This window comes from Tamandua tetradactyla, chromosome X (genome assembly GCF_023851605.1).
Source record: "Tamandua tetradactyla isolate mTamTet1 chromosome X, mTamTet1.pri, whole genome shotgun sequence".
Classification (NCBI taxonomy): domain Eukaryota; kingdom Metazoa; phylum Chordata; class Mammalia; order Pilosa; family Myrmecophagidae; genus Tamandua; species Tamandua tetradactyla.
In genome coordinates this window covers 134,360,897-134,489,840 of record NC_135353.1, presented here as the reverse complement: position 1 = coordinate 134,489,840, position 128,944 = coordinate 134,360,897, and the positions used below count along the sequence as shown (strand labels likewise).

The 128,944-nt window shown below is 38.8% G+C and overlaps 1 protein-coding gene across 2 annotated transcripts; it reads left to right on the top strand.

Annotated features, from left to right (window-relative positions):
- The first annotated feature begins 28,924 nt into the window (after positions 1-28,924).
- On the top strand, positions 28,925-104,759 carry OTC (ornithine transcarbamylase). 2 transcript variants are annotated; one of them, XR_013169503.1, is made up of 11 exons: positions 28,925-29,142; positions 46,183-46,321; positions 48,382-48,463; positions 66,384-66,471; positions 82,096-82,249; positions 88,108-88,230; positions 94,622-94,675; positions 94,756-94,905; positions 97,424-97,561; positions 103,676-104,234; positions 104,330-104,759. XR_013169503.1 is itself a non-coding variant. In XM_077146179.1 (10 exons), exons 1-10 carry the CDS (start codon positions 29,066-29,068, stop codon positions 103,733-103,735), a joined length of 1,065 nt encoding a protein of 354 aa, XP_077002294.1. In that variant the 5' UTR covers positions 28,925-29,065; the 3' UTR covers positions 103,736-104,759. The 2 variants fall into 2 exon arrangements, 1 of the variants encoding a protein (XP_077002294.1); XM_077146179.1 differs by having other exon boundaries at positions 103,676-104,759.
- The last annotated feature ends 24,185 nt before the right edge of the window (positions 104,760-128,944 follow it).

Below are 128,944 nucleotides of genomic sequence, written 5' to 3'. Positions count from 1 at the left end.
ACAATTGTGCTAATACTAGTAATGATGACCATCTATAACATTAAATAAATTAGGCACTATGCTAAACACTGCGTCCTAGATCGCATTTGTATCCCCAGCATTGAAACCAAGGCAACACATGCTAGATACTCAGCAAATGTTTATGGAATGAATCAACCTATTACAGCCCTGTAAGGTGGTTAATATTACCCTCAATTGTGGAGCTGGCCCAAGGTTATACAACTGGAAAGTTTAGCCAGACCACCCTATAGCCCTAGGTGCACCCACTCCTTTCACCGTTTACTCTCCCAGAAGGAAAACGGAGAGATGTGTAGTCCATTACTGACAGGAACATGCAAGTGGACAGTCACCAACAACGGAACATCATTGCCTTAGAATTCGCCTAGAAATACTTTCTTTTTCTACCATAGAACCTTGGTTGCTCATGTATCAACACTTGGCCATCATAAAATAAAGAACCAAAAAGCCATCTTCCAGGATGAATAGATTTATGTGCATGTGGTAACTGTAGGCATGGGCTAGAATCAGACAAAGCTGGATTCAAGGAACTGTAAATTCCTTGTGTGTATTAGAGTGTGTTATGACTCTTGCTCAGAGTGTTTCCATTAACATGCTGCGGGGTGTGTATTAAGCTACCCAATACACAAATAATCATTTACTTAAGAACAAAGTAGGATTTGCTAAGAAAGTATTTAATGAGGAGCATTGACTGGGTGTGGGAGGTTAAGGAAGGCTTATCTGAAGGAAGGAAATTAAATCTAAGAACTGAAGAAAGAAACTGGGAGGGATTAGAGAGTTCTGAGCAGAGAGTAAATCGTGTTCAAAGGCTTATAAAGAGCTTGGCTCTTTCCAGAATCTCAAAAAGGTGAGAGTGACTCTTAGTGGTGGGGTGGCAGAGTCTTGGACCTGTTAAGAATCTGATGAGATTTTATCGTAAGTACAATGGGAAACCACTGTGTGTTCCTGAGATCATTTGCCTGGCTGCTCTGTAGAGAATAAACAGAAGCAGGGAGGAGGATTCAGAGGCTATTGCAGGACTTCAGACAAGCAGTGATGCTGGCTTAATCTAAGGTGGTAGCATTGGCACTGGAGAGAAGCAGACAGATTCTGAAACATTTTAGGAGGTAGAATCAACAGGAAAATACGTACAGCATTGACTCCTGGACAGTGCTGGCTTACCAAATACATCTTAGAACAACGGCTGAGAAGAGGCCCTAATACTTCTGTAAAGAATTTGATATTCTTTTAAAAAGCATCATAGGGGTGTGATGGTAGTTGAGTGGTAGAAGTCTCGCCTTACATGTGGGACACCTGGGTTCAATTCCCAGCCCATGCACTCCCCCCACGCCCCCACCGAAATTCAACAAATGGTGCTGCAATAAAAGGATAGTAATATGGAAAAAGAATGAAATGTGACCCCCACCATACAGCATGCAAAGAAAAAAAGCATCATAATAGCCACTATGGGGAAAATCAGAATTTTTAAAGACTTCCTTTAGTTATGTTTTGATTTCAAAATACAGTAAAGCACATTTGGGAGCCAAGCATTCCTGAAGGCATTAATTCAGCCCTACTCCCAGGTTCCCAACATGAATCAAATAGGAAGAGAGTTGTGTGAGGTCGGGGACACTGAGGAAGAAGGCTGAGTTGAAATTAGGTGAATTAGGTGAACAGGACAAGTTCACTCTTGAGCGTACTGAAACATCAAAGTGGAGGCACTAAGCTGGCAATTGGTGAACCCAAACCCCAGATAGAGGCACACATTCAGTGGATGCCTGGGTATACGTGGTGATCGCAGTCTTGGGAACAGGTGGAGGTCTAGAGAATGAAAAGAAAAGAGTCCAGGATGACTCTTGAGGAATGCCAATGTTTAATGACCCAGCAAAAGATGACGAAGCTGAAAAGAGATAGAGTGACCAGAAGGGAGGTGGAAAACTAGTAGAATGTCACATTACAGAAGCCAATAGAACAGAGTTTTAACAAGGAGGGAGTGGTCAATCGTGTCATATAATGCTGAGAAATCAAGATGAAAACCAATTAAATGCCCCCTGAACTTAGCAATGCAATAATCATTAGTGTCATTGAAAAATACAGTTTGGTAGAACAATGGAGGAAATATTGGAGTAGTTGGAGAGTGGGAGAAGCTGAGGGAAAGAAGTGAGAATGAACATTTTAGAGAATTTGGGATAGGAGAGAAGGGGTGATATAGTTAAGTAGTTGGAGGGGAAAGGGAGGCAAATGGAGGGCTTTTGTTAAGCTTACAGAGACTTGAGCATGCTAAGGGACCCAATAAAAAGGAAGAGAGTGCAGATTCAGGTATATGAAGGTGTAATCAATCACATAAGGCAGGAGGAGATGGCACCCAGATACCGTGTGGAGGGACTGGCATTAGCAAGGAGAGACAATATTTCCAGCATAACAGGAGGAAAGGAAGAAAATCCACAATTTTCTCTTTGATAAAATGGAAATAATATTATTGCCTCTCTCAGAGGGTGGTGTGAGATATCAGGTAATGCTAGTAAAACTTACAGCTTGGTGCCTGGAATAGAATAGCACTCAATAATGTTAGTTAGAATTAATAAGAAAGAGTCAGCTATGGTCATTGTATTAGCCAGCATAACCCAGGCTCCAGATGGAGGTTTGAATACCTTATAGGCACACCAAATGCAACTTATGGCCTCCTTGGTTGCTGTCATGGTCAGGTTCATGTACCAACTTGGCCAGGTGATGATGCCTGGTCATCTGGTCGGGCAAGAGGACATTACATGGACTAAATCATGATTACGTTGGCTGTATCCAAAGCTGAATGCGTTTGTAATCAGCTAAGGGGAGTGTCTTCTGCAATGAGTGATGTTTAATCTAATCACCAGAAGACTTTTAAGGAGGATTCAAAAGTGACAGTCACTCTTCCTGCTTCAGGTGGTGAACTTCTCCTGTGGAATTCGTTGAGGACTTCATTGGAGCTACCATCTCATGGCCTGCCCTACAGACCTTGGACTCTACGTTCCCACAGTTATGTGAGACATTTCTATAAATTTTATATCTATGGATATCTCCTGCTGATTCTGTTTCTCTAGAAAACCCTAGCTAATACAGTTGCTGTGGCAGAGCAAGAGAGACAGGGAGAGACAAAAAGCGGAAAGAGAGAAATGAGGGAGAGAGGAGAAAAAGGACCATCCTCCTGTTGGGGAAGGCAGAGAACTTTAAGCTATAACTTTAGGACTCTCAACTGCTGTTATGTGCTCTTTCAGCATCCCCTTCACCCATGAGCCATGCACTGGTGTACTATTCAGGAAATCATATTGATATACAGCAGTCATCGTATTGTATGTATGATGGGTTTGAAATTAAATGCTTCAGGTCAGAGGTTGTCATGGTGAGGTTCATATGTCAACTTGGCCAGATGGTGGTACCTGTTTTTCTGGTTGGGCAAGTGCTGGCCTGTCTGTTGCTATGAGGACATTTCATAGAATTAAATCATGATCATGTTGGCTACATCCACAGCTGATTCCATTTGTAATCAGCCAAGGGGCGTGTCTTCTTTAATGAGTGATGCTTAATCTAATCACTGGAAGCCTTTTAAAGAGGATTCAAAAGAGACAGGCTCTCTTCCTGTTTCGGCCAGCAAGCCTCTCCTGTGGAGTTCGTCCTACCTTCCATTGGAATCATTGGCTTCACAGCCTGCCCTGTGAATTTTGAACTCTGTGTTCCCACAGTCACGTGAGATACTTTTATAAATTTTATGTTTGCCAGTGTTCCCTGTTGATTCTGTTTCTCTAGAGAACCCTAATACAAAGGTGATACATGTTTCTTCTTGCTGGCAGCCCTTGACCTGATCCAGTGTTTTGTTACCCTGTGCACTATAGAGGGGCTGAGGGAGTTCGTGGACAGTTTGTGACTAGTAAATACCTCTGCTATAATCCTAGTAGCCAGGTGGTTTCAACCTGTGGAGTCCCCACCCTCCTGTTGGGGAAGGCAGAAAACTCTAAACTATAACTTTAGGGCTCCGAATTGCTGTTGTGTGCTTTTTCAGCACCGCCTTCACCCACAAGCCACACACCCGTGCATTCCTCAGGAAATCGTATTATATACAGAAGTCATCGTACATCTGACAACTATGTGTACCTCTTGGCAATTTCCTCTATCAGTTCTAGTTGTCATTCATTCCTGGAGCATTTTGCGTCAACTGAAAATAGAGGCATGTATGAACAAGGAAGACATTTGATGTGTTCCTTGGCTGAATTAGTTCCTTCGATGACAGCATTTAGCAAAACTTCAAAGGCCTGCATTTCGAGTTGCATTACAGTGCAGCTGCCCTTGCTGTTTATTTCTTCATTTAAAATCAGAAAAACAAGTGTGTCTTGATGATGACAATGCCACTGTAAAATCCCATAAATATCTAAATTTAAAAAACCAATTCTATTGGGTTCTTTGATTTCTGAAATGTTTTAGTGCAGCCTCAGGATATATGAAATGAGGATACCCAGGTCCAAAGCCTTTTATGAGGAAGAAACAGAAGGCTGGTAGAGACTTCTGTGCTCTCACCCCATAAAAGAAATTTTACACTTTCCTTCCTTTCTTTATTATTTAATCAAAGTATTTTTTAAAACTTTAACAATTGTATAACGTAACATATATACAAAACAAAGAAAGAAAAAAGCAATAATTTTCAAAGCACTCTTCAACGAGTAGTTACAGAACAGATCCCAGAGTTTGTCATGTGCTACCAATCCTTTAATCAAGTATTTAAAAAACTTGAATGTGCTTACAGATCATCTAGTGATGTTGTTTAAATGCAGATTCTGATTCATTAGGTCAAGGGTGGAGGCTGGGAATCTGCATTTCTAACCAATTCTTGGCTAATGCTGATGCTGCTGGCCCATGGATCTTACTTGGAATAGCAAGGCCTTAACCCATGGTAAAGCAGACGTAGTTTGTAGAAGCCATAAGGGAAAAGACTGATAAATGTGGTTATAGACGATTTAATAAAAAATGAATTAGTATTCAGAATATATATGGAATGTCAACAAATCAATAAGAAAAAGACAAGAAAGAGAGAGAGAGAGAGAGGGAGAGAGGGAGGGAGGGAGGGAAGGAGAGAGAGAGAGAGAGAGAGAGAGAGAGAGAGAAAACAGGCAAAGTATATCTCGTTCACAGAGATCCCAAAGGCCAATAAATGTATAATAAGATGCTCACCCTCTCTGATAATAAGGGAACTGCAAGTTCAGTCATAATGAGATACCATTTCATACCAACAAAATTGGCAAACAAATACTAATGTCTATTAACTTTAAGTGTTGTCAGGTATTTAGAAATATGGAAGATTGCTGGTGGGAGTGTAAATTAGCTCAACCACGTTGGAATAATGTGCCAAAACTAAATAAAGTTGAAAAGGTGCTTTCGTAAAACCCAGCACCTGCCCCCTAGCCATGAGGATGTTCATCACAGCATTGTTTATCCTAGAAAAAAAGTGGAAATAACCTAAGTGTTCATCATTAGAGGAACGGACACAGTGTTTATTCATACAATGGAATATCATATAGCAGTTAAAATAGATAAAACATTTCTACATGTATAAATATGAAGACTTTTCAAAAACTTAATGTTGAGTGAAAAAATAAAATTGCAAAATGATATATAAAATATGATGCTATTTTATCCCAATTTTTTAAACACATGGAAAATAGAATATTTGTGTAAAGATATACATGTATAGAAAATAATCATGTACAGATGCACACCATTTTGAGGAGAGTCATTTTCTCTGGAATAGGAGTGAAGAATAAGGGACAAATAGTGGAAGTTTATAAGTATCTGTAATGTTCTACTTCTTTAAGAGGAAAATAAATCTAAAAGAAATATGCCAAGATATTAGCATCTTTTCAGAGTGGTGGATATGTAATGGACTTAATTTTCTGTACTTTAATGTACAAGTGAAATGTTTTTCATTAGAGGTAAAACCTTTGTTTTCCTTTTTAATTTAACTCGGTTGAGATGTAACTTACATCAAACATATGCACCTCTGGTGGTTATGTTCACGTGTCAGCTTGGCTAATTTATGGTTTCCAGTTTGTGGTCAAGGAAGCATGAGTCGGATTGTTACTGTGAGGATATTTCATGGATTTAAATCATTAGTCAGTTGATTGCATCTATGGCTGATTATATCTACAATCAACAAAGGAGATTCCCTTCAGCAATGAAAGAAATCTCATCCGATCACTTGAAGGCCTTAAAGGGAGAACTGAGGATTTCAGCAGTCAGAAAGAGTTTCTATCTCTACTTCAGCCAGCGAGCTTCTCCTGGGGAATTCATCAAAACCTTTATCAGAGTTCCCAGTTCCAAATTCAGGCTTGCCAGTCCTCATAGACGTTTGAGATGATTCCTACAATATTTACATATGTATATATCTCATGTTGGTTCTCTTTCTCCGGAGAACCCTGACTAATACAGTGTCCATTTAAAATGTATAATTTGATGACTTATGAAAAATGAATACAACATATAACCATGACCCTAAACATGTTATACATTTGCCTGCCCTCATCCCCACCCTCAAAGATAACCACTATTCTGATTTTTTTGCACCATAGTTTCCCCCTTAATTTTGCCTTTTCTAGAATTTCTTTTGTGTCTGGCTGCTTTCACTCTGCATAATGTTTCTGAGATTATTTCATGTTGTGTGTATCACTAGTTTATTCTTTTTCATGAGAATGCAACTATTTCTTTATCCATTACATGTTCATGGACATTTGAGTCCGTTCCAGTTTGGGGCTATAATGAAGAAAGCTGCTGTGGACATTCATGGTCTTTTCTGTTTCTTTGTTAATGGACAAATGCTTTTACTTCTCTTTGGTAAAACCCTGGGAAGTGGAATTGCTGGGTCATATGGTAAATATATATTGACCTTTATAAAAAACTGCCAACTGCTCTCCAAATGCCATTTTAAACTCCCACCAGCAGGGTTTTTAAAAATATATTTTCATTGAGAAATCTTCACACACATACAAGTCTGTGCTGGTTTGAAGGGATCATATACCCTAGAAAAGTCGTGTTTTAATCCTGATCCAATCTTGTGGGAGCAACTGTTTCTTTTAATCCCTATTCAGTACTATAGGTTGGAACATGATTAGATCATCTCCACAGAAATGTCACTTGCCCAGTTGTGGGTATTAACCTTGGATTAGAGCAAGATACCACTCCACCTGTTCCAGGTGGGTCTTGATTAGTTTATTGGAATCCTTTAAAAGAGGAAACATTTTGGAAAGAGCTACGAAGCAGAGAGCCCACATCACCAGAGGCCGTTGGAGGTGAAGAAGAAAAATGTCCCCAGGGAAGTTTCATGAAACAAGCCTGGAGAGAAAGCTAGCAGACATCGCCGTGTTTGCTGTGTGTCTTTCCAGTTGAGAGAGAGACCCTGTACTTCATTGGCCTTTCTTGAGTGAAAGTAACCTCTTCTTGGTCCCTTAATTTGGACATTTTTTATAGACTTGCTTTAATTGGGACAATTTCATGGCCTTAGGACTGTAAACTTGCAACTTAATAAAATCCCCCCTTTTAGAAACCATTCCAAAAGAAAAAAAAAGCCATTCCATTTCTGGTATATCGCACTCTGGCAGCTTGCAAACTAGAACACAGTCCATCCATAGCATGCAATCAAAGGCTCACAATGTCATCACATAATTGTGTATTCATCACCATGATCATTTTTAGAACATTTGCATCACTCCAGAAAAAGAAATAAAAAGACAAAAGAAAAAACCCACACATCCCATACCCCTTACCCCTCCCTCTCATTGACCACCAGTATTTCAATCTACCCGATTTTTTTATCCCTTATCCCCCCCTATTATTTATTTACTTTTTGCCCTTATCCTTTTACTCAACTGTCCATATGCTGGATAAAAAGCATCAGACATAAGGTTTTCACCATCACACAGTCACATTGTAAAAACTATAGGTTATACAATTGTCTTCAAGAATCAAGGCTAATGGAAGACAACTCAAAAGTTTCAGTTTTTTCCCTCTAGCCACTCCAATACACCATAAACTAAAAAGAGATATCTATATAATGCATCAGAATAACCTCCAGGACATTCTTGACTCTGTTTGAAATCTCTCAGACACCGAAACTTTATTTTGTTTCATTTTTCTCTTCCCCTTTTTGGCCAAGAAGCCTTTCTCAATCCTATGATGTTGGGTCCTGGCTCATCCCTGAGAGCTCTGTCACATGTTGCCAGGCAGATTCACACCCCCTGGAAGTCATGTCCCATGTAGGGGGAAGGGCAGTGAGTTCACCTGCCGAGTTGGCTTAGAGAGAGAGAGGCCACATCTGAGCAACAAAAGAGGTATCTGGGGGTGACTCTTAGGCATAGTTATAAGTAGGCTTAGCTTCTCCTTGCAGGAATAAGTTACATAGGGGCAAACCCCAAGATCGAGGGTTCAGCCTTTTGAATTGGTTGTTCCCACTGCTTGCGAGAATATCAGGAATTCCCCAGATCGGGAACCACCAGCAGGGTTTGATAGTTCTAAATTCTTCAAATCCTCACTAACACATGGTATTATCAGTCTTTTTAGCTTTGGCCATTCTAGTGGATGTGAAATGGTATCTCATTGCAGTTTAATTTGCATTTACCTAGTGACTAATAATACTGAACATCTTTTCATGTACTTATGTGAGGTAGGGGTCCACCTTCATTCTTTTGCATGTAGACATCCAGTTTTCCAGCACCTTTGGTTGAAGAGACTAGTCTTCCCCAACTTAATGGACTTGGCACCCTTGTCAAAAATCAGTTGGCCATAAATGTGAGGGTTGATTCCTGAACTCTTAATTTGATTCCATTGGACTAGATGTCTCTTCTTGTGCTAGTACCATGCGATTTTGATTATAAAAACCAAATTATTTTGAAGAATAATTTGGAACTTAAACTGGTGAAAAATGTGAATGATTGTCAAGCAGGAAAATGCCCTTTTGGGAGACAAAATGTGATTACAAAGAAATGGGTCTGATTATCTCATATAGCTCACAAACTAACTTGGGATACAGTCCCAAAAGAAGAATTTTGAGGCATTGGTGGCAATGGTTATATGACTAGGTAATTTCCCAGATGACTACTTTAAAGGACAATGTAATGTGGTGATAATGGCTTCCATTAATAGAGTGTCTATGTGCCAGATATTGATCTAAGCGCTCTGTGTTAACTATTTAAATTCCCATAATACAGAAGAGAAAACTAAGGAACAAAGAGATTTAGTTACCCAAGGTCCATACACTAAAATCGGTAGGGCTGAGGTTTGAACACAGGCGGTCTGGTTCCAGAGTCTATTCTCTTATCATCTATTCTATAATCTCTTAAAATAGCGTAGGTCAGTGGTTTTCAAACTTTCTAGATTACACACCACCATTCAGAAAATAATTTTAGGACATGTGCTTCCAATGTGTGTATTTATATACATGCATTACAGTACTAATATATTATGTGCACTGTAAAACATAGGCAAAAAAGAGACTTAAAATGATGAGATAAAAAATCAGCATAACTAAAGTTCTACTATTTGTTTTGTTCCAACAAGATGCATTATTCTGAGCATCTCCCAGGGGGATATATACTCCAATTTAGAGAATACGTTTGGGATAGCATGGTTTTGAATTCTGGCTTTACTACTTATTATCTGAGTATTCTGGACAAGTTGCTTACTCTCTGTGCCTCTGATTTCTGATGTTAAAACAGGATAATAATACCTAATTTGCAGAATTTTTGTGTGGTTTAAATGAGACAATATATGCAAAACCTGTAGTGCCTGGCTTTCAGTATGCATTTTACATACCATTTACTTTGCCCCATAGTTTAATTCCCTTTCTTGAGTTTCATTGCCTGTGCTTTAAAAGTTTCATTACTCTGTACATACAACTGTAATTAAGCTAGAGACAGCCCTGCAGTTAGACTTGGTGCATCTAGATGGAGCCATATTAATAGCTTTTTCATGCTGCATTATTCCAAATATGGTACAGCAGTGTTTCTTTGACAGAGGAGATAACAGGACAGGAGACATCTGGAAGAACCTATGTGCATTCTACATAATCCAAAACACTATAGGAATTGGAATGTAGAGGAGGACATAATGATTGTCCAGGCACTTAAGAATGAATGGCCTCCTTACCCAAGCTTCAATTAGACCTTGCTACCTATCATAACCTGCCAACCCCCAATCAGGACCATTCCAACAAATCCTAAAGAACACCTAGGGCAATATATAAGATTCCACAAGAGTTCCATTTATTAGAGTAACTTTCAGAAGCCTACAACCTCCAGATGGGTCCCTGGTCCAGATGAGTTCTGAAACCTAGTCCAGCCTCTCCAAAACATCAGATAGTTCCATCTCCCTACCTCATATTAGTGACAGACCCTTCCAATGTGAAAAAGTTAGAATGGCCATAGCCCAAACACCCCTAAAGAGAGGGATGGAAAGATCAAAGGTGATGTTGGGGTTATACAGAGAAGATAGGATTTAACAAATGAATACTGAATCATTAAATTTATATCTCTTTTAGTCTCCAGTATTTTAGAGCAGCTAGAAGTAAAAACCTAAAGTTGTGGAATTATAACCCATGTCAAACTCTGAAATATGTTCTACAACTAATTGTGGTGCTCTGCTTCAAAATTGATAGTTTTTTTTATATATGTTATTTTTCACCAAAAAGAAGGAAAGAAAAAAGTCTATTGTGATGTTAAAAAATAGTTAAGCCTTCTAGCTTCTTATATTCTGGAGCAGCTAGAAGGAAAAATATGAGGATTGTATGGTAGCCTGTGACAAACTCTGGGATCTATCCTATAACTACTTGTTGAAGAGTGCTTTGAAAACTCTTGCTTTTTTATTTATTTGCTTTGTATATATGTTATACTATACAATAAAGAAAGTTAAAAATTAAAAAAAAATAATGAATGGCCTCACTGGTGAGCAATTTTGTTTCTATGACCAGAAGCTCCCTTTTACGTTAGCTGTTAGCCATTGCCTTTTGTGGCTGAGGACCAAGCTTGAAGACTCTCTAAGTATATTTTTACCCATTTTTATCTGCTCCTTACCATGGGTAACTTTTTCTAACCGAGTCCCTTGACTACAGTCAGTTTCATTTATTACCATTTACTGAAAATTTCAGCTTTGATCACCAACCCTGGACTTTTGCTCACTGTTTATCTTCCTCTTAGAATGCTGAATCTGTTGGGTTTCTTTAGCACAAACAAATTTAACCAGAAAAGCAACAATATGAAGGTATATCAGTCAAATTGTTAGCAAACAGATGACAACCTTGCATTAGGATAATTTAGAAGGGCTTATTTACAAAGGAACTAATATCAAAGGGTCGGAAGGTGTTGGGGCAACCACAGGCATAGTGAAAAGACTCAGGTTAACAGCAGTGGAGTTGTTACTATCCCTTGTCTCAAACAGATGAGGGGATGGAGAGTTTACTAGGACAAGGAAGAAGAGAGCTGAATAGAGCAGGCCACCTTAAAAGGAACAGTGAATTTATATAGAGAAACAGTCACCCTAAGGTGACCTCAAAGAGAGGAAACTAGGAGAATAAGTATGTTGTGCTCATTCTACTCTCTTCCTCCATTCTCGTTCTGGGATATCCAATGGCCAAACCAAGTCAGAAGCCAGAAGACATGAGAGCCCGTTGATGCAGCCCATGCAGATTACCTTTGCTGGGTAGGTATCTAGTACTTAAGGCTATCAGCTGGTTTACAGAATCGGTGGGAAGATTAGAGAATTAGGGTGAGGAAGAAAACAAAAAGTCAGAGATTAAGAAAGGCCACCCATCATGAACAATCTAGCAGTTTATCTGGCAGTAGATCCACCACAGCCGTATGAGCCCAATGCTTTCAGCATGCTTTTAATCTCAGTATCCCTTCATATTTGGGTCATATCCTCAAGAACAAAATCCTGAGTGAGTATATCCAATTGGCTGGCCTAGTTCAACTGCTCTTACAACTCTTTACTAAGGGGTAGGGATAAGGGATATTGTTTGCTTTTGGTTTCCCTAGTAAGAACTGGGGTGCTGCCTCCCTCAAAACAATTGGGAATTTCCAGAAATCGGAAAAAGGCAAAGAAACAAGGCATTTCCCTATCCCCTCTAAAAAAGACAACTCCACCCTAACAAATAACTTTCTAATTCCTCATTACCATTTTGCAGCAGTTTGACCATCAGATAGGAATATAGAGATCTGATTTCTATTTTCAATTCAGTTTTATCTCTCTAATTTCCTTCCTTCCTCCATTTCCTGATCTTAGGAGGGTCCCTTTATCTCTCTAGATATTTATATAAGAGACCTAGATAAACAACCCACAATCAAGTTAGGAGTTCAAATGCTGGGCAGCCAAAAAACATATATAGGCCCACCCTGTAAAATGCCCTAGTTAACGTTTCCTGATAGAGCACCTACACCTCTTGGCCTGTTAATACCTAAACTTCATTGGTATTTAACAGATATAGCCATAAATAAGATATACATAAGAGACTTCACACTGTGTACCTTCTGATGTGCATTCATAAGGGGTATCAATATTTATGTCCTCAGAGAAATCCATCCACATATCTTTTCTCAAAATCTTCTTATCTTCAGTGTTTAATGTTGTTCCTTCCATGTCTCCAACCATCTGTCCAAACCATAAACCACTGCTCATCAATTGTTCCAGATCCGTACTTCAGGTTTTCTGTCCCTCCAGGTGAAATGCCAACGAAGTTCAGCTGGGAGCATTTCCCTTCTTCACTTCTCCGGTCCACTGTAGCAGTTCAAGCTATGGTGAATCTTGAATTGTTGGACGCAGATGATTCTAAAAATATGTTTCTCATCCTCAGTCATGCATCCTTATACTCTATTCCCATGCACATTCCCCAGAGTTTTGCCAATACAAACTAGAAATCCAGGAGTTATTTTTTTATTATTTTTTGACTTTGTTACTGCCCCCTCCCCCCCCACCAACCGGGTCATGCTGAAATCTGACAGTGGTGGGAATTGATGCGGGTGGGATAGGGTAGGGGAAGATGAAGAGAACTGGTTTCATATTACAAAGCTCCCTCAGATTAAAGAACATCTTCAAGCAAAGGAAGAAGAAATTCATCAGACAAGATAGGGAGCATTTCTTCAGTTGGCAAAGGAGATTCAAAATGAGCATTAAGGGTTCAACTTTCTCAGGGTCCTCTAAATCCGCTCATATATTTCCATGTCGATTTTCCAGCTTTCAGTCTTACCTGGATAATGCCATACTAGGCACTTAAGAAACCTGTCAGGGCTGTGAATACCACTGGTTTGATAATTCATCAACACACAGGATCAAACCAAAGTCTGAGTTTATCTTTAACCATCTCAGCTCTCCTGAGACACATGACTGTTTTCACCATTAAGCTATTTACTATTAGAAGCAGCCACATCTCCTTGCTGTCAGTGAACTTCTTACGCCACTCATACTATTCTTTAATTGTGCTGTCAATGGGCAATTCATTTCAGGAAACCACAGGCAATTGTTTAATAAGCTGTTTTGCCACTCTCTGACCAATCCCAATTTTATTATTTTCCCTTGAGAGTCAGCTGCTTGCAGCTCACTTTGTGGCATCAATTTCTGAATTGGTCAAAGTTCCTAATTTCAAGCACAAAATGACCTTTGGCTAACTTTTAGCCAAAAAAAAAAGTTTTAGTGAGAAATTATTAGGGAACTCATAGGAGTAAGAACAAGGTTGGAGAGGAATGCTTGGGGGAAGGGGAAAAACTTGGGAGGCTAGGCAGCAGGATACTGGGTTCAGAGATCATTGCTGACTTTGTTGTAGTCCACAGCCACCATTGAACCTAGTCACCATGGCTAGATTGCACTAGCCACAGGACACAGCCAGCACTGCTGGTTGATGACAGCATTGTAAATCTCACCTCACTAGCTCTTTATCTTTAGTTCATCAATATTCAAAGCCCCAGGTGGAAGTATCTGCTGGATCATGTGCCATGATCCGTGTGCAAGGGATGAAGAGAGAGAAGAAAGACTTTACACTGAGAATCAGTAGTGAAAAGAGCTTTCACAAGGCATCCAAAAACTGTTTTTATTTCTCACTCTTTCTTCCTCCTGTGCTTCCTTTACCTGATCCTCTCTGGTCCTCTGGAGGGGAGTTGGACTAAGATATCCAGAGTTTGTCCATGTCTAATATTCTATAGTTTCAGACTTCTCAAGAATCTAAAGAAGGTATTACACATAGTTGAGAATTTAATAAATACATAGTCTAGAAATTTCCTTTCATCTAACTGGTAGTTTTATGTGATCATTTTCAATCCAGTTTCTCATTGGATATGAAATTTCTACATGTCAACAAGTCATAATACTTATTGAACTCCCCTTATAATATTAGATAGTGGGGTCCCTGGACCAGATGAGTCCTGAAATGTAGAGGGCCCAGCCTCCCCAGAACAGCAGCTAGTTCCATCTCCCTACCCCATATTATTGACAGACCCTTCCAACTTGACAAAGTTAGAATGGCCATATCCCAAATACCCCTAAAGAGTGGGATAGAAAGATCAAAGCAGATGGTGGAGTTATACAGAGAAGGTAGGGTTTAACAAATCAATATGATTCTGAATCACTAAATTGATATTTCTTTTAGTGTTTGGTATCTTAGAAGTAAAAACCTAAAATTGTGGAATTGTAACACACACCAAACCCTGAAATATGGTCTATAACTAATTGTTGGACTGTGCTTTGAAATTTATTGCTTTTTTGTATATATGTTATTTTCTACACACCCACAAAGTCGATTGTGGGGATAAAAAAATATTTATTCTTTCTAGCCTCCTGTATTCTGGAGCAGTTAGAAGGAAAAATCTGAGATGACGGTATGGTAGCCCATGACAAACTCTGGGATCTGTCCTGTAACTACTTGTTGAAGAGTGCTTTGAAAACTATTGCTTTTTTCTTTCTTTGTTTTATACATATGTTATATTATACAATAAAAAATTAGATACTGAAACATTTTTACTTTAGTTGCCTTTTGGCACTTCGAGTTGACTTTAATCAGCACCTGCAAATGTTAACATGCATATAAAAATCAAGCTGAGAGCAGGCCATGTTGGCTCAGTGGCAGAGTTCTCGCCTGCCATACCAGAGACCCAGATTTGATCCCCAGTGCCTGCCCATGTTAAAAAAAAAAAATCAAGCTGAGCCTTTGGGAGGAATAGTGATGACGGAAGGTGATATTCCAGTAGGTCTTAGGGTCTTATCAAGGTTGATGAATCAGTTTTACTTTGAATCTGTTATCTAATTATTACACTGCTTTGATTAAATGAAGCTAAAATTGGTATTGATGAAAAGAGAAAGTACAATCAAAGAAGCAGATAAGCAAATAATTGAACACAAATAACTTTTAATTATACTCACTTAATAAAGTTAAGGAATAGTGTCAGGTGCCAGACTCACTTTGTCAAATCAAAGGGCAGCATTGAGAAGAAAAAGAAGAGAATAAGACCAAATGCTTAAAAAATTTTAGTCAATTTCAAAATTGAGAAACATTTTTATATGAACTTGGTTCCAAAACAACCCTGAACCTTGGGTGAACTTTGGGTCATGGATACAATCAGACCCTCCACTGGAAACCCAATTATTTGCATCCCTCCACGTGTGTTATTCAAGGAATTCTAAGGTCCCTCGACTTCCCCAAACACAAAGAAATACGTGGGTTTCCAGGTATGACAGCTACACCAGGAAATTTTTAAATGCTATCTCATTTAGAATTATAATAGGAAAACTAGCAAATGGCTTTCACTCTAAATAGATCAAATAATTTCTTCTAAGCTCAATAATACATTCACCCTTTGCTCCTACCTAACCCAAGGTTATCTGGCATATTTATCCACTCCATTTAGTTTCCTGCTGCTATGATGCATGGTGAATGAAAGCAAATACCTGATAGTAATATAAACTCATCAGAACATGTAGAGAGATGTGGATAGCATATTCATTGCAAATAAAGGGCCTCTCAGGAGAAGTCAGTGACATCATTAGAAACGAAGTTGATCTTGATGCATTATTCTTATACAAACTTTGCAGGTTGTATTGCTGATCTCTCCAGAGTCATTTTCTTTTCACTTTATTGGGGGAAATCTACTTTAGAAAATAAGCTGTATTGTTTTGTTGTCCCTTATTGCTTTGAACAAACAGGCTGTAATTGTAAATGTTAACTGGCAAAGAGTAGTGACCATAGTAGCAAAGGCGTTTTATGATTCATTTTTATAATACTGCTTTGTTACACTGGAAGGCAATAATCACTCTTGGCATTTATACAGTCCTTTGTATTTTCAAAGCATTTAACAATCATTAATTACTTTATCTCATTTCCATCTCAGTGTCATAGGTTGGTTAGCATGTCAAGGTCACAGGAGAAAAAAACTGTCACCTTAAAAGATTAGAAACTTGCAAAGTTAGGTAGTTGGAGTATTTAGAAGGAACGAAGTTCCTGATTTTCATATGATTTAGGAAGAAAAAAGAAAGACAAAAAAATGCATGATAGTTCCCCATTGAGAAACATTACTTTCATTTCTTGCTTATTTTTGATTAGTTTCAAGGACTAAAGTGGAGCTTTGAAACCACATTTTGAATGAACTACAGAGATGGGGGAAAAGAAAGCAGGGCATGTCAATACTTTTATTTCTAGGAAAGCCACCAGACTAAGCCAACAACTGGAAAAGGGGTTGGGCCTCTTACCACATATATTGATGGTAGCAACTAAAAAGACCTAACATTTATTGAACACTGAGCCAGGTATATGCTACGGTACTCTACATCCATTATCATATTTTATCCTCACAACAAAACCCGTGAGGTAGAAGTTGCTAGTATCACCATCTAATAGAGGAGGAAACTAAGGCTTAAAGAGGCTGAGAAGTTTGATTACAATAAATAACTCTCCAACCAGTAACTATTTGATTCCCAAATCCATGGATTAATTGTCTCTATAGTGCTTCCCAGGTGATTTGCTTATTCCTTAATGGTATTACACTGGGTACAAATTGAGGGTAATCTGAGACTCCATGAACTCCTTGGTTTGCTGGAAGAAAAGGTGCTGAACTCCAGTTGGATTTGGAGGTTGAAATCAGTAACAGTGAATACCTACCCTCCATGACCTAGGCTCCAAATAGTCAACAAAGCTCCAGGAAAAGGTCTTGTTTTTCTATCTTTTGGGAGACAAGATTCCCATATCTGTCTTCTAGTCCCTGACTGTGTCCTATCTTTACAGTCCACGGTGTTATTACAAGTGGAGCAACCTTCAGATAAAAAGACTCCATTTAACTGATGTCTTAAAGTAAGGACAGAGCCCTTGCTCAGCAGACATGGACTAACCAGCCAATCATGGGTGTGCAGGTTTGAAATATTATGTATCCCAGAAAAGCCATGTTTATTCCTGGTCCTATCTTGTGGAGGCAGCTGTTTCTTTTAATCTTAGTTCAATACTGTAGGTTGGAAACTTTTAATTAGATTATTTCCACAGAGATGTGACACACTCAACTGTGGGTGTAGGTTTTAATTAGATGGAGATGTGACTCCACCCATTCCAGGTAGGTCTTGATTAGTTGACTAGAATCCTTTAAAAGTGGAAACATTTTGGAAAGAAAGTCAGAAAGGACAGAAGCCTCAGAGCCAATAGAGAGAGAGCTTGGAGCCCAGCAGATATTGCCATGAGATGTCAAGCAAGCCATAACCTGAAAGCAATGGAGCCCAGGAGCAAGGGATCAGCAGATACCAGCCATATGACGACCCACCTGACAGAGGTGTTCCTGACCAATCAGCATTCCTTGAATTAAGGTATCTTTTCCCGGATACCTTAGTTTGGACATTTTTATAGGCTGAGATTGTAAACTTTTAATTTATTAAATTCCTCTTTTTAAAAGCTGTTCCACTTCTGGTATACTGCATTCCAGCAGCTTGCAAACTAACACAATGGGCAAGTCAAGAGGACTTCCCAATCAGTGCTAGGAGAGATGAACTCTGATAGTTAGGTTCATGTGTCAGCTTGGCCAGGTGATAGTGCCCATTGTCTGATCAAGCAAGCATTGGCCTAAGATTACTGCAAGGACATTTCATGGCTGGTTAATAAACCAGAAGACTGGTTTATTAAATCATCAATTAGTTGATTGTATCTGTGACATTACATCTACAATCAACTAAGGGAGTGTCTTCTGCAATGAGAGAATCCAGTCAGCTGCACTTAATCCAATCAACTGAAGACTTTTAAGGAAGAGAGCTTTCACTTCTTCAGCCAGCCAGCCTCTCCTGAAGAGTTCATCCACCACTTTCTTCAGAGTTGCCGACTAGTGGCCTGCCCTACAGAATTTGGACTCATATATCCCCATAATTGTGTGAGACACTATTATAAAGTCTCATATTTACAGATAGCTCTTGTTGGTTCTGTTTCTCTAGAGAACCTTGACTAATATATGCACCAACCACAAAGACGGTTGAAGGTTTTGCCAAGAACTGGACATGGGGAGGGAATATATTCACCATGCAGTGACTTTTGAGGACATCCAGAGCATGTGTCCTGGGCCCATGGGAAGTATAGTGTCATGGAAATTGTCACTGGGACAGTGCCTCTAGGTTAAGTCCTGGCCATCAGGAAGCAATGCCAAGAATTGTACTGGGTCCCCACATCACTTAGGCTGTAGAAGTGTCTGGCTGCCCTAGAGAGCATCAAGAATAGTTGTTGAGACACTGGTGAACTTTGAACCTCTGTTATTTCCCTGTTTGCTTAAGCCTGATAGCCTTTGGTCTGCTAATAAATCTCCTTTATGCATAACATGGCCTCTGTGCTTCCAAGGGGAGGAATTGGAATCAGCCTATGGGGGAAGAGATGGCTCTAGGATTCTGGGTGGGAGCGTAAGCAAATAAAAGGGCGCTCATGAAAGATAACCTTGCCTTTTGCATTTCCTCTGCCTCTGACACCAAAGTTGGATCATTAACCATATTTTATTTACCCTTTCTCTTACCTCATAGATTATGGCTATTTCCTAATCTTATCTTCCATGCTGAAAATTTGCCAGTTCACAAAATAAAAACACCAGGTATGAAAGCTTGGAACTTTTGTCCCTATCTAAGCTCTGGGCTCTGCTTAAAATCAACAATTGCAAGAGTAAATGATTAACAGAAGAGTGGCTTCAATGGAAATGTGGTTTGTATAACAACAGAGAAAACAGATTACATTTGATTTTGAAGATCAGCATTTTATGCTCTGGTACTGAATCTTGTTCTTCATGTGGGATCCCTAGTGAGCCTCCTGTTTACCTTCTTCAAGTGCCTCAATTGAAAGGAGATGGTGGGAAAAAGGAGTGGAGAGGGGGCTTGAGATAATCTTCACTGATTTCACAATTTCCCCTAGGGCCTGCCTGTTATAACAAATACTTAGTGGTGATGTAGCAAGAAAACACCCCCTGAATCACTATGTTTAGACAATGTCCTGATACCATCTGATAATTGAAAAGTAATTTTCAGATTCTCTGTAATGCTGGGGTATTTTCTTGCTAATCTCAGCCTAAACCTTGTACCTTAGATGAGACAACTCAAAATGGTTCATAAATCTAAATGTAAGATGTAAGACTATATGATGTTTTCCAAAATATAGTACTGACACCACAGAGAGAACACAAAGATGATTTTAGGTTTTAAGAGGAACAAGCATAATGCCTTTGTATCTTAAGTGTATCAGAAAACTAAGCATATCACACCCCTATTTTCACATCTATTATGACTTTAAATAAGGCTAAAGAAGCAGCGTTACTGGACAAAGGCGGTGGATCCTTTTGCCTGGCACACTCAAATGACCAATTCCTAAGACACTTTCAAAGACAGAAAGAGTTTATTACTAAGCACTTAGCAAGAGATCAGATGGCCTGTCAGCCCAAAATCTGTCTCCCCAAACTATCGTAATTCTGATAGTTTTATAGATCAAAAGATGGGCAGGTTTTAGGATAAAGAACACAGTGGCCCCAGATGATGTAATTAGAGGTTATCTAATTATTGAGTATGCACAGATTGATTATATGCTTAGTTACAGAATGTATGGAAGAAAATGGCGGCCTTAATATGATGATGGGTGTGATTTATAGTATTATAGTGAGGTATAGTCCTCACTATAGGTTACAGTCTAAGCTCCTATGAATGTCAGGGAGGCCCATTTTGGTTAGATCAAGATAACTTTGGACTTGGGGGGTGGTTAGTGCTGGGCTGATGCAAGACCCTTCATTGATAAACATTAGGGGCTGTCTTTAGTGATCACAAGACTTTAAAATTGAAAAACTGGATAGATGGTTATAAATAACAGTTAGTCACAAGGTTTTTATGAATACAGGGGCAGAAGATAAAGGCTATACAATCATTATCAGAGATCAAGGCAGCTGGATTACAATTTAGAGATTTCAGGTATTTCTGTCTACTCCAATATACCAGAAAGCAAAAGAGAATATCTATGTATTGATTCAGTAATCAAAATCATCCCTTGAATCCTAATTTGCATAAAGAGTCAATGTAACAAAAATTATCAAGTAAACATTAAGTCAAAAAGTAAATCCAAATAATGCCTGGATATGGAAAGATGATGAGGATGATAATGGTTGGAAAGACTGAAACTTGGGGAACATTGTGCGATAAAGTAGAATCAGATGCCAGACTTTGTGTGCTGTGAATAGATGGCAAGGCAATGGAAATATTACTGTGATCTGCAGAGGTCTGGGAGGGAGGTCCAGAGAAGAAGCACTGGAGCTGGACTTATGAGGATTGGCTAGAGATAAGGAGAGAAAGGGGATATAGCTGGCAAGGGGGAACATCGCAAGGGAAGGCATGCCAGTGCATGTTCACGGGGAAAGGCAGGAACCCATGATTGAATTGGGGGTCTTCTGCTTGGTGAAGGCCCCCTGCCAAAGTGGGAAGGGGTAGGTCATGTGAGGAAGGTCAACGTGGCAGAAGTCAGAGGAGGGAAATCTTTCTGAGCCGGACAGTCAGAGAGGACAATAAGAAAGATCTGAAGACTCAGAGATGGTGAGGATCTCACCAGATGGCAGAAAGTCCTGGCCAAAGAATGTCAAACCAGGGTGGAATGGTAGGGTAGAAGTGAGCCTGTTCTGTGCAAGGGCAGTCAGGAAACCTGAGCAAAGCTGGTGTGGGTCTACCTGGTCCAACCTGGCAGTCCAAATGCCTTGGATGATAGGGCTGAGTGGAGATATCATCTTTAGACATACCTTCAAATTCCGATAGCAACAACAAGTCAATGCTTGTTTCTGACCTGGTAACTATGTAGATATCATCCTTGGGACACCCATTAGATTAAAACTCATAGAGGTTACAAGACAACTCTTAAAACTCCTGGTCTTTAGCCAAGACTTCAGTAACATGTCCTAAAACTGGTTTCCCTGAATCACCTGATCCCAGCCTGTGACCCTGGCCCACTCCCAGGATCCCTGAAGTTGCTCAGAATTAGCAGCCCCACAGAGAAATTTCAAACCTGCCCCCATAATGACTCCTGGACTTCAAAGAGACTGAGAACCCCCCAGAGGGTCAGATAATTATCCCTCAGCACATTGCAGAAAAGATGAATCCATCAAATAGCCCAATGAAAAAATGGGCAGATAATTTTTGAATACACATTTCTCCAAAGACAATAAGCACATATAAAGATGCTCAACAGCATTATCATTTGGAAATGCAAATCAAAACTACAGTGAGCTACCACTTCACACCTACTAGTATATTATAATAAAAAAGACAGAAATAACAAATATTAGCAAGGATGTGCAAAATTGGAACCCTCATACATTGCTGGTGCAAAATGGTGCAGCCACTTTGAAAAACAGTACCTCAGAAAGTTAAATATATATTTACCACATAACCAGCAATTCCAATCTAGGTGTATAGCCAAGAGAATTGAAGATATATATCCACCAAAAACTTGTCGGCAAATGTTCATAACAATATTATTCTTAATAGTTAAAAATTGGAAACAACCCAAATGTGCATCACCCAATGAACAGATAAACAAATTGTAGTGTATTCACACAATGAAATATTATTCAGTAATAAAAAGGAATGAAGTACTAATATATGCTACAACACGGATGAACCTTGAAAACATTAGGCTAAGTGAAATATACCCAACCAAAAAAAGGCCGCATATTATATGATTCCATTTATATGAAATGTCCTGAATACACAAATCTGTAGAGGCAGAAAGTAAATTAGTGGTTGCCAGAGGCATAGGAAAGGAAGAATGGAGAGTGACTGCTAATGGGCATGGAATTTCTTTTGGCAGTGATAAAAATGTTCTGAAATTAGTGATAATGGTTATATAACTGTGAGTATGCTAAAAATTGCTGAACTGAACACTATAAAGGGGCAAATTTTATGGCATGTGAATTATATCTCAATAAATCTATTATTTTATAAAATGTAAAAAAATGTAAGGCTATAAAATTTTTAAACAAAGACATAGGAGAAAATCTTTGTGACTGTAGGTTAGGCAAAGAGTTCTTAGATATGTCACCTATAGTGCAATCCATAAAAAGAAAAAAAAATTGGTAAATTGGACTTGACCAAAATTAAAATATTTTGCTATATGAAAGGAACTGTTAAGAGAATGAAAAGACAAGCAATATACTTGCAAATCACATATCCAATAAAGATATTGCGTCCAAAATATATTTCAAAGCTCCTACACAAGCCAAACTTCACCATTATTTGGCACTACTGTGCTAAAAGTGGGAAATTTATTATACAGGATCATGACTACATGTTAAATCCTGATTCTCTACTTTCACATATACCAGAATTGGGTCTAGAAAATACTGATACCAGAAAAGAAAAAATATAAACATGAGAACAATTGGTAACAGTGCTTTATCAGATTGAGTAAAGCGTATCCAAAATTTTTTCACCCTAATGACTCATATTATTAAGTTGGGCTCCCACCTCCAAGGTAATATCCACAACAGGCAGGTAAAGAAGTTAGAAAAGACATGTTACCAGACAAAGGTGGTGATTTTCTGCCCAAGGTGCTCAAATGACCAATTCCTGAGACACAGGAGTCAAACAGGAAATAGAATGGCCTATCGGCCCCAAATTTTGTCACCCCAAACTGCAGTAATTCTGATAGCTTTATAGAATCAAAAGACGGGCAAGTTTTAGGATAATGAGTGTAATGGCTCTAGATGATGTAACTAGATAATTACAGATGATGTAACTATTGAGCATGCACAGATTGATCACATGCTTAGTCACAGAATGTATGTAAGAAAATGGCTGTCTTACCATGATGATGGGCATAATTTTTAGTATTATAATGAGGTATAGGTCTCTTATAGGTTAAAGTCTAAGCTACTGCACATGTCAGGAGGGCCTATTTTGGTTAGATCCAGTTTCAGTAATCAAGATAACTTTGAAATTGGGATGGGTTAGTTCTGGATTGACCCAAGGCCCTTCACTAATAAATATTAGGGGCTGTCTTTAGTGATCATAAATCTCTAAAGGCAAAAAAACAGATAAAATGGGTACAAGTGAAGGTCAATCACAAGGCTTTTATAATCACAAAGACACAACATAAAGGCTATACAGTCATTTTTAGAGATCAAAGCCATTGGACTACAGTTCAAAGATTTCAGGTATTTCTCTCTATCTAATCTAATACACCAGAAAGTGAAAAGGAATATCTATATAATGATTCGGTAACCATAATCATCCCTTAAATCCCAACTTCTTGGTTACTGACACAGGTTTACAAAGAAGATATAAGGATATAAGGATGGCAAATAATATATGAAGAGATGCTCATTATCATTAGCCTTTAGGGAAATGCAAATAAAAACCACAGTTACATACCACCACAAATCTATTAGAATGGCAACAATAAAACATAGTGACAATATCAAGTTCTGGCATCTTTGAAGGATATCATTGTTTTCCTGTTGTTATATGGGAAATAGACCGTCAAAATCCTGAGCCAAATTATGTATTAGTTAGCATGAATTTGGCTGAAAGTAACAAAAACCCCAATTCAGAGTAACTTAAACAAATAAAGACACTTATTACTTCACATAACAAGGTGTCCAGTAGTAGTAAGAGTCATGGAGTTAGTTGATTTTGCAACTCCATAATATCATAAAAGACCAAGATTCCTACTTTCTTTCACTCTGTCAACTACTACTTCATTCTGAGTCTTCTCCTTGTGGTCACACGATAGCTATCAATCTCAGACAGGGACACAGTTTTCTTTGTTCATTTTCAGAAGAAGATAGATCCGTAGCAACATTCCCACAGATTGGAGGATTTAATTGAAGTGTATACTGTATGCAAATGCTGTAGTTTCTTAGGATCTAAAAGATTCTAGAGAAAATTATATGAAAATTATTTATGAAATTGGTAACATTGAAATAAATGAGAGCTTCTCACTGCAGTGACAGCCATATGGCTTATTTGTATAGAGCAATAGTGTTTTGGGCAAGAGCTATGTTTGTGCCCTTAAACACCACACCTTGGTAATTTTTTGATTGGCAGGCTGCCGTTTCCCAAATACTGTAATAGTCCATCTTACAAAACTTTTAGTTGAACAAATGAGGAATCTGAGGGTATCAGGGGAGTCAAATGGCTTAGCCAATGTCACCATCAGTTAGTGACTGTGCCAGAGATCACATACAATCTCCAAATGTCCTTCTCATCATTCTTTTCTTTATATCACATTGATTTCCTCTTAAGTGTTTGGATTTCACTAAGGCACCAAGGTGGGAATCTCAAAGAAATATTGCAAGTTCATATATGATGATTATAAGCTTAAAATGTCAGAGGACTGCCATTCTTTGTATCTCCAATGCTAACATTTGGCTATTTGGAACTTTAGACTCCAATGTGAAAGGATAAACTTGAAATCCTCAAGCCTCGTTAACTTCTTCATCTTCCTGACTCAATACCCAATCAATTGTCCAGTCAAGTGGATTTTAACCGTAAATCTCTCTTGCATCCAGCTCTTCTATTTCCGTTGCCACAGTACATGATCAGGACCTTTTTATAACACAATAAACTCTTTATCTCTTTGCCTCCATTTTCTCTTCACTACACTTCTGATGGGCTAGTGCAAGATTAATCTTTCAAAACACAGTACAGATAATGACATATGCCCCTGCTCTGGCTCAGCTCTAAAACTTTAATAATCTTCCCTTGGCTCCAGATTTAATTCTTAATTCCATAATCTGGCTTTTTAGGCCCTCAACAATATGACTCCAATCTTCATTCCCAAACTTTGATAAACTCCCATTTCTGGTGGAAGTTGCAGGCAAGCTCACAGTGGCTTGCAAGAGCTGCTTTTGCACTTTCTTTCCAACTCCGTGTTCTGTGACATCACATTGGTAGTGTGAAGTTGGCTATAGTGGGAGTATTTGCAGCACACAAACAGGCAAATACCAGAAATCAGAGCCTTTCCTTTTCGTGAAAGCAGGTTTATCAAACATTTACCGGCATACCACTGGTTGCAGGGTAGCTGGAACTAAACCAGAGAATGAGGGTACAATGTGGGTGACAAAGATGTCAAACACTGAAAGCCCAGGTACAAAGTCAGAGACAGGAGGCCCCGCAGGAAAAGAATAAGAATCAGAGTATTGGAAAGTTGTTAGGAAGGTAGACCTGGGCGAAAGTTGGGTTTCTGCCAAAGCAGACACCGAAAAAGGAATTTGGGTACAAATGGTTTATTAGGGAAATGATCGCAGGAAATACTGGCAAAGGAGGGAGGGAAGTGAGACAATGCAGGGAAGGCAGCCAATACAGCATGTATTGATGAGCAAGTTGCTACTCCAAGCAATGGGGGCTCAATTTCACTGTGGCTTTTTGGGGGAGTGTGTAGAACATGTTTCATAGTTGCTCAACTAAGTGGCATGGAATCTAGGGATTTATCATCAATTTCCATCCATAATTATATAAAAGCTGTTCTTAGGGAATACATTAATTCTCCTCAGTTGTACCTGAGGCCAGAGAAAGCCCTCAGGCAGGCAGCCGTAGGTGGTCACATTAAGAAGTGGCAAGTATATAGGGGAAGAGTGAATGCCAAGGGTATATGAATAGGACAACCACACTCATGGTTTTATATTTTCCATAGTGTGTTTGCTGGTGGCAGGGCTTCATTTAAATGGTCAATAACAAATGGATACACCCCTCCAATTGTGAATCATTTGTTGTTACTCTATATAGCCCATTTATTCCTCTGTGTCTACTCACAGGTCACTTCCTTTATTGTAATCTTTTGTAGCTCCCTCCAGTTTTGACAGGTCTCTAAGTCTTTTCAATTCATCAAGAGTTAGGGACTTCTCCTCCAGGAGGCCCATCTAATGTCCCCATGATGGAAGCCAGGTGAGGAGCACCAAGCTGGAGATGCTTCCCCATGGGACCCATGGGGAAAAGGAACAAGCCTCTTTCCCTTGCTTAGGGTGCATGGTATCAGGGCAGAGACAGAATTTGGAGTCATTCTAACTGGGCACGGATTTATCACTCCTGTTTATCTTAACATTCCTTAGAGCCCACCCAGCACCTGCATGGCCTATGATGGATGCACACTTGTTATTTGTGGCAAAGATACATGAGTGAATGGTGAACTGGGTGAACAAACGAAGCCAGGAAGGGAACCAAAAAAGGATGGGGCAGTGACACTGAATTAGATGAATTTTGAATTCTCAAGTGGAATGTCAAAGCCTGTAAGGAGTTTTCCCACATATGACCCAAATATCAGTTGAGGTATCTTTCTTTTGACAGTCAGTGGAATTGCCTTTAACCTCAATCCACTTGTGTATACTACTTTGTTCCAATCTTTTTGGGGGGTTATGGGTGATTTGAGGTTTTCTTAGTCCTTTTTGGCTCTGAGCTCCTACCTCCTCAGAATTATGAATATTTATGAACTGTTTGGGTTTCTCAGAAGTGCTGCTTGCAGTCTCTTACCATAGCATTGCAGACACTTTTTCTTGCTTTCTTCCCAAGCATTGCTCATATGAGTGGTTTTATGTGAATAGCAGACTTTATTGAAGATACAGGGTTGAGGGGAGGGCTTTACATTAGCATGCAGTTTGGCCACTTCTCCCTCAGGCTCCCTACAAACATTTACTCTCCCACCCTATATTACATAGAGCAATTTAGCTCCCTGAAATCTATCCCAAAACTGGCCCATTTTGCCTGCGCAAAGATACTTTCTTGTCTTTTTAAACAAAGCACCCATCTATTCTCCTTTTTTTGTATAGTCATTCTATACCTTCCCTTCTCAAATAGTTGCTTTTGTTTGGAATATTCTTTCCAGGACAGAAGATTTGCAGAGGTTTGGAAATTTCAGTCCCCTTCCCCTACCTCCTCTTTATCCCCCACTATTCTCTGTAAGTAAAAGGAAACAGTGTCGAGATTTTATTTTCTTGTTGGTATTATGACATCACAACCATCCCTGATCCTGAAATGGCCATAGTTGTTTAAAAAAATGCTTTTACTTGGAGAAGTTGTAGTTTTACAGAAAAATCATGCAAAAAATATAGCATTCCCATAGATCCCCCACACCATTATTAACACTTTGCATTAATGTCGTACCTTTGTTCCAACTGATGAAAGAATATTTTAATTGTACTATTAACTGTAGTCCATAGTTTACATTAGTGTGTTTTTTCCCCATATACCACCCTATTATTAACACCTTGCATTAGTGTGGTACGTTTGTTATAATTCATGAAAAAACGTTTCTATAATTGTACTATTAACTATAGTCCATTGTTTACATCGGATTCATTGTGTTGTACAATTCTGTTTTATCTTTTAATTTTTATTCTAGTAACATATAAACAACCTAAATTTCCCCTTTCAACCACATTCACAAATATAATTCAGTGTTGTTCATAGTTAGTTTTAAAATAACACCTTTTCTTTCATCATACAAACTTCTAGCAAGTGCTTGCCTGGGTGAAATAAAGTCATATAATTTGACAAGAAAAGGCAGTCCTTACCCCTGTCTCTCTCTCTCTTTTACCTCTACCCTTCCAAGGTTAGAGCTTTCCCCCTTCACTCTGATGCTGCAGCACTTTGTTTAGTTGGACCTCTCCTATGGGCTTGTATTATGGGTATTTATTTACAAATCTTATCACCCTTTCTGAATCCATAAAATCTAGTCCAGGATCTGACACAGAATAGACTTTGAAACCATCCTATTTATAATTGAGGATGAATGAATGAATGTGAAGCTGTGGATGTCCCTTTAGTGATCTGCAGTGGTCACCATGGGGAGAGAATACTGTACAGCCCTCCCCACTTCTTCCAATTGTGGGTTCCTCCTAGGACCGATAGGTTTTAAAGTAACACCTATTGGCATGTGCAAAGGAGGCTCTTCTCCAGTGAATTCATGATAAAAGCTTGCATTCTTATTACTGTATTTTGGAGACATACTACGTGAAAAACACAAAAGAAGCTATAGGACTGAGATCTTTCCCTATAACTCTATCCTCTCTCCAGCTCCCCGCCACCAAAAAAATAAAAAGCTTCCAGGACACTTCCTTCTATTTGTTTGCATGGAAAGTCTGGGACATAGAGGTAGGAAAGTAATATCATTGCAGATATTCAGGGCTGTCATGTCTACATCTGGGGTTTTGCATTGCCAATTCACATTTTCTGAATGAGTTATTCCTATGTATCCTCATGGCAGCAAGCACCGCAGTGACTTGCATATATTATATCCTCAGTGAGTACTTGTCAATTGATTTTTTACAAGTATGTGGCAGCATAAATATATTGAGAAAAATGCGTAGGATGGAACATTGAGAGAGTCAGGATTCCTTCTCAAAAATTGTATAGTGGGAGAGCTTGGATTAAAGGTCAAAGCTCCTGCACCCTGCCCTGCACAATCTCTGACCAGGGGAGTCTGATAAGGTAGTTGAAAGGTGATATTACCTTTGTCCCTTCACTGCAATTGAAAGCATTCCTAGCTTCCCACTGGCTAACTTAGTGTGGAGTTCTACAAAAGCATAGATTTATCCTTTTCATTATCAAAAAGAAGATGCTGGTTAATTTGAGGACCCTGCTGAACACTGAAGCTCTTAGAATTGGTCGCCGTATCATGGTTCGAAATTTTCGGTAAGTAAAAGCCAGAGATTTGTGTCTGACTTTGCAACTGTGGTGATAAATGAAATTGCATTCTGCAGAGGAGAGCAGCCGCAGGAGGCATCTTTCTGTAGGGTGTAGTGCCATGTTCCACTCTTGTTTGAGACAGCTGTCTCTAATTCCAGCTGAGCTTTAATTTCTCAGCCCTTCTGTAATCAGATTTCATCATGAGCTGTGGAGCAAGCTAACTGAGGCAGGTGTAACAGACTAAGTGTTCTTGACATATTCCGTTTGTGTACATTCAGCAACTGGCTGAAGAAAACTAGAGGAACTAATTTGCACAGGGCCATCAGCTTGTATTTGAGTTTGCTTGAAAATAATCTGTCACTCTAGGGTGCCTGGATTTAGCTGATTTTATAAAAACAGGTCCCAAACAGCAACTAGATAAATATTTACAAAAAGGCTGCTGAAGAGGAGTCTTATATGTGAAGGGGATATATATATATATATATTTCATTTTGAAATACAAATTTGAAATGGATCTCTGCAATTCTTGGTGGCATGTGCAAAGGAGGCTTTGTCTTCAGTGAATTCACGATCAAAGCTTACATCCTGATTACTGCCCTTCAGTATGAGGTTGGTGAAGGTGGAGTGGGTTGTTTCAGTGGGGAAGGGGTCAGGGAGAGGAGTTCTCTGGGCAAGGCTATCAGGGGCAGACATTGTTGCCAGAAAGTTACTAGAAGAATTGCATGTTAATCAGAATCCCCCTACAGTCTCTTTATAACCCTAAACAACCTCAAACAACCCCCTGACTTCCTAAAGGAAGAAATTTCTAAAGCAAGTCTGGAGTTTGTTCCTACTCTTAGGAAGCTGACAATGACAGTGGCCTTGGGCCTCCCTTCTGCCTCCCTCTTTGAACCACCTGATAGCTCTAGGTTCTCTGGATTTCACCATTAGCACAACTTCCTTGGTGAATATGTCTTTCTAGATGCCAGGGTGACAGTGTAAATGATAGTGTAAATTAAGCCCAGAGTTTTAGCTCTAGGTGGCACCTCAGAGCCACTGTGTAATGCCTTCTCTTAATTTACAAATAAAGGAAATGAAGCCCAGAGAGGTAATAGAGTTTACCCATTAGTGCCAGATTTAGATCCTATAACCCAAATATCTGGAGAAAAGCCTTGATTTTACCACTGTTTTACAACTTGCTATCTATATGACCTTCAGCAAGTCACTAAACTTCCCTGCTAATGTTGCTTTACCCACACAATGAGGGAAAAAAAAAAGAATGCCTGTTCTGTCTACATCACAGCATGCTTCAATCATTTATTCAACAAATATTTATTGAGCACCTACTTTCAACCATGCCTTATGCATCTCTCACATGAATGGGGGCTTGGGCAAAAGGATGGCTAAATCATCCCAGATCCATACCTGCTACTTGAAAATATGAAAGCCTTGAGTCACCCGTGTTAAATAACTCTCCATTGAAAAAATGGAATAACATTCAAATGGTGGCGTTCTTATGTGGTGTGGAAGTTTTTCTTTCCTACTCTTTTAGCTAGCCACTCGACTTGCCGGCTAGGTGAACTCTGTATTGCTGATCTCCAGTAAGACCTACAACATTTGGCAAAGCCCCCACAAATGAAGAAAAGCTTCCTGTCAGTTTTGCCTGTGTTACACTTTTATTTGATTTTCAGGCTTTTGCAGAACTTTGAGTTCCACCCCCTCCCTCATCTCTCTGGGGAATCGGGCAGGACTCTTGTTACAAAACATACCACGTGAATTGACCACTAGAGAATAAAAGGAAATATGTGGTTAGGGTTTGGCAATGCCATAAAACAGTGTTCATTGTGAAGTCAACAGCTTACTAAGGCTGAACCCTTGATGGATCAATCATGTTTAGTCAATAATTTATTTATTTTTGTATTTATTTATTTCGTTATTTAACAAATCAATAGGATCAGACATCAAGACTGCCGAAAACCCCCAATCTACAGGCTTTTCATCTCACAAAGAAGGTTCTACAGCCTGTTTGGATAATAGAGAGTGTCCTATGATTTGTTGGCTATAGGAAAACCACTTATAGCTTTTAAAGAAACCACTAAAAAATCTCATTCTTTGTCAGAGCAGACCAATTTGTAAGTGCAGTTCAATTTCATCTCACAAATAGAAATTTCTTCAGAGAATATTGAACTAAGCCACCCAGTTCTGTGGAGGTTATGAATTGGAGCCTGAGGTGAATGGTTTTCAGGTATTTCATTCCAGACTTCTCTAAGGGCTTTATATAACTCATTATGTTCTCTTCGCCTCCCCCCCGCCCCACATGCTCATCTATAGAAACACGGACACACAGACAAAGAGATTATAGGCCATCCAAGCTTTCTAAGACAGGAGAGGAAACAATGCTCTTTGATTATTAATATTTTGTGTCATAACTGCAAAGGAAGGCCTTTTAAATGACTTGACTTCAGAAAACCAATAAGGCAGGAATAGAATAGGGTCATGATGTTTCCCTTGGCCAACAGTAGAGTTTGATGAGTTTTTCTGGTTTTGTTATTTTTAGTAATTTAGTAATTTAGCTTAAACAAAAGAAGTAGAGGCAGTCACAGATTTTCAACAGTTTCAGTTTTCCAGCCCTTTAATAGTGGTTCTGTACAAGGCTAAACCTCATCTGAATTCCTCAATTTTTGCATGAAGAGACGTTTCACAACTTTAGAATATTGAATATCTAAGGGATCTTAGAAAGAACCTGGTCACCTGGTTATCAATGATAATTTATACTACGTATGGGTATTTGGCAATAATGAGGACTGTTGGAAGTATATTTTTATTAATAATAAAGTAAGCAGATTTGGGAGTGATTTGTGTTTTTTTTTCTTTCAAGTAAACAGGATCAGATTCAAGGTTATTATGAGAACAAAGTCACTCTCCCTTGCATGCATTCCCACATTCTTTCCTGAGAAGGAAAGAAAGGGCTAGAATTAAAACTAGGGCACTGAGAATTCAGTTGGCTCTGATATGGCCTGTGGGGATATCTTCTGTTTATAAACTCTTGAGTGTTGTAGAAGACAAAAACATTGAGAATCACTGATTTGATTCACTTTCTTAATTTTTCAGATGAAGGATTGTGGCAAATGACCTTCCCAAACTCACTGTTTATTCCCCAATTGGGACTGAATTAGAACTGGAATTCAAAGATTTCAGGCTTCTCCTCTTTTCACTCCACTGCTTTGATTACCTTGACTCCCCAGATTGATTGAGTTGGCCAATCTACCTTTTCCCCAAATCCTTTTTTTTATATATAGCCAAAATGTATCAGAAAGGAAAAAAACAGTATGCCTTAACTGCTGCATTAATATGTAACATTAAAGGAACACAAAAATCTCAGCTATGACACATTGGCTGGCTCTTATGCCTCCAGAAGCTAAAGCCTTTATCTCAAATTCTCCATGGGGATCAAAATATCATTTAACACTGATTTTTTCCTACTCTGGCAAAGTCAGTTTCTGACTGACCATATTTTACACTAATCAAGTACTTTCTCTTCCAACAAAATACAAACATACCAGGGAACACATCCAGGCCTCCCATATCCCCCAAAATATTTACCAAAGTTAGAAAATGCAGACTCCAGCAATGAAAGGCTTCATTCTGCCAGTAGAAAATAGTCTTCCATTTTCTAACTAGGAAGATATTTGGGTAAAGCCAACACAGGGTTCTATTATTACTTTGGCTTGGTTTTTTAGCATTGAGTGATTTAGGGTTGAGAAATCTCTGTAATTATTTTTTGCAAGGGATAAAATTAATATCATAAACTAGTGTCTTTACTTTTCCAAAAAACTCTGGCTCCAAATCTGTCCGTGGTTCCCATTGTTTTTTTCAATATTATTTCCTCCCTATTATGTCCTGGCCGAAGAATGATGAAGTGATTTGGGTCTGGTTTACCAAGAAGACTAAAATAGTGATTCTGGCTTTGATTTTGCTCCTTGTGAACTGGAGTGGGCAACCTCTAACTGAGGCTTGGAACATTTATGAGCAATTAATAGCCATTTATGCCAGTGATTTTACTTGGCTATTTTGAGTACGGGTTTATCACCAAAAAGTAAGAAAATGCTTTCAAAGTACCCTTGACATAGACCAGAAGGAAAGGAGCCTATGGCACAGGTATTTTAGCACGGTACAACTGTGGAGTTCTATTTTTCTCTAATTTTTAAGTAGCAGAAGAAAAGGGTAAGGCAGCTCCATTTCAGAGCCAAAGTGAGGCTCATGAGTAAGTAGTAAACAGGATAGAGATTTAAACTTGGACCATTGTGTTTGTTTTCCTTCCAGTGATAAATTTTCCTGGTAAGCTCATGATATCTATAAAAAACAGTTCTCTTCCCCAAGCGAACATTTCCTGCCCCACCTACTGGGTAGAATTGAGAAAGGTGGTGACTACTTTAACAGTTTTTCAATGGTGTAAATAATCTGACCCCCTTCACCTCTGGTGGAGGAGCAATTTAAAAACAAAACTTTCCAGTTAATCACTCAAGCCCTCACATGCCAGTACGGACAAATGTACAATATCTACTATCCTACCCCTTTTGCCTTCAAAAACCATGGGGAATTATTCTTTTTTTAAAAATATTTTTATTGAGAAATCTTTACACATGTGCAGTTCAACCATAGTATACAATCAATGGCTCACAATATCATCACACAGTTATGTACACATTACCATGATCATTTTTAGAACATTTGTGTCACTCTAGAAAAAGAAATAAAAAGGCAAAAAAAAATCCTTATACATCCCAAACCCCTTACACCTCCCTCTCATTGACCACCATTATTTCAATCTACCAAATTTTTTACCTCTATTCCCCACAATTATTTATTTATTTTTATCCTTATTTTCTTCCATCTGTCTATACCCCGGATAAAAGGAGCATCAGATACAAGGTTTTCACAATCACCAGTCACATTGTAAAAGTTATATCTTTATACAATCATCTTCAAGAATCAAGGCTACAGGAACAAAGCTCAACAGTTTCAGGTACTTCCCTCTAGCCAGTCCAATACACCATAAACTAAAAAGGGGATATCTATATAATGAGTAAGAATAACCTCCAGGATAACCTCTCAGCTCTGAAATCTCTCAGCCACTGAAACTTTATTTTGTCTCATTTCTCTATTCCCCCTTTTGGTCAAAAGGCATTCTGAATCCCATGATGCCGGGTCCTGGATCATCCCAGGAGTTATGTCCCATTTTGCCAGGGAGATTTACACCCTTGGGAGTCATGTCTCAGGTAAGGGGTTGGGCAGTGAGTTCACCTGCCAAGTTGGCTTGGAGAGACATGCCACATCTAAGCAACAAAAGAGGTTTTCTGGGGGTGACTCAGGCATAATTATCAGTAAGTTTAGCCTCTCTTTTACAGGAATAAGCTTCATAGGGGCAAGCCCCAAGATCAAAGTCTCAGCTTATTGAATCAGTTGTCCCCACTGCTTGTGAACATATCAGGAATTCCCCAGATGGGGAAGTTTAAATATCAGTATAGTTCACCATTACTGTACTTCAGATTCTACCCTCATGGTGCTTTGTGCAAACATTTGTCCAACCAGGTCCTCTCGCCAGTGTTCCAGGTTTTGGCATTAGACTCAGAGTGCTGTGTTTAGGATCCACACTCATATTTCTGAGCATTGTTCCCAGTAGTGCAAATACTTTACCACAGTGGTTAGGCCCCAGTGGCTTTCCGCTTTAGAAACACACTAGGCTACAACCAATTCTTAGGACTTTTAGGCCTTGTGTTCAGCCTGGGCCACAGCCCATGCTTGCTCCTCCCTCAACATCAATTCTGTTTGGGGGCCTCTTTGTCTTTTCTCATCCTCAGACCTTGGTCAGGACGTGGGAAATCCATTACAACAAATCTCTCCAAATTCACTCACTCCCAGAAGTCTTGTATAAAATTGATTTTATACAAATCAATTTACTTCTGAGCCAGAGATCTACTCTCATTCATTCATTCACCTGTTTATTTACGAAATATTTACTTAGTGCCCACTATATCCCAGGCACTGCAATAAATGCAGAATCCCTGACTTCACAGATCATATAATGCAGAGGGAAGATAAAAAGTAAACAATAAACAGGCACATAAATATATATTAAAATTGTGAAAATGAAGGAAATGAACAGAAGGAAGTGAAGACCTACTTAGGCAGAACAGTTAGAGAAGGCATTTCATAAGACCTGGTATTTAATCCCCCAACCTAGGGTGAGAAGCCAGTCTTGAGTACTGAGAGAGTGTTCTGTACAGAGGTAATGATATATGGAAAGGTCTTGAGATGGGAAAATATGTGGAATATAGGTAGTCCTTCCTTTGGACAAATTTTATTGGTCCCAATATGCACACATTTCAATTGTCATGGTTTAGTTAAATAATGCCAGTCCCCCCAAAAGACAGTTCAAATTTCAGTTACCGTGGTATGTTAATTGTGAGTAATTGCATAAAGTACAAATTCACTGCTAGCTTTTTCATCTGCAAATCTCTATAAATAACAGGTACACATCATGATCAGTGACCATTCACATCACTTCTTTCAGAGTCTGTCAGTAATTTTATTCCATTGGTTATTAAGGTTGTTTTGTGTGGGTTTAGATTATGTGGTTACTTTTATGGTCCCATACTACCAAGCAAAGTGAGAACTGCTTGTATTAAAAAATAATAATTAGGACATGTTTTAGCCTGGGTTCACTAGCAAATAGAGCCTGAAGCAAAGCTTATTCACTAGTATTTATTGGAGGTGTGATCCCAGGGCAACAAGAGTGAGATTCAAGTAGGATTTTTGTTATCATCTTTCTACCTTTATTTTCAAATCTTCTGGCTGCAGAGGAATAGAAAGAGAAACATCTAACAGGGCAATCCCAACCGCAGTACATTAACCCTAATCCTAAACCCAATCCTAATCCCATCCAGCCCCCAATTTAGGGGCTTCTTGAGGTGTCTGAGGACAAATTAAGGGCACTCCAGAGACATTTTAGTGCCCTCAATCTGGGAATTAGAGTTTTTTTTAAACAGGCAAAAGGTGTTATTGTTCTTCCTCTTTCACCATCATTTTCCTGTTTCCTTGCAGGGAAAAGTGGGAAAATTTAGTTCCCAGCAAATTTTCATTTCCTTCTAATTTTCATTTCTATTTCTCTGACTCAACAATAACAGTATAATTCAAAACTTAATGAGATTCTCTTACATGAAAACTGTAGCCATGTGAGAATTAAGAGGGGAAAGGATACAAAATAAAAACAGCAACTCTGCAGGGCTGAGAGTGGAAGAGGATAGTGAATCTCTTAAATAGAGCAATTTGGAGACTCAGCTTTTGTGGGCTCTAAAATAACCAGGAATCTGAGTTTCAGCTCTCCGCGAAAATACAGCCTGGATACACAGGGGAAATTCAGGGGAAGATGGCAGAGAGGCTCCATGACTCAATCCTCCTCCAAAATAGTTAGGGGATAGGCAGGAACTGGTTTAAACAACTGTTCTGGGGCTCTGGAGACAACGGGGAGCACTATACAGCATCCAGAGAAGGACAAGAAGAATATTGTGGTAAAGAATGGTGAGTAGCTCACTCCATGGTGGCTGCATGTACCCATCCCCCACTCTTAAGGCCAGCTGCTTCAGGGTCTGGTCCTGACTAGCTGTTGTGGACAAAGAGGGACATGGAAGCAATTCAGATTGCTGATTCCTGGCTCTGAGCTGTGTGTTAGCCCTCCTCTGACAGGAGCAAAAGCAGTGGAGGTTTAAAGACACAGTGCCTCCCAAGGGCTGTGGACAATGGTTTGCTGAAGGGTTCTGTCTGCTGGGCAGGTCAGAAAAGTGCAGCTACAGGGCCTCATCAAAAAGGCATCCTTCCTGACCCTCTCCACAGCCCTCTTTGGAGCTGGCCTGCATTCCATTTCTGGGTCCCTGGCCCTGTTTTTATTTTTATGTGTCTCCCTACATACATGTATTTTTATATCTATGCGTATACACGCACAGCGGCAGATATGTGATATGTATATGATTGGCCTATTTTCAGGGGAGAGGAGGTGCATGGGCCAGGAATTGAACCTAGGTCTCACATAGCAGGTGAGAATTCTATAACTGAGCTACCTGTGCACCAACCCCCTACCCCGCCCTGGGTCCTATTTTAACTGGAAAATACTGACTAGAGAAAGTTCTCCCCAAGTGACAATACTCCTAAAATTTGCCATAAAAGAGCTGTTAAAAAAAACTATAGAGGCAAAAGAAAACATAAACAAAAAACAAACAAACAAAAGAACAGATCAAGATGCCCAGAGAAGGAACAGAGGAAAGGAAGCTTTCTCCTGGGAGGGTGAAACAACTGCACAAATAGTACAAACTTAAAAATTGTGCCACATATCCAGAATGAGAATCGGATGAAGAAGAGCTGAAAAAAGTCTGATGTTCTAAACATGGGAAGTTATAAAGGTCTAGAAGAAGTTGAGCCAAGTGCCAATTCAGAGCCTTAATCAAGGCCGATCAACCATAAAACCCTAGGCAAGAGAGAGAAATGGATATTCAGAATAAACACATCAAGATAATCAGATGCCTAGGCATCAGCAAAAGAATTAAAAGTCATGCTAAGAAACAGGAAGATATGGCCCATAAAAGTACAAATTAAACCTTCAGAGGAGACACAGAATTTGAAACAACTATTCAAGATGTTCAAACAAACCTCCTAAGTCAATTCAGGGAGAAGAAAGAAAATATAGCTAAAGAGATAATAGATAATAAATAGACACTAAGTGAGCATAAAGAAGAATTTTAAAATATAAAGAGAAATATAACAGAAATTTTGGAAGTGAAAGGCACAATAGAAGTTATTAAAATACACTAGAGGCATACAACAGTGTATATGAACAGGCAGAAGAATGAATCCACGAATTAGAAGACAAGAAAATTGAAATCTTACAGACTGAAGAACAGATAGAGAAAAGAATGGAAAAAATTGAGCAGGGTCTCAGGGATTTGAATGACAGCGTGAAGCACACAAACATACATGTCATGGGTGTCCAAGAAGGAGAAGAGAAGGGAAAAGGGGCAGAAAGAATATTTGATGAAATAATGACTGAAAATTTTCCACCTCTTATGAAAGACATAAATGTTCACATCCAAGAAGTGCAACATACTTCAAACAGAATAAATCCTAATAGACCTACTCCAAGACACATACTAATCAGAATGCCAAATGCCAAAGACAAAGAGAGAATCCTGAAAGCAGAAAGAGAAAAGCAATTCATCATGCTCAAGGGATCTGCAATAAGACTAAGTGCAGGTTTCTCATCAGAAACCATGGAGGCAGGAAGAAAATGGTATGATATATTTAAGGTACTGAAAGAGAAAAATTACCACTCAAAAATTCTTTATCTAGGAAGGCTGTCTCAAAAATGAGGGAGAGTTTAAAATATTGACAGATAAGCAGAAACTGAGAGAGATCATCAATAAGAAACCTGACCTACAAGAAATACTAAATGGAGTTCTGCAGGCTGAAAGGAAAAGACAGGGGAGAGAAACTTGGAGTAGAGTGTAGAAATGAAGATTATCAGTTACAGTAACTGAAAAGGTAAAAAAAAGAGACAAAACTAAGCTATGACATACTTCATGCATTTTAGGACACTATGAACAACTGTATGCCCATAAATTAGAAACTTAGATGGAATGGACAAATTCCTAGAAACAAACAAACAACCCACATTAACTCTAGAACAAATAGAAGACCTCAATAGACCAATTACAAGTAAAGAGATTGAATGAGTCATCAAACCCCCGCCCCCCCCCCGCTAAAGAAAAGCCCAGGACTAGATGGCTTCACAGTTGAATTCTACCAAAGATTAATTCATATCAAACCTGCTCAAACTGTTTCAAAAAACTGAAGAGGCGGGAACACTAACCAACTATTCTATGAAGGCAACATAACCCTAATACCAAAGCCAGATAAGGATGCTAAAAGAAAAGACCATTACAAACCAATTTTTCTCATGAATATAGATGAAAAAAACCTCAACAAAATACTCACAAATCGAATCCAACAACACATTGAAAGAATTATATACCATGATCAAGTGGATTTTATCTTACGAATTCAATGGTGGACCAACCCAAGAAAATCAATTAATATATTACACCACATTAACAAATCAAAGAGAAAAAACAACACATGATTATCTTGACTGATGCAGAAAAGGCATTTGATAGAATCCAGCTTCCTTTCTTGATAAAAACACTTCAAAAGATATAAATAAAAGGAGTCATCTTCAACTAATAAAGGGCATATATGAAAAACCCACAGCTAACATTGTACTCAATGGTGAAAAACTGAAAGCTTTCCCTTTAAGATCTGGAACGAGACAAGGATGTTCATGGTCATCATTGTTATTTAACATTGCACTAGAAGTTCTAGCTGGAGTAGTTAGGCAAGAAAAAATGTAAAAGGCATTCAGATTGGAAAGGAAGAAGTAGAACTTTTACCATTTGCAGATAATATTAACCTATATATAGAAATTCCCAAAATATCTACAACAAAGCTGCTAGAGCTAATAAACAGGTTCAGCAGAGTAGCGGGATACAAGATCAACATGCAATAACTGGTAGTGTATCTATACAGTATTAATGTGCAATCTGAGGAAGAAATAAAAAAAAAATTCCATTAACGATAGCAACCAAAAGAATTAAATACCTAGGAAAAACTTAACCAAGGATGTAAAAGACTGTACATAGAAAACTACAAAACATTGCTAAAAGAAATTAAAGAAGACCTTAATAAATGGAAGGACACTCTGAGTCCATGAATTGGAAGAGTAACTGTTGTTAAGATGTTAGTTCTCACCCAACAGATTTACAGATTTAGCACAATCTTAATCAAATTTCCAACAGCTTACATTGCAGAAATGAAAAGCCTATTATCAAATTTATTTGGAAGCATAAGGAGTTCCAAATAGCCAAAACATCTTGAAAGAGAATAACGAATTTGGGGGACACACAATTCCTGACTTTAAAATGTATTACAAAGTTACAGTGGTCAAAACAGCATGGTAATGGCATAAGGATAGATATACTGACCAATTGACTCTTGAATTGAAAGTTCAGAAATAGACCCTCACATCTATGGCCAATTTATATTTGACAAGGCTGCAAAAAGGCATACGTAAATCCCACCACAGGACTTACATATCCTAAATTGCACAAGCTTTCTTTGTAAGTTAGAATTCATTTTGTGATGGTCCCTTTACTTCTAGGAAAATTAATGTCTAATACATGTGGTTAACTACAATTGGTCTTTGGTTATACATAATTTCTAGTGGTATGCAGCACTAATTATTGTCAGAATGAAGTAACACTGGAAATAAAGAAGGAATAAATACTGTTTGTTTTATAGATTGATCACCCCAACTAATAATCATTATCATCACAATGTAACAGAATGTTAGAACGGGACTCTTTCCTTCTTAGTTTCTGCCCAGGCCCAATAAGTGCCAACTCTTCCCTCATTTAAATGCCAGATGACTAAAACAGGACTTATGAAGAAGATAGACAAGAATAAATTTTGTGACCCATTGGTGACCATCTCCAGCTTATAAAATGGCTTGGATAAACCAAAATATTAGTTGGAAATCAAAAGAAGAGGTTTGAAGATTGTCACCATTGTGTATGAAGTGACCTCCATGAAGGGAGTTCACTTTTTCCACCTTAAGCCTAAGTAATGTGGTGCTGATGGGACCAGTCTCTTACATGAGAGAGCTAGGGGACATAGAGAACGGATGTCAGGCTTATGCCTGAAAAATCTAAAGTGAGAGGGATTGGTTTGGCAAACTGTTTGGGCAGAACAAGAGAGGAGGCTATACTTGGATGCACCTGACTCTTCTCAAACAAAGAACATAGAGGACTTCCCATGAACCAATATGGAATGAGAAAGAGACCTAACACGGCATTGTTTCAGACAACACCCAGAGACTTCCTGGAGGGCTGGAGAGACATCAGAAAAATGAGGCTGGATGTGTTCCCTAGGATGCCAGAGGAAATGTAATTGTTTGCATTAAGGACTGCTGTGAGATATTCTTAGTGACGAGGGAGCTCTCCAAAGGACCCCCAAGAGTACTCCACAAGAGAGTCAGCCTCAAACAGCTATACCAGTGCTAGATTGCTAGAACAGAGCCAAATTTTCACTAGTCCTTTACTTCTCATCTTCGCTTGGCTTTACGTTTGGAGAAACTGAAGGCAGGGAAACAGAGGAAATAACTTATAACTGCTATTACCCCTGTAAAATAGGCTTGCTTAAATCAGGACTGAGCTGGGAGTGCAAAAACTTTAATACGAAATAAGTTTAAGTTTTTAAAAAATTGTCACCATAATCATTATTGTTGTTATTATTATACTCAACTGGAAACAATTATTTTACTAAGACTCTTGGAGGGAATAAAGTAAGCAGAGGACATTTTATTTTCTGAAAGTGAGTAAAAAAGCCCCATGGCCCACTGTATCTTCATCCACAGACAGGAAAAGAAAAAGTCTCCCAGAAAGAAGTTGAAGGACATTAGGAGAAAAAGAATGAAATTGTTTTCTATTGAATCTTACAAATTCTGCTTGTTCAATCTCATGATTTCAATTTTAATAGCTAAAATTCATCAAGTGCCTATTATTTGCCAGATCCTGTCTGTAGTAAATAATTTCATCCTCACAATAGACCTGAAATATTGTTATACTTATTTTCTAGATGAGAAATTTTGGCACAAAGAGAGATTAAGTCTGAAACACATGGAACCCAGAATGGCAATGAGGGCTTGTAATTAGGTATAGCTTAATGTAGTACTACCCAAATATATCCCAAAGTATTTGGGGCAGTTAATTTAAAAAGTATTGGCAAAATCCCTTGAGGGATGGGAGGAAAAATTGGTAACTATCAAGCTTTACCCCGACAGAAATCCCTAATACTGTCTCAAACATAAGGGACCCCCAAGTCAATAGGCCAAGCCCTTAATCTTGAGGCTTGCTTCTTTTTTTCTTTTGAGCCAATGACCAGGACTGTCTTTACTGTTATCACCTAAGATGGGTCTCTGCAAACTTTCTCCATAAAGGGCCAAATAATCAATATTTTTGCTTTGTGGGCTATATAGTCTCTGTCATTACTCGGTTCTTTTTTTTTTTCATCACATAGTTGTGCATTTGTCACCATGATCATTTTTAGAACATTTGCATCACTCCAGAAAAAGAAATAAAAGACAAATGAAAAAACCCATTCATCCCATGCTCTTACCCCTCCCTCTCATTGACCACTAGTATTACAATCTACCCAATTTTTTTTCTCCTTATCCCCCCTATTATTTCTTTATTTGTCCTTATTTTTTTACTCATCCATCCATACCCTGGATAAAAGGAGCATCAGCCAGAAGGTTTTCACAATCACACGGTCACATTGTAAAAGCTATATAGTTATACAATTGCCTTCAAGAATCAAGGCTATTGGACTACAGTTAAACAGTTTCAGGTACTTCCCACTAGCCACTCCAATATACCACAAACTAAAAAGGGATATCTATAGAATGCATAGGAAAAACCCTCAGGATAACCTCTCAACTCTGTTTGAAATCTCTCAGCCATTGAAATTTATTTTGTCTCATTTCTCTCTTTACCCTTTTGGTTAAGAAGGCTTTCTCACAGCTGCATAATATTCCATTGTATGCATATAGCACAGCTTGTTTAACCACTCTTCTGTTGATGGACATTTGGTCTGTTTCCACCTCTTGGCAATTGTAAATAATGCTGCTATAAACATTGGTGTGCAATTGTCCGTTTTTGTCCTTGCCCTCATGCCCTCTGAACAGATACCTGGCAATGGTATTGCTGGGTCATATGGCAATTCTATACTTAGCTTCCTGAGGAACCACGAAGACAGAATAAAGTCATGAAGCATGTCATAGCATGGATGGACCTTGAGGACGTTATGTTGAGTGAGATTAGCCAGAAACAAAAGGACAAATACTGTATGGTCTCACTGATACGAACTAGCATTAATGAATGAACTTGGAGAATTTCAATTAAGAAACAGAGGTCACCAGGAGATAGAATAGGGTATATATTGGGTAATTGGAGCTGAAGGGATACAGATTGTGCAACAGGACTGATTGTAAAAACTCAGAAATGGATAGCACAATACTACCTAACTGTAATACAATAATGTTAGAACACCGAATGAAGCTGAACATGAGAATGATAGAAGGAGGAGGCCTAGGGGCACAAATGAAACCAGAAGGAAAGATAGATGATAAAGACTGAGATGGTATAATCTAGGAATGCCCAGAGTGTATAATGATAGTGACTAAATATACAAATTTAAAAATGATTTTGCGTGAGGAAGAACAAAGGAATGTCAGTACTGCAGGTTGTTGAAAATAGATAGTAATTCATATTTTAAAACTTTAACTTATGTGTGAGACTAAAGAAAAAAATGTTTATTTGGTACAAAATTTGCATTTTGACTAATGCATTTCTAATATAACTTATATGGACAAGTTAACTGAACACCATAAGTACATGGAACCTTAAACAGGTCATGAGATTTTGTAGGTTTGTCCAGTGTGATGCCCCGATAAACCCCAGAATGATTTGGACAGTGAATAAAGAAATATTTGCAAAGTCCCTTTGGGGGAATGGTGAGAAAGGGGAAAAATTCAACATCCCCATTTGGGGAAGTCCTGATATTCTCACAAGCAGTAGGGACAACCAAATCAATAGGCCAAGACCTCAATCTTGGGGTTTGTTCATATAAAACTTAAAAGATAGGCTAAGCCTACTTAAAATTAGGCCTAAGAGTCATCCCCAGAGATCTCTTTTGTTGCTCAGATGTGGCCTCTCTCTCTCAACCAACATGACAAGCAAACTCACTGTCTTACCCCTCTGTAAGTGGAACATGACTCCCAGGGGTATAAACCTCCCTAGCAATATGGGACAGAAATCCTAAAATGACTTGGGGCTCAGCATCAAGGGATTGAGAAAATACTCTTGACTGAAAGGGGGAAGAGAGAAATGAGACAAAATCAAGTGTCAGTTAGCTGAGAGATTTCAAACAGAGTAGAGTGGTTATCCTGGAGGTTATTCTTACACATTATATAGATATCCCCTTTTTAGTTTAAGGTGTATTAGAGAGGTTAGAGGGAAGTGCCTGAAACTGTAGAGCTGTGTTCCAGTAGCCATGTTTCTTTAAGATAATTGTATAATGATATAGCTTATGCAATGTGACTATGTGATTGTGAAAGCCTGGTGTCTGAAGCTTCTTTTATCTACAGTATGGACAGATGAGTAAAAAATATGGATTAAAAATAAATAAGTAGTAGGGGGAACAAATGTTGAAACAAATAGAGTAGATTGAAGTATTAGTGATCAATGAAAGGGAGGGGTAAGGGGTATAGAAAAAAATAGGGAGAACAAAGGTTAAAATATATTGGGTAGATGGAAATACTAGTGATCAATGAGAGGGAGGAGTAAGGGGTATAGAAAAAAGTAGGGAGAACAAAGGTTAAAATATATTGGGTAGATGGAAATACTAGTGATCAATGAGAGGGAGGAGTAAGGGGTATGATATATATGAGTTTTTTCTCTGGAGTGATACAAATGTTCTAAAAAATGATCATGGTGATGAATAAACTACTATGTGATGATATTGTGAGCCATTGATTGTACACTGTGTGTGGAATATTTGTATGTTAAGAATGTTCATATTTGTATGTTGTTTTGGTGTGTCAGTTAAAAATAAATAAATAAGATGGCGTTCTCAATCCCATAATGCTGAGTCCCAGCTCATCCCCAGGAATCATGTCTCATGTTGCCAGGAGATTTACACTTGAGGCTTGCTTTTGTGAAGCCTATTTCTGTAGTAGAGAATCTAAGCCTGCCTATAGTTATGCCTAAGAGTTACTTCTGGAGGACCTCTTTTGTTGCCTAGATGTGGCCTCTCTCTCTAAGCCCAACTCTGTAAGTGAAACCATTACCCTCCCCATCCTCCATACATTTGGAAGACGACATCCCGGGTGAAAGTCTCCCTGGCAACATGGGACATGATCCCAAAGACAAGCCTGGCCCTGGCACCATGGGATTGACGCCCTCCTGACCAAAAGAGGAAAAAGAAATGTAACAAAATAAGATATTAGTGGCTAAGAGACTTCAAGTGGAATTGAGAGGCTATTCTAGAGGCTACTCTTATGCAAACTTTAGCTAGATATTGCCAATTACCACGGTTTGCCTAACCCGAACCAAAACCACTCCTGCTAACCCTAAAGAACGCCTAGGGCTCTATCTGAGATTCTACAAGTTTCATGTACTAAGATCACTTTCCAGAAGACTACAACCTCCTCTTCCTTTAGCTGTAAGTTGTTTTGTTCCTACGCCAAATAAGCCCTGACACACAGAGGGGCCAGCCTCTCCAAGAACATCACCTAGTTCCATCCCCTTATTCCATATTATTGATATCCCTTTCCAAGATGAAAAAGTTAGAGAAGGCAGAGTCCAAATACCTCTAAGGATTGGGAAAAGGATCAAAGGAGAAGGAAGAAATATAACAGATCAAGTAGGATTTAATAAACGATATTGACTGCTGAATCATTATATTGATATTTCTTTTATTCTTCAGTGTCTTTAGGGAAACACCTAAAATTGTCGAACTGTAACTCATAGCAAACTCTGAAATCTGTTCTATGACTACTTGTTAAAATGTACTTTGAAATTAAAAAAAACAAAGAGGTTAAGTAACTTGCCCAAGGCTGCATGATTAGTAAATAGCAATTAGTCATGCAAATAAGAATTTGCTTTGCTACTATTTCATGCAAATAAGAATTCAATCTCTTTCCTCAAATTCTTCTTTTCTCTCAAAAACCCAAAATGCTGGCTTACAAAATGTAAACCATGGTCTATCAAATTCGAAGCATTAACACTTTGTAGAGACACTTGGCACTATGCATGACTTGTTGTTTTCTTTCAATAAATAATGTAACAATAAATCACCAGGTACATATTTTCTTAGATACATATTTCTCCTTTCTTTTTTTCATAGGTGTGGACAAACCCTACAAAATAACTTACAGCTGAAGGGTCGAGACCTCCTCACTCTGAAGAATTTTACAGGAGAAGAAATTAAGTATATGCTATGGCTATCAGCAGATCTGAAATTTAGAATAAAACAAAAAGGAGAAGTATGTAGCATTTTTGTTTCCCCTTCCATTACTACCATTCAGCCTTTCTAAAGATAGCCTTCCCAAAGAAACGGGGAAAAGAAAAGGCATTAAAATTTCTAAACAGTAGCTAAGTAATAAAACCACACAGTCAGGGCAACTGATTATTACTTAGTGAACAGGCATACAAAAAAAAAAAGCATAAAAATCAATTATTCAATAAATCAATGCACTTCTTTCATAAGGAATGCTGAAATTCATTATTAGTTGGATCAGAATCTAAGGAATCATTTGTCTGAAAAGATTTCTTTTTGTAACTCCTTTCTTTTCTCTGGGTGTTTTCTATCAAGTTAAAAATAAGAATTGTACATTTTTCTAGCAACAAATTTCAATTTTGGATGCAAATAAAATATATGATAGTTAGGATAATGTCAAAAAATCATAATTATGTGACAGTGTTTTAAAAAAATTAGAATAACAAAGAATAATTAAATGGTAGCCAAGTAGAAGAAATGATGGGATATGGTGCTTAGCTCTAAGCATTATTTTGCATATTGAGGAATTTATGCTTGAAGTGCCCTTAATTAATGCAGTGGCTTCATTTTGGGCTGTCTAACTATGGAAACATTTTCTTATTCCAAGCTTGTTCAAAAGTGTTCTAAAGATTTGGTTCCAGGTTGAGAAAGTTTTTCATGTCCTTGATTGTTTTATCTAGTTGGCTAGACCTCCAAGCTCTTAAGAACAAACTGAAGACAGGAGTGAGCGCAACTACTATGGTCTGACATTTCTAAAGAAGGCCTTAAAGGAGAAAAGGTTTTCCAGATCCCAGGCCTTTGTTCTTCACACTTCATGTGTGAGGAATCTTAGCTGGCAGGAATTTATTTGTTCTGGAGCCCATCTTTTCAGGAAATCCATCTACAGTAGAGGAGGAGCTCCACCCCAGCCCCTAAATCTTCAGATTGTTTCCAAAGAACTTCCAGAAATGAAGCCTTTATATTCCCAGAAGAATGGATGATACCCTCTCCAGAACATCAACTAGTTCCATCCCCCTATCCCATACTATCGATAACCTCTTTCAACATGAAAAAGTTAGAATGGGCTTAGCCCAAATACCCCTAAATAGTGGGAGAAAGATCAAAGGTGATGGTGGAGTTATACAGAGAAGGTAGGGTTTAACAGATGAATATGCTTGCTGGGTCATTATATTGATATTTCTTTTAATCTCCAGTACCTTAGAGCAGCCAGAAGTAAAAACCTAAAATTGTGGAATTATAACCCATACCAAACTCTGAAATCTGTTCTACAACTAATTGTTGCGATGTGCTTTGAAATTTATTGTTTTTTTTTGTATATGCTATTTTCACACGCACACAAAAAAGTCTATTGTGATGATAAATGCACCAAAAAAGAAACAATAAAAAATGAAGGGGTGGGGAGGAATAGCTGCCCTCAAAGATTGGATTAGGATCGAAACATGACTTTTCTGGGGTACATAATGGCTTCAATCAGGCCCAGAGATATACTTATAACCAGCCCAAGCAAACAAAGTTTCTTCAATGCGACATAATTGCTTATTTTCCCCCTCAAAAAAATAAAAATAAAAAAGAATGCATGACAAAAGCATAGCTAAAATTCTTGGGCTTCATCATCAACCTAAGCAAGAATCTTAATGTCCTGTGTTGCGATAGCCACATTCCTGGCTGAGAAAATACCTCCAATTCAAGCATCTTCAAGGACATTCAAAATTGAATGGAGATATCAATATAATTAAGCAAGAAGATGTTTGGTTCTGGTATGATATACTTGGGACAAGTGCTCAGGTTGAACTTAGGTTGAACTAATAATACTTTCAAAATATCTGTCAATAAACTGTGGGAGCTACTGTTCCCTTCCCTCATTTAACAGGCAAAATAATTTCGCTTTTTAAATAATCTTTGGAACACTTATTTGGAAGAGAGAAAAAAGCAGTGATGGTTTATTTTACATTTTCTAATGTAAAGAATGAGTTTGGCAACATAATCCTTGATATAAGATATAATTATATTTTGCATTTTAATTTTATCCTTGTGCTTGATTTTCAGTATCTGCCTTTACTGCAAGGAAAATCCTTAGGCATGATTTTTGAGAAAAGAAGTACTCGAACAAGATTGTCCACAGAAACAGGTGAGCTGGGCAAAACCACAATTGTGTTGAAGAGGGACTTGGGGGTGAGGATCTGGGAGGAGTAACCAACCCAGTGGAGTAATTTGTCTGTCTCTTTTGCAACCACCAAGAGAAAACATTGTCTCTGGGAGGAGCAGTGCAAGCCTCTAACTGCTCTTTCCAATTCTGAAAATCTGCCAGAACATTATCTTTCTCTGTAAGAATCCCATGAAGATTTGAGTAAAAGTACTAAATAACTCTTCATGTTAGGTACATATGTTAGTGGGTACAAAGTTTCAGACCTCCCACTTTGTGTAGGCAAGAAACGTGGCATTTTTCTAACACGTAAAGAACTTTGTCTTGTGCAAAATCTAATCTCTGCACATTTTAGGCAATCCTCAGTCATCTTAAGATTTCCTTAGTTCTTCTGGGTCTTTATACCTTTTCCTGCAGTTGTGGCTAAATTCTGGAGGGTATGTGAATGTCAGGACATCTAGTGGTGGGGTTCGGAATCTGCTTCTTGGTAATCAGAACATCATCATCAAACTTCCATACTGAAAAAGTCTTCTGGGACTTCTATATTGCCATTGGGTCTTATCTGTCTTCTACTTACCATGGAGATTGCATTGCTCTGATCACAAGACCCAAGACCTCTCTTGGTGTGCTGGTTTGAAATGATGTATGTACCTAGAAAAGCCATGTTTAATCCTAATCCCATTTTGTAAAGGCAGCCATTTCTTCTAATCCCTATTGAGTATTGCATATTTGAAACTGTAATTACATCATCTCCCTGGAGATGTGATTTAATCAAGAGTGGTTGTTAAGCTGGATCAAGTAGAAGCATAGCTCCACTCATTTGGGTGGGTCTTGACTAGTTTCTGAAGACCTAGAAAAGAGGAAACATTTTGGAGAATGAGAGATTCAGAGAATGCAGAGTAGAATGACATAGCCAATGGAAGCAGAGTCCACCAGCCAGTGACCTTTGGAAATGAAGGAAAACATCTCCCAGGGAGCTTCATGAAGGGAAGTCAGGAGAGAAAGCTAGCAGATGATGCTATGTTCACTACATGCCTTTCCAGATGAGAGAGAAACCCTGACCCTGTTCACCATGTGCCTTCTCACTTGAGAGAGAGACCCTAAACTTCATTGGCCTTCTTGAACGAAGGTATCTTTCCCTGAATGCCTTAGATTGAACATTTCTATAGACTTGTTTTAATTGGGACATTTTCTCAGCCTTGGAACTGTAAACTAGCAACTGATTAAATTCCCCCTTTTAAAAGCCATTCCTTTTCTGGTATATTGCATTACAGCAGCTAGCAAACTAGAACACTTGGGTTGGCTCTTTCAACCTCTTGTTAGCTCTCCAAGGCACTTCAGGAACAGAGATACTGCAAGATCAACTCTGCTCTATTGTTCCTCCCTCATGTTGGGTTCCAGGGAGGTCTGCAAAATTTGCTGCCTCCTAGAGCTCTATTTTAAAAGCAAGACAGCTCTGGAGTCCTACAAATTCTTCTGTGATTTCCATCATGCTCCCCTGTGGTAGATTCAGGTGTCAACTTGGCCAGATGAAGGTGCCTAGTTCTATTGCTGCAGACATGAGCCAATGGCATGTGAACATCATCTGTTGCTGATTACATCTGCAGTCGGCTAGGAGGCGTGCCTGCTGCAATGAATGATGTTTGATTTAATTGGCTAGAAGCTTAAATGTGAGAGCTCAATGTAGCATAGCCCAAGCAGCTTAACATATCTCATCTCAGCACTCGCAGCTCAGCCCAGGCCTTTGGAGATGCAGAAAGGAATTGCCCTGGGGAAAGTTGTTGGAACCCAGAGGCCTGGAGAGAAGGCCAGCAGAGATCGCCCTGTGTCCTCCCACATAAGAAAGAACCTCAGTTGAAAGTTAGCTGCCTTTCCTCTGATGAACCATACATTTTTAACTAAATAAATCCCCCTTTATTAAAAGCCAGTCCATCTCTGGTGTTTTGCATTCTGGCAGCTTTGGTAGACTAAAACATCCCCCTGTATCAGAACTTGGCCTGGAGGACATACAGCAGATTGCTGTGTCAAAGACCCATCAATTTCTATTTCTGCTGCTTCTCATCCCTCACTCTCCTTCTTCCCCTTCCCATTCCCAGTATTGGAAGCTGGGCAAAAAAGCAGCAGGAAAAACTGGCTTTGATCATCTATATATTCGTCTAAATCTATTGTTTGTGCCTGGAATCCCAGGCTTTTGAAATTCAAATTTTCTTTTTTCTCAAACTATTGTTTCTGCCATAAGACTCATAAAGTCTGTTTTGAAACTCATAAGTCACAAATCAGCCCTTTTCTTTCTCTGCCTATTTCTGCTCTGTCAGACCTCCCTTGAGTTAATAATATGAATGACCAAATGGGCAAATAGATGGAGTGGAGGAGGAAGTAACACAAACAAAAATATACTGGTTGATTCTTCAAATATCTTATTCAATCTTAACAGATATTAGAGCTTTCTGGGGCTTGGAAGCAGCCAACGACTATATGCAGCTTTCCCCTTGTAGCAATCAGTAATGATAGTCATCAAACAGATAACAAAAATGAAGTTCAAGAAGATTAAATGACTTAGATAAGTTCACACAATTCATACAAATAGCACCAGAATTCAGATCTCAAATCTACTGTTCTTACTAATGCGCTCCCCTTGTCTTTTATTTTTTATTTAGAAAATTTCTTTTAATTATTATAATTCTTCTTAAATACCTTTTAAATGTAATATGTTAAACTATTTTAGCACCTTTTATAATCTGAGAAACAAATCTTTTGTAACATTTTTCCTTTAAAAGTGAGACTTGCTTTCTGAAATAAAGGATGATAAGGCTAACATAAATATTAGCAAGGTTATTATTTTGATATGATATAAAGTTTTATCTTTTAGACAAAGTACACAGATGTTTAAAAAAACTTCTCTATAATAGCAGTTTGAGAGCAGCATTGATTATGATTCATTTTTATAAACTCTTGATAACTTCTTTTTGTTGTTGTTGTTTTATGCCCTGTACTCTTGGCAGTTTATTACAATTTTTGTAACAAGGGGTATCATGGTCAGGTTCATGTGTCAACTTGGCCAGGTGGTGGTGCCTGTTTGTCTGGTTGGGCAAGTGCTGGCCTGTCTGTTGCTATGAGGACATTTCATAGAATTAAATCATGATCACGTTGGCTACGTCCACAGCTGATTGCATTTGTAATCAGCCAAGGGAAGTGTCTTCTGCAATGAGTGACATTTAATCTAGTCACTGGAAGGCTTTTAAGGAGGATTCAGAAGGGACAGTCTCTCTTCCTGCTTTGGCTGGTGAGCCTCTCCTGTGGAGTTCATCCAGACCCTTCATCAGAGTCATCAGCTTCACATCCTGCCCTATGGATACTGTACTCCACATTCCCATGGTTACGTGAGACACTTTTATAAATTTTATACCTACAGATATTTTCTGCTGATTCTGTTTCTCTAGAGAACCCTAGCTAATACAATTTGGTACCTGGAGCAGGGTGGTTCTTAAGAAACAGCATCTTAAAAATGGGCTTTTATGAATGGTTTTCTACTCTGACTGGGCTCACAGGCACTAACGACTCTGATTCCCATAATCAGAATGATACTGCTAATCCATGGGGTGGGCTGGCAAAAGAGATTCAAAATATCACCATTGAATTCTTCTAATGCTTCACTTGTATGGAACCAGGCTCTGGGGGATAATGTTTTAACACCTTTACAAAATTTTGTGGAAGTGGGAGGTATAAAGATGTTGGCTGGATGTTGTTAGATACACTGTATACAGTGATGAGTGAAAGGGATGAGCTTAAGGCTTCAAATGAGAAGCTTAAGCGCCATCTGACAGATGTAAATATTTCTAAGAGTGTCCTGAAGGAAAATTTTATTTCCTGTAGCCGTAGACTTGAGATCCCCCAAAATCAGACTCCAAATCTTATTATTAGAGTAGCAACTTTACAACGTAAACTGAAATCTCAATCTTGCATGGTGCCTGCCATTAAAGTGAGGGCATTGATTGGAAAGGAGTGGGACCCTGAAAAATGGGATGGTGACATATAGATTGATAATGATATCAGTGGAGAGGTTAAAGCACTAGGTCATGCTGAATCTTCTCTAGATAACTCTGTAATAGTCTGCCCTGAGGACATAGCCGCTCCACCTCCAGCCTGCCTTGAGGAGTTGGTAACCCAATCTTCACCTGAAGGGATTAGCCGTAGAGTGATTAATCCTGTTTCACCAGATGAAACTGCAAATGAATGCCCTGAAGCAAATGGCTTGGAAGATAGTTCTAATTCTTTTCATGGCCCACCCCCACCATCCCTCATTTCTTCCAGACCTATAACTAGACTAAAGTCCCAACAGGCCCCTAAAGGTGAAGTACAAAGTATCACCCATGAGGAGGTACATTATACTCCCAAAGAACTGTGTGAGTTTTCCAATTTTTATAGACAGAAATCAGGGGAATATGTGTGGGAATGGAGTTTAAGGGTGTGGGATAATGGTGGGAGGAATATAAAGCTGGATCAGGCTAAATTTATTGATATGGGCCCACTAAGCAGAGATTCTGCATTCAATGTTATAGCTCGAGGGGTTAGAAAAGGCATTACGAGTTTGTTTGGATGGTTGGCTGAAATATGGATTAAAAGGTGGCCGACATCACCTGAGGTTGAAATGCCAGAACTGCCCTGATATAATGTAGATGAGGGGATCCAGAGGCTTAGACAGATTGGAATGTTAGAGTGGATTTATCATGCAAAGCCTGCTCTTACACCCCAGGAATATCTGGAGGGTGCACCTTTTATCAGAACAGTGAGAAATAAATTTGTGAGACTAGCACCATCATCCCTGAAGAGCTCCATAGTTGCACTTCTCTGTAGGTCAGATATTACTGTGGGAACTACTGTCACTGAGCTGGAATCCTTAAACATAATGGGGATGACCAGATCCCAAGTTGGCAGAAGCCAGGTGGCAGCACTTAATCACCAAAGACAAGGTGAACGTGGCTATCATAATAGACAGCAGACTCAAAGCAGGAGTCAAAATAATCTGACTTGCAGAGATTTGTGGTGTTGGCTAGTAAATCATGAGGTACCTAGAAGTACAATAATTGGGAAGTCTACTAAATTCTTGTTTGAGCTGTATAAACAAAAGAGTTCTAGGTCAAGTGAACAGAAGTCTAACTTGTTTTTGAATTACAAAAACACAGAGTCACAGCCCCATAATCAATTTCCAGACTTGAGACAGCTTCCAGACTCAGAGTCCTTGAATGAAGGGGAGGCCAGGCCCCTTTGGGGGAGAACCCTGTTACACTGCCACAAATTTATACTCTTAATCTTCCTCCAAGCCTTCCCCAAGGGGACCAATGGCCTTTTATCAGGGTAACTGTGCATTGGGGAAAGGAAATGATCTGATATTTCAGAGATTATTAGACACTAGTTCAGAAGTGACATTAATTCCAGGGGGCCCAAAACGTCACTCTGGTCCACAAGTCAGAGTGGGGGCTTATGGAGGTTAGGTGGTCAATGAAGTTTTAGCTCAGGTCCATCTCACAGTGGGTCCAGTGGGCCCCTGAACCCATTCTGTTGTTATTTCCCCAGTTCCAGAATGCATAATTGGAATAAACATACTGAACAACCGGTGGAATCCCCACATTGGTTCTAACTCATGGAGTGAGGGCTATTATGGTGGGAAAGGCTGAGTGGAAGCCACTAGAACTGCTCCTGCCTAGCAAAATAGTAAATCAGAAGCAATACTGAATTCCTGGAGGGATTGCAGAGATTACCGCCACTCTTAAGGACTTGAAGGATGCAGGGGTGGTGATTCCCGCCACATCCCCATTCAACTCTCCTATTTGGCCTGTGTAGAAAACAGATGCATCTTGGAGAATGATAGTAGATTATCATAAGCTCAACCAGGTGGAAACTCTAATTATAGCTGCTGTGCAAGATGTGGTATCATTGCTTGAGCAAATCAATACATACCTTGGTACCTGGTATGCAGCTATTGATCTGCCAAATGCTTTTTTCTCAATAACTGTTAGTGAGGACTACCACAAACAGTTTGCTTTCAGCTGGCATGGTCAGCAATACACTTTCACAGTCCTACTCCAGGGGTATATCAACTCTCCAGCCCTATGTCATAATCTTGTCTGCAGGGATCTTGATCATTTCTGCCTCCCACATCACAATGGTCCATTATATTGATGATATCATGTTGATTGGACCTAGTGAGCAAGAAGTAGCAACTACTCTAGACTTATTGGTAAGGCATTTGCATGTCAGAGGATGGGAGATAAATCCAACAAAAATACAGGGGCCTTCCACCTCAGTGAGAAGGTGGAAGATAAGTGTTGAGATATCCCTTCTAAGGTGAAGGATAACTTGCTGCATCTGGCCCCTCCTATGACCAAGTTTGTCTGTTTGGATTTTCATGACAATGTATTCCTCATTTGGGTGTGCTACTCTGGCCTATTTATTGTGTGACCAGAAAAGCTGCTAATTTTGAATGGGGACCTGAACAAGGGGAGGCTCTGCGACAGGTCCAGGCTTCTATACAAGCTGCTCTGCCACTTGGACCATTTGATCCAGCAGATCCAATGGTGCTGGAAGTGTCACTGGCAAATAGAGATGCTGTCTGGAGCCTTTGGCAGGCCCCTATAGGAGAATCACAATGCAGAACCTTAGGATTTTGGAGCAAAGCCTTACCATCTGCTACAGATAACTATTCTCCTTCTAAGAAACAGCTTTTAGCCTGCTACTAGGCCTTAGTAGAGACTGAACACTTAACCATGGGCCACCAAGTTACCATGAGACCTGAGTTGCCAATCATGAGCTGGGTATTGTCTGACCCACCAAGCAATAAAGTTGGGCATGTACAGCAGCACTCTATTGTAAAATGGAAATGGTATATACGAGATAGGGCCAGAGCAGGTCCTGAAGGCACAAGTAAGTTACAAGAAGAAGTGGCCCAAATGCCCATGGTCTCCACTCCTGCCACATTACCTTCTCTTTCCCAGACCAGAGCTATGGACTCTTGAGGAGTTCCTTACAGTGAATTGACTGAGGAAGAGAAACCTTGGGCCTGGTTTACAGATGGTTCTGCATGATATGCAGGTACCCCTTGAAAGTGGACAGCTGAAGCACTACAATCCCTTTCTGGGGTGTCCCTGAAGGACAGTGATGAGGGGAAATCATCCCAATGGGCAGAACTTCTAGCAGTGCACCTGATTGTTCATTTTGCATGGAAAGAGAACTGACCAAAGGTGCATTTGTATATTGACTCATGGGCTGTTGCTAATTGTTTGCCTGAATGGTCAGGGACTTGGAAAGACCATAATTGGTGAAAATTGGTGACAAAGAAGTCTGGGGAGGAGGTAAGTGGATAGACCTTTTTGAGCGGGCTAAAAACATGAAGAGATTTGTGTCCCATGTGAATGCACACCAGAGAGTGACTTCAGCAGAGGAAGGTTTTAATAATCAAGTGGATAAGATGACCCGTTCTATGGATACCAGTCAGCCTCTTTCTTCAGCAACTCCTGTCATTGCCCATGGGCTCATGAGCAAAGTGGTCATGGTGGTAGGGATGGAGGTTATGCATGGGCTCAACAACATGGATTTCCACTCACCAAGGCTGATGTGGCTGCAACCACTGCTGAGTACTCAATCTTGCAGCAGCAGAGACCCACACTCAGCCCCCAATATGGCACCATTCCCCGAGGTGACCAGTCAGGTTGATTACATTGGACCACTCTCTTCATGGAAGGGGCAGTGATTTGTTCTAACTGGAATAGATACATACTCTGGATATGGGTTTGTTTTCCCTGCATGCAATGCTTCTGCCAAAACTACCATCTGTGGACTTACAGAATGCCTTATCCATCATCATGGTATTCCATGCAGCATTGCTTCTTATCAAGGAACAACAAATGAAGTGCGGGAATGGGCACATGCTCATGGAATTCTCTGGTCTTACCATGTTCCCCATCATCCAGAGGCAGCTGGATTGATAAAATGGTGGAATGGCCTTTTGAAAACTTAATTATGGTGCCAACTAGGTGGCAATGCCTTTCAGGGCTGAAGTAATGTTCTTCAGGAAGCTGTATATGCTCTGAATCAGCGTCCGCTGTATGGTGCTGTTTCTACCATATCCAGGATCCACGGGTCCAGGGACCAAGGGGTGGAAATGGGAGTGGTGCCACTCACTATTACCCCTAGTGATCCACTAGGAAAATTTTTGCTTCCTGTCCCTGTGCCCTTGAGCTCTGCTGGTCTACAGGTTTTAGTTTCAAAAAGGGGAGTGCTTCTACCAGGAGAAACAACAAAGATTCCATTGAACTGGAATCTAATACTGCCACCTGGTTACTTTGGGCTACTCATGCCCCTGGATCAACAAGCCAAGAAGGGGGTTACTTTGCTGGCTGGGGTGATTGACCCTGACTATCAGGGGGAAATAGGATTGCAAATACACAATGGCGGTGAAGAAGAGTTTTCCTGGAATGTAGGAGATCCCCTTGGGCATCTTTTAGTACTACCGTGCCCTGTGATTAAAATCAATGGAAAACTGCAACAACCCAATCCAGGCAGGACTACCAGTGGCTCTGAAACTTCAGGAATGAAGGTTTGAGTCACACACCAGGCAAAGAACCACGGCCAGCTGAAGTGCTTGCTGAGGGTAATGGGAACATGGAATGGGTAGTGGAGGAACATAGTGATAAATATGAACAATGACCACGTGATCAGTTACAGAAATGAGGACTGTAATGCTGTTTTGTTTATGTTATTGTATTTAAGGTGTAAGATATCCAGTTTAAGAATGAATATTACCCAAGAACTTGTACTCTAGTCTGGGGAGATTTGATGCATTTCCAGTTGTACATGGGACAGTTGAGTATTGTTACGTGAGGAAAAAAATGTGTCTTTTATTGTTTTATATTTAGAAATTAAGTATGGTTTAAGGTGATGTGTATAGCTGCCAAGTTGACAAGGGGTAGACTGTCATGGTCAGGTTCATATGTTAACTTGGCCAGGTGATGGTACATGTTTGTCTGGTTGGGCAAGTGCTGGCCTGTCTGTTGCTATGAGGACATTTAACAGAATTAAATCATGATCACGTCAGCTGCATCCACAGCTGATTGCATTTGTAATCAGCCAAGGAGAGTGTCTTCTGCAATGAGTGACATTTAATCTAGTCACTGGAAGGCTTTTAATAAGGAGGATTCAGAAGGGGCAGTCTCTCTTCCTGCTTTGGCTGGTGAGCCTCTCCTGTGGAGTTCATCCAGACCCTTCATCAGCTTCATAGCCTGCCCTATGGATTTTGGAATCTACATTCCCATGGTTACGTGAGACACTTTTATAAATTTTATATCTATGTAAGGGAAGTTGTAGATTTGGAAGGCATTCTCCTTTTCTGTCATTTCTTTCTCTTTTTTTTTTTTTAACTTTTTTTATTGTATAATATACATACAAAACAAATAAAGAAAAAAGCAATAGTTTTCAAAGCACTCGTCAACAAATTGTTACAGGACAGATACCAGAGTTTGTCATGGGCTACCATATCATCATTTCAGATTTTTCTTCTAGCTGCTCCAGAGCATTGGAAGCTAGAAAGAATATGTATATATTTTATCATCACTTTTTCTTTTTTGTGAAAAATAACATATATTCAAAAAGCAATAAATTTCAATACACAGCACAACAATTAGTTGTGGAACAAATTTCAGAATTTGGTGTGGCTTACAATTTCCTGATTTTAGGTTTTTACTCCTAGATGCTCTAAGATACTGGAGACTAAAATACATATCAATATAATGATTCGACAATCATGCTTGTTTGTTAAACCCTATTTTCTCTGTATAATTCCACCAGCACCTTTGATCTTTCTCCCATTCTTTAGGGTTATTTGGGCTATGTTCATTCTAACTTTTTCATGTTGGCAGGGCTGTCAATAATAAACTCCCCTTGTCTATTGGGAGAAGAATGGAGGAAGAGGGGAAATATGTAAGGTGTCACCTAGTCTTTCAAGTCCTAGGAAGAAAACAGATGAGAACATTTTTCTCCTTAATGCTAGCTCCCATAAAAGACCATGCTGACATCTGACATATATAGGGTAAAAAGGAATATTGGATAAAGCAGTGACTGATTTTCAAATTCTGCTCCCTTCCAACACTAACCTTGTGTGAGTTAGGCAGAATTTTATTTTATTATTATTATTTTTTACCATCTGTATTTGAGAGGGGGGTCTTTCTTTGAAGTTACCAAAGAATTGATTAATATGTAGAAATGAATTTTTCTTCATTCTTGGTGTTTTCGATCACTTTTCTCTGTACAAATGTTACATTTGCTATCACATAGCTCTGAATAATTTATCAGCTCCACCATTCACATATAAAGTGGTAGTTAAGATTTAATTAATATAACAATAGCTAAGATTTAATAAACTCTCAGGGGTAGACTCTATGTCAAGTACTCTACATTAATTATGTGGATTATCTCACTTAATCCTCATGACAAATCTACCAGGGAGACATCATTCAGGAAAACAGGTTAAAACGGGTTCAGTAAATGGCCCAAGGACATATAGCTAATAAATGGCAGACCTAGGATTGGAAGCTATTATTAAATGCATATTTTAAATATCCAATTTAATTCAGACATGTAATAGTCATGTTTTATTCTCGTAAAATTGTTTCTACATGTGACAGTAACCATTTCATTAGATGATGGTGTTCTTTAAAGAGGTACTCTGAAACCTGAACAAAATCGCCAACTGTGGCAATGGATACATGAGAACTGGAACATATAACCATATAAACTTATGATTTACATAGTATTCATCACTATCCTCAATAAATATCCATGGGTCTAATTGAATATGGCATCCTGCCAAATGCAATAGTAGGAGATGAAGTCAGATTGAGTAGCTGCCCCAAATAATTACAGAAACAGTGATCCCCAACCGAAAACATGGCAAAGCATTTCTATTGTATGAATGTTCGTCTTAATAACTGTGCCTTGGTGCAATTTTATCATCAAAATTTATTACCTTGGTGTTTAGAATGAAAATAAGATATAATTGTTACTGTCTGTTAGTGCCAAACACTGGGATAGGATGGTCCTCATAGGATAGTACTTGAAAATTCCATCCCAAGCATGAATTTCAGAGATACAGCAGTATTTCCTGTTATCTCAGCAGATGAATATATATCTCCACTCAACTTAAACCACATCAATTGTTTATGTAACATTTTTATTATTAAAGTTCAGTATACTCACGGAAAAGTACACAAATCATTAAATATATAGTTCAACGAATTCCAAAAAAAGTGAACACATTCATATGACTAACCCCCGGATAGAGAAACAGAAAGTCACTAGCACCCCAGAAGCCCTGTCTTGTATCTCCTTCCAGTCACTACTTCCTCCATCCAAGGGCAATCATTATCCTGGCTTATAACATCATAGATAAGTTTTGCCTCTTTTCAAACTTTATGTAAATGGAATCATTCAGCATGAGCTCTTTGGTGTCTGGCTTCTTTCACTCAGCATTATGTTTGTGTATGTGTCGATGTTGTTGTGTGTAGTTGCAGATCATTCATTCCTAACCCACTCTTTGTGCATGCTTGGCTGACACCTTGCAATGTTCCTGTGTGTCTACTGATGATTATATTCTTTTATTTCAAATTAATTGAGCAGAGAGACGGGTACATTTATTAATCTCGATAAGTGCAGTGGCTGAAAGAAACATGCACAGGGCATCCTAAGAGACTGTTCTTTTTTTTAGCACTGATATTTCACTTTCAAGGTTAAATAGAAGCTGGTGCTTAAGAAACTGTTTCAAATTCGTCATCTTGTAAAGATGCCCATATACAAATTGAGATACTATCCTGCAGCCAGGAAAGTCAAGCACAGAGAGGTTAATGACTGCCTTGGGTCTACCAGCAAGAGCCCTCAGATCCTTTATATTTCCAGTGAATGTATTCTATGTATAGCCGATCTTCAAAACTTGAAGGAAACTATGAGGAAATGAAAGAGCAAAATAAGATTCACTTTTATTTTCCCAAAGATAAATTAAGAAATTAACAGTAAATTCCTTTGTTCAAAAAATATCTGATGTGAAAATTTAAGCAAATGGAAGAGATAAAAGTAGACTTCTCTGGATTAAGGGTGAAGAGAAAATGGAGACCCATCCCTTTATCCTCCTCTCCTCAGCAACGGCAGCTTCTGGGTGGCTTTTCAGAACCTCTCGTGCTCTCTTAAAGTATTTATCATCCATCCATGTCTTATAAACTGGTGAATGCTTAACCTGTGCTTTGGAACTGGGGTCTGAGACTTCTTTTTGATCAGTGACAAAAATTGCAGTTGCAGTTTTTTTCTCACAGCAATGTTCCATCATTTTATCTCTTTCAAGATGGTTGAAGGGGGCGGGCCACGGTGGCTCAGCAGGTAAGAATGTTTGCCTGCCATGCCCGAGGACCCGGGTTCGATTCCCGGTGCCTGCCCATGTTAAAAAAAAAAAAAAAGAAAAAGAAAAAGATGGTTGAAGGCTTTGACTCCTATTTGTTAACATTCTCTGTGACCTGGCTTCCTACCCCCGCCTATGTGAAGTCCAGGCCCTATGTGAATCTTGTTTATTAAACAAAGAGGGAAATGAAATGGCAACAGACTAATCCTAAGTTGTTACAGCAAAATGACTTCTAGTCTAAGAAAAAAAGTGACTTGGAGGTCTTAAATATTGAAATCTTTCTCCATAGTCCCCAATTCTCTGTGGGACTCATCCCTGTGCTAGGCACATAGTAGATGAATAATAAATACTACCTTGATGAATGTGCAGTATTCATATTTGTTTATCTGGTTTTGTGCTGATTTTAAACAAGCTAATTGCTCAGGAATCATTATGATCATTACTAGATTCCATTAGCCCACTTCACAGGTAATAGAAATTACTGTTTTCTGTGAACAAAATGAGATGTATGCAAATGAATAGAATGGGCTTTCTCTCTCGAGTCAAAAATCCCTCCTTCATTCATTCGACAAGTATTTATTGGACACTGACTATGCATTAGTCATTATTTCTAGATGCTTGGAAAGGATACACCAGAGAACAAAACAGGAAAATTCCTGCCCTCATGGAGCTTGCATTCCAGCTGGGGACACAGACCATAAACAATAAACATAATAAAAAATGGATGACACTATGTTGGAAGATGATATGTGTTCTCAGCAAGGAAAGGAATGTGCTTGGAGCTGAGGAACAAATATGCAAGCCATTATTGGGATTTTGGCTTCTGCTTTGAGTGAAATGGGAACTATTTGAGGGTTTTGCGCAAAGGAGAGGCATGATCTGACTTGCATTTTAAAAGGATCACTCTGGCTGCTCTGTTGAGAATAGACTGCAGGGTGAGGGTGGGGGTGGGATAGAAACCGCTAAACTTGTCTATAAGTAACTGCAGTAATCCAGATGATGAGAGGCTGGGACCAGGGTGATAGCACTGAGGGGTGAGACGGTCAGATTCTGGACATGTTTTGAAGGGAGAACCAACACAATTCCTGATTTACTGGGTGAGAGAAGGAAAGATATGAAAGATGACTTCAAGGTTTCTGGCCTGAGCAACTGTAAAGGCTGCAGATAGGAAAGATTGGAGGGGAAGATCAAGAGTTTAGTTTTGGTTGTATTGAGTTTCAGATATCTACTAGACCTATAAGTGGACATGTCAAAAAGGCAGTTGGATGAGTCTGAAGTTTGGGAGTGAGATCTGGCTCACAGGATTTAGGTGTTACAAGGATATAGGTTATATTTAAGTCCATAGGATTGGATACAATTAAGAAAGGAGTGAGTGAGAAGAGAGGACCAAGGACTAGCCATGGGGAAAACCAACATTAGGAGGACAAGGAGAAGAGGAGGAATCAGAAGGGAGACTAAAAATGAGCAACTAAGAAAGTTGATGTAAAAGCAAGAGGGTGTGGTGTCCTGGGTACTGTACAAAGAAAGTTTATCAATAAAAAGGTGGTGATCAACTTTGTTAAGTGCTGCTAAGTCAAGGGACTGAGGATTGAGAAATGGCTACTAAATGTAGCAGTGAGAAGATCATTTGTAACCTTGGTAAGAGTAATTTGGGTGCAGTGGTGGGGAGCCAAAACCCTCTGGGAATAGACTTGAAGGAAATGAGAAGAAATGGACTGGAGAGAGAAAGAGTAAACAGAGTATTACTGCAAAGGGAAGCAAAGAATTAGAGGAATAACTGGCAGGAGAAGTAGGGCCAAGAGAGTTTGTTTTGAAAAGAAGTGAAAACAGCCCATTTGTGATGCAGTTGATATAGGGGAGAAAGGGGAGAATTGCTAGAGCAATGGCCTTGAGTAGGCAAAATGGGACGATGGCCTCTAGTGCATGAGTGGAGGGACTAGCATTACTCAGGGCATGGAAAGTTCATCTACGTTAACAAGGCAGAGTATATGTGTGCAGATGTTGGCAGGTAGGTAGATGTGTTGGTGGAATCTTGAAATTCTCTTCAGATTGCTGTAATTTTTTCAGTGAGATAGAAGGCGAGGTCCTCAGCTGAGTGCTGGCTCTACTTTCAATTCATATCAAGAATCTACTTTCTCATCACTTCCGCTGCTACCACCCTTGTCTGAGCTGTCAACTGGGCACTCAGATTTTTGTGACAGTCCCCAGACTGGTCTTCCTGCTTCTCCTTTATATCCTATTAAAATGTAAGTCCAATCCTGTCATTACAGTGTTCCAATTCTCCAATGGCTTCCCACCTCATTCAGAAAAAAGTCAATGTTGTTTCTTCCTCCTCACCTTCCCTCTGCAACCTTACCTCCTACTACTCTCTTCCTTACATCTCTGTTCCAGCCACAACAATATTCTTGTTATCCCTTGAACCCACCAGGCATGACTCTTGCTCAAGACCTTTGCACATGCTCTTCCCACTGACTGGCATGCTTTCCATGGCTCACTCACCCACCTTATCTCAAGTCATTAAGCAAATGTCATGCAACCAGTGTGGCCTCCGTGACCAAACCACTCAAAATAACAACTCCTATTCCCTATCACCCCTCCCTGCTTTATTTTTCTTATAATACTAATGAGCATCTAACATGCAATATGTTTAATTTGCTTATTTAGTTTATAGCTGCCTCTTTCTACTAGAATGCAAGCTCCATGCAGACATGGATATAAGATACAAGACTTGTACCTTGTTGTTTACAATGCTTTCCCTGGTACCTAGAACAGCACCAGGCACATAGTTGTAGAATGAGTGAATGAACTTGAACACCATGCTGTGAGACCAGTTGTGGCTACTCTTAAAAAATGAGATGGACCCCCCCCAACACACACTCAAAATTTGGTTTGGATGTTGAGACTGATGACATTAAACATGCACGAAGGGGACATGAAAATATTTATTACTCACATAGTGAGACTTTCTTGGGAGAGCAGGGCAGGCTTTGAAACTGGTCTAAAAATGGCCTGAGAGAACAGGAAAAGAAGGCTGGCTTGGGGTTTTATTGTGGTTAGGGAGAGGGTGAGGGTTCCTATGCATGGGCTGAGGCTTGTGTAGTGTGAAAGTCGTGCTAGTGCAAAAAGAAGGGAACATCTGGTCTTTCTTATCAGTTTGTCCAGATGTGTGGCCTTGAAAGCCGTCAGCAGCTAAACAATAAAAATGGAGACAGACTCTTTATTTTAGTACCCATAGCAAGTAGGATTGTTTGGGTGTTTTAACATATTTTTTTATTGTGAAATAGAACATACATACAAAAAAAGCAATAAATTTCCGAGTACATTTTAACAAGTAGTTATAGAACAGATTTTAAAGTTTAGTATGGGTTACATTTCCACAATTTTTCATTTTTCTTCTAGCTGCCCCAAGACACTGGAGACCAAAAGGAATATCAATATAATGATTCAGTGGTCATACTCATTTGTTAAATCCTATCTTTTCTGCTATATACTCCTCCTTCTCTTTTTCTTTTTTTGTGAAAAATAACGTATATACAAAAAAGCAATAAATTTAAAAGTACATCACAACAGTTAGTTGTAGAAAAGATTTCAGAGTTTAGTATGCACTACAATTCCATATTTTAGGTTTTTACTTCTAGCTGCTTTAAGGTACTGGACTTAAAAGGAATATCAATATAATGATTCAGCAATAATCCTCATTTGTTCAACACTACCTTCTCTGTATAACTCCACCATTACCTTCGATCTTTCTCCCATTCTTTAGTGGGCTATGGTCACTCTAACTTTTTCATGTTGGAAGGGGCTGTGGATAATATGGGATAGGGGGATGGAACTATCTGATGTTCTGGAGAGGCTGGCCTCTCTGCATTTCGGGGCTTATCTGGCCCAGGGACCCATCAGGAGGTTGTAGGTTTCTGGAAAGTTACCTTAGTGCATGGGACCTTTGTAGAATCTTATATAATGCCCTAGGTGTTCTTTAGGGCTAACAGGATTGGTTTGGGTTGAGGTTTAGCAAGTTATGGTAGGTAGCAATGTCTAACTGAAGCTTTTGTAAGAGTGACCTCCAGTGTGGTCTCTAGACTCTATTTGAACTCTCTCAGCCACTGATACCTTATTTGTTACACTTCTTTTCTTCCTCTTGGTCAGGATGGCATTGTTGATCCCATGGTGCCAGGGCCAGACTCATCCCTGGGAGTTATCTCTCATGCTGCCAGGGAGACTTTCACCCTTGAATGTAATGTCCCATGTAGGAGGGGAGGGTAATGGCTTCACTTGCAGAGTTAGGCTTAGAGAGAGAAAGGCCACATCTGAGCAACCAAAGAGGTCCTCTAGAGGTAACTCTTAGGCATACCTATAGGTAGTCTAAGCTTCTCTGTTACCTACACAAGCTTCATAAGATTAAGCCTCAAGATCAAGGGTTTGGCCTATTGATTAGGGTGTCCCTAGTGTTTGACACAGTATCTGACATTTCGCTGGTGGTAAACTTTAATAGTTTGTTTGGGTGTTTTATATTCTAAGATTTCTCTGACTCTACCTGAGACCTAGAATATCAGATCCATAAGGAATCTTAGGGCTCTTGGCAAACAGCCTTATTTTCTAGGTGAAAAATGCTGAGCTCAGTTCCACCACGCTGTAAGCTGACTCAGGGGCTGGCTCCCATATGGCGAGGCCTGAGGCTAAAGGGACTTCACAACAATCTTTCACAATTTTTTAGTCTCTTTGACTCTCAGAACCCCTGCCTATAAGATGCTGGTGATAATTTCTACCATGCATGTTGTTGGATTGAGAGATTCAATGGAAGGATGTTTATAAAGTAAGAGCTGTGGTAGTCATTGCTAGAGTCAGACCACAGTGGCCTCTAGCTAAGAAAACAAAACAAAACAAAAACAACACAAAACCACACATATTTAGTCTGGGCATATGTAAGAAAACACTTTTAAATATAACCTAGGGAGAATATAATTATTTCATTTTATACAGTATCAGAAGCAAGGACTATTGTCTTATCAAGTTTTTTTTTATTTTTACTTTTTGAGTTTTCAAGAAAACAGAAAAATAAAATGACTACCATAATGAGCAAGCACCCCATGCCCCTTACATAGATCTAACAATTGTAACTGTGTTACCTTCTTTGATTGATTGATTTTTGTTGCTGAAGAATTTTAAAGTAAATTAAATTTAAATGACATTTAATCCCTATATATATACATATATATATATCAGTATGCCCCTTTAAAAAAAAACAGCATTTTCATATATAGCTACAATATCATTATAATTCCTAGCAGAAATAATGATTTCTTAATATCATTTAATACAAGCCCATATTCAAATTGCATTATTAAAATTGTGCTACAGCCTTGATATGGTGTTTCAGGAGAACTTGGGTCAGATTCCCTTTATCGGGGTATTGTTTTCCACTTTAGTTCTTTTTCAAAGCGTTTCACTTACCCTTTTCTTCTATTGCAGGCTTTGCACGTCTGGGAGGACACCCTTGTTTTCTCACCACACAAGATATTCACTTGGGTGTGAATGAAAGTCTCACTGACACGGCCCGGTTTGTAATTCTTTCCTCCTCTCCAAAGCTTATTTCAAAATCTGGTGGATACATTTCAGAAAGAAAGCATGTATCTCTTTAAACAAAGGTTTTCTTTCTCAGTATCCTTTGCACTTTTCTCCCTTTTTCCTCTTTACATTATTGACTGTTATGAATGTGTCTCCCTTATTCTCTGGCCACTTTCCATGAGTTAAGATAACTTTTTCTTAGCGACATGAAGCTTCGATCCCAAATTTAGTACTCAGAGTTCCTTACCTGATCAGGATTCTGACTATAAAATTTTGAACTTAGGGAAACAAATAATCAAGTATGACTTTAACATTTTAAAGTTGAGGAGATGGAGGTCCAGGGAAATTGACTTATTCAGTGACTCATAACTAGTTCATATCAGAGCAGGTAATGATATTAATAGGTAACATGTATTGAGCATTTATTATATGCCAGTCATTTTCTAAGTGCTTTACTCATTTAATCCTTATAGCAACCTGTTCTAGTTTGCTAGCTGCCAGAATGCAACATACCAGAGATGGATTGGTTTTCAATAAAGGGGGATTTATTTCGTTAGGTATAGTTCTTCAGAGGAAAGGCAGCTAACTTTCAACTGAGATTCTTTCTTACGTGGGAAGGCACAGGGCGATCTCTGCTGACCTTCTCTTCAGGCCTCTGGGTTCCAACAACTTTCCCCGGGTGATTCCTTTCTGCATCTCCAAAGGCCTGGGCTGAGCTGCTTGGGCTGTGCTACGTTGAGCTCCCTCATTTAAGCACCAGCCAATTAAATCAAACATCATTCACTACAGCATGCACGCCTCCTAGCCAACTGCAGATGTAATCAATAACAGATGAGCTTCACATGCTGTTGGTTCACATCCACAGCAATAGAACTAGGCACCTTCACCTAGCCAAGTTGACACCTGAATCTAACTACCATACAGCCCAAACAGACTGGCACAAAGTTGAGAAACAAGTTAGAAACATACTAGCTCCTATAGCACAAAATGTCAGTGGCTTAACCCAGTGCAGATGTCCCTGATTGTTGAGAAGGAACACAGATTATTTATGTGGTCATTTAAGAACTACCATCTTCAACACATGGCCTCCAAAGTTGCTCTGGGTGAAAACATCGGGCTAGGACCCAGGGGAAGAGAATATAGAGAAGGCATACCTGCTTCAAAGCTCCCTTAGCCGGGAAGTGGTATGTGTCACTCCCACTCACGTTCCATTGGTAAAAAGTAGTCGTTCACCCCTACCAAAATGAAAGGGGAAATGGGAAAAGGCTTTTAACCACCTTATTATAGTGAAAACTTAAACATAGGCTTCCTGACTCTCCATGCAATGCTCTTTCCACTTTAGCATGTCTGGCTGAGAAATTCAGAGCAAATGTCTTTGTTAAATATTTTGTAATTGATAAAGAAGACTAATGATTTTTTTGTGAATATATTATGCCATAAGGTAATTCTTTGCAGACAACTGTCTGCTTTTTAAAGCAGCTACTCTAGTATATGTTGAAGAATTTGCCTCATTTGAATTACTTAAGTGATTTCAAATAACTTGTCTTTAAACCTTTTAGTTATGTTATGTCAGATGAGACAATGTTATTATTTGAAAGTGTCATGTTCATCTTCTGGATGTAAGGTACAAAAAGAATAAACGTAAATGAGTTTTCCTTCTAAATATATTGCCACTGATTTGGATTATATTTACCTAATAATCCTGCTTCCACAGAAGTGAAATATACTTTATTCAAGAGCAAACATTATAAAATTAAGGGATGAAGCTAGAAACATAGCCAGGAGAGAAATTTCAATGGGGATCCTCCATATAAGATCAGGAGAACAATAGTAAATGTGTCATATTTGAACAGTGGTTGGAAAAGATTCCAGTGGGAGGAATAGCTGAGCTCCAAGGAAGAGGGAGTACAGATCAGCAGACAGAAAGAGGTCAGGGCCCAGAAATAAGTGGAGTAGGCAGCATACCCAAAGCAAGAGACAAATAACCAAGCATGGGCTGATAGCATGGTTTGAAAGCTGTGGAGGGGTGTAAACATGTCCTTTTCTGTATTTGTTCTCCACACAATTCCCGTTCCAAGTTCTTAGTTAGAGGAGCTCTACACAAGTTCTGAGAAAAATAATCTGATCACAAATTCCAACAAGATTGGGAGCTTTTGGAGTCCATATAATTTGTTCTATTGCTACGTGGATATATGGATACATAAAACTGGATCCTTACAATTCTTTCCAATCATTTCATCTTAATCCAAAAAACTCTAAATGAAAATATTAGCTTCCCCTTAAAGGATGTGTGCTATGGATTTCAAATCCTTGCAAAGACCTGCAAAGTAGGTATTATTGGCTCAGTTTTATAGATGGGGAAACCATGGCTTCTAGAAGTAATGGAGCTTAGCAGATAAGTCAGGATTGAAATCACATTTTTAAAAAAGGCCATGCTGTTTTGACTACCTCTTCTATATACAGCCCATGAGAGGAGCAATGAAATAGTTAAGGAAAGCACTGGCTTGTGTATCAGGATGCCCTCAAGACCACCCTCCAGGTTCAGTGATTCACTAGGAGGACTAACAGGACTCAGCACGTAGTTGTAGTCACAGCTATGATTCATTACAGCTAAAGCTTATAAACCAAGATTTGCAAAAGGAAAAGGCACACGGGGTGAAGTCCGAGGGAAACCAGATGCAAGCTTCCAAGAATCCTCTTTCAGTGGAGTCATACAGGGCATGCTTAATTCCACCAGCAACGAGTTGCAATAACACATGTGAAATGTTGTCTACCAGAGAAACTCATTAAGGACTTGGTGCCTAGGGTTTTTTTACTGGGGCTAGTCACACAACCCTCTCTGGCTGATGTGTGCCCAAATTCCAGATTCCCAGAAGCAGGTGTTCAGCTTAAACCATGTTGTTTGTACAAACATTGTAAGCAGAGTGAATTGTGCTGATCAGTTCTGGAAAGGGTGTGAACCCTCTCAAAATGCAAGTTCTTAGATACCAGCCAAGGGCCAAGCATTGCAGCAGGCCTTTCAAAGGATAGCAGCTTGGAAATCAGGACACTTGGGTTTTAGTCCCAGCTCTGCCAATTACCTACTCCATGACTTTCACAGGTGAAGATTTCTCTGGATCTTAGTTTCTTTCCTATAAAATGAGGGAATTCTAATCATTAAGGTCCATTTTAACTCTACACTCTCAAATGCATTCTCCCTCCAATACTCTCTATTGGCAAAATCTATCAGGGAAAGCTGGCAAAGCAGAAATGTGGCTTGCCTTGTCCCAGCCCCTATATCACAGAACCGAGTACAGAAAGGTGGATTTGGAACTGAGTGACAGTAGGCAAATATCTGGTGAGACAGTATTGACATGAACAGCAAGGAACTCACCACTCCCACATTCCCTTCCCCTTCTTTTCCTTTCCCCTCAATTCCTATTCGTTCTAATATTATTATTATTATTATTTTTTGCTTGAGCAGGCACTGGGAATCAAACCCGGGTCTCAGGCATGGCAGGCGAGAACTCTGCCACTGAGCCACCGTTGCCCACCCTCTAATATTACTTTTACATAATCATAGTCTATAATAGTAATATCCTATTATGTAACATGATGCTTTAAATTGTTTATCATATTCATATTATAACAAATTTATGATCACCACCGTTTATTTAAATATTCTGTATCCTAAGTTTTTATTTTAATTCATCTCTTAGTGGGGCAGATTTTTTCATCCTTTAGTTTTCTTTATGAAGGGCTGTTAGAAGCTGATTCCCTTTCCAGTCATATTTAAGATCATTTGTCTATTGTCTATTGAGCAATAGCTTTGCTCTGTATAATATTCTTGGGTTATACTTTCTTTCCTTTTAAATTTTATAGGCAAGGCCACATTATTTCCTGGCATTATTTATTGTATGGGGAAGACTGAGCCCAGTCTAATTTGTCCCCTTTCAGGTGATTTTCTTTTATCCCCTATATATTTTAACTATTTATTCATATTCTTGAAGTTCAATAACTTGACCAAGATATTCTCAGCATCTATTTTTCTATATTAAAATTTTCTTTAATCTGTTGTGCTTTTAAGTCTGTGGATTTAGTAACTCCTTCATTTAGGACAATTTTCTTTATTTAATTTTTGAATATTTTCCCCTTCTATTTGTTGGATTCTGTACCTCACTGGAAAGTATTACCCTTCTGTTAAATTATTTTTGCTTGTCTTCCATATCTATTACATCATCTCTAATTGATTTAATCTGTCTCTTCCTCTAGATTTACTGTGATTATCTCAAAACTTTATTGCTATAGTTATTTATTATTTCTGTAACATTGTTATTTTTGTTCATAATATGTTTATCTCTTCAGTATCACTTTTTATCTCATTCTGTTATTCGTTCATTTGGTTTATGAACTTGTATTTTGTTGAAATTAGATCTTACTAAATTCATCTATAGCTCAAAGTACTATCTTATGTATTTATTCAGTTATGTTCTCTTCTGGAATGGATTCTTCATCTATATTTTGTATTGTACATCCTTTTCTTTCATTTTATTTTCAGTAGCATGTTTACATATAGTTGACATGTCATTTTATTTCAGCCTTGCTTGTGTTTAACATGGGCACCTGTGTCTAGGCCTCTTTTTGAAATGATATAGTGTGGGTAAAATCTCCATAGCTAAGTTTGAATTAGGTATTGTGTAATCTGAGGGTGCTAGTGGTGAGTGAAATGGAACATTGAGTTGGAGCTGTCAATCAATAATATGGAAGAACTGGTATGGTGAGAGAGGGTCCCCAAGGCCACCGCCAGATTCAACAATTCACTAGGGGGATTCACAGGACTCAACATATAGTCTTACTCACAGCTATAACTATTTACAGTGAAAGGATGCAAACTAGCATCAGAAAAGGGAAATGGCACATGGGGCAAAGTCCGGGGCAAACCAGGCACAAGCCTCCAGGGATACTCTCCTAGTTAAGTCACATAGGATACTTAATTCTCCCAGGAACAAGTTGTGAAAACATGTGTGAAATATCTTCTACCAGGGAAGCGCATTAAGGACTCAATGCCCCAAATTTTTATTGGAAACACTCTGCCTAGCATGTACCAAGATTCCAGACTCCCAAGAGGAAAGCAGGTGTTCAGAAAAGCCATATTGTTTGTATCAACAATTCAGACATAGTGAACCACTCTTATAAATTCTGGGAATGGTGAGACCCCTCACAAAATCCAAGTTCCCAGACACCAGCCAAGGGTCAACCTTGGCTAAATGTCCTTTGCATAGATCTCCTTTAACTGGTGAGGGAATGTATCCTTTAGCCACGGAAGAACATCTTTGAGATGTGAATTGTTTCCTCAGTTCGGTGTGGATTCCTGGAACCCACCTTCCTATCAGATAAAATTAATCCCATTGTTCTTTTTCTTTTAAGCAGTCTCTTAGCAACTATTATCCACCCCCTAACATATCAGAAAACATAATACATGCACATAATCATTCAGTTGAATTTGCTTCAGATTTGGGGGTATCTTCAAATTTTGTCAATTCCTTGGTGCTGGGTTGGCGTGAAAAGCTGGATATTCTATTTCTTTCCTTGCCTTGGCCTTTTAGATATGACACTGGAGGTGAACCTTAGCATGGCTCAGATCACCAATTCTTTGGAAGTTTGAAATCAGATGGAAGTTTGCAAAAGCAATGATACATTATTGCCCAGTTTCAAGGCTTTCTGTTTCTTCCATAATGACAGCTGTTCATGCCTAATGCTCTGAGTGCATTATTGAAAGGTGCATAATAGCTTCACAGTCATTTTCACTTTAATGCAGTACTTAGTAATGCGGTTTCAGGAACCACGTGTATGAAAGGCTCCACATAAAACCAAATAATGTAGAGTTGTTCTGCCCTAATTACTTTCCCTATAGATGTAATTTCCTTAAGGTAGTGATTGCTAATGTGTGCCCTGATAATGTAAGACTAGTAGAAAGGAAAATCAGCACAAAATACATACCCACATGCCCCTGCAGCATCATGGAAGGTATCCAGTCACTGTGATTCTGATGCCTCAAATGATGGAAGTTATGGGAGATTCATGGATGAGACAAAGTCCTCAAAAGACAGAGTGAACCATTGTCATTTTAAAAGAATGCTTTAAAAAGCTGGAATTCTATTTTAAAGTGTTTAGGTCAATAATATTAAGACAAAAAAGTTGATCTCTCAGCTTTCTTAGCAAAATGTTTTAAAATATTGGTATGCAAAAGACAAATATATCTCTATTAATTTTTATAGAGGACACCAAGAAACTAGTAGGTATGGTAGTTGTATGTCCCTGGTAAATGGTTTCAAAAGTCATTCACGCACCACAGCCCATAGGCAATGGACTGTGGTATAAAAAGCAAGGGCTTTGAAGCAAGGGTAGGCCTCACTTGAAATCACAGCTGTACCACATATTGGCCCTGTGGTTTGGGCCACTTGCTTCTGAATCTCAGTTTCCTTAGTTGTAAAATGGAGAAACTAAATTGCATTCCAATGAATTGTGTGAAGATATATGATACCATGTTTGTAAAGGCACCCAGAAGAAATTGAAGCAATGTTGGCTGAATTGAGTTATGGCCTAACCCAATCTCAGTATAAGCCTCTCACTTGCCTGGCCATTTTTGTGGTCTCCTAGGCAGTGTACACAGACTCAACACCGGAATTCCTACACTACGCTTGGGAGGAGGTCACTTTGAATGTCAATATGCCCAAACCATTTTTATTCTGGGGTCCTCAAATGCATTCTGAAATCTAAGCCAAAGCAATCTGGCCATTATAAAAGCCTTCAAGAATATAAACAGCATTTGGCAATTTCATTCAACATCCCTGGGCTTCTCCTAGCACTGGTTCATTTGAGACGAGCCCATCTAGGTTTGCTTGAAGTTGCTGTCATTTTTCCCCTCATCATTCTTATATTGATATAACTAAAATGGTAGCATGGGTAGACATACTAGAAGGCTGGAGTATTTTCCCACCTGGAAGAATATTCAGAAAATTTCTCCCTTGACTAATTTACTTTGGAGATAAAGCCTATGTCTCCTCGAGGGCTTTGGTCTGCGATGATAAAAAAATAAAAATAAGAAGCATCTATTTTCTAATAATTCTCAATGCTATCATCATCCACAGCCAAAAATTTTTCCCAATGTTTCTTAGCTATTCAGCAGATATGAGTTACCATTGATAAACTGGATTTTAGAGGGCATGCAGTCTGATTCAACAGAATGGTGACAAAAGGAAGAATGCCCAGCAGGAACCTAAGAAAATACAACTTTTATTTGCCTTGGCTTTTGCAACACATTCTCCATGTTCTATTATTTTAGGAACAACACAACTCCTTCCAAGGGCATAAGGATTGCTATGTAATTGTCCATCTCATCAATATCCACATTCACTCTTAAGGTCTGTTCCAACACCTTATTTGTGTCTTTTTAGTATCTGTTCACTGAACCATATGGACTCTGCACCAGGCTTTAGGGGACTTTGCTTACCATAGTATTTTTATTTTTATTTTTTGGCATGGGTAGGCTCAGTTATTGTGGTATTTTTGTTTGGTTTTAGAGTTCTGCATGTTTTAGTTAAGTCCTAACAAAATTTGATCCTTATACCAAAGGAAAAATGTAAAAGAATAACAGAACTGTGGGTTGGAAAGGTATTTATGGGTTATTTAGATCACCATCATTTTCATGCCTCCTCCACACCATTCTTTCAAAATGTGTGAAAGTATCCAGTATTGGGGCACTCCTTACATACTGAGCTATCTCTCACCTTCCTGGTCTGTTGTTGGAGATTTCTCTTTTAAATTGAGTTGAAATTGGTCTTGCTATGTGTATTAGTTAGGGTTCTTTAGAGAAACAGAATCAACAGGAAATAACTGTAAATATAAAATTTATAAAAGTGTCTCACGTAATCATGGGAATGTAGAGTCCAAAATCTGTAGGGCAGGCTGTGAAGCTGACAACTCCGATGGAGGGTCTGGACGAACTTCACAGGAGACATTCATCGGCCAAAGCAGAAAGAGAAGAGAGCCTGTTTGTTCTGAATCCTCCTTAAAATGTTTCCAGTGATTAAATTAAGCATCACTCATTGCGGAAGACACGCCCCTTGGCTGATTACAAATGGAATCAGCTGTGGGTGCAGCCAATGTGATCATGATTTAATTCTATGAAACGTCCTTATAGCAACAGACAGACCAGCACTTTCCTGACCAGACAAACAGGTACCACCACCTGGCCAAGTTGACACATGAACCTGGCCATGACACTATGACTCTTCTCAATGCTTCTCTGTTTTTTAGTATCTTTATAAACTCATGAATTTTAATGTATTTGAAGGTTTTGATTAATTGCATTTATTATACTTATTGATGCTCGAATTTTTCCATCTCTTGCCAATATGACCTATATTCACGCTGGCTCCTGGGTCATTTTGACATGACTACATTAGTCTTGGATAATTTCCTTCCTTTTTGGTATAAGATGTTTCAGGTACATCTTGTACATTTCTTCACCAAGGCAAAGAATTGAACAATGCTTTAATAAGCTCGCAGTTCATTTTAAATTACTTTCAAAATCATGCTCTGGAGAAATTTCCTTTTTAGAATAATTTATTTTTCTGGTTATTACAGTAATGCTCCCTTTGGTAGAAAATAATAAAATTAAAAATCTAGATAGAACCACCAATATTGCCATCATCCTGAAATAATCAATATCAAGATTTTATCTCCTCCTGAACCATCTTTCCATGTATAGCCCCAGGCCATGCTTTTCCTTTTTCTTAACAGTAGGAAAAGAAATACTAGAGGGGAAAATCAAATGTGTTTTAACCATTTAAGTAGAATCAGGTTGCCTAAAAATATTTTAACTTGTTAATCATTTCCTTAAATCCTCATATTGGCTATTAAACATCCAGGGAAATCTGTTCTTTGTGGGAAACTTTAAATTTTGCTAATTTGTATTTTGCTAAAGCTATTTTGCTAATGTTGTTGGCTGATGCTTAAGATTGTCTTCAAAGCTGCAGGAACCTACCAGAAGGCAAGTGGAACTCTATATGTTCAACAGAAATTGAGGAAAAAAGAAAAGTCATTACAGGGCCAGAGTGTATTTTAAATTTGTCAGTCTTTCATTTGTAGCACTTATAGCAAAGCTCTTATAATGTTTAAAGCTGAAGGGTTAAATTGATGGAGAATTATATAAGGCCCAGGTTATTGCTGTGTACCAAGCTATAGTTACAAGTTTGGCAGTATTTCTAATGAAAAGGTTTTGTTTACTTTTTAAAAAATATCTTTAGGAGCCTGAAAAAAGAAAAAGAATTATGATTTCTCCATGATTTACAGCAACTTTAAGCATGAAACAGAAACCCATCCCATTGGCAAATTAGTATGCACTGATTGTCTAGTTAAAGGACTTTGATATCTTTGTTTCCCCAACTGATTCCAATATGAAAACAACTTGTTGGCCTGTCCACCTACCTCCCATGTCATTGGATTCCATTGCTCCTTCAGCTTCTTTGGCTGAAGGAGGACCAAAATGGCATTTTAAATGAAGATTCATCAGGATTCCTTTTGCCCATAGATTCTTTTAATGTTTAAGGGTTTTGTGCGTATGTTTACAGAAATATTCCCTACTCTTTCTACTTTGCTTACATTCCAACCTATTAACCTTATGAATTTATCATATCAAACAATTAGCATTCCTTTTAACATTAAATAGCAAACATTCCTCTAAGTCAGTGGTTCTCAAAGTATGGTTCCCAAATCAGCAGCATCAGCATCAACTGGCAGCTTGTTAGAAATGCAAAATCTCAGGCCACAGCCCAGCCTCACAGAATGCACAGAGTCATGCTTGTGTTTTAACAAGCCCTCTTGGTGATTCTAATGCATACTCAAGTGTGAGAACCATCCCTCTATTCACCTACAACTTATACAACCAATACATCAACTACATATTAAATGAGCAAAACTCTGTTTCCTCAACTGTTCAAACATTTATTGTAAGCTTAATCAAATGCTTTTAAACATTTCACATAACTAGAAGCCTAGCATATCAGGTTTCCTTGAATGCTCCTGATACCTTCAAGAAGAAGTGATACACATAAAATACGACATTGATTACAAAGCTGATTAATATTTCAACCACAAAAATGTAAACTTCTATACATTGCTGGGGTATCAGGAATTCGACAAGAGACTATTTTACACCTTCTCAGAGTTTATGCAATCTTGCCAGACTGGAAAGGAAAAGAAGTATCATCTCTAGGGCTGCAGATTCTGGATGGTTGACTACTTAAACTTTTGTTTCATTGTAGGAACCGGTCGCTAAATTCAACATGAATTCAACTCAAGCTGCTGGCTATTAGGCTGAATATCTTTTTTATCATATAGCTTTAAAGTTGATTCTCTCACAGTTCTAAAGGCCAGAAGTCTAAAAATGGGTCTCCTGGGCTGTGTTAAGCTGTTTTCTTTCCAGCTTCCAAAGACTGCCTACATTCTTTGCTTATGGCCCCCTTCTTCTATCTTTAAAGCCAGTAGCATAGCATCTTCTCTCCAATCTGACCCCTGCTTCCCTCTTGTAAAGACTCTTGTGATTACATCAGGCCCAACATAGGATACTCCCTCCATCTCGAAATATCTAATTTAATCACATCTGCAAAGTCTTTTTTGCCATGAAAGATAACACTTTCATAGGTTCTGTGGATTATGACATGGACGTCCTGGGAAACTATTATCTCATCTACCACAGGATCCTTATTCCACTTTCATATAGATTCTGATTTTTTTAAAGAAATTAAAAGATAAGACATTCTTTAATTTTTTAAAAATTTTAATCTCTGGCAGTATGTGAGCCATTGTAATATTGTTATGATAGAGTAACCTGGCCTGATTTCAAAATCTTAAAACATCCATCTTCTTATTGGCATTTTGTTGTAATTAGCTGAGTCATCAAGAGTTTTCATTCTCAGAGAGATGACAGAGAGTATCTGAAAATTTAGATTTCTTTTTCTGGGACAATTAACTAGTTTATTGTTTTGGAATAAATGGTTGTATTTTCTTTCTGATTGGAAATTGTATATGACAAGTAGTGCTAATGAACTGCTGGTTTCTACTTCATTTTTATTTAAGACCATGAAAAGCTAATGGGGTCTATCCATTTAGGGTATAGTTCCTACCATTTCTAGGACTATTTGGCTTACAAATTTTGTTAATTCTTTGCGGCTTATGCAGTTTGAAAAAGGTACCTATCTAAGCTTTATGAGCAGAAATATACTTATCAAAAGACAGAAATGGCTATCTATATCAACACTTCCCTATTTACGTAAATTTCTTTGTATATGATAATATTCAGCTTCTTTGTTATTGCAATTTTATTTTTGCATAGATTGTTTATATTAGCTTATTGCTTAAGAGCATCCTAGTCTTTTACAAACACAACTTGTTTCTACTATCTATTTTAGTAATATAAATGATCACAAATTGACAAATGAGCCCATTAAGATTGACTCTCTTTCCTTGTAGCACTTCTGCTGTTTCTTAAAAATCCCTTTTGTTTCCTGGCAACAACAGGATGTCCCATACCTATTCTGATTTTATCCTGCCCAAAGTCATGGAATTGACTGTCCTCTAATGGTCCGTGGTTCCTTTTTTATAGAACAGTATGAGACCAAAATCTGGGCACTAGGCATGCTTATAAATGTTAATGGAAAAGACTCAGCTACTACTGCTGCCATGGGGCTGCTCTCAGTAGTAAGTGAGATAAAAGAAAGATACTTCTTTTGTTAGCATACAACATCTGATTGTTCTCTCCTGTATAACATATCATGCAGTTATCTCTTACTCTTCTTATAGTAGGAGGTTTCAGCACCTGCTAAGACATTCATTCTCTACATCGATCCATTGTTACACCAGGCAGCAGAATACCCCACTCTTCTAAACTTGTCGCCCGCTTTATTTTTTAGGACAGTGATTTTCAGCCTTGTTTTCATATTGGAATAGCTTGGGATGCTTTAAAAATAGTGATGTCTGGATCCCAGCACCAGAGCTACTGATTAACCTTCCAAAGGGAAGAGTTTGGCATCATAATTTTTTAAAGCTCCGTGGGTGATACTGATGTTCAGTCAATGTAGAAGACCTCTGTTCTAGGAGGTGTTGGGCAGCCTTAATTAAGCCAACCAGACACTACCCCATGAAATTACACCATAGGGTTTCCAGGGATACCACCTTGACATTATAAACAGAGAAAGTAAAGGCTTTCTTACCCTGTTGGCTACTTTGCTTTGGGTGCTTTGGGGATGAGGATTTGTTCAAGGGAGAGAAAAATAGCTGCCTTCTTTTCAATCTTCTTGAAAGACTCATAATTATAGTACATTGACCTTTCCATCTGCATCTCCCTCTTTCAGCCTCATCTTCCTCACTCTTTCTTAACTTGCTCTAATTACTCCAAGGTTGTGAATCTCCTTGGTTTCCTAATCCATATGGCTAGAAAATGTTTACATGTGATTCACCCTAAATCAAGCAAAACTAAACAACACATTAGAAAGTTCATGAGAACAATAAAAGATTGATGGCCCATGGTCCTAACTCCCTAAAATAATTTGAGGCTATAATAAAAGACAAATTTGCTTTACTAACTATGAGATTCCAGACAATCGACTAGAAGGGTTAATCCACAGTTTCAATCCTCTCGGTACACTTTAGGAAGTGAAGCCAGTTTAAAGGAGTCTGGAGTCAAACACCATTGTATCTCTTTCTCTAAGATTTTAAGTGTCATAAAACTAACCAGGTCTTCTGAAATTAGGAATTGATGATTGATTATAATTACAGACCTTATTGGGTTATCTATCTCCCTCTAAACTACTTTCCCGTGATAGAGTTAGAAGCCTGCATTCTCATAATATGAAGCACAAGTACATTTGTACTCTGAAAGCGAATCAGATTAAGTACCTGAAGAAATGGGAACAGATTTAAAACTCTTTTAACAGAGCAGTATATGCCTTAGTTCAGTGTTTTTCAAACTTTGAAAGTTTATCTGAATCATTTGGTGAACTTCGTAGAATTACCTGGGCCCTACCCTCCTTCAGGAGCCTGAATCTCTGTATAATTTCTTAGCTTTCCACTTAGTTCTGATATACACCTAAGTTTGGAAACCACTAGGTTACCAGATAGGTACTTAATGAGGGGATCCTTACTGGGAGGGGTTGAGTTAACCTTTCTTCAAAGGATTTGAAGTGTCTTCTCCTTTAATCGAACACTCCCCACTGAGGAGATTATGGACAAAATCTGTCTTTTTGGACTTCCATATCAGAAGCTCTGTCTATTCTTGGTTTTTTGCCTGGTCAGGATGCTAAGAAAAGAATGGATTGTACCTATAAAATAAGTTGGTCTCAGTTCTCTCTTTATTAGAAGTCTTTTGGTCCAGTGTTTCCCAAACTTTAAAGCACAAATGAATCTTGTTAAAATTCAAATTCTGATTCAATAGGTCTGGGTGGAATCTGGGGTTCTTCAATTCTAATAAGCTCCCAGATTATGCCAGTGCTGCTGGTTGAGGACCAGACCTTGAGAAAGAAGATGCTAACTTTGGTTCTCAGTCTTGGTTGCATTCCAGGAAAGTTTTAAAAAATGCCATGAAATCTGAAAATCTGGGAACCAAGGGTATAAGAAAAATCTGAAAGTCTAGAAAATATTGTTATAGGATAATGGTTTTCAATATGTAATTCTCTCACCTCTGGTGGCAAGGAGTTTTTTCAGGGGGTCTTTGAATTTTATAAGCACTGAGAATTTTCTACAAATTGAGTAAATAATATGTTTCAGGCATAAAAGTGGGACTAATTCTCCAAATGTATATGTTGACTAAAGTGCAAATTCATGAAGATTTTGTTGAATACATATTAACTTTTATTTTTTATGAATTTTCGCATACATGGTAATGATACCTACTGCTTTTGATCCCCTATTATGAATTAGACATTATGCTATGCACTTTATAAATGTTATCTCATGTAATCCTCACAATAACAAGTGGGGTAGAGATTGTTATTCCCATTTTACAGAGGAAGAAACTAAGGCAAAGACCAAGCAATAAAGTAACATGCCCAAGTATGTTACAGAGGCAGAATTAGAATCCAAGACAAAATAAGTCTATTATTTAATATAACTACCTTCATGAGGGGCTTTCCATTTTTTTTTTTTTGCTATTAAAAAGACTTCTTTAAAATTGAAATGGTTAGAAGCCACCAATGTAGGGTATTTCCCTTTAAATAATAGGGAGAAATCTAGCTTTTAAAATGAAACAAGGCCATCCATTCTCTTTTGGTAAGGCTGAAGTGTTAATTGAGGGACCATGATCAATCTGACATATAAAGAGAACTTAAAATTTAGATTTCAGACTCCTCTTCTAGATTTTTATCATTTGAAGATATGAGGTAATGCATTGCAATATCAAGAACATAGGCCTTTGAGTTAACCTGACTTCTGTTTGAATATGAGATCCTCCAATTTAACTAGCTGAGTGACACCAACAAATCACTTCACCTGTCTGAACCAAAGACTCTTCAGTTATAGAATGAGAATAATACCCATCTTTCTCTGTGTAGTTTGAATTCATGGCCATGATTTGATTTGTCTTGCTTCCATGGTAGAATTTTTTTGTGCTGTTCAGTAGGAAGTAGTTGTTGCCTTTTTCAGAGATGCTAATATCTATGCAGAGTGCAGTGACAAAGGCCAGCATATCAGCTCAGGTCCAATGAGAAGAAGACTCCAAGATGGAATTCGATGTAAAAGAGATTTATTGATCTGTTACAGATTAAAGAGAGAAAAAGCAGGAGTATGCAAGGAGAGTCTTCAAACAGCGATGTGTGTTTGAGCTCTATGAAAAGAGTAGAGGAAATAAGGAGAATTGGGTATGAAGAGACTCAGATGACTGTGCAGCTCTTAGAAAGTCTCAGCCAGGCCAATTGAGAGCCCCAGAGCTAAGACTGCCCATCAGAAAAGTGTCATGTCAGCAGGAATTGCCCAGCTCTACTCCCTCTGCTGTGCTCAGTCACTGGCTAAGACCAGCCTGGAGAAAGTGTGGCCTCAGTGGGAATGCTGCAGTGGATACCGAAGGGGTGGCAACTGGAGGCTGTAGCTCATCGCACTCCTCCTAGCAGGTTCTTTTTGTTGGAGGGAGGGCATGGGGACACCCTCTCATGGCTACAACACTGGTACTTCCAATTTTATAATGAGAATTATTTTTTCTGTGAGATGATGCAAAGAAAAATTAACCACCTGCAAAGCCATTAATGTTTCTCGGTATATCTCAGTTTTGGTCTTGTCCCTTTTAACTGAATCAATTACCATTTATCAATTGTTGTTCACTGCCGTATCTGCTAGACCTGCAATTTATTTCTTATCTCTGTAAAAAAAATAGCAAAATCACTGGATTAGACATGAGCAGAACAAAATCTAGCTTCTGTAATGACTGCCTGTTGAACACTAGCTTTTAAATGTTATGCTAGTAGTTAAATGGTAACTGCATACAAATTCTAATTTATTAGAATTTCTCATTACTATTTAAGGTAATATTAAAGAAGGGGTTATTAAGCATGATTAACTTGTATTATCTTTTCTTGGTTTGTCATAGTGTGTTGTCTAGCATGACAGATGCAGTGTTGGCTCGAGTGTATAAACAATCAGATCTGGACGTCCTGGCTAAAGAAGCATCAGTCCCAATCATTAATGGGCTGTCAGATATGTACCATCCTATCCAGATCCTGGCTGATTACCTCACGCTCCAGGTAAGCTGATTTCTTTGCCATAAACAAAAGCAAAATCAACAAATAGCTCCTAACTCCCTTAAAAGGAGCAATTTACTTAAATGATGAGATTGGTGCTTTGTTTTGTTTTCGAGTATCATTTCAACAAATAATTATAGCATATGTGTCATATTAGATTTCCAGGAAAAATAAGGTATACTTAAAAACAGACAACAAAGTCCTTCTCTCAAACCCACTCCCAATACCTTTTAGCCTCTTTCTCATCCCCTGTTCTTTCAATCACTTTGCTTGTGGTGCCATTTTAAACACAATAGATGAAGAAGGAATGCTGGAATTACATAATGGAAAAGTCTGTGTGATCCTACACACATCAGGATCTGTGGCTTATGGGTGAGGACTGGTGGAGTGTATGTTGCATATTCAAAATGGTCAATTACTAAACCACTTTCTGAAGAAGGAGACTTTCTATCATTTTAATAAACTGGCTGTTTAAGACTAGGGTTAAGAGCATGCATAATTTATAGAACTGAGGTTCAAGTTTAGCCACATTCTTCAAAATTAGGAGCTAGATTAATTTGGAAAGATTCGTCGTGTTTGATTTGCCACAGCTGATCCACATGGTCTTACTACTTGAAATCCTAGCAGCTGTAGTTTGAGTCTATGCACAAGGATGCTGGAGAGACAGGGATAACTTCATAGAACCATATTTATCTTCCATTTGATTAAGCTATACACATATTACGTGAAGTCAAACTCAAAATGAAGCTTTTTGGAGGTTCTAGACAAACAAAATGGCACTGTAATATGCTCCTCGAAGAACTAGAAGAAAACTGGCAAAGCCTACTTTCTCAGCACTCCGTAAAAGAGTTAAAGGTTGCAGTAAATTGGCAGATCAAGAAAACGCAGCTTCAAAAACGGTAGGAAAAGCTTATGGCACCCTTGCTAGTCCCTCCCCCACCCCTTTCCTGGGTGGTGTGGAGCAAGGTTGTGCCCCTATTGTGGGTCCCTGGTCCTATTTTGAAAGAAGCAGAGCAACCCCTATGTGCACACTTGCATGTTGTTGCCAATCTATCATTGGCAGTCTGAAAGACTGAACCAGGAAACTTGTCCCTAGCCTGCCCTCCCAGAATTTACCCTGTAGGCAGAAACAGCTTTCAATCAGTGAAAATGATAGAAGAAACAAGTAAGTCCAGAGAAGATTATGAAAAGATGGTGGAGTAAGAAGCTCCAGGAATCAGTCCTTCCAACAGAACAGAACAACTATTAAAAAGGAAGGAATTGTCTGGATCAATGATCTTGAAACTCCAGAATCTAGCAGAATTATACACCATGATCAAATAGCATTTATTCCAGTTATGCAAGATTGGTTCAACATAATAAAATCAATTACTGTAATACATCACATTAACAGAACAAAGGGAAAACCCACATGATCATCTCAATTGATGCAGAAAGGCGTTTGACAAAATCCAGCACCCCTTCTTGATAAAAACATGTAGAAAACTAGGAATAGAAGAAAACTTCTTCATCACAGTAAAAGTAATATATGAAAAGCCCACAGCCAATATCATACTTAACAGTGAAAGACTGAAAGCTTTCCCTCTAAAATCAGGAACAAGACAAGGATGCCCACTGTCACCATGATTATTCCACATTGTAGTGGAAGTTCTAGCCAGAGCAATTTGGCATGGAAAATAAATAAAAAGCATTCAAATTGGAAAGGAAGAAGTAAATCTTTCCTTATTTTCAGATGACCTGATCCTATATCTAGGGAATCCTGAAAAATCTACAACAAAGTTACTAAAGCTAACAAACAAATTGATCAAAGTGGTGGGATAAAAATTCCACATGCAAAAATCAATAGGGTTTCTATAAACTAGTAATGAACAATTCACAGGGGGTAATCAAGAAAAAAATCCCATTAACAATAGCAACTAAAATAGTCGAATATCTAGGAATAAACTTAACCAAGGATATAAAGAATTTATATACAAAAACTACAAAGCATTGTGAAAAGAATTCAAAGAACACCCAAATAAATGGAAGGCCGTTCTGTGTTTATGGATTTGGAGATCAAATTTATTAAGCTGTCAATTCTACCCAAATCAATTTTCAGATTTTACAGAATCCCAATTAAAATTCCAACAGCTTCTTTGCAGAAATGAAAAGGACAATAATCAAACTTGTAGGAAAGAGTAAAGGGCCCTGAATAGTGGTCAAAACAGCATGTACTGGCACAAGAGGAGACCTATAGACCAATGGAATCAAATAAAGAGTTCAGAAATCAGCCCTAAAATATACAGCCAACTGATTTTTGACAAATATGCCAAGCCCACTCAATTGAGAAAGAATCGTATCTTCAATAAATGGTGCTTGAAAAACTGGATGTTCTTGTCCTTATGCAAAAAAAATGAAGGTGTATCCCTACCTCACACCATGCACAAAAATTAACTCACAGTGGCTGAAAGACCTAAAAAGAAGAAGCCAAATTATAGAACTCCTAGAAGAAAATATAGTGAAGTATCTTCAGGATCTTGTGTTAGACATCGGTTTCTTAGACTACATAAATGTTTGAGCAACAAAAGAAAAAATAGACAAAGGTACCTATCAAAATTAATTTTTTGTGTATCAAAGTACTTAATCATGGACATAACAACAACTTATAGAATGGGAGAAAATATTCAGAAACCACATATTTGATAAGGATTTATTTTTATTTATTTATTTATTCTTTTTTTTTTGGTTCATAGTCTGGGAATTGAACCAGGTCTCCTGCATGCAAGGCAAGCATTCTACCACTGAACCACCCATGCAACCTGATAAGGGTTTAATATCCAGAATATACAAATACAATCAACCCAATTATAAAATGATTAAAAGACTTGAATAGACATTTCTCTAAAGAAGAATGGCCAATGAAAACATGAAAAGATTCACAGCATCATTATGCATTAGGAAAATGTAAGTCCAAACCACAATGAGATGCTGTGCTGGTCTGAAACTGTTATGTACCCAAGAAAAGCCTTGTTCTTATAACCGTGATTCAGTGTTGTAGGGTGGGACCTTTTGATTAGGTTGTTTCCATGGAGCTATGACACACCCAATTGTGGGTGTGACCTTTTGACTAAATGAAGATGTGACTCCATCCATTCAAGGTGGGTCATAATTAGTTTACTGCAGTCCTTAAAAGAGCTCATGGAGAGAGAGAGAAAGTTCAAAGCTCACATAGACGGAGATATTTGGAGTCGCTTGGAGTGCCGACAGAGATGCTTGGATAGCCAATAAGGAGAAATCTTAGACGCAGTTGTTTGGAAATGCAGCAGCTCCAGGAGGTGCCAGAAGCTGAGAGAGCTGACAGAAGCTGGACAGGAACCAGAGCACAGCAGATATCACCATGTGCCTTTCCATGAGATGGTAAGCTAAGAGATGAAACCCAGAGGTTTGCCCTTGAGCAGCTAAGTCAGGACCTGCAGATGTTTAGAGGTAAAGCCACCGGAATCAGAAGCTGGAAGCAACAGAATTGGGAGCAAGGACCAGCAGATGCCAACCATGTGCCGTCCCATGTGACAGACGTCAGCCTTTCTTTGGAGTCAAGGTATCTTTTTGCGGACATTTTTAAGGCCTTAGAACTGTGAACATATAAATTAATAAATCCCCTTTATAAAAGCTGATCCATTTCTGGTATTTTGTATTCCAGCAGCTCTAGGAAACGAAAATAGGTACCATTTCAGACCCATTAGAATGGCTACTGTTTAAAAGAACAGAAAGTTACGAGTGCAGGAGAGGATACATAGAAATAGGAATGTTCATTCATTGCTGATGGGGATATAAAATGGTGCAGGTACTGTGGAAAACAGTTTGGTCATTCCTCAGAAAGTTAAATATAGAATCACTATATGACCCAGCAATCCCACTTCCAAGTATATACCCTAAAGAATTGAAAGCAAGACTCAAACAGATATTTGCACTCTAATGTTCATTGTGGTATTATTCACAATTGCCAAAAGATGGAAGCAACCCAAGTGTCATCAACTGATGAATGGATAAACAAAAGGTGGTGTGTACACACAATGGAATATTATTCAGCTGTTAAAAGGAATGAAGTTCTGATGCATGTGAAAACATGGATGAACCTTGAAGACTTCATCTTCAGGTGAAATAAGCCAGACACAAAAGGACAAACATCATATGATCTCACTGATATGAAATAAGTAGAAAGAAACACATTCATTGATAGAAACTAGAATGTAGGTTACCGGGGCAGAAGTAGGGGTTGGGAATGAGGAATTAGTGTTTAATTGTTAGAGAGTTTCTATTTGGGGTGATGGAAAAGTTTTGGTAGTTGGTGGTGATGATGGCAGCACAATATTGCAAAGGTAATTAATGCCAGTGATTTATATATTTGAATGTGGTTAAAAATGGAAATTTTAAGTTGTATATATGTTACCACTGTAAAACTTTTTTAAAAAACCATTGGATTGTACAACACAGTGAAACCTAATGTAAACTTCAACTATATTTAATATAGGATTATAAAATATTGTTTCATCAATTGTAATAAAGTTACCACACTAGTGCGAAGTCTTAATAATAGGGAATATTGTGTGTATGAGGAGGGTATATAGGAACTCTGTATTCTCTGCATGATTTTTCTAAAAACATACAGCTTCTCTAATAGAAAAAAAAGTCAAATCAAGCAAACAAGCAAAAAAAATGAAGGTCGTCCGAGATAGGGATAAGAACCATGCAGAGAGAATGATACAATGATGTCAGATACCAAGTGGTTGTTTTCTGGTGTGGTTTAACATATGCATCAGATAATTTAACACTAACCCAGGACTTCATCCTTAATGTATTATAAATTCATTGAGAGACAATGAGCTGTCCTGTTCATCATACTGTCCCCTTCAGAGCCTCATGTAATGCCTTCATATAGGAGATACTCAAAGTAGGAGTTGAATGAATAAACAGAAACCTATTAAGAGCCTGGGCTGTAGATCAGATGGAGCTGTATTTAAATACTAGTTTAGCCACTTGGTAGTTCTATGATCTCCAAATTGCTTAACCTTTCTCTTTTTTAAATCTCATCTTTATAAATATGTAGACTATATAAAAGCTACAAACACTTCAAGAAAAATAAAACAGACACCCATGTGCCAATTACAATTTTGTCAAATCTTAATCTGAAGAGTAATCACTTTAGACTTTTTTGTGATTTTTAAATAAACATTATAGGCGGAGCAACCCTATCTAATCTCACTTCCTCTCATCCCATCAAGAAGTTATTATCCTGATGTATGTATTTGTAATTCCCAGACATTTGTTTGTAGTTTTACTGTATGCATCTATATCCATAAACTATTGGGCATGTTCTTAAACTTTACATAAATGGGAACATACTCAGAGCCAGAAGGTCACATTTACCTGGTACATTGTACTTCCTCTTCTTGTATCGAAGAATGTAAGCTCCATAAAGGTAATAATTCTTGTCTCCTTTGTCCATTATTGTATCTCCAGAACCAAGAAGGGTGTCTGAGCACTGATGGTGCTCAATTCTTGAATGAATGAGTGAATAAATGAATGAATACAACTTTCAGATTTGAAATGTAGGAAAATATGAGTCTCCACATAAATTTTTGCAATGTCTTCGTTGAGACATTCAGATATTAGGACATTTTGCTCTTTTTTTGTGATTGTGCATTCATGCTATTGAATTATTCTGCATAATTCAAAAAGTTTGGAAGTTTATTCATTCCAACAAGGCATTCAAATTGAGGTAAAAACTATTTCTTTTCTTTTAACCCTAATAATTGTTCCACATAAGTGCATTTCCTCAGATTTCCTCCCAGATTTAATCTCCTTCACACCTTGCCTTGCAGGAATACTATGGCTCTCTGAAAGGCCTTACCCTCAGCTGGATTGGGGATGGGAACAACATTCTACACTCCATCATGATGAGTGCAGCAAAATTCGGGATGCATCTTCAGGCAGCTACTCCAAAGGTAGTGAAACTTTCTGCCATGAAACTATTTCTGTCTTCTTTTTTTTTTTTGAGGTGAAATTCAAATATGTAAAACGATTTTAAAGTGAACAACTTATTGGCATTTATTACATTCACAATATTGTGCGATCACCATCTCTATCACGTTTCAAAACATTTTCATCATGGCAAAACGAAACCTTCTACCCATTAAGCAGCCATGCCCCTGCTCCCCTCCCTTCAACCCTGGAAAGCAGCAGTCTGTGCTGTGTGTGTATGGTCTTACCTCTTCTTGAAATTTCATGTAAATGGACTCACACAATATGTGACCTTTCGCGTCAGGCTTCTTTCACTTGCCATAATGTTTCTGAGGTTCATCCATGTTGTACCACGTTTCAGTACTTGATTTCTTTTTTGGGGTGGGGGCGCAGTGCATGGTCTGGAAATTGAACCTGGTCTCCCACATGAAAGGCTGAAAGTTGGGTATTCTAACAACTGAACTACCCGGGCATCCTCTTGATTTCTTTTTTTACTTCAGTTTCATTGAGATATATTATAGATTCACATACCATATAACCATCCGAATTGTACAATCATGTGGTTCATGATATCATCATATAGTTATGCATTCATCATCACAATTGAGTTTAGAACATTTTCATTACTTCAAAATGTAAGATAAAAGTAAAAAGAACACCCAAAACATCCGATATCTTCCTCTCTTATTATTTATTTATTGTCTTTTTTCTTACTCATTCATCCATATACTGGATAAAGGGAGTGTCAATCACAAAGTTTTCATAATCACACAGTCACACCTTAAAAGCTCTATAGTTAGTCAGTCATCTTCAAGAATCAAGGCTATTGGATTCCAGTTCAACAATTTCAGATATTTCCCTCTAACTACTTCAATACACCAAAAAAACTGAAAAGGGAACTCTATATACTACATAAGAATAACCTCCAAAATGGCCTCCCAACTATTCAAAATCTCTCAGTCATTAAAACTGTATTTTATTTCATTTTTCTTCCCTCTTTTGGTCAAGAAGCCTTTCTCACTCCCATGATGCCAGGTCCCAGCTCAACCCTGGGAGTCATGTCCCATGTTGCCAGGGAGATTTACAGCCCCGGGAGTCATGTCCCATGTAGCGGGGAGGGCAGTGAGTTCACCTAAAAAGAAAGGCCACATCTGAGCAACAAAAAAGGTTCTCTGGAGATGACTCTTAGGCATAATCATAAGTAGGCTTAGCTTCTCCTTTGTGGAAAGAAGTTTCATAAGGGCAACCCCAAGATCAAGGGCCTGTCCCATCAAATTCATAGCCCCCAATGCTTGACAAGAATATCAGGGCTTTCCCAGGTGGGGAAGTTTAATACTTCCACCTTTTTCCCCAGACCCTCAAGGGGACTTTGCAAATACTTTTTAATCTTCTGCCAAGATTGCTCTGGGATGTATCAGGGCAATCCATTTCTTTTTAATGGCTGGAGAATATTCCAGTGAATGTATGTACCAGAATCTGTTTATTGATTCATCTGTGGATGGACATGTGGGCTGTTTGAACCTTTTGGTTATTGTAAATATTGCTGTGATATATGTCTATGTACATGTATTTGTTTGAGTACTGTTTTCAGTTCTGTTGGGGATATACCTAAGAATTCTATTTCTGGGTCATATGGTAATTTTATGTTTAACTTTTTGAGGAACTGCCAAACTGTTTTCTACAATGGCTATACCAATTTACATTCCCATTAGCAATGTATGAAGATTCTAATTTCTACACACCCAGCTAACCCCCTCTTCAATCACTCCCAGATCCACTAACGCAGTGAAAACAAACTTCTCTCCCATTCAAGGCAAACACAGTTGGAGTAAAAAATTTAGGTTGTGTTATCAGTTCTTCTCTGAAATAGCTAGCTGGACTCTTGAGAGCCCAATTTCTCATCTCTGCAATAACCGAGAGAGTCTTGGCTGAGGCCTTTCACTCTGTGAGGCAGTGCAAGTGCATGTCCGGATGACCCTTTTGAACACCGTGAAATGGGACATTATGTGGCTGGCATCCTGTACATTGCCACCACAAAAGCTGAAGAAAGTTATGATGTTCCGACAACATGGAATTCCCAATGCATGAGAAACATGCTGTCATTTTTCTAATATATCATTTTGGTAGAAAAATAACATGCCAGTGTGATGGTCACAGTAGGGCCCTTAAGCTTTATTTATTTATTTATTTATTTATTTATTTTTGTATGCTGTATGGCAGGGGGCCCTTAAGCTTTTTAAATCTGAGTCTCACATGGCTGTGAAGATGCCCCCCCCCCCATATTTCTTACCCTGCTGCTAATCTCTCACAGAATACATGGGAAGCATAACTTCTTTCCTGGGCCCAAAGTAGAAGAAGCTGATAGCAGTTGCCTTTCAAAAGGGGATCTAGGAGGTTTGAGGACAGAAGTAGGAAGAAGACTTTATTTTTATTTTCATGATATCCCCTTTTATATGGTTTGAATTTCTTATCATGTGAATACTACATCTCTGTAATAACATAAATAGATAAATACAATGAATGTATTAAAATTTTTACTGCCATGCCCAGCAAAGTATCACAGAAGGGAGCTTCAGCCTGACCCCACAGGTGAACTCTGGAGTGTGAGTTACACTCCAGATTCATGCCAACCCGAGGCAAAGAAGATAAGCTTTTATCCTCCTGAATTAATCATTGGTTCAGGACAGCTAGGGTATGTGGGGAGGTAAATCCTCTGGCACTTTCAGCTCTCTGCAGGAGCTGGGAAAGCAAACTGTAGCCAGAGGGCTGTCTTTTGAAGAAGAGATGGAGTGCTAGGAATTAAAAGCACACAAATAAAATTGCACTAAACAAGAAAAAATAAATAATAAAATTTTAAAATGTTCTAAAATTGATTGTGGTGATGAATACCCAACTCTGTGATGATACTGTAAGCCATTGATTGTGTACTTTGGATGGACTGTGTGGTGTGTGACTGTATCTCAATAAAATTGCATTCCAAAGAACAAATAAAATGAAAATAAAAAAGAAATAAAAATTAAGAAAACACACTGGGCAGTGTGATGGTGGTTCAGTGGCAGAATTCTCACCTATCATGCTGGAGACCCGGGTTTGATTCCCAGTGCCTGCTCATGCAAAAAATAAAAAAATAAAGCACACTGAAATCAGCTGGGACAGTGGGCAGTAGGGGGAGGAGCAGATAGAAGTGGTAACAAGGGATACTCTGAGGGCTTCTGAGAAGAGCCCCAGTGTTGTCTGCTGCATCCTGCTGAAAAAAAGCAAGACAAAACAAAATGTTTTTCCCTAGTGCTCTTGATGAACTGGTTTAGGTCAGTGACTGGGCAATGGCAGTACTGAAAGTCCCACTATTATAGTGAACTTGGGGGACTCAGAGAGATAACCCTTACAACAGAGAATTCACCCCATTTATTCAACATGAACAGAAATAAAGGGTCAGATCTGACATATGTGCTTAAGGTGGCTCCTTTTCACTTTATGGAAAGGGAGAGCCCTCTCTCGCTGCAAATATAGCTTGAAGAAAGGCTCAGTAAATATGCAAACTATTATTGCATGTGGTTTTACTGATAAAACATGAATTAACAACTGTTGTTCCCTGGGATAAGGTGTTTTTGGAAAAGCTTTGTTCTGTTGGGAAGATAGATGGTTTAAACATTTTATTTCATGTCAGAGATGCTTTATGAACACCAAAGGAAAAAAATGCCAATATTAGAGTAATTTCGGTATTATTCTGATGTGGAAACTCATTTAAATGACAGAGAGTATGAAAACCCAGTTAAAGCTTGGTGAAAGCAAGAGATTTAAAAAGTGTTCTGCAAAATCTAATAGTGCAGAAAGAGCCCATCAACTGATAAGTGTTTAGTTATTGGATCTATTTCCTTTAAAGATATACTGGGAGATTTATTGGACATTTAAGAAACACTGAAAAGCTTCCAAGGCCACGATAAATTTATTTCCCCATTCTTCAACCAAGAATAATGTACACATTCAAGAAAAAATAATTTTGTCCATGATTATAAAATTACTCCATAAACTACTGACGGTTATGATTTGAACATTGTTCTAAATGAATATTTAGCCAGAACTGGGTTTGTTAATCACATTCTTCATCTGGTTTTAATATTTATGTAAAGGCCAATGAGTGATTGAGTATTGAAAGCTGAGCTGTGGGTAAAGAATTCCTCTCCATATTCTATGCCGGAGCCCAATGTATGCAAGGTTGAATGATTTTCTAATTTCCAGACTTCTGTGCTGGTTCTCTAAGTACTTATTGATTCCTTCTCTTAGAATGATTATGCTTAAGGAAGATAAAGCCTACTCTCCAAAGGGAAGGCTAAGTTTTCAGGGCAAGAGACACCTGAGCTACTATCCAAGTCTCTTCATTTATGTTTACCAGTATGACTGTTCACAACATTAATTACTAAGTAGGAAGCCTTTACTAATTACCTTTCCCAAGCCCCATATAATCTAGGCTCTAGGATTTTTGGCTGTTGGAAGGTGGTAAAGCATCTAATACATATGCAGAGATGCTGATAAGGTGTGGTTTCTTTCCTCAAGAATTCTGTAATGAGAAAAAGAACTATGGTAGATAACCAGGTACGAATGAACACCATTGCAAACCAATAAAACTGAACATGGCTGTTGCTGACTGGCTTCCCAGGAAGCAGACTCTGAGATGGAGTTTAGTGTGCAGGATGTTTATCAGGGGATGCCCTTCAGATCAACACCTGTGGAAGAGAGAGGAAGGAAACAGAGTGGGCAGAGGGAGAAGGCAAGCTGCCATGCAGGCCCCATAAGGCCTTTGTTGATTCTACGGAAAGTTCTAGATCTGGATGGCCATGGAGGGCTGTCCAGAGTTGGGAGCTGGGAGAAGAGATTCAGGTTTTCATATCTTCCTGTCAATCTGTCATTGGAGATGGGTTGCCCTGGAAGGGTATGTGATGACCTTGGGTGAGGAGACTCTGTAGCTGAGGCAGTGCCCACAGAGGGCTGGCAGCTGAGGGCCACCTCCCTACAGCACTCCTAGCAGCTGGGGTGTAAGTCCTTTATTCACAAAGGGCCATCTGAGCAGCACATGATGCCATCCACTACAGTGCCCCACTGAGAATTTTTAAAATTTGACTCATAATAAATGCTAAGAATTCAGGAAAGTGAAAAGGATGAGAGAAGGTGAGGGTAATTATGGTGTTTGAACTGACAGCACTTTCATATGAAGGATCTGGAAGTGAGGCTGGGCTCGAGTTGTGACAAATGAAAAGATGACAAGTTCCAAGGAAGACGCCAGGAGAGAACAAGAGGGGAAGGTGTTCAAGGGTGAAAGGCTGCGATGGCAGAAGAGGGCAAGGTATTGTGCAGGGATGACGATAAGATAGGGTCTACTGAAGCAAGATGTTGAGAATGAAAAGAGACAGAAGCAGGGGATGTTGCTGGGGAGACTTGATGCTCTTTAGTCGGGTTAGATTTAAGAACCTAGTAAATATCAGAGGCCTTGAAGATAACAATTCTTGTCACCACGTACAGAACAGATTGGAGGGTGAGGATGAAGGCAGGGAAGCTACCTGCAGGAGTGTGGAATGGCTTGGGGGGCTTTGCTGCCCCCATAAAGTCCTCTCATCTAGGTTTAAGACTAGGGTGAGGCCAGCGAGGCACCTGGTGTGCAAAATCTGTGCTTGCATGACCCTATTATATTTTGTGTCGTTGGTGCTTCACGTCTCGCCCTAGTTCCTAGACTGCCCTCCCCCACCATCCCAAAGAAACATACAATCTTAGCAAAAACAGTGTATTTGCTATGTAAATGCCACTTCAAAGGAAGCATCCAGCAATCAGAACACTTGCTGCAGGATGAAAGAGAATAAGACATGTGCACGTGGGCAGTTACTATTTGTTGGGTGGGCAGAAAAGGTTTGTCTGTGGAGGGGAAATTTGAGCTGAGACCTGAATGCATTATCCATGTGGAGTGGGCGAAGAAAAGCATTTCAGACAAAAAAGAACAGCATGTGCAAACCTTCCAAGTCAAAAAAGTATTAGATTGTAAAATTGTGTATATAGGCCTCTTAAGCTATTAGAGGAACAAAATGACATGCTGCCAAGAGCTAGAAAGCCCCACACCTGATATTTGTCTTTATGACTAAAGAGGTTAAAGAGAATAAAAGACGGGACAATTGATTTCCTTTCTAAATTCCCAAAAGCACTTTTAAGCTTTGAAAGTCTAGATGTAAAAATTACATCCTACTAAACATGGCTTAGTTATTTCTTTAAAGCAAAGGAAAAAAGAAAAGGAAGGAGGAAGGGAATTTTGCTGAAAAGAATATAATGCATGTATAAGAAAACATGTATGATAAAATTACCTATATACCAATAAAATTCTTCTCTCTGCAGGGTTATGAGCCGGAACCTAGTATAGCCAAGTTGGCAGAGCAGTATGCCAAGGAGGTATGTGCCTTATATGCAAAGCTATAATTGCCTTTCTCTGTCCCATGAAGTCATTTAACCAGCACATTTATGTATGCTAGAACGGTACCAAGCTGTCACTGACAAATGATCCATTGGAAGCGGCGCGTGGAGGCAATGTATTAATTACAGACACTTGGATAAGCATGGGACAAGAAGAGGAGAAGAAAAAGCGGCTCCAGGCTTTCCAAGGTTACCAGGTTACAATGAAGGTACAAATTGATGCCTCTCCGAAGGTTCATTAATTCCATTCATAAAGGCCAGAGCCATCTAATCACTCATTCACTTTGGGAAAAGCAGACTGTCCTTTCATTTTCTATTAAGGACTCACAGTCTGCGTCCCCCAGGGATTTCTCTCCTCCTGAAGATTAACCATGTCCTTTGGAAAGACACTTTTGTGCTGCATGAGGGAATCTGAAGCCTAGGCAAAAAAAAAAAAAAAAAGAAGCAGGCTTCCTCCTCTCAGTGATCCAGGCACTGGAAGTCTTCACTCTGTGTGTTTAGAAACATTAGGTGACGTCTGATGCATGCTGTTTCTTCTGATTTTTCCCCTTAGGAAAAGTCCCATAACTTTACTCTGAGGCTAGTTCTTGCCTTTATTTTCTAAGGACCCCAAAGTGCAGTTTAATTTTGCTAACTCCCTCTGGGGCATTCCCAGGAGAATACGTCCAAGCTAAGATTTTCTATTAAGATTTAGACTAGTGGTACCCTATCTTGACGATGCATCAGAATCAGCTGAAGGGCTTGTTAAAGCGCAGATTTCTGGACCCTATCCCAAGGGTTTCTGATTCAGTAGGTCTAGGGTGGGATCTGAGAATTTGCATTTCTAACAGGTTTTCAGATGATGCTGATGCTGCCAGTCCAGGGACCACACCATGAGAACCACTGTTGTTGAGGAATGCCCTAAAAGTCAGGTGCACCCTGGGATTTTCTCAGCAGAGCAACCAATTTGTTCTGCTGGCAAGAAACATTAAGCAATTATAAGAAATATTTTACTGATAAAGTCATATAAAAACACAAGCTCTTTGTTTTTAAAATGTCAAATAGAATGGAGGTCTGGAAAGATAAAAAGTGAAATGTATCTTTCCCCTATCCTCTGAACAGTAACTATTCCCAGAGGTAGTCACTGTTAAGCAGTTCGATATGTCTCTTTGCAGGCCTTTTGTGTATGTGCATTTACACGTATGGCTATACACACACACAACCATTGGTCTTTCGTAAATGGTATATGTACAGTATTTTTACTTACTTTTTCCACAACAAATCTTAGAGAGATTTTTCTTGTCCATTCATTTAGATAAAGTGGACCATATTTACTTCAAATGTTCCCTGTTGATAAATTAGCCTATTTCTAATTATCCCAATTGCAAACAATGCTGCAAAGAACATCCTCATACATATTTCTTTGCATAAGTATTACTGGAGAATAGATGCCTAGAAGAAGAATTTCTGGGTGAAGTGATATACCTGTTTTAAAATATGGGAGATGGGAAATTGCTCATCCAGAAAGGGTTAGCAATTTATACTCCCACAGCTGTGTATGGGAGTTCTTTCCGTTCTTCATTGTTACTTAAATTTTTTTAATTTTTGTTAATTTGAGGGAAAATGGTGTATCATGCCTTTTTATTTTTTTATTTTTTGGCATGGGTAGGCACCCATGCCTTTTTGATGTTGTGTTTCCTTGATTACTAGTGGGCTTAAGCATCTTTTCATGTCTATTGGCCATTTCTTTTCCTGTAAACTGCCATCGTATCCTTCACCCATTCTCTATTGTTTTTTGTCTTTTTTTTCTTATTGGTGATAGGAGTTATTCATGCATTATGGCTAATCTCTTATAATATATGTGGCAAATAATTTTGTGGAGAAATTTTAAGTTTTGTGGTTTGCTTCAGGCTTACCTTGACCAGTCGAAAATGTTTTGCCAATGCTGGGGCTGCAGACTTGCCAGTCATTTCACTAGTATGTGACTGGCATAAATGTTAGTCCTTTCCCACATCATTTGGCCAGTATTTTAGAAACTCAGAAGGGTTCTGAACCTAGAGCTAGGATGGGAGGTAAAATAAACTTTTAGTTCAAAGAAAGTTATTTTAATGTAATAAACTATGAGGGAATGTAATTTTGAATATGTAAAAGAACAATGATAATAAATGGAAAACTGTAACTTTCAGGAATTAACTGTTGGAGAAAATTAAGACTACTTGTACATTTGCAGTAAAATGAAGCATCCAGTGCCTAGCACTCACAATGCTGTTTCATGTGTTTCTGTCCTAATTTTTCAAAATTGTTTTAGCTAATGAGTAAGTATGCTTCAAATGCTAAAAACCATAATTTGGAGATAAGCTCAAAATATAGCACAATCATAGAAAAGCAACTTTTTAATATTGAGGTATAATTTATGACTCTTGCCATCAGTGACATATTAATTACACTAGTAGGGTTCACTACTGAAATGCCCACTATTTCACCAGACAGAATACCATAAATATGAGTTAGTGGTTTAGCTTGGAGTGATGATCACTCAACCCCCCAAAAATGACTATGAGGTTGCATAAATTGAAAGTACCATTTTTCCTGGCTGCCTTGAGTGAAAACCCCCACTCTGACCTTTTGTCTCTCTCTTTGTATGGATCTCTCACCCCAGACCATACGTGTTTTTAAATACTGAAAAAGACAAATATTTCTGCTCCATATAATAGTCAAAACATGGTCTTATGCCCTTGTCTTCTCTAGACTGCTAAGGTCGCAGCCCCTGACTGGACATTTTTACACTGCTTGCCCAGAAAGCCAGAAGAAGTGGACGATGAAGTGTTTTATTCTCCGCGATCGCTAGTGTTCCCAGAGGCTGAAAACAGAAAGTGGACAATTATGGTAAGCAGGAGATGGGGAATGGAGGACAAGTAGGAGTTCTTTGAGTAGTCCCAGCTTGGTCATCCATGCCTGTTTTATTTGCTAAAGCTGACAAAATGCAATGTTACAGAAATGGGCTGGCTTTTACAATGGGGATTTATTAGCTTACAGGTTTACAGTTCTGAAGCTGTGAACAATGTCAACTCAAGGCATCAACAGGAAGATACCTTCTCCCCAAAGACAAGCTACTGGAGATTGTCAGCCCCTCTGTCACCTGGCCAGGCACATGGTGGTGTCTTCTGGTCTCTCCCTTCTCTCCTGGATTTCATTCTTCCAGCTTCTAGCTTCCCCTCTGAGCTTCTGTATGTGTTCTTGTCTCTCAGCTTTTCACTGGCTTTCTTCTCTGAGCTTCCTTTTGTGTTTTATCCTCTTGTAAAAGACTCTTGTAAGAGGGTTAAGACCCACCTGGGGCATGCATCAACTGAAATAACCTAAGCAAAAGGACTTACACACAACAGATCTGTACCCATAGGAATGGATTAAAAGAACAAGATCTTTTCTGGGGTACATACAGCTTCAAACTACCATAATGTCTTTTTGTAAATAAAAAGCAACTGAGATTATCCAGCTACATCACTTGCTCATATGGGGTCTATTTTTTCCAGAGAGTGCATAATAGTTTATTATCACTGATTAGCATTTATGCTGGATTTATCTTTAAATGAGTAAAATTGATCCCCTTCCAAATGAATCTATTTTAATCAAAATTCTTGCTGCCCTTGAGCATCCTAATCACCAGCCTCTGTTGTCTGTCAACCATTTTAAGTTGTACAATTCTTATTTCGGAATCTCTTTGTTCATCTTTATAGAAACCCTTAATTCAGTGCTTTGGCACAAAATGGGCACTCAAAATCATATTGCCTTCCTCCTCTCTTTTCTTCTTGCATCCCTCTTTCATGACTTACCTTGTTTTAACTTTAGTTGTTCACTTGTCTTTGGCCCTACAAACTCATTTGTTTTTCGGTACAGATCTTTCCCAGAATTCACAGCAAAACTATCCTTAAAAAATATTGATTTCTTTAAGATAAAGCTACTAGTTTCATTTACCACACTGTCCCCCTAGGAAATATTAACTTTATGTCTCTACTTGACAATATCCCAAATGCTATCTTCTTCTCTGGAAACCTGAATATTCATATGTCATAATCTATCTTCACCACTTTTTTTTTGCTTTTAGTGATGTAACTGGTCTTAATTACTGTATCAGTGAGGGTCTTACTTGCAAACAATAGAATCCACCCTAGGAAGATTAATGGAAAGAGGTTTATTAAAAGATGGTAAGCAGCTCCCAGAATTTCTTATGAAAGAGGACGCAGCAAGTGAGTCATGGACATCACACAACCAGGGACAACACAGGTAGGAAACTTGCCCTACAATACTATGATTCCTTTATAGCCAAAATGCCACTAACATAATCACACATTGCCTGGTACCTTGAAACTAGATGCCTGGTACTTCATTACAGCTGTGCCACCTGAACTAGATGCCTCCACCTGCATATGGGCCAAAAGCTCCAATTTCCCAGAGCATGGCTTCCACTTCACTTTATTCATTTATGCATCCAAGCCTTGAGTGGAAGCATATGAGTGCCATGCCTGCACCCTAGCTGCAAGGGAGTCTGGGAAATGTAATTTGTAGCTTTCGAACTCTGGAGCAGAGAAAAGCAAGCAATAAATGAGGATAAGGCTATGGTAAGCATTGAAATAATACCTGTAAATCATTTAGAATGGTGACTAACACATTGTAAACATTGTCATTATCCTATTCATTGTTTATCTGATATGGTGACCAGCAGGGATTCAAGCTTCAGTACCAGTTTGGAAACCAATCATGACTCTCTTTGAAATGGAAGATTGCATATTGGTTCTAAATTTACCATATCTCATAACAGGCATGACTTTTCTATTATTGTGCCTTTCCAGCTTGCCATCCTAGGGCACTAACTTTGGCCAGAATGACAGTTCCCATGTCACTAAGGCCAGGGCTTCTGGAACTTTGATGTGCATTTTAACCCCCTGGGGATCTTGTTAGAGTTCAGATTCAGATTCAGGAGACTGGAGTGGGGCCTGAGACTCTGCATTTCTAACAAGCACTTGGGTAATACAGGTACTGCTGTCCTGTGGACTACTTTGAACAGCAAAAATCTAAATGACCAAAAGAATACATGAGCTCTCTAACCATATTCCCCAAGAAGAGACATAGCAAACGATTTCCTCCAGCTCTATTTCTAAATAGAAGACAACTGAAGTTATGAAAATAAATCAACCTAAATGTGTTAAAATAGATCATTTGTAGAAATTCAGGGGAAATAAATGAAAGCTTTCTAAAATACCATCTATGGGGAAACTCTGCACTTCTGAATTTTTAAAGAATTCAGTAAACAACATTTTTTAACTCAATTTACTTAAAACTATTAAAATATACAATGGATTCCACAGCTGAAATGTTTACAAGAATAAATATGTATACACTGAAATCTTCTGTCCGCCTATTTTCCATCTATTTAGTGCTTACCACTATCCCCCATCTTTCAGAAGTACTCTCAATTATTAGGAAAAATACATATTTTAAAGGAAGCAAGAGGTATAACCATGTTTAAATGAAGGTAGAGAGCCTAAGTAGAAAGATCGCTTGACTCGGAGTCAGGAGGCTTGAGTTCTATATCTGGTTTTACTACTAATCAGCTATGTTATCTTGGATAAGTATTACTTCTCTAGGTCTCAGTTTTTGCACCTGTAAAAAAAAAAAGATCAAGTTGCAGAGATGACAAATGATTTTAAATATTAAGTCCCCATACCCATCAATGGGCTACTTGAAGTTTTGTGTTGAGAAGAGTTCTGAGCCTGCCTCTGTTCTCGATAGGAAAGTGTGACATAACTGATTAATGATGCCTGTTGAGGATACTGGAAGGGAGGTGGTGATTCACAGGCTGTATTCCTTATATCTCTGAGTTAGGCGATTTGAAAGTCCCTCTGAATTCTGTTAATTTCAGCAACCATCTAATGAGCACCTACTGTATTGTAAACACAAGGCCAAGCATTGGGGCTAAAAGAAGATGAATGCCATGCCAGCCCCACCCAGTTCAAACAATTCATAGCGGCATAGAATTTTCAAGTGGGATGATATCTTAGAGATTATCTAGACCAAATTCCTATTTTATAGGCAAGGAAATTATTCTTAGATACCTTATTTAAAGTAGCCTTTAGGCTCAGCACTGCTGTGATAGACTTTTCTGGGATGTTCTAAAGACTCAATACTTGTTTTCCTCTAGGACTACTCTTTCCAACTTAGTAGCCATAAGCCATACATGGCTGTTTACATTTAACTATATATTAATTATAATAAAATAAAATTGAATGTTCAGTTCCTCAAGCCACCCTAATGACATTCTGAATGATCAATAGCCACATGTGGCTGGTGGCAGCCATATTGGACAGCTCATATTTGGAACACTGCCAACACTCCAGAAAGTTCTATTGAAGACCATTCCTCTAGAGAATGATTTCCACATCTACAACTCCATTTGAAATAAGGGGAGAAGATGGAAAGGAAAACACAGTCTGGCCTCCAGTTCTGAGATGCTTGTAACAACTGACATAAGGTATTTAATGAAAAGAGGGTAAAAAGCTTGTTCTTAAAGGGTATAACTTTTAAAGCAAAGGTGCATTCTTAGAAAGCACTCAGAGTAGCTTTCTCAGGCCTCCAGCTCCATGCTGGGTGATTTCCAGCCATGCTGTTCAGAACATGCTAGTAATCACCTAATTCTCTACTTTATGCGCAGGCCTTTGGATCTAAACACACACATATCTTTTCCTCCTTACAAAGCTTGTTTAGGGGTTTTTCAGTGATTAATAAAGCTGCAGTACTCAAAATGTCAGGTGGATTTCTTCCTCTGCCTGCAGATTTTATCATGGTGCTAAGAGTAACTTAAAGGGAACCTACAAAAAGCTGACGCTTTGAACTGAAATGTGGATGATCCTCAAATACACAACATTATTGCAAATGCAATTCACAGTATTTTATAGTCTATTACTTCTCTAGAAGGTAGGGTTGCCAGATAAAACACAGGATACCCATTTAAATTTGAATTTCAGATAAATAGTGACTAATTTTTTGGTATAAGTATGTCCCATGCGATATTTGTGACATACAGTTAAAACAAAATCTTGTTTACCTGAAATCCAAATTTAACTGGGTATTCTACATTTGTTTGTTTGTTTAAATAAATCTGGTATACTTACTCTAAGTTGTCATTCTAAGTTTTTGATGAAAAAATAAGTTTGACACATGCAGTGACCATTAAAACAAAGCTTGAGATGTAACCCCAAGAACCCATAATGAATCTTTAAAGATTTTGCCTGATAGATGTCCAAGAAGTTATTCCTGGAATGTTCTTTCCCCAGATTTTGACTTTCCTGATTCTTTCTTTTCATTCAGATCTCTCCTTATGTGTCACTCCTCTAGCAAGGTCTTCCTTGGCCACCAAATCTTAAGTAGTTTGCCAGCCCTTCATTATCCAGTGATCCTATTTTATCTCTAATGCCACTTATCACTACCTGGAAGTTTCTTTTTGTTTGTCTGTTTGTTGCTTGTCCCCCCCACTACCACTAAAATGAAAACTCTTTCACAAGAGCCGTGATCTTGTCAGTTTTGTTCTTCATTACACTTAGAATGGCGCTGTTACAGACCTAAATATGTACCCAATAAATATTTGTAGTCTAGAAGCAATATAAGATATTGCCTTCAGAACATAGGCTTTGGAAATCAGACAGACAAGGGTTAAATTCTTGGCTCTCCATGTGAACTTAGAAAAGCACCTTAAGTTCTCTAAGCACAGCTTCTTCATATGAAGAATGGAAGTAAAGACAGAAATAAATGAGGTAAGAGTCGTCTGAAAATAGTAGTCAGGTTCTAGAAACAGGCAAAGTTGCATTTGAGTTCAGATCCACCTCTTACCACCACCACTCAGGACATTTTTAGGTCTCAGTTTCTCATTTGTATTTTATATCTCTTACCACCTCATACAGTAAGTAAAGGTATCAAATGTTATGATGCATGCGAAGCACTCAGTATAGTGCCTGGCAAGTGGTAACTGTTCAATAAATACATTCAATGAACGCCTTTGCAATATAAGGCATGCACGCCAGATACCAGATAGGAATATGGGATGTGGTCCCCGTCCATGCACAATAGGGTTGAAACGTAAAGGCAAGTGCCTAGGAGACAGTAAACCTACCTCTTTAGAATGGAGTCAGGGAAACCTGGGTTCAAATCCAGTTCTGCCCTGTCAGTAGTTCCAAAGATGGATTTCCTATCTAGAAATGATAGTAATGGTAGCTACCATAGAAAGTTGTTGCATTAAACGATATCATGCATGAACATTTCTCTCTAGCTCACCAGCTCACCTAGTGCAGGGCTTGGAAAATGTTTCTTGATTGACTGATTTCCATATGGTAAAAAACTTAGTATGCTGCTTGGCGTATAGTAAGCACTCGCTAAATATTTATTGTCCTTGTTTCTGGTATTATGACTGTCATTATTGTGGAAGTTGGGGTGAATAAAAAAGAAAATTACCTTTTGTGGCTGACAGACTAATGCTCTTTCAGGAAGGCTGTGATTCAGAAAGCAGGCAGCATTCTTCATCCCAAATGACCTATTTTTACTACTCGACGTCTGACTTATCCTAAACTCAAAGCTGCAAGCAACCATATCACAGTGTAAACACAAGGAACTGGGGTGGGAGAGTTTCTATGCAACACCTAGGTATCACTTCTGACTGAAAAATCCTGTCATGGCTGCCACCATGATGCCTTCTCATTCCAGTTCTCGTATTCCTGGAATGAGGCCTGAGTAAGCTGAGCATTTGTGTATCTATTTAGGTCAGCCTGATCCCTCCTGGCTTTCCCATAGTCAAATAAAAATAAAATCTCTTCCCTTATCATTTCCTTGGGAAAATGCATTTTAACTGCAAGTCTTCAAAGCTGCAATCTAGCTCCCCTTCCCTGGGTCCCTAAGCAGACTGTTGCTAATATTTATCCATTTCTTTCTGTCTCTTTTTCTGACGTGTCATCCCAGGCTGTCATGGTGTCCTTGCTGACAGATTACTCACCTCAGCTCCAGAAGCCAAAATTTTAATGCTGTGATGCTTGTCAAGAGAGAAACGATGCTCTTCTGTTACAGAATGAGACAGTTTATGGAGAAAGGAGAAGAGAATCTAAGACAAACAAATCCCTAAGATGTGGTTTGGGTGAATTGCGTGATACTGCTTTGCCATTGTAAAACCTTACTGAACCCTCTAAGCTAAGTGGTGGTGTGCTGTAATGCATGGCTTGACTTCGTTTAAACTCCCTCCTTATTTCACGATTTCTGAGTTACATTTGGGTATCATAGTAGTAATCTCATGCATTTGCCTCAACTAAACATAAGACACTGTGTTCATAAAGCATGACGTCTAAGCCATTAAATGAAATCTATGCTTATTACCTTAATGAATTATCATCCATGCTAATTTATACGTAAACATTTACCAGACAGCCAGCTGCTGGGAGATCTCTGGGCTGTCTTCATGTCCCCCAGGACCAGTGAGGAAGCCAAATGATCCATCTTGCTGGTGCACAATTTTCTAGCCAATGAGGTAGACAGAAATTCACTTGTGGAGGAAAATGATGAAATTCTTACAAAACAGCAAGAACTGTGCCTAAAATTGAGTTTTTTCCCAATCATTTATAGGAAGGGGAATCCCTCAAGAGCAAGCATCTCGTCTCTATAATGAATACTTAATGTTACAAGCCTGAAGAAACCTTTGTGAACAAATGGTAGAACCATGGATATCTAGCAAGAAACATAAGATCCACTGAAGAGTGACATTTTCTTAGGTTCAAATTCCCCAGCAGGAACAATTTAAAGTGTTTCATTTGTGCCTATCATGCATCTACTCACACCACACACTGAATATTTCCAGAGATCTATTATTTGCCACATTTTAGCTACAGGTTTTCCTCCAATTTTTCTTCTAGATCATCACAATTTGCATTATCGAACTATGATGATGAAATGCAACCTAGAAATCTCTTCCGGATGACCAAAATTTGCGTTATTGAAATATTATGATACAATTTTTAAGTGTCTTGGTTAAAATATTAAAGAGCCTTAAGAAAAACGTTCAATGACATATTTTACAGAGGACACAAAAAAGTAATTTCCTTTACATTCCATCTCTATTATTAGAAGAATATATCCAGGCTGCTTGACTGACATTCTTTCACAGAGAACTATGACTTAGGTGAGTTAGCAAGAGATGAATTACAAATGAGATTTGCAATGAAGATGCAGTAAAACATGTTGTAGGGGGTGGAGAGCTCATGCTATTACAGAAAAAAAATCAAATTTTCCAGTAAATGTCAAAGGTGACTTCCACTTCTTTGATTATTTATTGGAACCCACTTTAAAAAGAAAGAGAGGGAAGTTTAGTGGAATATCTTCTTTGAGCAGAGTATAGGCATAATTTAACCAGAAGATGCCATATGGATTGTTGAGGTTGTCCCTTAACTGTGGATATGGAAAGGACATAATCCTGAGTGTGCTTCCACTTACCAAATGGTCCCCCATGGTGATGAGCCCTCAGCTCTCTCCTGGCTATTCTTTGAATCAAATAAATGGCAAAATCTTCTTTCCCTCAATGAGAACTAACTTGCCAAAATGTAGTAACATTTACCTCAAAAAGCCCCAAAGCTTTCTTTACGATGTATACCCAATTTAGCATCCTGAAGGAATTTATTTGCTTTTAAAATTTTTCATCATAAGAAGACATTATTTATATTCTTATTGGCTGCTTTTTGAGCACCAAAAACATATACAATGAACCCTTGGGTCCCTGGTGTACATAATATTCCAATCCACTTAGTTAATATAACTACTTGAAGAGTTCATTTCTTTCCGAGGCTTTCTCCTTGGAAATACTGGGATAAAAATAGGACATGATTACACTGCAATGATTTCAGTGTCGAGGAAGAATGATCAGTTGTGTTTTTCAGTGATAAGTTAATGGGAACTTTAGAAAAATAACTCAATGTTAGATATTTCTAATGGAGATACTCCTGATAGTTTGATTGTCATAAAATCCCAGGTAAGAAGATCTGCCCAGATCAGCATGGCAATGCCACGTTAGACCTCCTGCACAAGTGATCTGAGAGCCTCAGTTAAAATGGCAGGAGTCTCCTGGCCCCATTCCAAGTTCTAAGACAAGTCTTCTCCTGTGATAAAAATGGGTGGTGAATACACACCGAGAGGGCATCTAGAACGCATTCTGTTTGTACCAATTTGTCTTGGAAGCTCTCATCAATATCTATGTGGTGGTTAGGAGATGATTGAGTTACATCCTGAGATAAGGCTCCACTCAGCAATTCTTCTGTTGTGTGGTGGGCATCACATTTCATTCTTTTCCATGTAAATATCCCATTTATCGCAGCACCGTTTATTGAATTTTGGGGTGGAAGGGGAGGAGGGGTGAGGCATGCATCAGGAATCGAACCTGGGTCTCCCGCATGGGGGGCAAGAATTCTATCACTGAACTACCCGTGTACCCCTCCACTCTGCAATCCTGTAGGACTGACCTTTGACAAATATGAAAGGTCATTCTGAACAACAAAACACAAGTCAAATCACAATGATCGGACTCCCACAACCAGGAGTCCTTGTTGTGCCTTGTGCAGAGTTCCCAGGTGAAAGGGTTGGAACCTGGTCTGCACTTCAATTGCAAGCCTTGTGCCTCCTTACAGGTCCTACAGCCAGGAAGAAGGCGGGTCTTTGTGTAATTTGTCTACCCAGAGGGGGCACTTTTCAGTATTTCATAAGCCTGAATATTTGTTTAATTTTTTTTATTTTTGTTTCTTTTTTTTTTTTTTGGAGGGCAGGGGGGTGCTTTGTTTAAATTTGCACAAATGGCCAGTGTCTGAAGGGGCAGGCCCTACTTTCAACAGTTTACATCAGGAATTTTTTCAATATCATCTTGTACTTGAGGACAACAGACACACAGGGAAAAGTCATTGATGGTCTGGATTTCTTAACTCAGTTTCTGCCACAAATTGCTTAAGATTTCTGAGTAGAAATTATAGTGCCTGTCAATCGTTGTGTGGAAAACACGTCACAGAATGTTGCAACTGGAATTTGAGAATCCATTTTGCATTTTTTTTAGCAGATAAAAAACTATGCCATAATAATTGCATGTAGAAATAACATTAACTATGGATGAAAGCATCTTGGTCAGATCAAATGGAAATGAGTTTCCTGACGTGTGCTCACACCTTTCATAGTCTTACGAATATCTGATTTGTGTCAATGGCGTTAGATTTCATTTCTACTCAGTGCTTTTGTGAGGACTCATTCCCAAAGGCAATGCAAGCATAACAAAGCCTTCTGGAGCAAAATTATTAGGCAAATGTATTTTTTTTTAACAAGAACAGGGTTTAGAAATGATCTAGACTGCCCCTTCATTTTTACAAAGGACAAAACTGAGAAATAACAAAATGTTCTTAGGGTAGAAATATATTCTATAGGCAGGGTGCTCAATTCATGTGCTTAATACCCTTCTGCAAAGTATCTGGGATCCTACAAATGTAGGATTTGAGTTAGGCTGAATGGGGTATGGGAATCTGCATGGTCCAGGATTGTGGTTCTGTGAGACCAGGGGATCAGAGAGAAGTCATTCCTGGATCAGAGAGAAGTCATCATTCCTGGGGCATGGGTGGACACCCATATCCAGATATATGAAAAAAGACCCCAAAAGCATCCACAATAGTAGATGCTGTTGGTGCCCCACCCAGATCCTTTTTACTTGGGTTCCCCCATTCCCCCAGCTGCTGTCAGGGTTGGCTGCTAATGGCTCATAGGTGTCCCTTTCTCTGAAGCACTGCCTTCAGCCACCAAGAGCCACTTGAACCCAAGAAATTACACTCTCACCCTCATCCTACCCCCAGCAGCTCACAGTCAATGAGCGACTGCTATAGGTATACAAAAAGTTGGCTCCTTCACCTCAAGGTAGAGCCAACTCAGGGTTGCAATTTCTGCCCCAGATCTCCCTTTGAGATCAAGCTGAAGCCAGTGTCCATTGGATTCCACATCCTGGCTTAGCATTATTCCTCTGTTCCAACTGGCTTCCCTTGCTTCTCTTCTCCTGAATGTGCTTCCTCTATAAATCATTTGTACAAGAATCCCCATCTTAGGCTCTGCTTCTAAGGAACATTGACTTAGATGATCCACTAATAAAAATGCTCAGGGGTTCTGTACCATACTGCTGAGCCTTCAGGCATTGAGGGAAGAGTAACAATTTAAGAGGTGGTTAGACAAATGGCAAAGAGCTTGTGCTTAGCAAGCAAAAATTTTTCCAGTTACCAGGATCTGCCTTTCTTAGAAGGCAGAAGAGCATTATAAATAACAAATATGATTTTCCTGTCACATGTTCAAGGAATTTATTACCTACAGGGGATAGAAATGAGACCAATTTACTTTCCCCAGATACTTGGAGAGCTGAGTTAACTGACGCAATATTTCTATTTCTGTGATATTTCAGCACCCTTGTACATTGGCAAACTCGGCAACTGTGTCGTTGATCTGCCCTTGATGTTGGCTTCATGAGGCTATGTTGGCCTACTTCAGTGGTTCTCACACTTGAGCATGCTTCAGAATCCCCTGGAGAGCTTGTTAACATACAGGTTGCTGGGCGCCACCCCCAGAAGTTCTGCTTCAGGAGCTCTGTGGTGGAACTCAGGAATCCACATTTTTAACAAGCTCCCAAAGATGCTAAGACTGCTGGTCCAGGGATAATACTTTGAGAACCACTTTCAGAGGCAATTCTGAAGACTTATTCATTATTTTTTACTCCCCACATCCATAAAGCACCACCGTAAAGCATTGATACAACCCAGATCACCTGACTATTAACCTGTCTTGGAGTAACTGGGTTTCATGTTCATCTCATAGAGCTGTTGGGAGGATTAAATGGCATCAGGTATCTAAGAGTATTGGCTTAGAACAAATGATAAGTATTTGTCCCCTTGTATTTGTTTAATAAGTGTTTCTAATGCTTCATATGTTTTCTTTAGCCCTTTATAACAAAGTTAAATTTCATCATCAGAAAGACATTTAGTAGAATATTTGGTGCAAAAATAAAAAAGTGCGAGGAGTGAGCTTGTCTTCTGAAATTGGCAGAACCCAGCAGCTGAGCTGCCTCCTCCTAAGAGCTGGCTTGTTAATATGCTCCTCAGGGGAATGACCTGGCACTTTGCCAAATTGAGTAGATGAGGCTATCAAGTCTGAAAATCTAATCAAAGTAACTAAACTGTTTGGTTAGGAAGGCATGACGGGAATGTACATTTATGTGACATAAATCTAGGCAATTGCTAGACTTGGGGTCTAACTGACAAAGGGAAAAAGAATCAGGAAGAACTCGTGGAGTTTATCCATTTTTGTCTGAGGGCAGGACTGCTCAAAGGAAGAAGTCTTCAAATTGTTCTTAAGGCAACAGTTCTCAAACTTTTTGATCTCAGAACCTCTTTACACTTTAAAAAATTACGACAAACCCAAAGAGACTCTGTTTATGTGGGATATGCCTACTGATATATATTGCATTAGAAATGAAAACTGAGAACATTTAAAAAAATATGTATTTATTATTCATTGAAAATAATAAAATCCCATTGCAGGTTAACATAATGTATTTTATGAAAAAAGATTAGATTTTCTGAAAATATATAAAGTAGGTGAATAGAGCGGCTAGCATTGCTTTACAATTTTGCAAATCTCTTTGATGTCTGACTTAAGAGAAGGCAGCTGAATCCTCATATCTACTTCTGCACTATGTTGGTCTGAGGTATGGGAAGAACAGCCTGCCTCACATAGATGTATATATGAAAAGGGAGAACTATTTTAATAGCATTTTCAGATGATTGTGAATATTCTTTGATGTTATACTAAAACTCCACAAGTAGTAGCTCCTTAAAGATTAGCGGCAACGTGACATCTGAAACCCCGTCATTGAACTTTTCTGCACTGCTACGTAAACTTCACCCATACATGATTCCAAATTGGTTGTCTGGAAACTACTGATTCACTGAGTTATGTAGGTCTTCCAAATGATGACACACTTAATTATATAAAATTTAAAAACTGCATGTGTGGTCGGTGTGATGGTGACTCAGTGGCAAAGTTCTCACCTGCCCATGCAAAACAAAACCCCCGCGTGTGTTAATATCACCACCTATCTCATTGGAAAAGTCTTTAAGTATTGGAAAGCAGATACAAGTTTTTAAAAATTCTAATTTTCTCTTGAAGATTCAAATTTTATCTTTGGCAGCACATAGTACCAGTTGTCTTCCTTAAAGTAACAAGTTCACTTCATTCGTTTTCAGAAACATGTGTGCCAGAAACCCAAGTCTTACTGATCACTTTGTTGTCTGTTTTTTTTCAAGTAAAAGTGGTGTGCCATGACAAAAGCGGTTAGTTCAGTTAAGTGTTGCACAAGTGTTTTTCTTCAAAACACCCATCATAAAAAAAGGCTTAATGCTTACTTCTTGTGTCCTCACCCAGAATAATAAATGACATATACTCAAGGGTTGAAATTTATTATTAATATTTTCTGTCTTACTGCTTCATCAAGGGCATTTTTAACTTTTTATTTTTATTTTTTTATTTTTGTACACCCATGTTTGTAGCAACTTTATTCACAATAGCCAAAAGGTGCAAGCAACCCAAGTGTCCATCAATAGATGATTGGATAAACAAAATGTTATAGACACATGCAATGGAATATTATTCAACCATAAAAAGGAATGGAGTTCTGATTCATGCTGCAACATGGATGAATCTTGGAGACGTCATTTAACTTTTTATTTTGAAGTACTTTCAGACTTATCCCAGGCAACCACTTGACTGCTGTCCCACAGCATCCTCTATGAGAGCTCTGTGAGCTGCCTTCTATGTACAGGACAAGTTCTGGGAAGGCGAGTCCCTCAGGCCACCACCAGACAGTTCGGGACAGATACCATGTTCCCAGTACATGCACGCAGGTCACCTGCTCCATCTTGAACTGGAAAACAGGGACTGCACTGGTGTGTAAACTGGCTCTACACCTAGCTGGTAAAGGCTGGGGAAGGGGCTAGCCAGGGCGCCAGGAGATCCACCCACTTTTAAGTAGCCTTTTTCTTGATTTGTTGCTCACCTTGCCACTGTGGTCCTCTGTTTTCTGGTGCTTTGAGAAAGATGTTTCTGCCAGTTCTTGCTGGTTATTCAAAGCTTCTGTGTGGGAGAGAGTCCTGGAGTGTCACCCCACCATCATGACCTTTTCATCTATCAAGGACATTTTTAAGGGTTTGTTAATCTGCCGAATTATACCAGAAATCTTTGGTATAAAGATTTATACCAATTATATAAAAATTTTTGGTATAAAAAAATTGGTATAATCTGCAATATACCAGAAACGAATGGCTTTTGAATGGAGAATTTAATAAATTGCAAGCTTACAGTTCTAAACCTATAAAAATGTCCAAACTAAGGCATCCAGGGAAAGTATACCTTAATTCAAGAAAGGCTGATGGGTCTGGAACACTTCTGTCAGCTAGGAAGTCACGTGGCTGGCATCTGTTGGGATCTTTGGCTTCTGGTTTCAAACAGCTTCCAATCTCTGTTCCTGTGGGGGGGTTCTTACTTTGCTTCTCTGGGGCTGGCTTTCATCTCTTGGCTTCCCTTGGTTCTCTCCAGCCTCTGGCTTGATTAATATCTCATGGGAAAGTGCATAGTGATGTCTGCTGGGATCTGCATCTCCAAACATCGTGTCCCTGTTCTGAGCTCACTCCAAAATGTTTCCTCTTTTAAAAGACTCCAGTAAACTAAGCAAGACCCATCTGGAATGGGTTGCCAAATTTGGCAAATAAACATGATTCCTGCCCTCATGCTGTTTATAGTCTAGTATAAAGGAGACTGAAAACCACACATAAATAGATAGTGTGATAATAGCTCTGAGGGAAACAAACAGGATGTGCTAATGCAGAATAAATAGATGAAGGGAAGGCTACACAACTGGATTAGTAATTCTCAAATTTTTAGTAGGTATTACAAGCATTTGGAGAGCTAATAAAGAATGTAGAGGCTTTAGCTTGTTAAAGAAGTGAGGGCCTGGGCCTCTGTACTTTTACCAAGTAATATTGATGCATTCTCAAATTTGAGTACTGCTGCTCTAAATAGGGCACTCAGAGAAGGCCTCTTAGAGAAGATGACCTTAAAGCTGCATTCTGACCTATGAGAATAACTTGGGAGACCAGAATCTGCATTGGATTTGAACCAGATTTGACTGAGATGATGCCAGTTCTTATGCAGCTGTAGGTTCAGCTGTTCATTTGGTAGGTTCAGTTCAGTTTATAAGCCCATTCCATTTTCTATTGCAAAAGCATTCAATCACGTACATGAACAACTACAAATTCCCATAACAAGATGTTTTATGAGCAGAAGGGGTCGCACTAGACATTTTGTATTTACAAGCCTTGTGGTGGAACAGTAACATCTCTCTGAAGGTCTTATCTTCCCATTAACTAATAGTAAACATAGTGAAATGATGACTGACCAAGAGAGCAAGACATAGAGCACATATCTGTATCTTTAAAATTTTTTGCCCCACCTGGCTGTGCTTTCAAAGGTGTCTCTTTACATGGTCACTGGAATAGAAATGTTCTCTGAACTTCTCTTTCTTATCTTGCTGAGATGTTAACAACCAGCATGACATTTTGAATTAATTCTCACAGTACTATGATAATTATATTATCTCCCCTTAAGGCTTTTCATTAAATATAACTGTAAAAAATACATTTCTTTAACTAAGGTCAGCAAAAGAAATTAAGATATTTAATTTCTGATTCTCATATAATTAAGTAAAGAGTGGAAAGAAAGAGTATTCCAGCTAGAGGAGACAGTGTACAGGTTGGCCCTGGGGTGAAAAAGGGTTTGGCTTCTTCCAGAACCTGGAAGAAGATGACTATAGCTAAAGTACAATGAGCAAGAGTGAGAGGAACCCAAGAAAAGGGTGGAAAGTTAAACAAGAGTTAGCCCATGCAGGCCTTTGGCCAAGGAAAAGTAATTCTAAGTACAAGGAGAAGACATTTATAGGATCTATCCATTGGGAACATCCTGTGAAGGCAACTTAGAGTCTTATGTATTATAAAATTTGAGTCATTGCACATGACTATGCTGATATCTGGTTTATCCATGGAACTCATATATTTGGTTGGTATGAGTTAGTCCTTAATGTCTACTTGACTGTCAACAAACTGATAAAATGGTATTTCTACAGTGGAGAGCTTAGAACCAAATTGTCTGAGCTAATTTGAGCCATTTAAGAATCTATGACTTTTTTTTCTAAAAGGAAGACCATGGAGAACAATCAGTGTTGATAGAGCTATCTCCAGAATCCTGAACACAATTGTATCAGCCCCTGCTTCACTCCATCCTTTTGTTTCTCCTTTGTTAATTCTTGTCCTTCTCTACTTCTCTGTATTCATCTTCCTGTTAGCCTTTCAGTGTTTTGCATCCTTTCAATCTTCCCATCTTCCTCCTAGAGCAACTGGAACTTGAGATCACACTTTAAGTTCAGTATAGCATAACGGATGAGAATGTAGTCCTCTTATTAGATGGGTGACTTTTTCTAAGTCCTGTAACATCTCTAGGACTCAGATTCCTCATGTACAAATAGGGGATAATGATAAGGCCTATTTTATAGAAATGAATGTGCAAACCCAGGGAAAATGCTTAGTGCATGGCCTGCTATATAGTACATGCTCAAATATATTAGTAATATATTCTTTATTTCTTATTTGAATGCTCCATTCACACTGCCATCCTCCCTAAACACATTTTGAGCTCCTTCAATTCAAGGAGTATATCATATTTATTTTCAAATTACTATGTCACCTTGCATTCTGCAGTCACTCTATAAATATTTGCTGTCTGATTACTTGATACAATTGTGAAATGTCACAAGGTTTCAGAGAACAGAGAGGATACCTCCTACAAGACTAATAAGGAAACCCTTCAGGGAAGCAGATGGATGAGAACTGATGATGAAATGACTGGCAGGATTTGGACAGGCAAAACAAAAAAGGGAGGGCATTCAAGTTGGGGGACTGGAAGCAAATAAGTGAGATGGAAAAGTGCATGGCTTATTTGAATGTCAGGGAGTAGTCCATATTGTTTGAAGTGGAGGGTTTGTGTGTGCAAGTATTTGGAAAGTACGTTGGGGCAAAACTGAAGAGAAGCTTCGTCAATAAGCTACTAAGTTTGGAATTTTTTCCTAGGCTTTTGGGAGCCATTGAAAGTTTTGGGGTGAAAGAAAGACATAATGAAAGCAGTGTTTTATCAAAATTGATCTGCTTATACTGTATAGGATATATTTGAGAAACCAATCTAATGGCTAGTTTGTTCCCTAAACTAGGAATGGAAGACTTGATCCAAGAAAAAACTGGCAGGGCTTGGCAGTTGAATCTAAAAGTCAAAGAAAAGTGTAAACACTTTGTACTTGAAATCAGCATGAGGCATATAACCAAAAGCAGGTCACTTCATCTCATTGCCTCATTAGTTCTATCTTTAACATAGAATTGATAAAATATACCTCTTATTGAGAAGTATAACTCTTAGCTTCACAGGGATGAGAAAAGCTTAATCAAGATACTTGGTGTGAAGAATAAGTATGGTAACAGATACAAAGACCTGTAGCCTCTTACCTAGCACAAGGAAGACATTTAATAAACGTTTGTTCATCTTTAATAATTTTGATACCTTTGGGAATAAATCCCCATAGACAAATTAAAGCAGTTTTATAAGGTGAGCATCATTAAGAGAAAGGATTAAAGTAGATGTTCAATCTATATTTTTCATCTTCCAATCTTGATTTACAGATTAATAGATCAAGCAAACATATTTCCTGCTTATGGATCTGAGAGTCAAATAAAAAAAGGGAAACTACTTATATAGTTATAATTATTAGTGACTTCCTTCTCCTTTCCCTTTCATCAGTAAAAGCTCAATTACAGCAAAACCTTAAGGATGTAAACAATTCTGTTTCTCTGGCTTAACAAAGTCCAGGTTCTTTGATAACTAAATTACTACTCCTTTAAATACCATTATAACTATTTACCTGAGAGTGGAAAGTTATTCTCAACAGTCAAATACAAGATTGAGTTCTTCTCACGTTCTCAGGTCTCTGAATTGGTCATTTCCTTCCTACTACTTCAATTTTGGTCGTACAACTGACTTTCCATTTTCAGAAGTCATTTCTATTGGCTTTTCTGAAGGCCTTTGTAATGGAAAAAAAAAACCCTAAAAACAAAAGCAAAAAACCTTCTTTTGTTAATTTCCATAAGCCCTTTCTCAAAGAACTAAGAGTGCAGTCATATACAGTCAATATATGACTGCCTCATGTCCCTGTGTATCTAGCAAGGTAAAACCAGTCTACGCAGTGATGGAAGTATTTAGGTAATAGACAGTGGTGACAGTGCACAACATTGTGAATGGAATTAATACCACCAAATCGCACAATCTAAAGTAGAGAAATTGGGAAATTTTAGGTTGTACATGTCACCAGAAAAAAATAAACCACCCCTCCCCAAAATATGTACAGTCATATGCCATATGAGAAAACAGATAAATAAATAATCAAATAAATTAAAACACCCCACACTCTCTAAGAGGCTTCCAGAGCACAAACCTGCCTTTCTCTTGACCAATAATAGCACAGTCTTACCTAAAAGTGGGGAATCCCACCAGAATGGCTAAAATTAAAGGAATTACAGCACCTAGCATTTAAGATGGAACAGCTAGAACTTTTATACCTTGCTGATGGGAGTGTAAACTGGTACAATCACTTTACAAAACTATATGACAACAATGGATAAAACTGAAAACACATATATACCATGACTCAGCACGTTCACTCCTGGATATCCACTGAAGGGAAACGAGTGCCTATGTCCACCAAAAGACATGTTGTAAGAACCCATAGCAGGTTTCTTTATGATAGTCCAAAACTGACACCAACCCTAATGTCCATCAACAATAGAATGGGTCAATCAATGGTAGTATATTCACACAATGCAACCCATGAAAATAGAGATAAATTCTCACAGATAAAACTTTGAGTGGAAGAAGCAAGATACAAAGGAGCTCATGAAGTTCAAGGACAGAAAAAATTATTCTATGGTTATAGAAGTTAGAGTAGTGGTTACTTTTTCTTGGATGGGTATTGACTAGGAAAGGGGCATGAGGGAGCCTCCTCACAGTGCTGGAAATGTTCTCTATCTTGATCAAGTTGGTGGTCATATGCTTCTATATAAACATTCATCGAGCTGTTCCCTTAATATTTGTGCACTTTGAAGTATGTAAATTTTATCTCAATTAAAATTATAAATGCATAAATAAACAACTATGTTTATGTTTTTAAACATGAAAAGGTAGGGGGATCTAAAGCATAGGAACTAAATGAATTATGCAAGGTCATCCTTTGTCTGGATTTGGAAATATATGGATGAGGATTCCACTGCACTGTTTACCGAAGAGGAGTCACATCTTTAAAACATTTTATTTGATTAAAGAAATTAGACATCTTCTTTATTGGAATAAAAATCCACACCTTCTCCAATAGGAGGATTCACCAAATTTCTGCCGTACCATGATGCAAGAAAAGAGAGGCTTTCAAGATTTGTTCTAGTTTGCTAGCAGCTGGAATGCAATATACCAGAAACAGAACGGCTTTTGAAAGGCGGCATTTAATAAGTTGCTAGTTTACAGTTCTAAGGCTGAAAAAATGTCCCAACTAAAACAAGTCTATAGAAATGTCCAATCTAAGGCATCCAGGGAAAGATACCTTGGTTCAATGAAGTTCAGGGTTTCTCTCTTAAGTGGAAGGGGACATGGCGAGCACAGTCAGAGTTTCTCTCTCATCTGGAAAGGCCCATAGTGAACACGGTCAGAGTTCCTCTCTCTCTGGAAGGAACATGGGGTACATAGAGTCATCTGCTAGCTTCTTCTCTCCTGGCTTCTGGTTTCATGAAGTTCCCCGGGAGGCATTTTCCTTCTTCATCTCCAAAGGTCGCTGGCTCATGGACTCTCCTTCGTGGTGCTGCAGCATTCTTTGCTCTCTCCGAATCTCATTTATTCTCCAAAATGTTTCCTCTTTTATAGGACTCCAGAAACTTATCAAGACCCACCCAAATGGGTGGAGACATGTTGTCACCTACCTAATCCAGTTTAACAACCACTCTTGGCTAAATCACATCATCCAGGGAGATGATCTGATTACAGTTTCAAACATATAGTATTGAATCGGGATTATTCTGCTTTTATGAAATGGGATCTTGATTGAAACATGCTTTTCTAGGGGACATACATCCTTTCAAAACAGCACAAGATTGCAAAGTTTTTGCTGCTCCCTGTGCCTATTTCTAAAACTACCCCCAAATGGGATGACTGGAGATGGGATACTTATTGGGTACCTATCCATTATTTTCAGGTTATCCAAAATGTATACCATACTGTACACTATATTAAGATGATGTAACTAACTGCTTAAGGGTTTTATAATGTTTTTTGATGTGTTATTTATCTTTCAGATAAAAACTCAAAGCAAAGTGCTCAATGAAAGGGAGTGATAAGGGGTATAGAAAAAATAGGGGAAACAAAGGCTAAAATATATTGGGTAGATGGAAATACTAGCACTCAATGAGAGAGAGGGGTAAGGGGTATGGTATGTATGAACTTTTTTCTTTTTTCTTTTTTTTTTTTTCTGAATTGATGCAAATATTCTAAGAAATGATCATGGTAAAGAATATACAACTATGTGATGTCATTGATTATGTACCAAGAATGGAATGATTATATGGTAAGAATGTTCGTGTTTGTATCTTATGTTTTAAAAAAAATTTTAAATAAAAAAAACTCAAAGCAATCTATTCTAGCTTAATAAAATGAGCAATAAACTCTGAAAGCAAATGTTAACCACTCATGGGAGATAACACATGGACTTGAGATGATCCATAAACCCCCCAAATTATGCACATTTTTATATGTGTATATTAGTATTTTTTTGTAAAGGGGACAAAACATTTGTGGTAGTCATGAAAACACATCTCTCAGATGTCCTACTGCCAGGAACATAAGTGACTGATGGCCCCAGCTGCCGAAATCTGAAATCCTCCACTGTGTTGATGCCAAGGCCGTCCTTCCCATGACCTGCTTCCAGCCAATGATACAAGGCTCTTCTGCTGGCAACTCTGGCTCAAGGACTCCCTGACAGCCTTTCAGAGCTCTTTTAGAATTGCACTGCAGTCTAAGACAGATCTATCTCACTTTCTTGCCTTCCTTCCTCCCTTCTCTCTCTCCTTCATCCAGGGTCAGATATGCTTTGGGGTATCCTTCTCTGGTTCCCTCCTCCTTTTCCCTCATAGGCAATGCCCCTTATACATTTCTTGTATGGCTAGCTCAGTTCTTGGAGAACCTAGACTACATAAGTGGTTCCAAGAATGGTCTAAAAATATAAGCAGTAAGATGGGGACTTGAAATTGGGTGAAGAGGACACTATTCTAGTTGATGGGGGTGGCACAAATGGTCACTGGCACCAAGTGGTAGTCCAATCAGTAAAGATTTCACTGGTGTGGCCTGGAAAGATGTCCCAGTGGAGGTGTTCAGTGGTCAGGGTCATTCTGGGACATTTCTAAAGGAAGGCTATGCTGCATTTTAGATATCCTACTGCAAAGAAGAAAAACATAGCTCTAGACATGTGATAGAGTCCACACTTGGGAATACTGTTCCAACCCATATACTGGATGACATAGAAGGCTGTCAGAGTTGAGTGGAGTACAGAGTAAGAAAGAATTCTGCAATAGGTCCAGGTTGAGGTGCAGGCAGCCCTGCCACTTGGGTCATAAAATCCGACAGACCATATGCTGTTACAAGGTGTCAGCGTGGAAAAGATGCAGTACAGAAAAACACCAATAGGAGAATCACAATTCAGGCTCTGGGATTCTAGAGCAAGGGCAAGCCATCCACAGCAGAAAATGATATGCCTTTTGAGAAATAGCTTCTGGCATGTAACTTGGCTCTGCTACAGACAAAACACTGGGCTATGGGCACGAAGTGACCATGCAGCTGGAACTACCAATTATGAGTGGGTTCTTCCTGACTTGCCAAGTCATAAAGTCAGACAGTCTATCACATGTGAAAATGTCACATCCAAGATGGAAACTGAGCAGGACCAGACGGTACAAGTAAGCTGCATAAGAAGGTAGCTCAGACTCCCATGCCACTCATAAGAGTTACACTAATTCCTCTCTCCCAGCTTGCACCCATAGCCATGTGGGGGTAGGTTTTGCACAAATCGCTGAAGGAGGAACATAAAGCCTGTTCTAGTTTGCTAGCTGCCGGAATGCAATATACCAGAAACAGAATGGTTTTTAAAGAGGGGAATTTAATAAGTTGCTAGTTTACAGCTTTAAGGCGGCGAGAATGTCTCAATTAAAACAAGTCTATAGAAATGTCCAATCAAAGGCATCCACGGAAAGATACTTTGCTTCAAGAAGGCCAATGAAGTTCAGGGTTTCTCTCTCAAGTGAGAAGGCACATGGCCAAACATAGTCAGGGTTTCTCTCTCATCTGAAAAGGCACATGGTGAACACGGTCTGGGGTCCTCTCTCATCTGGAAGGGCACATGGCAAACACGGCATCATCTGCTAGCTTCTTCTCCTGGCTTCCTGTTTCATGAAGCTCCCCGGAAGACATTTTCCTTCTTCAACTCCAAGAGTCGCTGGCTGGTGGACTCTGTTTCTTGTGGCTATGTTGTTCCTCTCTGCTCTCTCTGAATCTCTTTCTCCAAAATGTTTCCTCTTTTATAGGACTCTAGAAACTTATCAAGACCCACCCAAATGGGTGGAGATGTGTCGTCACCTAATCCAGTTTACCAACCACTCTTGATTAAATCACATCTCTAGGGAGATGATCTGACAGTTTCAAACATACAGTACTGAATAGGGACTATTCTGCCTATATGAAATGGGATTTTGATTAAAACATGGCTTTTCTAGGGGACATACATCTTTTCAAACCAGCACAAAGCCCTTGCTCTGTCTGCAGATGGGTCATCTCAGCACATAGCTGAAGGTCAAAAATGGATGGGAGCTGTGTAGCAGCCACATTCAGAGGTGGCCCTAAAAGACAGTAGTGAGAAAAAAAATCTTCCCAATGGGTAGAACTGGAGTGATACATCTGATATTTCATTTTGTGTGGAAGGAAAAGTGATTAAAAGTGAGAATATTTGAAGTTTCATGAGCAGAGGACAACGTCCTTGGTCATTGAAAGGAAAGGACTAGCAGATCAGAGACAAGGAATTTTAGGTTAGAAACATATGGATAAACAAGTGGGAGTAGGCATAAAGTGTAAAGATCTTTGTATCAGAGGCAAGGAATTTTAGGTTAGATTAGAAACATATGGATAAACAAGTGGGAGTAGGCATAAAGTGTAAAGATCTTTGTAACAAGCAGAAATGTCCACCAAAAAGCATGCACCACAGAAGAGATGCTGAACAACTAAGACAAAATTATTTGACCAGTCAATTTTAGCCAGTTGTGCTAGTATGAAACTGTTGCATACCCCAGAAAAGCCATGTTCTTTATTTCTCATTCAATATTGTTGGGTAGGAGCTTTTTGATTAAGTTGTTTCCATGGAGATGTGTCTCCACCCATCCAAGGTGGGGTTGCTTACTGGAGTCCTTTAAGAGGGAACCATTTTGGAAAAAGCTTCAGAGCCTGTACAACTAGAGATCTTTAGAGATGAAGACAGAAAATGCCCCCAGGGAAGCCTTTTGAAATGAATGGTCTGGAGAGAAAGCTAGCAGACATCATTGTATGCTTTCCCAGCTGACAGAGGTGTTCCAGATCCATCAGCCTTTCTTAAGCCATGATATCTGTGCTGATTTGAAATGGTGTATGTACCCTAGAAAAGCCAAGTTTTAATCAAAATTCCATTTCATAAAGGCAGAATAATCCCTATTCAATACTGTATGTAATTAGATAATCTCTCTGGAGCTGTACCCAAATCAAGAGTGGTTGTTAATCTGGATTAGGTGACGACATATCTCCACCCATTTGGGTAGGTCTTGATTAGTCTCTGAAGTCCTATAAAAGAGGAAACATTTTGGAGAATAGGAGATTCAGAGAGAGCAGAGAATACTGCAACACCACGAAGCAGAGACCATCAGCCAGTGACCTTTGGAAATGAAGAACGAAAATGCCTCTCGGAGAGCACGTGTCTGCCATGTGCCCTTCCAGATGAGAGAGGGACCCTGACCGTGCTCACCATGTGCCTTTCCACTTGAGAGAGAAACCTTGAACTTCATTGGCCTTCTTGAACTATCTTTCCCTGGATGCCTTAGATTGGACATTTCTATAGACTTGTTTTAATTGAGCCTTTTTTTCAGCCTTAGAACTGTAAACTAGCAATTTATTAAATTCCCCTCTTTAAAAGCCATTCTGTTTCCGGTATATTGCATTCCAGCAGCTAGCAAACTAGAACAATTATCTTTATCTGAATGCCTTAGTTTGGACATTTTTATAACCTTAGAACTGTAAACTTGAAACGTAATAAATTCCTTTTTTAAAAGCTGTTCCATTTCTGATATATTGCATTCTGGCAGCTTTAACAAATGAAAACACCAGCTTTTCTCATCAGCCACCCCAAAACTGGCATAATGGGCAAATGCATGCAGTAGCCATGGCAGCAGAGCTATAGGCAAACAACATGGAGTCTCACTTACCAAAGCTGATCTAGTTACTGCTGCCACTCAATGTCCAATATATCAGCAACACAAAGCCACACTGAATCCTCAGATATGGCTCTATCTCTCAGTGACTTGGTGTCAAGTCAACAACAATGGGCCTCTTCCCTTGTGGAAGGGTCAGCAGTTTGTCTTCAAAGAGATAGAAACCTAGTCCAAGCATGGGTTTGCCTTTCTTGCCTGCAGAACCTCAGTCAGCACCACTGTTCAGAAGATTGTGCAAGGCCTGATCCATAAGAATGGCATTCTGCACTGCACAGACTCTGACCAGGGGCCCTGTTTTACAGCAAAGGAAGTGTCAGCATGGGCCCATGACCATGGGATTCACTGGTTGTATCACATTTCACATTATCCAGAGGAAAGCAGATTTATAGAAAGTTGAAATGGCCTTCAAAAGGTGTAACAAAAGTGCCAGCTTGAAGGCAAAACTCTGATACAAGGAGTTGACATCCTTCAGGACATAGTGTGTGTAATAAATTGGACACCTCTATATGGTGTTATGTCTCTAGTAGGAAGACTACATGGATCCACAAACCAAGGGGTATAAACAGAAATGGCCCATTTACCACTGGAGGATTTTTGCTTCCTGTCTCCTCAACTCTAGACTCCACAGGGCTGGAGGTCCTGGTTCTCAGAGGGCACACTTGCCAGGGGACACAGAAAGTGTCTCATTGACCTACAAGTTACAGCTGCCATCATGACACTTTGGACTTCTTGTACCCAGAGACTAGCAGGCAATAAGAGGAGTCACAATGGTGGCAAGAGTAACTGATGCTGATCCCATTGCTATTCAGAGGGCATGGGAACAAAGGCACAAATGAACATTTGCCACCAATATTTGTAGCAGCATTATTTATAATTGCCAAGAGATGGAAGCAGCCCAAATGTCCATCAATAGATGAGTGGCTAAATAAGCTGTGGTATAAACATATGATGAAATATTATGCACCTATAAGATAGAATAAAGTCATGAAGCATGTAACAACATGGATGGACCTTGAGGATATTAAGCTGAGTGAAATTAGCCAGAAACAAAAGGATAAATACTGCATAGTCGCACTAATGTGAACTAACATTAATGAGTGAACTTGGAGAATATCAGTTAAAAATACAGGTTATGGGTGGGACACAGTGGCTCAGCAGGCAAAGTTCTTGCCTGCCATGCCAAAGACCTGGGTTCTATTCCTGGTGCCTGCCCATGCAAATAAATAAATAAATAAATAAATAAATAAATAAATAAGGTTATCAGGGGATAGAAATAGGGCAGAGATTAGGCAATTGGTGTTGAAAGAATACAGATTGTGCTACAAGACTGATTGTAAAAATTCAGATATGGATAGCACAATACTATCTGACTGTAGCACAGTAATATAAGTACACTGAATGACGCTAAATGTGAATAAGGTTGAGGGAGAAGGCCTGGGGCATGTATGAAATCAGAAGGTAGGATAGAGGATAAAGACTGAGACCATATAGTTTAGGAATGCCTAAAGTGTACAATGATGGTGATTCAATGTACAAATTAAAAAATATTTTTGCTGGAGGGAAAAAAAAGAGAAATTGATGCTGATCAGCTGCTTTTGTACAACAGGGGCAGGGATGGTTGTATTGTGGAACCCAGGCATTCCACTTGGGTGCCTCTGGGAAGCCTCTTGCTCAATTATGACTGTGACTTGGTAAGTGTAGCAACTCCAGCCTGGGAAGGATATGATTCCCAAGAGCCTAGACTTCTCAGAAGTGAAAGTTTGGGTGACACCAACAGATAAACCAGCAAGACCTTTAGAGGGGAGAGCTGAGGTTGAGGGGATTTTAGAAAGGATAGTAGAAGAAGGAGAGAATGTGTATCAATTGTAGCCCCGAGATCAACTACAGCAACAGGGATTGTGATTCATCCGTAACCTCCCTCTTCTGAGTTTTCTTCTCTGGAAGAGAGGTACAAAAGAACCATGGAGGATCTGCTCCCCGAACATATGCGGAAAGTAGATTTGTCCAGAGCAAAGATTGTATAATGGCAATCATGGGAATGCCCCTCCCAGACCTCTGACTTCTGGCGAGTGTAATTGCACTGGGACCCCAGCTGTTGGGTTCTGAAATCCATCACCACGTTGAAGCCATGACTCCCACCAGCAACTCCCAACCAGTGATACTAGATTTAGTAGGGCAGGCTACTAGGTTCTTGAGAGACACCAGACTTCATTGACTGGCTACGTTAGTTCGAGGACTCCCATCAGCTTTGCTTGAATTTTCTTAGAAGTGCACTGCTATCTAAGTCTTTTCTTACCCAGCCTTCCTTCTTTCCTTCCCTCTCTCTTCCACAGGAGATTCCTTATCAGTCTGAAAGCTCTGTTCACCTCCCCCAGTCCCTCCCTCCATTTTCCCTCCCCCCTCCATTTTCCCTCATAGGCCTTTCTCTCAACAAATCCTTTGTAGGGCTAATCCCTGGATCAACACAGCTCTCATCAGAAAATCAAAGGGTCTTTAAAAGGTTATGTCCCATTTGCAAGATGCTGAGCTTGCATTCCTGCCTTGGAAGAACCAGGACTAGAATATGGAAAAGTTCTTGTCCCAAATCAAGGCTCTCATTCTTAACATAGCTCTGATCAAAGTGGGTAAAAATGTGTCAAAGCTTCTGGGAAGCTATGTCGACACTGGGGATAAGTTTAGGTGAAAAAGTGATTCCGCCTCTTTCAGGCCAGGCAGGTCACCTTTCCAATGAATGGAGAATTGCCTTATTAAGTAAACTGCAGGGACTCAATGGAACGTCATAAAACCAATTAAGCTGGAGATATATAGTAACTCCTTACCCCCTTAAGCTTTCTCCTTAGCAGTAATCATGTTCTGTTAGCAGGGAGAGGTACAATATCAACCTAATAGATCTGTCACCATGGGGAAACTGTTTCAAAGGCTGGCAACTTCCTGCTATCTTATTAACAGCAGAATTGATTCAGAATGCTCCTCTCTGATCCACTTATTCATGGGTATGTTATCAAGAATAATTCCAAACTTGTCATTTTCACAGCAAAATAAAAATTTAGGGGTGCATGGGTAGTTCTAAGGCAGGTTAGAATGCCTGCCTTCCATGCAGGAGACCTGGGTTCAATTCCAGGACCATGCATCCAAATAATTAAATAATTAAATAAATAAATAAAAATATAAAGTGGAGCAAAATTCATATTCTATTCTTTTTATCCCACTCTGTGCTGGTTTGAAAGGATTATGTAACCTAGACGAGCCATGTTTTAATCCTGCTCCATCATGTGGCGGCAGCTGTTATTTTTAATCCCTATTCAGTTCTTTAGGTTGGAAAACTTGATTAGATTATTTCCACAGAGATTTGGCATGCCCAGTTGTGGGTATTAACCTTTGAGGAGAGGGAGATGTGGCTCCATCAATTCCAGGTCGGTCTTGATTAGTTTGTTGGGATCCTTTAAGAGGAAATATTTTGGAAAAAAACCTTAGAAGCCCATGCAGCCAGAGACCTTTGGAGCTGAAGAAGGAAAACATCCCCAGGGGAGCTTCATGAAACAGGAAGCCTGGAGAGAAAGCGAGCAGACGTCGCTATGTTCGCTATGTTAGCCATGTGTCCCTCCAGCTGAGAGAGAAACCCTGAACTTCATCGGCCTTTCCTGAGTGAAGGGAATCTCTTGTTGGTGCCTTAATTAGGACATTTTCATAGCCTTGCCTTAATTTGGACATTTTCAAGGCATTAGAATTGTAAACTTACAACCTAACAAATTCCCCTTTTTAAAAGCTATTCCATTTCTGGCATATCACATTCTGGCAGCTTGCAAACTAGAATACCCTCTTATCCTGGTAAAATTTCCTAGGTCTTTGACTCCTCACAAATCAACATAATCATCTTATTTTATAAAACTTCAGTGTCTGAAATTCCTCCAGAAGTCAGCCCAACTTAAATGAGCTGAGGGTATGATTCTTCCAAGGCTATGGGATGGAGAAGGTAGGGAGAAGAGACTGGAGATGAGGTCTGGGATACAGGCAGAGTGAGTCCTTTTGCCCAAGATGGAAAGACCTAAATGATCCTTCATGGAGAGTGAGGTGTCTGGGGAGCATCCCAGTGTTCATGGCAGGATATTAGGATAAAAAGGCAGCTGGAACATCAGAACTTTGCTGGGAGCTTCTCCTCATTCTTACACCTGTAGCTGTTCCATTTGCCAAAAATCATCTGAGCATTCTGTTTGGGCAAGCAATACTGGAACTCCATGCCAGCTCTGCAGTCTAATTATTGAGGAGACCCAATTCACAAGCCACCCTAGATTAAACATCTAATCTCTTGTACTTTGGTTTTGCTTGCTAAAGCTGACAAAATACAATATACCAGATATGGGTTGGCTTTTACAATAGAGATTTATTAACTTACAAGCTTGCACTTCTTAGGCCATGAAAATTTCTAACTCAAGGCACCAACGAGGAATGCGTTCTCCCTGAAGACTGGCTACCAGTGAGCTTGGGCTCCTCTATAAGATAACAAGGCTCATGGCATGTCTGCTGGTCCTTCTCTCCTGGGCTTCATTGCTTTCAGCTTCCAGCTTCAGTGGCTTCCTCCTTCAGCTTCTCTGGGGCTTTTTCTCTGTTTTATCCTCTTATAAAAGACTCCAGTAAGAGGATTAAGACCCACCTTGAGAGAATTTAACAATTAAGTATGACTGCTGAATCATTTTATTGATATTTCTTTTAGTCTCCAGTGTCTTGGAGCAGCTAGAAGGAGAAACGTAAAATTGCAGAATTGTAACCCATACCAAACTCTGAAATTTGTTCTATAACTATTCATTACAACGTACTTTGAAATGTGTTGCTTTTTCGTATATGTATTTCACAATAAAAATGTTAAAAGAAGGGCCTCGGTGGCTCAGCAGGCAGGAATGCTTGCCTGCAATACCAGAGGACCCGGGTTCATTTCCCGGTGCCTGCCCATGTAAAAAATGTTAAAAGAAAAAGACCCACCTTGAGAAAGATCAAAGGTGATGGTGGAGTTATACCGAGAAGGTTGAGTTTAACGAATGAATACGATGGCTGAATCATTATATTGACATTTCCTTTAGTCTCCAGTATCTTAGAGCAGCTAGAAGTAAAAACTTAAAATTGTGGAATTGAAACCCATACCAAACTCTGAAAACTGTTCTACAATTAATTGTTGCAATGCACTTTGAAATTTATTGCTTTCTTGTGTATATATTATTTATCACATACACAAAAATAAGTCAATTGTGATAAATGCACAGCTATATTATGGTACTGCGAACCATTAACTGTACACTTTGGATGATTGCATGGTATGTGAATATATAATATATATCAATTAAAAATAAATAAATTTTAAAAGACCCACCTTGAATGAGGTGGGTCGCATCTCAATTGCAATAATGTAATCAAAAGGTCCCACCCGCAATAGGTCTACACCCACAGGAATGGGTTAAAAGAACATGATCTTGGGGGTGCAAGGTTAGTTAAGTGGTAGAATTCTCACCTACCATGCGGGAGACCCGGGTTTGATTCTTGGCCCATGCTCTTCCCAAAGAAACCAACAAAAACAAACAAACCAAAAATTAAAGAATGGTGCTGCAGTAAAGGTATACTCCCATGGAAAAAGAATGAAATGTGACTCCTGCCATACAGCATACCAAAAAAAAAAAAAGAATATGATCTTTTCTGTGGTATTAACAGCTTCAAACCATCACATACATGAATTCATCCATTTGTAAAATTGAGATGTTTGCCTATCTCTTCCCTATTCCATAGGTTCTTATGAAGGGGAATAATACCCTGATTTTAATTCAATGAGGGTTTTAATGGCCAAAAATAAAGTGTCAAATCTATGGTTTATGGGAATCTTTCAACTTTATCTAAATTTGTTTTACATTCACCCGATGAAAAACTTGGTAGCTCTGACAGATTCTGAAAACCTGGCTTTGAACTCTCCTTGAATACCTCAAAGGGGAAAAATGACAAGGTAAAATGTTATTAGTTAATGTTACTAGCTTTAGGACAATAGTATTAGTGTTATAAAGTCATTCCTTACACGGTGTGGTTTACAAAAGAGAATATTTCATTCAACCAAAAGTAATTTTTAAATAGGTTGTATTTTTACTTATATTTCAGCACCTCCACAAAGGAAAATCCATAGTCCTTAGCAATAAGCCTTAAGATTACCTTTTTTATTCCTCTCCCATCCAATCCCATCATACACCACAGATGATTCTCCATCTTTCTCCTTCTACACATCTTGACACTAGTCATCTATCAACCCATGCTGCCATGGAACTCTTACCCACACCCCATCCCCACTTTCTTCTCACCCTCCATCACAGAAGTTCTCAAACCAGTCTGGCACGAGAGATCTCTCCTTGGATGGCAGAAAAAGGAAAGAGCCAGGGAAAAAAGTCCATTTTAGAGGGCATGGGGAAGGTAATGGCTAGAAACCTTTAAGTGTCAAGACTTTTGACTCCATCACACTATAATCTAGCTTTCATCTACCATATTACATATTTATAAATCTAAAAACATCTCCTGAATGGTTTTTACCACTAACATATGAAGAGCAATGGTTCTCATTGGAGAGAGGAACAAGCCACTTGATATGGAAATAACAATAGCTTCTGTCTCTGTTTGGTCAGCCGCAGCTCCAGCAGTAATTGAGTCGAATGCTTTTCAAGTCTTCATTCACCAAGAATTGCTCATAATGACGTCTATGAGAGAGCTTTCTCCTTTTAAATTTCAAAGAGCACCTTTTCAAAACAAAACAAGACAGTAGAAAAATTTTGCTACCCATACACATATATAATATATATACATAAAAATAATCTACACACTCTCAAAGAAAAGCTTTAGTAATGGTTGGTAGGCACAAAATAATTTCTTTAGGAATTTTGGATATGAATTTTGTACATGACATATATATGAAGCAAGCACAATTGGCCATTTCAAACAGGTGGGTCAGGTTTGGGAAAAAATGTGTTTATGTGCCATCAACAAGTTTTTCTATTAGAGCACTTACTGTATTCAACCTTGTATTATGGTTATTTGTTGAGGTCCATCTCCATTACCTCATATGCTTCTGGTAATCAACACCATAGTCTTCTATTTTTTTTGCACTCTCTAAAGCAGTGCTATTTCAGGTAGGATTTGTGGATGGGAGCTGGGTGGTGAACTGTTAGTTACCAGTTTGCAGTAAGAAAAGTATACAAACTGAGAGTGATATTAAAATCTGTTACAGCAATTTAACATTGTCATGCTAAGTGCATAATCAGTGGACTCATCTTGTTGGTCAGAGCTTAGGTCACTTTGGGTGTTGTTGAACTCAGTTGAATGAGTTGCATGGTGTGCATGCTGCATCCTTGTCTCGGGTAGCAGGACAACATATTGATCTGGTCTGCTATTAATTAGGAAAAAAGCAAAAAACTGGTGCCTTACCTCAGACAGTTTGAGTAGTACTGCTCATAATCAGAAGTTAGCAAACTATAGCCTATGG

Coding starts and splice junctions, on each gene's coding strand:
- OTC (XM_077146179.1), top strand. CDS start 29,066: ATGCTGGTTAATTTGAGGACCCTGCTGAACACTGAAGCTCTTAGAATT. Junction 46,322..48,381: donor GAATAAAACAAAAAGGAGAA/GTATGTAGCATT, acceptor CTTGATTTTCAG/TATCTGCCTTTACTGCAAGG. Junction 88,231..94,621: donor TTCAGGCAGCTACTCCAAAG/GTAGTGAAACTT, acceptor TTCTCTCTGCAG/GGTTATGAGCCGGAACCTAG.